Raw genomic sequence first — 144,179 nt, forward strand, 5'->3', positions numbered from 1 at the left:
GTGTGAAAAGGTGTGAAAAGAATTGGATTGGAGTACTTCAAAAAAAAAAAAAATCTTGCCAGTTACATCAGGTTATTTTTCTACTTTAACAAAACATCTTTACCAACCTTGGCAATAAAACATTCATGCAATAAAATAATGACAGACCTGTAGTCCTGTGATGTCTATTTATTGTAGCATTTGAGTCCCAATCCGTCCAATGATATTCACTTCAGAGGCACTAATGTGTCAACACTACCTTTAGACATTATGTAACTACATTACATTACATTAAGTAACTACATTACATTACATTAATGAAATAGTTGTATCACAAAATCTGCATCTGGCATTACCTTCTCTAGCAAAGTCATTGCTCCAAGGTATTAAACACACCTCAAAGTAACTGCAATTACTGTACCTCAGAAATAGTGTGAGAATGCTGAAAGCTGCTCAAAGGCCAATAAAAGAAAATTGTAGCCAAACCACAGCAAACAAAAGCTGTCTTTGGAATAAAAAAAACTAATAAGCCATCTCAAGTGTGATACATATTTTAATTGCGCTTTATGGATAATACAAAAATATACAGGTAATGAAAATATATGTATACTATAGTCGGGTTGTCAGGTTACACTTAGCTCATGAGAAGAGACGAGACGATATTTTAATGTTACTTTTAAGAAAAGAACAATATAGGGCTGGACAAACAGACTTTGGGGGTATTCTGTAAAAGTGGTTCAACCAACCCAGGCTTTGTGCTCAAAATGCAACTCAGTAAAACCTGAATTCCTCAAACAGAATTAAACGGTACTTCAACGGTGGTTGCTTTGTCAAGTCCGGTTCTCGGCTTTGTGCTCAGTGCAAGGTCACATAATAGGGGGCGTTTGACGTCATATTATTCTACTTCCGCTCAAAAGCGAAGCAATCCCAGTCAGTGTATTTTACACAAGATGAGCATGTCATTATTATGGAGCGTTATGAGGAGTTCCCAAAAGATTAGGACTGCTAAAAGCCACAATGTCGCCACCAATAGAGCGAGGGAGGTTCGCTGACAGAATAATGCTGAGTGTGTACAGGTAAATGCGCAAGTTAGTCTTTACCCTGCTAGTCTTTTCATTTATCAACGCTCAACATTGCACAACTTTGATGCTTATCCATTTCAAAAAGAAATAAATTGGCGCAACTGTCTTTTTTTCATCTTTGAAATGATGTCTATTTTATGGCAATAGAAGGCCGTACCTCATGGTGACCACTAGGTGGCACTGTTGACATGTTTTGTGTTGCCTTTTTCTTGCCTCAGAGTGCTTATTCCTCCAGCAGAGATTGTAATATAAGAAGACTAACAGGCTGAGTACTCAAGCACGGACCGCTGTGACATATACGTCTGCTAACATTGGCCTAATTAATAATATTCCCTGTTGCATTTTATTCCTGGTTCTCAGCTCAAAAAGTGAGCAAATTTAGCGTATTCTCTCGGCTGAAAATCTGCTGTATATCTCTTATAGAGGATTTAATCTGGGAATGCTATTCCCTGGCTATAGCCACTCCCGTCGTAGTGCTGCCCGAATTATTCTTGTTCCCACGTCCACCCGGTTCTCAATAAATGGTGACGCCACCTCTGAATGAGTTACTACGCAGTGAAACAATGGCTGATTTTAAGCTCAAAGTCTGGACATAACCTGGTCGGGATCAGGTTATGAGTTTATTTTAAGTTACCATGGTGATACATCTGCTTTAAAAGAGAGCTACATTTGCGGAACACGCAAGTTCGGCTTTCCATTCAACACAGCTCGCTAACCCACTACACTTGCTTTGCAGAATACCCCCTAAGTTATTTAACTGAGCCACAAAACAATGCGGGTTCATTTTGAAATGTTTTATAACTTTGCATGCATGACATGTGCTTTTATTTAAATTTTAGGACGGCTGCAAAAAAGGTTGCAAGTGCCAGAACAGTGATAAAGAAGGTGAAAAACACAACTGAATTCAAGAAAGAAGTCATGGCAAAGTAGGGAGGTAACGTCTGTAACGACTGTAAAAAGGTTCCTTAGTAAACACGGGTTGCTGGGGGAATGGTTTAACAGAGACACATACTGTACATACTGACACTTTTTGAGGGTATAACAGATTTACACAGTAAATACCTCCTTGCAATTCGATTATCGCGTTTTTTTCAAAACATTTATTAATATATGATCGCTTTTTTGGGGTTGACTACGGCACATTATTAGTCAAAAACTATTGAAAGAAAAGGTACAGTATATGTAGTATTCTGCCCACGATGGCATCAGTAATGTTTCATTGTTGAGACATGACATTAGATTACGGTCACACTGCATGGAGTCAGCCATGGCATAGCCAACATTATACACTAAGTCCCCTAGTAACAAACATCCGACGTGCGAACATTCAGAGATACGAACACAAGCCGACTGGTCTATTTTTTCATGTGTTTTGCTTTATAAGTCCATATTTATACAGCTACATGCTTGACCAGCAGAGGGCACTGTGGAACTGCTAATGGGACCAACAGATACAGGAAGACGAGGAAGAGGAGAGAGGAAGGCAAAGAGTTGTATGATACAACCCGGACATAGTGTGTGATTAAAGTTTATGAAGAGTTAATAGACCTGCTTAATTCTACACCAGCCACAGAACACTACCTCTTTTAGAAGAGTCTAACGACGACAATTTGTCCTTTTTTTCAATAACTCCTCCTCCTCCTCCACCACAACGACGTATGCTCGACCACTCCTCTTCAAAGGTAAATAACTTTTATCATTACGTATTATTATTATTATATCATTTTTATGATTGTTTTTTTCAGTAATTATCCTCGTTTAATATTACTACTGCATCCAAACTCATATGTAAATACATACGCATATACTGTATATGTATACACGTACATGTAGTATCTATATCATTGGTAACATTACCTTTTCCCCGACTTAAGAACATTTTGACTTAAGAACGGTCGTCTGGGGACTTAGTGTACTGTAGAGTGAAAAGAAGTATTCTTTGCATTCCGTATGGAAGTGGTAAGTTTTTGGTGTCCTTGTCCTTCCCCACTCTGTTTTAAACCCTTTTTTAAATTTAGAATATGGTAACTAAATTGTAGGCTAACTAGTTAGCTTGCTAGCTTGCTAATGGTTAAAGCCGTGGCCCTCTCTTGTGTCCCTGCAGTGATCCCATAGCCTGCACATTACAGTTGAGCAATATGGTGTAAACAAAGAATAATCAGACAGTAAAGGTGACTACAGGGGTGTTAATTCATGTCTACAGATCTCTAATAATGGTAAAGATTGTATTTAGAAAGTCATAAACGGGTTTTCCATTTTCTAACTACAAAAATGTTCCATTTATTAATATTGAATCCTACTTTGCGGAAATTCACTTATCGTGGTCGCGTCTGGAGCCAATTAACCGCAATAAAGGAGGGACGACTGTATATCATGCCGTATAAACAGCCTAGAAAAGTCAGGAGCTAGCAGGTGCAAAGCACAGACACATCTGACAAAATACAAATACTGTGCAATGATGTCACAAATGTGCTAATTAGAACATCACGTCACCCAGCAGCATTTTGCAACTTTTCAATCCCTCTTGAGCAAAGCTGAAAATAGGTGGAAACACTGTTTTAATCACTGCGCGACTCTGACTGGGATGTATAACCATACAACCAGCATTTACCAAACCTCCAATTGACACTTAAAGAAATATTTTTTTTCCCTAGCAGAGGAAACGAAAATGACTAATGAGGCGTACGTGTAAAAAATGGCATCAATAGGTTATTTATGACTATGTTAAGTCTTAATTTAGTGACATCCTGGAGCGTCAAAGGCAGAATGGTAACTGGATGCCCACCCCCCCGAAAAAAGAACATCTGCCATCAGTATGCGCTGCATTGCAGTTTAATAGTCCCCCAGCTTACATCACAGTCATACAAAAACAGGAAAAGGTTATGGCAGCATTTCAAAAGACTAGCATCAGACATCAGAGAGGTCATTTGCAAAGGGGAGTTAACAAAGGTGCTTATGTGGTTGATTATAGTAATTCACTCCTGGCCGCTAGCTTTCAGATAAATGTGTGCTTGGACATTAAACACTTACAAAATGTTCAACTCTTGCTAGTTGAAAGGGTCTGACACAAATTGAATACTGTCAATAAGTGCTTTCTATCAAAACACAAAACATTAATAGTCTGTCATTCCCTGTTTATAAGTGGGCATTATGATGACGGGTTACCTTTTTACCATTTTAACACACGCACAGCACATAGGCATAACACATATTTAACAAAATGGTACAGTATATTGGTCCTGGTGCATTGTGACTAATATTATGCTGTGGCTGTATGCGAACAAAAGGGGCTTGTCTATTCAATGCAGTGGGAAAGGAAAATGTATACATTGTTCCGTGGCTTTTATTTAACTGCCTCACTAAAACATTAGCGCAATAATTAGCTGTGCTAGTCTTGTCGTCATTGTGCAACCAGTCTTTTTTTAAATAAATAACAATGTCACATCTTTACCTACATTTACAACTTTTCCAAAGAGATGTATTTAGCACTTTTACTTTTATTAATGATCAAAAACCTACTTAACTAATTTCACACAAAGAACTAAAAACAGTTTTGACAATTTATTTAGTCAGTTGTCGATGTTTTTAAAAGGTTAGTAAAGAAAAAATATTTTTCATACCTTATAAACTAAATAAAATTATGTCCAGAGGGAAAATGAATAGATTTGTTCCTCCGGTTAGAGAGTAAACAGACTCGAGGGTGAGAAGAATATGCCACAAAATATGCTCCAGAAATTAATTTTGCAGGTAGTAGGGTAGGTTCCAGTTGTATTGTGTTCTCTCAGGGGAGGCTCACTGTGCCACACTTTGAAACCGCCTTGTCTAAATTATGCCTTATGTCACCAGAATGGTTTAGAATGGTGCAAAAGATTGCGTTTCCTCAAAGTTTTTCAATAAGATCAGGGATATGAATCATTTTCAAAATGTAAAAAAATCAATGAATTTCTCTAACACAGCTTTTGTTTTTTTCCACCACTTTCTTGAGTTGTTTCCAGCTAGAAGATACCCACTCATCAAATAAAAGTTACTTTGATCCAAAACTTAGAATATGAATAATTTTGACCTTAACTGTAGATGCAAGCCAGGATTTTGTTCTACGTTTGTTAGCATTGGGAGACAGGAGACTGTCAAATTCAATCTGAATGTAAATGACAAAATTCATTGCATCAGTGTGGTACATTAAGATACTCATTAGTGCTGATCCACAGGATTGGCATAGGCCTGTGTCACTTATTAAAGTGACAAAAACTTCTCTTGTCATTTCCTTATTAATTGTTTTTCATAAGGCGTGTGATGTGGGCTGACTTGTAAAGCGGATGTTATGGTGTCGAAGCGGCAAGAATAGAGGTTTCAACAAGATATTGACGTCTAGTTCCCCTGACATCTGCGACCGAGGGAGTTGGGTGATGACGACACTGATAATGTGCCTGTCGCGCTTTGTTTACCTAACTGTCAGCTGGACACGACACACGGGTTCAATTACCCAAAGAGCACTGGGCTGAGGGAGAACCAATTCAACAGACACAAAACATCTGAGGACTGTGATGCCACAACATGACCAGGTGAGCCTTAGGTTATCATACTATTTTTAAACATTCTTGAAACTGCTGGACTCACACATTATTGTGATAGTGGTGGCTGTGTATTTGTCCTATTTTCCCTCTTCCATGTCTTGCTGAGTGTGGAAATGACAGGCTTATATGGCAACTTCACCTCCCCCAACTTCCCCCAGCCATACCCTGATAACACGCACATGGTGTGGAACATCAGCGTCCCACAAGGCCACAGGGTCAAACTCTACTTCACCCACTTCAGCGTCGAACCCTCCAACCTGTGCGAGTATGACTACATTCAGGTACAGCCTGCTCACACTATTTGCAGTAAATTATTTAAATTGGGTCTTTAAAGCGCCCTGACCTTGTCCAAATAGGTTTTGGCGGAGGGAAACGATACCGTGCGTTTCTGTGGAGAAGAAGCAAAGAACCATGAAAGCACCCCGAGGAACACTGTCATCCTGTCAGCCGGCAACCGCATGTCAGTGGTCTTTAGGAGTGACTACTCTAACGAGGAGCGATTCACCGGCTTCCAAGCGTTTTACACCTCAGAAGGTGATGTAGAAAGTGACACTTTTTTTTGCCTGGAAGCGCAGACTTGTGTATTTTGATGCTTTTAATTATACTGGTCCAATCATATAGAGTTTCTGTAAAAAGTATGCTGTGTAGTTGGATTTTATAATCACAGGCACAGTTTAGGGATGTGCATCAGGTGAAGTCCATTTTATTTACAGTATATAGCACCAATTCACAACGGAAGTTATCCCAGACACTGAAAATATTACCACCTTAATAGAAGCCTGTTAAGCTTCTCATTGCATGCAAATGTTAACAATTCGCACAAAAGCACCTGAGCTTATTAGTTTAGTCTAACGGCGCAAATGACCTACATGGTGACCTGCCTTGTTATACAGTTAAGTTTTGGGATTCTTTTCTCCAATTTAAAATCCCCTTTTTAATTGGACACGACAAACAAATGCTGCTATACAACTTGGGAGCTTCTTGCAACGCGCACGACTTCTACTCTACTAATCAATCAAATGCAACCTAATAAATGTCCATTTCATCACAGCCTGGTCCCATTTAGGCTAAGGCAGCCATGCAGTTTACTCTGACTTCTCTGTCTTCTACAGACGTCAACGAGTGTCGGTCCAGTGTGCACAAGGACAGAGTGTGCGACCATTTTTGCCACAACTACATCGGCGGGTATTATTGCACATGCAGACCAGGATACCTGCTCCATCAGAACAAACGTTCTTGTACAGGTGAGCAAGAGGAGGTCAGATACAATGCAATGTTTACAAATTAAATCAATGTAATTAATTAGAAATGACATTTCTTTATGAAAAACTGATTAAATTGAAGGCTAAAGCCCAATTCTTAACTTCTACACTCCAACAAGTCTTCAAAAAGAAGAACCATGCGGGTTACATTGATGATTACAGTCCTGGAGTCAGTCACAGCTGGCCTGTGCTGAGATATTTCACAGTCAAATAGCTTTGTGACGCATAAAGCAGTTGATCTCTGCCGGCTGTCTAAACGCAAGGTTAATTAGTGTTGATATCTCAGGGGAGAAGCAACTTCAAATTGATATTAAAAATTTATACCGATGCGCAGCACTAATAGTGTGCTGGCGTGGTAATAAATCACAATTACAGCTCTGACGTGGCTTGACTTATCACTCTTTGCTGGAGGAGGAAGAGGGTGACAAAATAAATAATGACATGAATTTGCAAAAAAAATGATTATCTGCCCACAGGTTTTAATAATTATATGAATTATAGCCTCTGTGCAACACTCATTAGTATAGTCTGGGACAACATCTGCACATTTATTGCGTCACTAATTCAACCTTAATGAATGCCATTTATTATGACCCCATACTTAGTCTATTGATATATGTATTATTCTAAGAGACATATTTATTTAGTAAAGCTACCTGGAGTCAGGAAGCAGCCACAACATGAGATGTTTCTAAATCAGAGTTTTTCTTTAAATGAAATTCAAGACACAGCAATGTACATTTCGGATGTAGTTGTATGATTTGTGGTGCTGTATAATATTTAAAAAACTTTGTGACTGTGTACAACTACACATACTTCTGGACCTACATTACGGAATAGCTTGGATTCTTTTTCCAGGTCATGTCACACAAGCCTGGCCACTTGTTGCTAGGCAGAATTCATTGTGGTCAGTTGTAACTACCCAATAGGCCAATGACAAAAATTACACAGAACACATCACTATAAGAATTATGAAATAAGTTTATTTATCATATGAAATTTGCTACTGCGATTGGCTGGCGACCAGTTCAGGATATACCCTGCCTCTTGCCCAAAGTCACCTGGGATAGGCTCCAGCATACCCCCGCGACCCTAATGAGGATATGTGGCATAGTAAATGGATGGATGGATGGATGAATTTTGCAACTGAATTACTACTCTGTATTACAAATAAAATGCCCTACTTGCCGTTAATGCAGTTGCCACTTTTTAGACAATAAAGATGATATAAAATATTGTCTATTGGTGTATTTGCATAAAATTAAATAATAAAAATAAAAAAGATAAAGAAAATGTTGGCATTTTAGAAAATAAATAAATATTGACACTGAAACAAGCACTGGCAGTGCAAAAGGTTCCATTGAAAAATAAACAAAAATACAAATTGTATTTTTTATATTATGACGAGCTTGTCAATGTCAGTGTTCAGAATCCCCCCGTCCTTTTCTCAGCGACATTGTTTGTCAGTTGGAACTTTTGGGTTTTCACTTTGATTTTTGTTGTTTTCACTGCCAACTTAATGGCAGTGTTTTGGTGTAGAGTGGGAGGGCTTCAGGGAAGGGGCTATGAGCGCATGTATGCTCCCACTCGAGACAAAACACTGCCATTAAGTTGAAAGTGGAAAAACAAAAAATTGGAAGTGAAAACCAGGGAGTTGACATTGAAAAGCAAAGACATTGAATTTTTTTTTTTAAATCGTCACTGAAAATTAAGGACATGAAGGGGAAATCAGAAGACATTAAAAAACATTGGAATATAAACACTTCCAAATACAAACACATCCGAATCCAATTATTTTACTGTATGTCCGTTTTTTAGTTTTCAATGGAACCTTTTGCGCTGCCAATACTAAAAGTACCAAAACCTAATGGCAGTGTCCTGGCTCTGTATCTCTACAGTACCATGCCACAGCCAGGTGTTGAGAAACATGTCAGGGATTCTGACAAGTCCACTTTACCCGAGCCCATACCCACCTATGAGTCACTGCAACCACACCATCCATCTTCCAAAGGGCTACGAGATAACTCTGGACTTCAAGGAGCCCTTTGACATAGAGGGACACCCAGATGTCCCATGTCCATACGATATGTTAAAGGTGAGTCATGTGACTAGAGAGCAACAACTCAACAATGTATTCGTCCTCATGCTCGCGTAGATAGTGTGTCACTGTCTAAACGACACTAAAGTGATGTGCTTTTGGACCGTGTGGTTTTCTGCATATTTAACACGAATTGTGCCAATAATGAATCACCCTCCCTGGTTTTTATTTACAAGATTTCGACAGCTGGACAAGAGTACGGACCGTTCTGCGGATCGACATCACCAGGGCGCATCGAAACAAGAAGTAACCAAGTGAAGATAACATTTAGATCTGACTTGAGTGGGAAAAACAAAGGATGGAAGATCATGTACAACAGTACGAATGCTGCATACTTCCCTATTACATAGTCATATTACCAGTCTTACCATCATTTTTATTTTACCATATTATATTCAATATAGGGTCAGATATTTCTGACAATGTAAAAATAAAACTCAAGATGAATCATTCCATAGCTTATTCCACAGTGTATCTGGAGAAGAATGCAAAGATACCTGTCATTTTGTGACTCTAAATTACAATCTGATGATCAGAGAGACATTTTGCTTTGAGATTTAATACAAACTGATATGAACCCAAATGGTTATAGTACTTTCTTCTAAAGACGTGAATGTATTTCAAGCCCAGATGAAATCAATCCCACAAATCAATCAATCAGAACAAAAGCAAGTCTATGGAGCTGTGAATGCTACTCCTTTAACCTTCATACATTATGCAGACTCATTTCTGCGCCACCTCAAAACAGTGGTTATAGGGTGCTCCAGTACCAAGACATTGCATCTAATTCGACACTTTTGCACTTCCTCACTAGCATTTCATCCGTCTCTGCCCAACAAGTGGGTCAAAGGTATACACTTAAGCATCCTGGTATGAAAGAAATGCTTGTGTTGATTTAGTCATTTCTTTTTTCTGCTTCATTCCAATTTCCCCCATCATTAACTATCTATCTATCTATCTATCTATCTATCTATCTATCTATCTATCTATCTATCTATCTATCTATCTATCTATCTATCTATCTATCTATCTATCTATCTATCGATACAACATTATTATCAGTTTTCATTATGGGGAAAAACACTATACTGACATCAACATTTTTGTGGCAGTATCGAGACAATTATATCGGTGGGCCGAGATTATCAGACATCCCTAATACCGATATATATATATATATATAACAAAACGATAAAATAGACTTAATTTAGAGTTTTCAAGAGAATAAACTAATTACAGGCAATATGCAGCAAATATTCAGTCAAAATTTACCTGCTTTCGGGAACACAATCATCAACAGATTGAAGTAATCAAAATTCTCTACAGGCTAAATAGTGCAAAAAGTAAAAGGCCACTTATCTCAAAACATTGCCTGGATAACGTGACATAAAGTCAACAAAAAAGCATGTCAAATACAGGCTTCATTTAGTAAATTATTAAACGAGTTCTAAAACTGAAAATACCTGTAACCTTGGTTTATTGTCCTGTGCATACTTTGTGTCAAGCTCTGCTTGTCGCTCTGCTGCCGCCTATCTGCTCTTTGTCCGTAATGCACTCCGGCCGGTGAAGGCGGAGACTCTCGAGCACACCTGCAGGCAATTTCACCTGGGACCCTTCTTAAGCAAGGCAGCAGCGATACCTTGGTGCCAGATTGTACTTCCTGTTACCTTGTTACCTGCTGCTGCTTAGTCCGGCTCCTGTACCTTTTCCCTACTTTCTGGCTCTGTTCATTCTTGCCGTGAGGTATATCCAGTCCTGCATTCTGCTTCTTGCTAGTATTAGTTTCCTGCCTAGGTTTGCCTGCAGTGCTTTTTGTTACTATAGTACTAGTTATTCTCCTGTCAGCGCTTTCCGTTTGTTCTACCCGTTGTGGATTTTCCTGTTTTGTGTTGTACTTTTTCCCTTGTGGACACCATTTGTTGCATTAAATATTTTGTTCATCATTTTTGTCTTTTTCCTCTGCGCTGGGTTTCAGACTTTCACTTTGGTGTGCGCCAAACCTGACACTTTGTTGTGCACTGTCGACACAATAAATAATAGGTTTGTTGTATGTAAAGTTAAATTTGACAGTTTTCTTTTAAAATAACATTAATGATGCTGCACTGTCGTGTTGAGCCTGCTGAGTGTTTTCTTCTGCTAGGATTTCACCACAGGGTTTCCGCTACATGTAATTGATCGTGGCGGTGCACCACTACAAAATAAAAGCCGCCACACCTTAAAAATGTGTGTGTGTTTTTTTTTTAACTATTTTAAGTATTATATTGTATGAATGGATATGTAGCTTATTATTTATGCAAATATTGACCACAATTAGTTTGAAATCAATTTAAAATATCATAAAAATGTTAGTGAGGAAAAGTGCAGCCCACCACCACAGCTACAAAAAATCCTAGGGGAAACCTTGCATCAAATGTTGAAAACAGGGATCCAAATTGTGGAACTTTCTCTGCTGGCTGGTCTGTGTTGTTAGCACCGGGTTGTTTTGAATCAATCTGATTGACCTCTGTCATCACATCAAGAACTAATTTGTGTATTGTGGTCTTGAGTTTTGAGGATAAAATCTGTGTTTGTACCTTGAAAGGGGACAATCACATTAATTAATTTGACATTGCAGGTTGCTTTTTCTCTCACATTGGGTGTATGACGGTTGCAAAACTGTAGAGGGGCTCTATTTCAACGTCCGCAAATCTTTTGGTGACAGCTTCCAGCAATGTTGCCTTTGTCACATCAGTGGCAGATGCAGTTGATGAGCATATTCCCTTGGTCAGTTCTGCAAAAGGTTCCAAGAGCATTGTTATTTTTTTAATCACTTCCCACTGGGAAGGTGTAAAGGCAGCAGGTAGACCAAAATCAGCTGTATAGACGCCCAAAGCCTGTTTTTGCTCAAGGAGACTGTGGAGCATCTAATTGGTACTATTCCACCGAGTGCTGACATCTTGTTGCAGTTTTTTGGTGAACTGGCTGAGTTGTTTCTGTACACTCTGAAGTCTTGCATATGCTAAGGGAGAATGCCTGTAGTACCCCACAATGCGTCTACCTGTGGCAATAATGTCACTTACTCTGCGCTGTGACAGCACTGCATCGTGGATGACCAGCTGCAGGGTGTGTGCCATACACCCCAAACTTGGCAACCCAGCATCTGTCATAGCTGTCACCATGTTTTGGGGATTCAGTATCACAAGTACCTTGTCTTTTGGAATATGCCAAGTAAGGAAGATTTTCATAAATGCATCTGCTAAAGCTACAGCAGTGTGGGAGCCACAAAACTCCTGAGAATAGCTTTGTGAAGTTGAAAATCTGAATCAACCCAGTGAGCTGTACGGGGCACATAGCAGGGCTCCAAGTAAGAGAGCAGCCGGTAGAATCTGGTGTCTTCCACTACTGTAAAAGACTAGTCATCTCGTCCGATAAATTCAATTACTTTTCAGGTTATTTGTTTATTATTATTATTTGCCTTCTAACTGTCACGCTCATAAGGGCGAGAGTTGCAGAACGTTGGCTGTGTTAGCTGCCGTTTGCCTCTTGCTGCTCTGGCTGCCATCTTTTCATTCCCTGCTGTGACTCGTGAAAACTCACCATATTCCGCCAAGTGTTTGCTCTTGAAATGCAGTATTAAATTTGTTGCGTTGAATCCTTTTAATGTGCTCGCCATGCGAGATATTTTTTCGTGGCATGCGTTGCAAAAAGCAAACTTTACGTCACTCACAAATCGCATAAAAGTTCCACATGGTAGACATGTTTGTTTGGGGTTTTGCTGCTGTACGTCTGCACAGTGTGAAGGAAAGGGTGATCGGTGGCCAATCAACTGGAGCACGAAGTGTAACGATTCATTCACTACATCGATGCATCGATTTATATTCCTACGTTACAACTGCATAGATCTGGGTTCTCAATGAAAGGAGAGGGACTGCTTCCCACCACCCAGCAAGATCCGCCCCACACAGTCAGACTGAGCCCCCACTGCCAGAAAGCCACCGGGCCCACAGAGACAGGCAGCACAAAGACCAGCCCCCTAAAAGCCAGCCCAAAGAGCTCTCCCCGCCGGGAAGACCAGCAAGGGGCTGCAGAGAGGCAATCCCAACCAGAAACAGGGCGCCGGCAGGCCGGAGGACAGCCAACCCCCAAGATTGCACCCCACAAGGGCAGGCGGGCATCGGGGGCCACACACCAGCAGGCCCAGAGACGCCCCGCAACTGGAAAGGAGCCCGCCGATGGCCAGCTTCCGGACACCACAAGCCACCGGAAGCCAGAACCAGAACCGATGGCGCACCACCCGCGCACCGGAGCACCACCCCCGACAAGTCCGCAGACAGACCCGGGGGAGGCAAAGACGTAGACAGCGGCCCAGCAAAGCTCAAAGATCAGCGGTGACAAACGCCCAAGCAGAGCACTACCCCCCTGGCAGACCCGGCCCCAGGGCGCACACTCCCCACCCCCCGCTTGTCACCCAGGCCCACGGTCCCCACGAGCAGGACCAAGCCCAACCCCACCAGACAGCCCAGTCCCCCAGCAGCCACCATGGCGCAGCAACCCCAAGCCACCACTTAGGCATGAAGGCCACCAGTAGCATGGGCACCACCCCCCGGAGACTGCCGAATCCCCCCCAAGCGCACAGAAGTGCCCACGGCCTAGGTCAGTGTAAGGGAAGCACCGCAACCCGCCCCCTCGGCGCAAGCCCCGGCATCAACTGGCCCCAACGGGCCACCCCAGGGTAGGGCAGGCGAACCAGACAAAAACACCCTACAAGCCAGGCCACCCCGGGCGAGCCACCGCGCCGTGACGGCCAGCGGACAAGTCCACAGCCACATCCCCAATGCCGGCGGACGGGCGCCGCGAAATAAGCAGGAGGTACCCCAATCCAGCCCGCTGCACCCGTGTATGGGAAAATGGGATTGTGCCTATTATGCAATTAAAAAATATAAATAAATAAAGGAGGACAGCTCTTAAGGGCTGGTCTCTGTGTCCCTGAGGGATGTATGTGTGTGCATGTATATCATAGGGATGTATGTGGATGACAGCTAACAATACAATTAAAATTGGGGGACAGCTGAAGTATGGTGAGCCCCTCTCTGCCCAAACCATAAGTGTCTAAGTGTGCCGTTAAAATTGAGGGGCGACAGAGTCAGAGGCATGCCAGCGGCAAAGGAGCCTCCGCAAGCCAACTCCACTCCCCCGCCACGCCCGACCGTAGACAACCCCACAAAGTCCTATGTGTAGGTGAACTGGTGCAGCGGAACAGGAAGAACGAGGGCCCCACATGCCCCCTAACACCGCCCAAACTGAGCGGGGGGGACTGAGCACACATGCCAACAGACCACTCACCACTACACAGCCTCGGGCAAGCTACGGGCCGCAGGCCCCCCCCAGGCCCTGCCTGGCCCACCAGGACGCCCAGTCTGGCCCTTCCAACCCCCCCAGAGAGGGTACCTTCAGCATCCCCAACACCAGAGCCCCACCGGAGGCAGCGTCCACAATGCTACCCCCAAACCGGCAAACACAATGGACCAGCCACACACCTCAAGGCAGACCCGACCACAACCAGAACAGCAGGAACCGCGTCCACGCGACACACACACACACAACCACGGCCGGCCAGGGAGTCACACTATAGTGACAACAAGAGAACTGTGTCCCATATAGAGCAGAGCACGGCCACACCCAAGAGGCACACAAGCCAGAAGCACCAAGGAGGGACAGAAAAGCAAGCACCACATGACAGGGCCCACAATAGGAGCGACCTCCCGCCGGACGCCTAAGCACACGTCCCCGCCAGCCCTGCCCCCCACCATGCCGCAGACCAGCCATCACCCCACCCCCCACTCATCCACCAACATGCCAAAGGAGACACCCCGGCAGGCAGGCAGACAGCCGCCAGCCAGGAAACGAGACTAGCCAGACACCAGCAAGTAGCAGGGACTGCCTGCCAGCCCCCCGCCACCGTCTGTGCCAGCGAGGTAGAGTGTGAGGGGATGGGGTCAGTATTTGTTAGCTGCAATACTAACTGAGCAGCAGGCTCCAGCTGAAAGGCCATTTCTACCGCCGTTGACAATGGCAGGTTGACAAAAACAGCTTCTTCCGCAGTTTGGGAAGTGCTGTGTGGTCCGCCAGTTGATCACGGATCATTTCCTCTTCCAGACAGCCAAACTTACGTAGTGGTGGACCAACTCGCAAGCGTGCTGTCAACGCTGGCAGAAGATGATTCAGCTGATGATGACGCTCTGTGGAGCAGACTGGGGTGGTGGTCCCCCTTTTCAAGAAGGGTGACCGGAGGGTGTGTTCCAACTATAGGGGGAGCACACTCCTCAGCCTCCCTGGGAAAGTCTATTCCAGGGTGCTGGAGAGAAGGGTACGGTCGTTAATCGAACCTCGGCTACAGGAGGTACAATATGGTTTTCGTCCTGGTCGCGGAAAACTGGACTAGCTCGACACCCTTTCAAGGGTACTGGAGGGTACTTGGGAGTTTGCCCAACTGGTCTACATGTGCTTTGTGGACCTGGAAAAGGCATTCGACCGTGTCCCTCGCGGTGTCCTGTGGGGGATGCTCCGGGAGTATGGGATTGGTGGCGCACTACTACATGCCATTCGGTCCTTGTACAACCGGAGCAGGAGCCTGGTTCGCATTGCCAGCAGTAAGTCAAGCCTGTTTCCGGTGAACGTTGGCCTCGACCAAGGCTGCCCTTTTCATGGACAGAATTTCTAGGCGCATCCAAGGTGTCGAGGGAGTCCAGTTCGGGGGCCTTAGAATCTCATCTCTGCTATTTGCAGACGATGTGGTCCTGATGGCTTCATCGGGCTGTGACCTTCAGCGTTTACTGGGATGGTTTGCATCTGAGTGTGAAGCTTCTGGTATGAGACTGAGCACCTCCAAATCTGAGGCAGATCAGCGCAGCGTCTGCAGTAATGTGGTCGCTGTACCGGATCGTCGTGGTCAAGAGAGAGCTGAGCCGGAAGGCAAAGCTCTCAATTTACCGCTTGATCTATGTTCCCACCCTCACCTATGGTCATGAGATTTGGGTCATGACCGAAAGAACGAGATCGCGGATACAAGCGGCTGAAATGAGTTTTCTTCGTAGGGTAGCGGGACTCACCCAAAGAGATAGGGTGAGGAGCTCGGTCATCCGGGAGGAGCTCAGAGTAGAGCCGCTGCTCCTTCACATCGAGAGGAGCCAGCTGAGGTGGCTCGGGCATCTAGTCCGGATGCCTCCTGGACACTTCCCTGGTGAGGTGTTTCGGGCATGCCCAGCCGGGAGAAGGTCCCGGGGAAGACCTAGGACACGCTGGAGGGATTATGTCTCACAGCTGGCCTGGGAACGCCTTGGTGTCCTCCCGGTGGAGCTGGAAGAGGTGGTCGGGGACCGGGAAGTCTGGGCTTCCCTACTAAGACTGCTGCCCTCAGGACGGATAAGTGGAGGAAAATGGAATGGAATTATCCAAATAAATATCTTTGTTAAATAAAAGTCTGCCCTGCTTCACTTAAAACAGTTTAAATTCAGTGTCCAGGTTCCAGGGGTCTCCAACTTTCATCACTATTAGAGCTGTCAACATTTAAATTGTACTTTACCGAGCAGATCTCCACTCAAACAGTGTGGCCGTTGTCTTTATGGCATTTTGTGGTCATTTCTCATTATACAAAGGTATAAAGTCTGACTTTAACAGTTATAATAAAAAACTACTAAGTGTTGAATCAAATATTCTTTGACCCTTTGGTGAGCTACTCAAAATCAGCTGGCGAGCTAGGAGATCCTGTGATAGTATCGCCATCATAACAAAGGTACCTTTAGTTGTATCAGGCATTAAAATGAACAATAAACTGAAGAAACAAGGGTGGTCTAATAATTTTGCATGACTGTACATTTTAAATGTGCATGTTAAGTCTAACGTTTGTTATTATACTTTTTGGATTCAGAAAAGAAAAGTACATATGGACAATAGTTGCCATTAAACCTACTCCAAGTTTTTGGAGTAACTGTGATAAAATTTGTCCAATGAAATGAAATAGAAAATATGAAATAGAAAAAGGCATTCTAAGGTGGACACATAACCATCTAACCACATTATAAAAGTATGCTGTTGTACAAAATGCTACAGTTGTTACAGTTAACAAATAATAGTACTAATCCTGATTGTTTCGACACCAGCAGGCTGCTTCCACGACAGCCCAGTTGGATCTAATTCCACAGGAATTACGCCCACTGTGAGACCCATTAAGTAGCTGTCTAGCGGCAGCCTCCTGCCATCTTCTTTCTGGTCTGCATCACATGCATCAATGTAGTGAAGCAATACAGACGAAAGTGTTTATTGTTCTAGTGTATTTGTGCATCATATGCAGTGTTGTTTGTGACATATATTTATTTTTAAAATACATGTATTAGGCAGTTTTCCTCGTTTGCAGTTCTAACAAAATCATGAATGCGTGTGTTTCAGGGTGCAGCAGAGAGATGGGGTAGAATCGTGTTTGTTATAAGACAAATTGACTGCTGCCTTTGTCACATTACCTAAATACAGTACTTTTAAAAGACAGCTGATTGTGACCTCTGAGTACACATAAGGCTCACCCTTGTGGAAAATCGAATCCACCGTCATGTGTGTTCACCGTAGAGAGCCTACATGTCTCACATGGACCAACACACGCGCACTACATCACACGTCTGCTATACCAGTAGGTAACTTTAATAATCGTGTATGGCGTCATGCTGACTCTTGTTAAAGTGGCCTACCTCGACATAACTCATGAAGACAAATCTGCATCCTAATGTCAGCTGGGCGTGTTCAATGAAGCTTGCTTGCATGAAATGATGAACATCTTATCATGTTTCTTGACTCTTTATAAATTAGTCTGTGCACTCGGTTGTAACATTTTGCCAGGCAAAGGTCAGGCTTTACACATATATTGATGTTAGCATTTGCATATCGTTTAAGCTCACAAATGTTACACATCCTGATCAGTTTCAAAAATTTCACAGAGAAGGGTTTAAAACAAAACACCTGCCATGTACAGCAACATAGGAGGCACTGCACCCAAACAAAATCACTGAAGTGATATGCTACAATAATCATTCACAAAATCTCGAAAACAAGGTTATGAATGGGAAAATAAAAAATTACTGATTGTTCGTTTTATACCAATTTTAGATGGCAGATAATGCTAAAGACTAAAGATATTTATTCAAATTATTATTATTGTATGGGAGCCCAGAATTCGGTGCTGTCTACCAGTCAGTTGTAGCCAGCATCATCATCTTTGCCGTTATGTGCTGGGGAGCTGGAATGAAGGTGAAGGAAAAAAACATAACGTGAAAAGTATCAAAAACGCAGTTGTGGGCATCAGGCTGGTTACATTGGAGGTGATCAAAAACAGAATGCTGGGTAAGATCAGAGCAATCGTGAATGATGTCACTCACCCCTTCTACAACACCATGGCCAGTCTAAAGAGCAGATTTCTGTAGACCAGAAGTCTTCACTAAAGGACCCTTCCAGCAAGTCCAAAACAATCAGACTGTTTCACATCTAGTCTACAGAATTATGCACTAAGTGTATTTCTATTGGTTTGTTATCCTTTTTCTATACCTCTTCTGCTCATTAGGGTCACAAGTGAGCTGGAGAGAGGTGGGGTACACCCTGGACTGGTTGCCAGCCCATCACAGGGCAATTCCAACTCTAACAAAGAAATTAATGCTAGCTTGATATTTATGGAGAAATATGAGCAAGAAATTAAGCAATCTTAAGGTAACTTGGACTGGCTAACTTTGCTAGTCTGAGGAACCTCACTCCATCTACAAAGAGGTTGTGTATTGAGTTTGGTGGATCTGTTGATTAAAACCAAAACCAATACCTCAATCACTCCTGCTGATACAGACACATTCAGTGAAACTATCTGTTTCCTTATTACAAATGAATTTAAATATATTTCAATAGTTTCATCATCTATATACACATACACACACATACAGTATATATGTATACATATACATACATATATACATACATATATACATAATTATCCTTTCCCAGTCAGAAGCAAAAAAGGCATTTCAATTTTGCTCCAAAATTATATTGTTTATTTGTTCTATTATACATTTAACAATTCTCCCTTAAAGGCAAAATGATTGCAATATTAATAGTGGTATTGAGGTGCAATACAAACTGAAACAGTACCAATGTAGTCTAACTTTATTATTACTATGAATATAGTTTGTCACAGTCACTGGTAGAAAGCTCACAAGGTGCAGTGGTCAATTATTTACTTGACTAAACTCTGAAGAAACATAAGCTCTAAAAGGCAGATGAAGACATTTTGTATGTGATGTTCTTTTCACTGACGGCTTGATCATCAAAATAAGGAATGTATATCAGATAGTTTGATAAAAACTTGTGCAAAGCCCTCCATTTCTGTTGGAGTCAAAAGCATTTCAGTGGTTGTAGAAAACGCTACAAACATCAACCTTGTTGACATTTATGAAATCCAGCATTAAAGATTGGGTGAATCCATTCTAGTGGCCCTGAGGCAGTCAGCAGGAGTTCTTATCAGTCCGTGCTCAGGCAGGGAAACAACCCAGCCTAGTTGCTGCTTCCTTTGCCCTCTTCCTCCAACTTCTTCTCGCTAGACGGCTCCCTGCTGCCCCTCATGGACTGCACGGCCTGAACCTGCTGAAGACGGCGGCTTAGCTCGGCTTCACAGGCTTGTAACAGCGACAACGTCCTCACTCTCTCCCAGCCCAGCACCTGCTGCATAACCTCCACTCCTTTGGAAACCACCATCTTAACACAGAAACAGCCTCATTTTAAAAACTGGAAAAGGTTTAAAATTGAAAAAACACAGTAGTCACTCGTTTATTGTCGTTATTTGGCTCCAGATCGAAACGTAAAAGGTGAATTTCCATAAAGTAGGACTCCTCCTTTGTGAATGTAATATTTTAATGGTATAGAAACTCCTTTTACGATCTTTTAAATTTGTTTTTTGTGTAACATTATTAGAGCCATCTAGACATGACATAACATCCATACGGTCACCTTTACATTCATATTACCCAATATAGTAGATATGAGACAGTTTACCTGTAGGGGAGCAGAATCAATGGACAGGAAGCAACATTTGGGGTTCAGAGTTGAATTTTAGCTTGCTGTGGGCTATGGCCGCAACAATAACATACATGTTATTATTATGATGATGATTATTATTATTGTGCCTGTTGTGAGATAATTTAATAAATAGATAAAAAGCTGGTTGCTCAAGTCTGGCGCTTCGGTGGTGGCGTCAAACAATTACTGACACCTAGTGATCAATGTAGAATACTACATTCACAAGTCGGTGGTCTTAATGGCTTATAGTGTATGTGTTTTAGTTCATGTAGCCATTTTTGTGTTTGAAAATGCTTAATTTTGGTAAAAAAAAATATATATATACAATTTGCTTAAATATGCATATTTTCTGACTAATAGGTCAAAGTCAATCACAAATCAGCGATGTTCAAACTGAAATGTTGAGAGGGACGACTGTATACTAAAGACCTCGAAGAGAGTTTAAACTGCTTTTGTGAATGACGTCATGCAAGACGCCAGCATATTGCACAAGACCTCAGCTTGCACCACTTATGATCTGAAACGAGTAGGGATGCTCCGATTGATCGACCACCAATCAATATCGGCCGATTCCCATAGAAAAGCACGTTTTCGGCATACGCCGATAAATGCCTTTCAACACCAATCACAACAGCCGATCACCTCTGGCTAGTACTATTGCATTCTGCAGCCATTTGCGATGCCCGTGTGCTGTGTAGTGTCCTTGCTCTAAGGTCTTGGGCAAGCGTTCCCGCCCATGTTCTTCGCACTGCGCAGGCGTGCCAAGATAAAAGCTTAAAAAGCTTTAATACAGTATTTTAAGAACAAACACGTGACCGAGTATGGTGAGTTTTTGAGGCTCACGGGGCAGCATCTGTTACGCAGCCAACACTCGCACGTATGTGTGTGGCAGTCAGAAGGCTAAGCAAATAACCCCAACAATAATTGAATTAATAGGACGAGATGACCAGCCTTTCTCAGCATTGGAAGACACTAGGTTCGCTGACTGCTCTCTCACTTGAAGCCCTGCTGCGAGTTTCCTGGAAGTCCTGCTAGAGCTCCACCAGAAAATGTACTCTCAGATCCAAGGTCTCCTTAAAGAAGTTGTCTCATCATCTGTGAGTTTCACAAGTGATAAATTTTCTCTTGAAAAAGTAAGAAGAAATATTTTTTTGTCTAAATTAAGATGATTTTATGCTTCCCTTTTTCATATCATATCGCCAATAGCAGGCGTGCAGCCAGAAATTATGGGCTCCATGAAAAACAAATCAGGTTGCCCCCCCTCCACCCTCCCCTTTTTTTGTATAATTACCTATTCTTACCTATCCCCATGGCAGATTGTCAGATTGTCGTAACTTTCCCCCCTTATACGACACCCCTGGCCAATACCACTCATCATAAATAAATGGAAACATTTACAGTTAATCCATGTGATCGGTATCAATCGATTTCACTCATGGATGATCGTATCAGAATCGGCAGCATAAAACCCTGATCAGAGCATCCCTAGAAACAAGACATGAGCATATTGCCCAAGACTGTGGCATTCTTCATGAGACCTCAGTGAACATCAACGGCCTAACTCTGCATGTGTTTTCTTTGGATTTTTGTGTCTTTTTTGTGGTTTTTATACAATAAAATGGCCAGTATCAACAAAAGATATTAAGAATTTTATTGCCTTACTATTAACATTACCGCATTTCTTTTTACTGTTGTAACAGATTGACACTGGAATGGATTATTTTTTATTTCCATCATTTTCGATGACCCACATAGTTTAAAAGCACAAACAAGGTATAACCTCCTGGAATGGATTGTTTTACCTCAGAGATTCCACTACATTCACCTGGACTAAATTGTACATTTGTGGTGATTAACCTCGTGCAACCTCATCCAACAGCCACCAATCAAAAAACCCTCGTCCCACCATCTGTTGCCACCGTGCGAAACAGTTGATTCATGTTATTATAATGCTGATTGACTGGACGTTGTTTATGACCATGGACAGCATTTTAAACATACTAAACTAAAGTAAGCAACTTGATACTACACAACTCTGCAGTGTACAAAGGACGGAAGGTCTTATTTTTGCTTCAAATACTTAGAAAATGTCTTGTGCTTTGTTGAGTTACACACCCGCATTGCTGTGCTGTGTAAATGCACCTTGTTTACACAATTGCTTAGCAAAGTGCAAAGAAATGTGTGACGTGAAGACTGAGTGTGTGTGTTACTTGAAGATCTTCAGTGGACAGTCTGGTCTCTGGGCTTGTTTTTCCTTTAAGGACCATTAGCGTCCTGGACATGAATTCAGATGCTTGGTCCATCCCATCAGTCACATCCATGCTTCCAGCTCCTGGCACATGTAATGGAAGAAATAATGATTTCTACCTGAGGTTATTTTGTTGTGGGATGCCAAATGGCTGCGTGTGCTCTTATTCAGCTGTGACAATAGTTCCACCTGGTGGCTGAAGGCATAAGCGTGTCTTAAATATAAATAACTATGTTGCAATATTGCATTCCATTTATTGTATTTGCAGTCATGTAGAATTACTCTTAATTGATAATTCTCATCAGATGTCTGTTGGCCTGGTCACAGAAAACATACACACATTTTTATTCTTTGATGGCTGGGAAAGGCAAAGTGGCAAAGACATATAGCAAAATGTTTGCTACTTTCATTTTTTCTGACAAAAAAAGTGTCTAAAATTATTGATGAGAATGCTTTAGATTAAGCTTAGAGGTTGACCAGATCCTATACAATGCTGACAAATATTTTGTTATGGAATGAATATAGCAAATATTACATATACTTTTTCTTCTATATCTTATCTGGTATATATCTTGTTTTAAATGTGCCGTATAAATAAAATGTGAATTGAAAAACTTCTACTTTTGTTAATTACTCTGCATAATGAATCAAGATTATGTATCACTTGCATATTTATTCTCTTAATTGCCACAATACCTTCCTCGCTTGGCCGCCTTGTCTCTCTCTGTGATCCCTCTTCTTTGTCCACTGCTTTGAGGAATAGTTGGAGCAACTCCTTTGATTGCCTCTCCTCCTCGCGACGGTCCAAAACCCTCTGCAATGTTTCCTGAAGGTTCTCTGTCTTCTGTTTGCTGAAGCCAAGAGCAGAAGCTAGCTCAGGGCAGGGAACGTCCACTAAGCTCTGGAACAGCATGTGACAGTCATTTCACTGAAATGAGCTTACTGTGGAACCAAAGACTGCCCTGTAGTGAATTTGTCAGATATCTCAGAAATGTGTTTGCACAGTATCACAGATAAATGAGGACACCCTTGACATTTCAGTACTCATTTTTTTACAGTATATGTAATGTTTCACAGTGCCCTCTTGGTGGTTGGTGGTTTAGGGATGTTCCACTGGTCTTCTTATTTGGATTTGTGCTTCAAACCAACATTTACAGGATGGACAACAATACAGAGGATCCACCTTGACCTCCATCTTGTGAGTCACTTGTAACCAGGCCTGCTGTAACATTATCTAGTACCTAGGTTCCCAAAGTGGGGTACACGTACCCTCAGTGGTATGCCAATTGTCATTTGGGTTATGTGAATAAAAATGAAAAACAATTAGTGTCTAACACTCAAGTACTGTATGAGCGCACAGTCATAGCAGAAAGGAAGGAGACATGGCATTACGTTCTTCATTGCGCTGTGAGTTATTTGAATAAGTAAGTAAGTTTGATGATTATGTTGTGTATTAAGAGTTTAATCTTGAAGGTTTAACTTATATTGGTGTTCAACTTTCCCTCTCACTTTGGTATCAGATATACAGATTTGAATCATAGCGATTGCAAGTGGAAGGGAAGGATCCCAACATTCGGGTGAAATAAAAGATATGTAGGACAAATACTTAGATACCTTATTCATCTCTAAGAGAAATTCACATCTTATCTATTTATTTTGTTATACTGTTAAAACCTTCCACAGACCACTGACTTAAGTAGCTGTTCTTGTGTCTTGAATGTCTACAATGGACAGTTCTTTGTATATTAAACTTAGTTTAGCAGTAGTGGTATTGTTCCCAATACCATGTTGCACAGTGCCTCTTGGTGGTGGGAAAGGGAAGTTCTGCTGGTTTGAGGGTCAAAAGTTAATTGGCTGCTATTGTCACACGGTGAAGTTCAAAGGTGATATTGCCACATATTCAAAGGTCTAAGGTCGTGTTTGCTGGTTTGTGTGTGAAAGGGGCTCTACAAACATCTCGCTCCTGGGATAGGCTCCAGCATACCCCCGCCACACTAGTGAGGCTAAGCAGCATAGAAAATGAATGGATGAATGGGTAACAGACCCATGTTAGCAGTTCGTTTATTTTTCTGGGCAGCTAATTTCCTGCAATGGTTATTGTCTCATCGGTGTAATGTAATGGCGGCTTTACACACATATTACACAATACAGTAGGCATAAGAGTAAATAAGACATTTAAGACATAAATAAAACTCCTGCTCGTGTGTACGTAAACGTGTTTCCTAGCGGAACTTAGTGGCGGGTGGACAGAGGTTCAGAGTTGAGTTTTAGCTTGTTGTGGGTTATGGCCCCAACAGTAGCTGGTGTTATGATTGTGTGATTATTATAGTGCTTGTTGAGATCATTTAAACCTGCAATAAATGGCATCACATCTCATCATTGTCTCATTGACACCGACACCTTGTGGCCAATGTAGAATACTACGTTCGCTTCTTCTTTCATTGACAAGACGTCTTCAGTCTTGTACAGTATTTGCATTTTAGTTCATATGCTTCAAAATGGTTAATTTAGGCCACAAATAAGTACAATTTGCTTAAATATGCACTTATTTATTTTTACTAATAGGCTGTAGTCAACCACAAAACTGCAATCATTTATTAGCTTGTGAAAAACCGCAATAGAATGAGGGCGCAATGTTCGAACCACGATGTAGCGAGGGAAGATGTATAGGTAAATGCTAAAAAAAAATCACATTTTCATCTGAATGTAACAGGTGCTAACTTTTCTTTTGTCTTTGACCAAATATCATTTATAATTATTTTTATGAATATCTAACATATTTTTGTATTTTTCAGTTTCACAAGAAAGATAAGTCTTCTGGCATTGAAGACCATGACAGCCTTCAAATTTACTTCTATGTCTGAGTCATTCACTTTTCAGTGTTAAGTAATCGTGTTTAGCTACCTGTCACTTTATGCAGCCACGCATGCAGGGGACAGAGTAATATGTCCTGGGGTGGCATGGCTCAGGTGGTATAGTGGTCGTCTCTCCAATCTGAAGGTTGCGGGTTCGATCCTCCGTCCTCCCGTGATTATGTCGAGGTATCCTTGGGCAAGATACTGAACCCCCAGCTGCTGATGTTGCATCATCCGTAAGTAAATATGCTAACAGTGTCAAAGCACTTTGACCACCTTGGAGGTGGAAAAGCACTATACATTTAGCATATACTTCAGTCAGTGTACAGCTAGCATTGCAGTTTAGATGTACTGTCCATTAAAAATGAGACTCAAGACACAGCTATTATTGACTGAATAGCTGGCAAAACAAGCAGGTGACCAAGATAATTGTTTTGTCAGTCAAGCATGGTGGTAGCATCGTGCTCTTAGGATGCATTAATGCTGCTGGCACTGGGGAGCTGCGCTTCACTGAGGGAAACAGAATGTACTGTGACAATCTGAAGCCCAATTCCTTTGGGAAACTGGGGCGCATGGGTGTTTTCCACCGTGATGACAACCCCAAACATACCTCCAAGATGACAAGTGTCTTGCTGAGAAATATGACGGTGAAGGGGATGGAATGTCCAAGTATGTCTCCAGACCTGAAACCATTTGAGCATCTGTGCAGCGGCATCAAGTAGATGGTGGAGGAGTGCGAGGTGTCTAACATTCACCAGCTCCACCAGTGATGTTATCATTTAGGAGTGGACGAGGATTCCAGTAACAGCCTGTGTAGCTGTGGTGAATTCCATACCCAAGGCAGTGCTACATACCAATGGTGTTCACACTAAATACATCACACACAATTTGGACATGTTCACTGTGAGACGTACTCACTTGGTTTGATAACTATTTAGACAATAATGGCTGTGTGCTTTTCAGAGGACAGTACATCATATACCATATTTCATTTGTATAATATTGCCATTGGAGATGTAATAATGCTTGCTGAGATGTAAAGGGTGTAGTCACTTTTGTGAGACACTGTACTGTTTGTTTGACAGACAGACATCATACAGTCTAGCGTGCTTGTTCAGTGACACACTACCTGTAAGTCCTCTTCAGACATGAGGATGACACTAGCCAGGTCCTGCTTGAGTTGTAAGGCCAGGTCCCACCACGGTGCAGCAAGAAGGGCTGCATCTACGGTGTCACTTTCAAGCATCATTGAATCCCTCGCCATCCACGCTGTGCCACCATCCACTACAATGAAGGTGAATGAGCACCAAACACTTTTACAGGATGCTATTCACATTCCAAACATAATGAACTTGCTCACGCCTGCGAAGGGGCGACCACATCTCCTTTTCATGCAGCAGCATGAACTTTGTGTTGGTGGGTAAACACAAGAAGTAGGCCTCATCCGCCACTATTGTCCCATCGTCTTCTAAGACCACTGTGACCAAGTCACTTGGTGTGAATCCAAGACACTCACTTCCTGTTTGAATGACAAAATATGTTAAAATAATAAAAATATGAATATTAAGATCACGCAAGAACAAACGTCAGCTCAGATCAATACTGTAAAAATGCTTGTGGTGTTGTTCACTTTTAATGCTAGCTATATTTTCATAACATTTAGCTGACCCCTACTGCAGGTGGTGATTTGGGCAACGCCTGGTGACTAGCATTTAAGGAATGAGCAGAGAGAATGGCGTTCATCTTGACTGATTACATGCTGCAAGTTTGAACATGTTAGACATGTTGCTAGACGAAGCGTTAGCTCATGATCATGTCGGATAATATTGAATTGCAACTACTGCAGGGGCGCTTAACAAGACGTCAACACCTGATTAACTAAGTTTGTGTACCTTTTACTGTCACGAAGTATGACTAAATGACAAAATCACAGAGTAGCGCCTATTTCCACAGTTTAAACATGTTTTAATTATATTACATTTCTTTTTCGAGTTTATGCGCTGTAATACACTGTCAGTGTTATCAATCTTAGCATCTGCAAAGTAATGTTTCGAATTTCAATCATCTCACCCTTTGTCTTCAGTTCCTCAAGAGAAGGGACGACCAAACCGTATGATTTCTGTCGCGTAAAGTTGCACACCTTACACGGCTTCCGATCAGCCATTATACAATAACGACAAATATGTAATTATTGTTTTTAAGACACTGCAGGGAGAGTAGGCAAGGTGACTACTGGCTGCTCTGACTAGTCTTTCGCTTTTTAGCAGTTTGAGAACAGTAGTGGCGAAAGGGACGATGGGTAATGGAGTACCTGTACTAGTTTTTGTTAAGAGGACTACAGAATGATGAAGCATACTTTCCAAAACTACAATGACGTTCTCTAAATAACAGTGTGTTGAAGAATATGTATTCTGTCTGAAATATACGTCATTAAATATAATTTTGACAGCGGTACTGTAAAAGCGCCTACAGTGAAATTTCCATGAGGTCATAGTGCACTTTGTACTCAGGCAGAAGCAATCGAATTTGAGCCCATCCATCGAGTAGCCTTCGACGCTAACAGGAAGATGTCATCTGCCGACCACCCTGAGCCACAGGTCAAAATATTTTTATAATTTCAACTTGCTCTTGGTGTGTCAAAAGGACAGTATCGTCTTATAACGTGAACATTATTATTTAAATGGTATTTCTTTTGCCCCTCTTGCTGTTTACATTGTGATGCTAGCGTAATAGCTACATAGAATGGGATTTAGTTTATGGAAGCATTCATAAATTGCCTCTTTGCTCGGACAGATACATACTTTTTGTACACGTTGCTTCAAACTTCTCTGTGTCACAACGCAAGTTTATCATGTTTACACTTGCTAGGTAACCAGAACAAAGGAATGTGTCACAAACGAGCCATGTGGTGTTGTTTCACGTAATGACGTGTAGTGCAGTTGAAACTTTAACTTGGCCTTTAGTGCAAGGTGATGTCTTTCCTTTCGCATTGTTTATCCGTTGACAGACACTAGTAATTATGACAAAAATAAGCTTTGGGTTATTGAAATACCCAGATAAGTAGGCATGTCACGACTGGCTTTAATGTGTTCTGTCGTGCCAAAATGGCAATTAATGCTCACTTATGACACGTGATTTTCCTGTGTCTTCAGCGATAGCAAACGTGCTTTCTATAAACATACATACATGTACACAGATTCAACATTGTTGCAGTTTAATAAGCAGATATTTTCTTGAGATTCCTGAAAGTGATCAGAATACAGTATAGTAGACTAGAACAGATAAACTTTGATTGGCTTTGAAAAGAAACAAAGCGGTACACAACAGTGACAACAAACAACTGATGCATGTGCGTGTAATGTCAGCATAGCTTAACGTGCTCCAAGCAGTAAAATGGCAGAATATTAGGAGTGTCCCGATACACCTTTTATTATAGTCGTCTGTTGCTATATTGTGTTTTTCCAGAAATTATCTACAGTTTTGTGGTAGACCATGGTCTATTATTAGTCAAAACATATTGAAATACACGTGATATGTTGTATTCTGGTCACTAGGCGGCAGTAATGACACTACACATTGAGACATTACATTACCTTAACACTGCATGAAGTCAGGACGTCAGCCATGGCATGTCCGACATGATAGAGTTAAAAGTTCTCCACCTGTTCTGTGTGGAAGTGGTACGTTTTTGGCTTATCAAGTTTAGAAGAAATACATTCGAGGCTAACTAGTTAGCTTGCTGGCTAGTGGCCGCCTCGAGTTCCTGCAGCATAATGGGCGCCACACACGGGAGGAGACATCGCATCTACTCCATTCAGCTCTTCAATGGAACCTGCGCGATAGGGCAATTATCGTGAGTCACCGTCTAGCCAAGCGACACGCAAAATTTATGTGTGTGAAAGTTTGTGCTCATGCATGTCATCGTGCACATGCTGGCTTGTGACGCGATCCCAGAAAGTTGACAAATTTTCAACTTTTTATCGCTGTCGTCCAGAGGAGGACCAATCAGCGGGAGTTTCATTGATCGACCAATGAGCGGACAGGATGCTAATCAGTATGCTCTCGCAAGTAATACTTGCCGTGTCAGATTTCCCAGCGCTATTTGTCATTTCTAAAAAAGAATACAGAGATATAAAGAAAAAAGCAGGGGCATGGGAACTTCTTTGCGCCGGAGTAAACATATTGGATAAGTTTACATTAATTTACATGTGACATTTATGCAAGTTTATCTTCAATACTAGCAAGATTCGGGACGAGCAAGAGTACTCGATCAACAACGGCCGCTTTTCCTCCTCTGAACTACTTTGATATCCCCAAATTCCCTCCACATCTGACAGCCAATGAAAACCGTGGGAGACTTGTACAATTTCCTCTAGATGTGAATGTGTCACTCACCGGTATAGCTGGCCACAGCCGCTCATCTTCTCCCGTGTGCTTGGTTTGCTGCGCGCTGGTGATGGGTTTTGCCAATCGCAGTTGTTTGTCGCCTCCCGTGTGTGGCGCCCATAAGAGTTGCGCAATGTGGTGTAAACAATGAATAATAGCAGCGTAAAGGTGACTATAGGGGTGTTATTTCATGTTTACAGGGCTCTAATGTTAAAAACCATATTTAGAAAGTCAGTTTTTCTGTGCTCTAACTATGAAAATAGTACATTTATTAACATTGAATCCTATATTGTGGAAATTCATTTATCGCGTTCGGCGATAAATGACTGTACTTATTTTGTAATGTGTAATGTTAGAAAAGGCTTGATCAAGTGATATTACTCAAACCGAGAACAATGCTCAACCACAGTAGGAATGCCAAAAACTCACTTTGTCACGCTTTGTGGCTGTTTCGGACGCCGTTGGTTGTTTGGGGAGGTGGAGGTTTGTTTCTTCACCTCTGTGGTGAAGAAACAGGGCTGTCAACCTGTGTATAAACATCCAACCATTCAACTTGAATATAAACGTTATTCACAAATTTTTTTAAACTTTTGAGTAGTGTAAGTAGTATACTTTGTTTGGTGCCTCAATGTCCGTGGAAGCTATTTTTATGATACCCTTCTTTTGTTACCACAAGTAAACAGGATGTACTGTAGCTCACACGACTCATAGTTTGAAGGCCGGAAGTGTGATGTGTAGGTTGAGAAGATCGCTTGACTTGCACATGAATAAACTTGCCGAGCCATATTCATTCCTCATTTAGGCAGAGTTGTGGTAGTCCCAAACTTCTCCCATTTGAGGATTATGGAGGCCACTGCGCTCTTAGGAACCTTGAGTGCTGCAGAAATGCTTTGGTAACCATGGCCAGATCTGTGCCTTGCCAAAATTCTGTCTCTGAGCTCCTTGGGCAGTTCCTTTGACCTCATGATTGTCATTTGCTCTTACATGCACTGTGAGCTGTAAGGTCTCATATAGACAGGTGTGTGCCTTTCCTAATCAAGTCCAATCAGTTTATTTAAACACAAGTGGACTCCAAAAAAGGAGCAGAACCATCTCAAGGAGGATCTGAAGAAATGGAAAGCATGTGAGTTAAATATGAATGTCGCTGCAAAGGGTCTGAATACTTATGACTATGTGATATTTCAGTTTTTCTTTTTTAATAAATTTGCAAAAAATTCTACATTTCTGTTTTTTTCTGTCAAAATGGGGTGCTGAGTGTACATTCATGAGAAATAAAATGAACTTTTTTGATTTTGGCAAATGGCTGCAATGACACAAAGAGTGAAAAAAAGTCAAGGGGTCTGAATACTTTTAAGTTTAAGTACCCACTGTATATTTAAATTAATACGTACTGTCACCAGAAGTCAGCTAGGATAGGCTCCAGCATGCCCCCGCGACCCTAATGAGGAGAAACGGCATAGAAGATGGATGGATGGATATATCCATTTATTTTGTAGAAAGGTTTTTAAAGTAAATTAAAAAGTGATAGATATAGATAGAAGTGGTAGATACCAATAATAACAAAGCTTTGTTTTAAAAGACAAAGCTTTGTGTTATTATCGGTTGTCAACATTTCAGCTTTTTCTCATTGTGCCTTTTGCTCTATATTTTTAAAATTTTTGCTGTTTTTTAAATTGTGTTTTGAGCCACGGTCCGCAGATGGCCCCTGCGCCGCACTTTGGGCACCCGTACTTTTGTAGCTCTTCGTTGGGGTCGGGCTTGTGGTGTCAGCTCTATGAGCCTGTTGCTGTTATTGGCTTGTTGGCGTGGGCGAAAGATGGTGGTTTAGGGGCTGTGTTACAACAGTCAGTCCTAACAAGCAGCATTTTATGGAGGTGCACACCTATGGAGTTATATTTGTGCCCTAATTTTGAGGTAGCAATGGCACATTTTTAACCACATTAACGTGCAATAATTACTGTTGCGTGAGCAGGTACATCGCCGCGCTCTGTCACTCACTCTCTCCCTGTCGCTGAAATAAACCCTGTATGAAGTCATGTTACCATCGTAATAAACTGCCACGCATTCGACAGTAGTCATAATTAAGAGAAAGCTAGCCCTCTACATGGCTAATATTATGTTAGTAAGGTACATTAACCTTAATCTCACTGTTTTGCGCTACGTTAATGTTACCTTGTCTTGCTTCTGCTCCATTTGGGAAGAGATGATGCAACATATAAGATGTGCTGCTGTGGTATGTAAGTGCCATGTTACAACGTATACATGTCACAGGGTTCAACTTGCTGTTTAGCCACATTTTCTGTCTTTTACATTTTGCTTTCCTTTTGCCTTGGAGTATTCTCCCGCGCCTTCAAAACTCTGCGTCCCTCTTTGTCCTCTGCGTTGCTGACGTAAGCAATTCCTTGAGGCAGAAAAAAATCCTTGATTATTTTTTGTAATTGAGGTACTACAAACAATTGCTAATTCGAGCAATCGTTGCACCCCTAACCTCATGGGAGGCACCTATTTCAACTATAAAGCCCTCTAAAAAAAACTCTAATAACATTTTATCATGCTGTGATCATGAATTAACAGATACATTGATGATAACATGTAATACTTTCAGTATCTTGCCATATTTAGATGATTTTAAACGTTACAGAAACGTCTTTCCTAGGTGCCTTGATTTGACATAGCCCATAGGAGCTAACGCTACTTCCGTCAACAACAGCAGCGTAGAAACAGTGACGACACTTACAATGTCTGCTCTCATTGGGATGGCTGTGTCTTCCAGCACAAGTCTTGTGCTCCAGTCCTCAGGTAAAAAATACTGCCAGCAAACGAGCATCTTGTTGAGTCTTCGTAGTGAAATTGAAAGCAAGTAGTATCCACTCTTCCGTCTGTCCCGTTGCAGTGGCTTGAGGCGTTATGAGTGACGCTGAGACTAGCGAGGCGTTGTCTTACTCTGCCAGATATAGTTTTTGGTGTTAGCTGCTACAATAACAATATCGCTGTAGCTTGGTTAATAAACAGGTCAGTGATGTAAATGGAACACTGTTGCCGTTTTTTATATCTACAGACCCTTTCCAAAAAATTAGAATGTCATGGAAAAGTTGTTTAATTTCCATAATTCCATTCAAAAAGTTAAACTTTCATAGATTATAGATTCAGGGCCCACAATTTAAACGATTTCAAGTATTTATTTGTTTATTTTTACATAATTTGGGCTTCCAGCTCATTAAACGCACGAAAACAGGAATTCAAAAAATTTGAATACTGTGAAGAAATCAGCCCAAATTTTGCAGGGCATGAATGTTTTAAACTGAGTGGCACACACTAATCATCTACTAAACTCAAATCACCTGCACAGGCTTCCCCAGGTGTCATTAAATTGCTTCAGTTTGGTTCAATTGTCTCAGTTGGGATCAATATGGGGAAGACTGCAGACATGACAACTGGCCAGAAGACCATCATTGATACCCTCCATAGGATGGGTAAGCCACAAAAGTTCATAGCTAAGGAGGCTGGTTGTTCACAGAGTGCTGTGTCCAAGCATATCAATGGAAAGTCTAGAGGAAGGGCAAAATGTGGCAGGAGAAGATGCACCAGCAAAAGAGATGACCGTGGGCTTCAGCGGATTATCAAACAGGGAAGATTCAAGAATCTGGCAGAGATCCAGAAAGAGTGGAATGAGGCGGGAGTCACAGCTTCAAAAACCACCACATTCAGACGCATCCGGGAGATGGGCTACAACTGTCGGGTTCCTCGGGTCAAGCCACTTCTGAACCTGAACCTGAGCCAACGTAGGAAGCGTCTCCACGGGGCCAAGGAGAAGAAGGACTGGACTGTTGGCCAGTGTTCCAAGGTCCTCTTTTCCGATGAAAGTAAAGTGTGCCTTTCATTTGGGAATCAAGGTCCAAAGGTTTGAAGGAAGACGGGTCAGGAACAGAACCCAAGCTGCCTGAGGTCCAGTGTGAAATATCCACAGTCCGTCATGATTTGGGGTGCAATGTCCGGTGCAGGTGTTGGTAAACTCTGCTTTCTTAAATCCAAGGTCACCAGAATGTTTTAGAGGACTTCATGATTCCTTCTGCTGAGGATCTGTATGGAGATGCAGATTTCATCTTCCAGCAGGACCTGGCCCCTGCCCATACCGCCAGAAGCAGCAAAACCTGGTTTGATGCCCATGCCATCACAGTGCTTGACTGGCCAGCCAACTCACCGGACCTAAACCCCATTGAGAATCTATGGGGTATTCTCAAGAGGAAAATGAGGGGCATCAGACCCAACAACAAAGAAGAGCTGACAGCAAGCATCAAGGAAATCTGGGCTTCCATAACTCCCAGGCAATGCCACAGGCTGATTGCTTCAATGCCACGTCGCATCGAGGCAGTGATTAAGGCAAAGGGATTCCCAACCAAGTATTGAAGATTGACAGATTGTTTTGAAAGTACCATATTTTGATTGATTTGATGTCATCCTAATTTCTTTCTTTTTTTTCCTGCAAAAACTGAGAAGTAAATGGTGATTTCTTCACAGTATTCTAATTTTTTGAATTTCTGTTTTCGTGGGTTTTATGAGCTGGAAGCCCAAATTACGTAAAAATAAACAAATAAACACTTGAAATCGTTTAAATTGTGGGCCCTGAATCTATAATCTATGAAAGTTTAACTTTTTGAATGGAATTATGGAAATTAAACAACTTTTCCATGACATTCTAATTTTTTGGAAAGGGTCTGTATATACACACACACACACCGTGTGTATGTACACTCAACAAAAATATATGTGTGTGTATGTGTATATATATAGATATATATATGCACACACGTGTGTGTGTGTGTATATATATATATATATATATATATATATATATATATATATATATATATACACACACACACACACAGTGTTGTGTTATAACAAAAATATATAGGCAACACTTTTGTTTTTACTCCCATTTTTTATGAGATGAACTCAAAGATCTAAAACTTTTTCCACATACACAATATCACCATTTCTCTCAAATATTATTCACAAATCTGTCTAAATCTATGATAGTGATTACTTCTCCTTTGCTGAGATAATCCATCCCACCTCACAGGTATGCCATATCAAGATGCTGATTAGACACCATGAGTAGTGCACAGGTGTGCCTTAGACTGCCTGCAATAAAAGGCCACTCTGAAATGTGAAGTTTTTTCTCCTGTTTCCTCCCACATTCACACATGCATGTTAGGTTAATTGGAGACTCTAAATTGTCCATAGGTATGAATGTGAGTGTGAATGGTTGTTTGTCTATATGTGCCCTGCGATTTGCAGTCCAGGGTGTACCCCACCTATCTCCCAAAGTCAGCTGGGATAGGCTCCAGCATACCCACGGCCCTAGTGAGGATAAGCGGCATAGAAAATGGATGGATGGATTATTGCGAAGCAGTTTTTTTCTGAAAGAGAAATATTGTCACATTTAGATCTCATGAGATCTTGTGACAACCCTATCGGGGTGCAAGATTACAAAAAATAATAAACTATTTTTTTCTGCCTTGAGCAATCACTTATGTCACCAATGCGTGTACATCACCCATGGAATGACGAAGAAGGAAACGGATGGCGTTGGAATATTGAAGAGACGAGAGCAACAAGACAATGAAAGAGAAGGAAAGCAAAATGTAAAAACAGACAGAAAATGTGGCTATAAAGCAAGTTGAACACCGTGACGTGTATCCGTTGTAACGCAGAAGTTACATACCACAACAGCACAGCTTATATGTTGCATCATCTCCTCCCCAATGGAGCGGAAGCAAGAGTCGAGACAAGGTAACATTAACATAGTGCAAATCAGTGAGATTAAGGTTAATGTACCTTACTAATATAATGTTAGCCATGTGGAGGGCTAGCGTTCTCTTAACTATGACTACTGTCGCATGTGTGGTAGTTTATTACGATGGCAACGTGACTTCGACCAGGGACAGGGAGAGAGAGAGAGAGAGAGAGTGACAGAGCGTGGTGATGTGCCTGCTCACGCAACAGTATTTATTGCACGATAATGTGGTTCAAAATCTGCCTTTGCTGTCTCAAAATTAAGGTACCAATATAACTCCATAGCTGTGCACCTCCAAAAACCAAAAAACACTACTCGTGAGGACTGACTGTTGTAACACACCCCATCAACCACCATCGCTCACCCACGCCAACAAGCCAAATTTGCTGACCATGGCACATTTGTCATTGCATCACTGCATAAACAAAATCAAATTTATAAAACAGCAACATTGATAAAAATGTAGAGCAAAAGACACAATGAGAAAAAGTTGAAATATTGATGCCAACAAGCAATAATAACCGAAAGCTTTGTATTTAAAGACAGCTTTAAATATCTGTCACTTTTTAATTTACTCTAAAAACCTTTCTACAAAATAAATAGATCAATATATGTATAATTTAAATATATATACAATATATAAATATTCTATGTTTGTATATACTGTGTATATATATATTTTTTTCAAGGCATATGTATGATGGATGGGGGTGGGCGTAGAGCTTGGCCAGGTTCACGGCCGAGACCAGAGAACTTGAGAGTAAGGTGTTCCACTTCCTTTTACTTTGAACACTGCAAAAACTCAATATCTTATAAAGAATATTTCTTAGGTTTGATAAATGCACAGCCATCAACAAAATGTAATATGTAATTTAGTCTTAATAATGTCTTAGTAAAGTAATTATTATTTCTCTCCTTTTCCAGTCAATAGTTGAATTGATAAATTCATCTACATCTCAATGATGGACGGCCATCATGTAGTACATCAGACCCACGAAAATACAGTTTGTTCCTATGTAAATTTTAAGAAATAAAACGCTTGATTATCTAAGAAAGTAAACGAGTTGGTTGTTCATTATTTAGTAAAACATTCTATTTTCTCTTATGTATTTATAATTGCACGTAACCAAGCAATTTTTTTTTTCTGATTACTTGATTAATTGAAAATAATTCAATAGAATACTCGATTACTAAAATATTAGATAGCTGAAGCCCTAAAACATATATTATACTACTACTACTGTTCTGGTTAACATTTTTTTAATCCTTATTTTTTAAATACTTATTTTTAAATCCTTAAGTTGTTGGATTTTTATTTAAATTGGTCAGATACTGTTATCCTTTGGTTAAGAATGAAACACAACTAGTAAGTTATGACATCTGTCATCCAGCAGATGGCTCTCTCATACCACGTTTTTTCTTCTCTTAGGCTGACCCTTATCCTGGAAATGATGGTGCACCAGCTCCAACCAGAGAAGCCCTGGTAAGAACTGAATCTTTAATACAACTACTTAAATGATAAGGCAATGAGGACTGAAATCTTTTAAAGTAAAATCTTCAAAATAAATTCACTTCATCTAAACATCTAATATGCTTGCACTAATTCACACTTGGAAGTGTATCACATGTTTATTTTCATCTCATGTAATCAAGGTGTGATGAATACATTTTCATAAATGATGGTTTTAATATTGTTAATTATGCTGCATGTCATGAGTCTTAATCATGTACCTTAAAATCTCAGTGTCAAACTGTTTAGTAGCAAACAGATCATTCACAGTAAAACTGTAGTTTGTTAAGACTGAAACAATGAATGGTGTTTTATTCATTTAACGACTTGGTGTCATGTTCAGGGACCACCAGTAAATGGTTAAAAAATTTTTCCAAACCTACATGGCCCTGTGTGGAAAAAAATTATTGCCCCCTAGGCCTGTCACGATAAAACGATTAATCGAACGATAGAAAAAAAAAAAACGAGCTAGATAATTTTGACGCCTCAATAAATTGGCATGTGCGACATGTATGTATGCCTGTTCCATTTTGTTGTCTTGCTGGAGCACCCAGGCTGGATGACAAGAGGTTCACTCTGCTTGTGTCTGAGCGCATTGGTTATATAGTCAAATTAAGGGAAAGAGTGAGCCTCCTGTCAGCTATTCAGCGTCTTTGTCACAGTACGTGGAGGCGGGGGCTAGCTACGTAGTGATTGAATACACTGAGTGCAAGCTAGCAGTTAGCAAGTAACCGCAAATATGAATGAAAGCTCAAAAGCAATAGTTTCTAAGCTGAATGCCACAGTTCCAGTGTGGATGTGCTGTGGGGCATTCGTCCCCGCGGTTGCTGCTGGGGCGTTTGTTGGGCAAAGTGAATGTATAGTGCCGGGCGGTGCGAGCTTGCGATACCCGGGGTATGTGAAGTGGTGACTCCGCGCAATTCGTAAGTGCTATAGTAAGCATCTTGTGTGCCTCACACAGATACACTACACTTTAGTACCATTTAGTGGCTCAAATGTGACATGACACAGTGATCATTGAAAGATAAACTTAATGATAATATGGTCTAAAAAAAGGTCAAAATGATCGATTATTGCCCATATTTTATAGCAATTTATTGACCAGCAAAATTTATTATCGTGACAGGCCTATTGCCCCCTAAACCTAATAACTGGTTGGGCCACTCTTAGCAGCAGCGTTTGCGATAATTTGCAATGAGTCTCTTACAGCGTTGTGGAGGAATTTTGGCCCACTCATCTTTGCAGAATTGTTGTACTTCAGCCACATAGAAGGGTTTTCTAGCATGAAGCACCATTTTGAGGTCATGCCACAGCATCTAAAAAAACTGCCTATTTTTGGAGAACAAAAATTTTAATGGAAAAAAAAAAAAGATATATTTTTGGACAAAAAATCTGCAAATTTGCAGGGCTGTGAATACTGAATTGCCAATGTGCGGGGATTCACCTCATTTATAATGGTCTATAATTGTAGCAATAATGACCGTGTTTAAAACTATGAAACCTGTGCTTCCTTTATATTCATCCAGGTAGAAATAAACACAATTTGCCTCCAAAGTTTATCAATTACCAATGAAATTCATATAACATTGAATCTTGCACCATGTGGAAATACTTTGTTCCTGCATTACAGTACAGTGGCATGGCTCAGGTGGTAGAGTGCTCGTCGACCAACCTGAAGGTTGCGGGTTTCATTGTCCGTCCTCCCGTGATCGTGTTGAAGTGTCAAGATACTGAACCCCCAGTTGCTCCTGATGCTGCGTCATCAGTAGGTAAATGTGGCAACAGTGTCTAGTGCCCTGGAGTTGGAAAGGGGCTATACAAGTGAAAGACCATTTACAATATGCAGTTATGCTGGGTTGTTGGATTGTTAATATTGTAATGTTCCCACTGTCGAGCAGTACTGCAAGTTGTAAATGCTTCAACAGTTGGCAACATTTAAAGATGTATCTGCTGTTTTTCAGTGGCAATGTGTGTAAAGTGTTCATACATGAAGAAGGTCTCAAGTGATGACTATGAAAAAAATGTAGTTGAGGGGAGACAGAGTGTACATTTAATGTCCTTGTATGGGCATATAGGACAACATCCAGGTTTGAGATGCTGTATTGTTCAACCAGCATGTCTCAATGTCATTTAACCCCCCCCCCCCCCCCCAACACACACACACACACACACACACACGCGCACACACACATCATGCCTTCATGCCAAGGCTAATTTAATCCTGGGGTTATTGATTGTGGGAGCATTCTCTCAGGCTTTCTTTCAATTTACTTCAATTTCATCATCCCACTGCGCTTCAAGACTGCCTCCTCAAAAAGGGAAGAAATTCTTGTTAGGAGGGTTCTGATTCGAGACTGGTTGGCAATCCCCTACCTCCCCCCTTCCACCCCCCAACACACATGCACATCACTGTCCTCACTTGCAGCCCCTTTTCTCCTTTCTCTTTTTGATGAGCTGCTCTTTCCCAGTTAAGTGGATTATTACAGTAGGGATAATTCTTGTCACATGGCATTATTTGGATGAGGTGAATAATTGAAATTTGTGTCTGAAAGGATTTTATCTGGATGAGAGGAAAGGGAGTGCTGGCAGGGTTGGGAGGGCAGTGAGTGAGCAAGAGAGGGAGAGAGAGAGACAACACATTTGTATAACATTTATGTGCACATGTGTATGTCAGACTGGGCACACCAGTTACGTTAAGAGGTTCTGACTCACCTCGCTCAAATCAGCAGGCCCTGGCACACTGCTCCGTGTGGGTTATCCTTTTTGGTAACAAGGGGGTCCATCCAGCTCAGGGGCTATAGCCACAGCCTCTGCCACCATCTAGGCCAGAGGAACAGGTCTGGACCTGCAGTGAGAGAGAGGATCGTAACACCGTACTTGACTGGTGTACTAGGCGCTGCCAGCCGCTCTCTTTGCCTCTGGCACTGCTCTTTACTTTCTACTCACCCCAGCTTGCTCTGTCTCTGCCTTCCTCCCCCCACAACCACCCGTCACCTTCCAGTCATGGGTGCCGTGCCGTGCCGTCTACCCGCGCCAGCCTCTTCCTGGTCTCTCCCATGTCTCTGCTTTCTCCCTACAGGGACACGCTGTTCTCACCCCTCATCTCATCATATCACTCCAGATCACTCACATTTCCTTCATATCCACTTCAAGGAAACAATAGCTGTATAAGCACACTGACATATTGTCCACTTACTACAGTGTTTTCCATGAATAAATAGCAAAATTGGACTTTTTATTATTGGGTCGCAGATATGCTGGAGCCTATCCCAGCTGACTTTGATCAAGAGGCGTGTACACCCTGAACTGGTCACCAGTCAATCGCAGGGCACATATAGACAACAGACAATTCACACTCATACTCATTCAGATTCTCCAATTAAGCTAATATGCACGCTTTTGGAATGTGAGAGGAAGCCAGAGTACCTGGAGAAAACCCACACAGAGATGTCCAAGGGAGATTCGAACCAGATCTTTCAGATCTCCTGACTGTGTGGCCAACATGCTAACCACTGGGCCACCGTGCGTCCCGTTGTAGAAATATAGTGGTGTGAAAAGGTGTTTGCCTTCTTCCTGATTTAATTTTTTGCATGTTTGTCACACTTCAATGTTTCAAATCATCAAACAAATATTCGTCAATGACAATACAGCTGAACAACAAAATGCAGTTTTTAAATAAAACTCTTTATTGTTAAGGGAGAAAAAAAAATCCAAACCTACATGGCGCTGTGTGAAAAAGTGATTGCCCCCCGTTAAAACATAACTGAGATTGAGGTCTGTCAGTCTGGAAAAGGTTATAAAGCCATTTCTAAAGGTTTTTAAAAGTCAGATTATCATACCTAGATTATGCAATTGGAAACTAGTTCTGTCTCTTGCATGTGTGTGCTACTGGAGCGGAGCTGGCGTTCTGCGCATGCGCCAGTCACCACGGCAGGATGTAACCTGCAATTAATTGTGGCCAAGTGGGGGTCATGATTGTGTTGAAATTGCTTAATGTTTGCTGTATGCACACAGCTAGTAGCTTTTCAATCTAACGTGTCCGTGTTCGGTGGATGTAACTTTAGCTACAATCTAAATTGTTGCCGAGTAGCTCATTAATGTGGAGAAGCCCAAAACAACAGGGAACTTGGCAATTTGCAAACATCTTTACAAAAAAACTCAAGCCCAATGTGGTTTTTATTAGGCGAATCTGAGAACTCTGGCGGAGATGCTTTGTTTAAATGTGACATAACAGGTGAACCAGAAAAGCCGAACATTTACCCATACTGAAAGGAGCCATCTAGCGTTGTGGGAGGCATACATCATATGGCCAATAATCACAGTGGAGATAGTGCATACAAACTGGGACGTCACATGTGGTGTGAACAATTGAGAAACCAAATTATTTCAGTCATCTGACTAATTTAGTGCATGTACTGAAAGAACTGCAAATTTTGCTGTCGATACCCACAACATGCGGGGAACACAACATTTGCCGAGAAGACTGGCACCACACAATTAAACACTTCACTTAGAGCAAATAGTGCCAGTCTGAAACATAAAATGCGTAGGGACCTGTGTAATGTGTCTACTTTTCTATATGTGTACTTGTTCTTTGTGGCCTGTAAGCTGTTTATTGTGTCAACTGCTACACAATAAGGGGCTACTCCACACGGTAACGTTTTCAGGTGAAACAACAAAGTATTTTATTGTTTCAGCCTTTCAGCCACATGGAAACTGCGTTGTCCGTGCCCTGAAACAATATTTTTTTTAAACAGCTTCCAGAGGGGGAAAATATGAAAATGGCGGCTTGTCGTTTCTGTGTAAACAAGCAATCTGCTAAGTTATGAAAATGATGATGTCACAGACCCGCCGCGTCACGTGACCTAAAGTGAGGTTTGATGACAAGCCAACATATCTGAATATTTCGACTGGCATGACTCACCCCAGTCAGCATTCTCCTGGTATTTTGTTGTCTTTTACTTCCAAATTACTTGCAGAAGTAATTCCACTTTGTCGTAAGTCTAGATGAGCCTTGGACGACGACGGATTTATGCGAATGCGTTCTTTTCTTCGTCTATAGTATGACATGTCACATGGTTCCATTTGTGTATGATTACAGCACCATGCGTAGGTGTGCCTTGTTTATGACATCATTTTCACACAGTGATCCGTTCCTGTCTGAATGCAACTATTTACTAATCCGGCACAGTGTGTATGAATGTTTCCGTGTGGACAGGGCCTCAAATGTGAATTGAAATCATTATAGTTTCTGCAATTATTGTTTAAGTATTTATCAGTAATACAATGAAAATGAGAGGAAATATCAATATTTACTTTGCAAGTCAGTTCGGTGTGTGTTTTCTGCTTGTGCTCCTAAAATTGTCAGTTAGGGACCAGTGTACCTATAGTAAAAATGTTAGTCTGGAGCCGTGAATTGTAAATGCATATAAATGACGAATGAAAATGAATGATAAATGAACATTTAAGGTTACTTTTACATTCACTGAAGATGCGGCTGTTCTTAAAGACACGATGTGGCAGCAAAATCAACACGGACACGACCTTCATGTTTACTCATGAGATATTTCTTGAATTCAATAGTGTTTCTCACCTTCTTTATCAAAATGCTGGCACTTGCAACTTTCTTTGGCTTCATTTTGGGTTATTGAGGTGCGAAACACTATTGAACTCAAGAAATAACTCAAAACAAAACACAAAAGGTGTTGTTAAAGAGGAAAGTATTGATCTTGCCACATTTGTCCACATATCAGTCTTCAGTTGAGGTAAAAGTAAATGTTTATTTATCCCATTCATTCATTATTTTATTTATATTCATTTTGAATTGTTTTCTGCAAGTAAAAACTGTAATTGTAAAACTATAAAAACTAGGGATGTCCAGATCCACATTTTTTGGCATCCGATCCGATCCGATTTTTTTATAGTCTTGCCGATCCAATCCGATCCGGTACTGATCTTTTTTTTTGTTTGTTTGTTTGTTTTTAATAATAATAAGCTTTTGTTACAAACATGAACTTGTGGGATTAAATATGGTTAGGAAAATAGCTCTTCAAAGCTCTTCAAAGCATTGAAAATAACGCAACCAAAGTATTGCTGAATTAATATTTTTATCACACAGCATGACCAACAATATTGTTTGGATTTTGTAACAAACTTCTGTGAGTTAGGTTCGTAATCCAATATAAGATCCAATAAAAGATAAAAATAAAATTGGAAATACTTTTAGGGTAGGACTAATCATTTGACATGGTTTTAGATCAATTTGTGGTGTTATTTAGAATAAGATATTTTTTTAACAAACTTAGGGCCCTATGAAATCTGTTTTATTCCGTTTTCCATAACATTTTTTTAGAATTCATTTTTTTGCCTTTTCCAGGTATTTTACCAGCATAGAGTGTGTGCTATTTGGGTTATTAAATAAAATGCAAAAATCCTTACATTTATTGATGCAATATATCATTGGCCCATTTTGTCCAGTAATTGAGAAATGGATGTAGCTTCGCTAACTTTTCTAATGGGTTGTCAGCCTCAGCACATATTGCTACAAAATCTTCAACAAACTGTAATGCCCGTGATGTAATTCCAATTGCGTTATTAATGTAACTATGTTAATGACACTCTTATTTTGTTTACACAATTAGACAAATGTGGCAAAGTGTGCTCTTATTTTGAAGACTGGAATGTGTTGTGTGTGTGTGTTGCGAATGGCAATTGACGGTTGATACGCACTGGGTGCAAGAATAAATGTACCTCTCGTCTTTTTTCACTCAGAACCTACACGTCGTCAGTGGGAAATATAAAATGGTCCTTACATTAAAGCAGTAAAACACAACACAGTGAAAATATATTCATCCAGTCTGAGTCGCACACACACATACATGCACACACACAGCTGCACTAGCTAAACTAAGCGAACCGCGCTAACTTCCATTCACAGAGGAGTTTCCAAGGTTTTTGACCGCCGTTTCGACATGTTTAGTAGTGTTTGTGCGATCCCTATTATCAACCAGCGATTAGAGCGGCACTTCCCATGCGAACTCCCTACACCATGACGCAGCAGTTCGGGCACAGTGAAAGGGAACTGCTGCTGTAGCTACAGAGTCGAATATCCAACGTCCAACGTGAAACTAACTTCAGCACGGTATACCACGGACATGTCTGCATTGTTGTGTTAAGTTTTATTCTTCTTGCGGGTGGCACGAGTTGAGTGGCAACCAGCTTTGAGGCGCATTACTGCACCTACCATGTTGGAGTGTGGCTCAGAGTTACGAACGTGATACGGCAACCGGATCGGCCCGATCTCGTGGCGGAAGCCGATAATATCCGATCTTTAAAAATACAGATTAAAAACGTGTTTTGTGTTAATATTTTTGATTTACTGTACATTCCACTGCATTGTTTTTACATCATAGTAAGTGGGTAACTTATTTGCACACTTGAAATGTTTGTAAAGGTTGTAGAAGGTTTTATGGTGGCAACAATTTAACTTCTGTGTGTGGGGCTGTAGGTAATGTAAACTTTTTTTTTTTGGAGTGGATGAAGGATGGTTGTAGGAGGGGACAAAGAATTGTAGAAACATCACAGCTCTCACTGCAACTTCAAAAGCCCCTCCTTCCCCAGGATATTTAACGACTATGATGAAAAATTTAGCGAGTGTTAAATAAGCTGCTTTGAAGTGATCTGTGGCGGCTCACCAGTCTCCAAAATTCTGTCGCCTCGTCGCAACCGCCATCATACCATAGAGGTTGTGTGTTTAAGCACACAAGTTGTGGGGCACCTGGCTGGTTGGCAGAGGATGTGTCAGTAGTAATCAGTACAGCCAGAAACATGAAGGCACTACTGCTACTTGTAATGTCACCTTTTGACTCTGTCTGGAGCCTTTGCTCATCAGTTCACTCCTCTTCTCCTGACAGCCTCGCGGGCAGGCAGATGTTCCTCATATGTCAGCCTTGAAAACCTTTTTTTTTTCTATGTCTGATGCAAGGGTGTAACACAAATGTAATACAATGGTGTTACTAGTAAGTCCGAGTTCAGTCTTCGGTCATGATGTAGTTTTTTTCCCCCCTTTAAAACCTTTCCTCGTGGATAATGCTTTTTGTATGTATAAAACTGGTGGGACACAAACCACTTCAAAGTACAGTCAAACTTGTCTATAGCGGCCACTAGAGGGAGTCTGCAAAAGTGGCCACTATAGACAGGTGGCCTCTATAGACAGGTTGGCGTCCAGTTTGAATGTTGACCAGTAGAGGAAAAAAAAGGGAAAAAAATAATAATAATAATGTTGACCAGTAGATGGCACTGCGGACTGCTGATAAAAGTTGTACAGCACTACTAGGCTTGTTATTATCATGGTTCATGGTTTTAATCCTGAACATGCATGAGTCAAACAGTAGCACATCACATAGTACAATTCACAATTTTGCATGTCCAAAAAGGAGTAGGAAGAAGCAAAGCTTATTTAATCCTACCCCTCATCAGTTTCACATCAGTTGCAATACATTTATTCACCTCTTGTTCTTCCAAGTGTACTTTGTAGGTCTACATTACAATGTAGTGCAATCATAGCCAAGGTTTTTACTTACTAAAAGGAAGCTAGAGGCTTAATAATAACTGATAACTGATAAAATACTTCAGTTAAGTACAACCGAACTCAGTTTTGCTCCCGCTGCCGCATGCATGCTAGCATATGTTTTTTTTTTTTTATTGTAGCGTCGCTGGGAGCACGTCCTGTTCCCCACCTACTTTGCGGTAATGGTTTGGTGCAAATGCTCTTAAAGTTACATGTTTGACCAGGAAATAGCAAGCTCAAAAGAAGACGGCTTTTTTATGTTGAACAACTGACAGTTTGTGTGGATCTTGTGAATGATTGTGACTGAGCTAGGACTCAGTAATTAAAGTCTACACACGACGCCTTCATTGATTGAAAAACAAAACTTTTTCGTGCATGAAGCTTCTACTTGAGTTGGTAATTTGGCCACTATATGCAGTCAGATATTGACCAAGGGAGACAAAATGGGTGGCTGCTGGCTGCGTTGGACAGGTGACTGCTATACACAGGGTCTATAACATGTAAATTTGCTGGGGGGGAGTTTTCAGTGGCTGCTATAGGCAGGTGGCCCTTCTATAAAGGTGGCCGCTAAGACAGGTTTGACTGTAATTATTTCATTAATAAACTACACTGCACTTTCTGGAGATGTGTTCAGAATTGTCACATTTGGTTTGGGTAAAAACAAAACTTTGGTCATTGCTTTGCTAGTATGGTTCGTTTGTTCAAGTGTGGACGTTCTCACTTGAACCCCGAACAAGTAGGGCGAGACTGCTTCAAGAGGAGGTTTGCCTGCGTTGTAGTTTGTTTTGGTTCACTTGAGAACAGTTTTAACGCTACATGGACCAAAGACACAGACTAGTGTCAAAATGGTGGGCAAAAACCCAAGGAACTGACAAATATATAACAGTTAAAATTAGGAGTGTAATACATACTGTATGGATGTCCAACAGTTGCTGTTTTGCTGATATTGTCCAACTCTCAATTTCCTATTCCATTATCAACCGATACTGATATGTGTAACATCACATATCTCCTGTCTTAGAGGGACTGGACTGGACAGGACTGGACTTAATACCTTATGTATTATTATTACTATGTATTATTAATATTATTTATTATGTATTATTAGACAACGAATTTGACTTATTTGATTTATTTATTTATTCTTATTCTATTTTCTTATCTTTCATGTCTTGCCTTGGTTGTTTTATTTTCAAAGTTCATTATGACATTTTTGCAGAGCTGCTGGAAATGTGAATTTGTCTTGGAGATTAATAAAGTGTCTATCTACTTTTTTTCTGATATTGTCCAACTCTCCATAACATCACTTATCTCCTGTCGTGATATGAACACCGCCGCCACAAGTGGAAGACTTGCTGTGATAAAGGGAACCAATAATTCTGCTGTCTACCAAAAAATCCTGAAGGAGAATGTCCGACCATTTGTTCTTGACCTTGAAACACACCAGCAAGTCCATTTCTGAATAGCTGAAGAAAAACAAAATGAAGCCTAGTCAAAGTCCTGACCTGAATTCTACTGAAATGCTGTGGCTTGATCTTAAAAAGGCGGTTCATGCTGGAAAACCCTCCAATGTGACTGAATTACATCAATTCTGCAAAGATTACATATACATATATATATATATATATATATATATGTGTATATATATATATATATATATACTTGCTGGTGTGTTTTGGATCATTGTCCTGCTGCAGAACCCAAGTTTGTTTCAGTTTGAGGTCACGAACAGGTGACCGGACATTCTCCTTTAGGATATTTTGGTAGAATTCATGGTTCACAGCAAGTCTTCCAGGTCCAGCAAAACAGCCCCAGACCATCACACTACTACCACATTTTACTGTTGATATGATTTTCTTTTTCTGAAATGCGTTACTTTTACACCAGGTGTAATGGGACACACACCTTCCAAAAAGTTCAACTTATGTGTCATCAGAGTATTTTCCTAATGGTCTTGGGGATCATCAAGATGTTTTTTTGCAAAATTGAGACCAGCCTTAATTTTCTTTTTGTTCAGCAGTGTTTTTTGTCTTAGAACTCTGCCATGCAGACCGTGAGGCAAATGAAGCCTGTAGTTCTTTGGATGTTTTTGTGGGGTCTTTTGTGACCTTGGATGAGTCGTAGCTGCGCTCTTGGTGGTAATTTTGGTTGGCCGGCCCCTCCTGGGAAGGTTCACCACTGTTCCATTTTTTCGCCATTTGAGGATACTCACTGTGGTTCGCTGGAGTACCAAAGCTTTAGAAATGGCTTTATAACCTTTTCCAGACTGGTAGCTCTCAATTAAGTTAAGTTGTGTATGTGTATGTATGTCTATATGTAGGCTTGTGTGTGTATATATATATATGTGTTACAGCCTATCAGTAAAAAAAAAAATGCATGTTTAAGCAAATTTTATGTATTTTTGGCCTCAATTTTAAAATGCAAATATAAGAAATTGAGCGCAATGAAAGCATTGAACACATTGAAAGACATGTAGTGTTCTACACTGCTCACCAGGTATCAGTAATGTTACATTAGCCACCACAGGAAGCCGCAGAACAAAAAAATTAATTCTATTATTATGTCTACTACATTAGGTAAAGGTGACTGTAGTGATGCTATTTCATGTCTTGAGGGCTCTAATAGTGTTTAACCCTGTATTTAGAAGATTGTAAATAGGATTTCCATGCTGAGTACGAACATTTTCCATTTATAAATGAGGAATACTACTTCGCGAAAATTCAATTATCACGATTGGTTCTGGAACCAATTACGCAAATGACTATCTCTATTCTGTCTTAAATATGAACTGCATAAAGGCATAACCTTTTTCAACACAGTACCAAGTACCAAGTGATTTTTTCTCTCCAGATTGCATGATTTGACCAAAAACAAAACCCAAACTTGTTTATCTCAAGCTTTATGCAAGATGATTTTCTTCTTTGATAATTCCTATTTCACATTCATCACTTTTTAATATTCATTGTTTCAAGTTTTAGGGCTTGCAAGTTTCAGCGTAGTCCAAATTAATTATTTGGGAGTCACTAATGATTCCGCTATGTTAATTCAATTCTGTCAGGAAACGAGGCTACCATTTAGTTAGTCAAGGGAACCTTCAGAGATCTTTCCTTTTTCCTCTATGCTCATTGCTTTAATTGTAATTGTAATCCTTTATTGGAGTTGTCTGCAGTAAAGGAGAGTTATGGTCCGAACGGGGGCAAGAGGCACAGAGATATTTCATGATTATTGAAGAAGATGGTCACTAGGTGGCAGACACTAGTTCGGCCTCTGTGTAATTACTGGGCGTGGAAGTGAAAGTGAAAAACTGTGTGCGTGTGTGCAGATTCTGACGCGTAAGTTAAATAAATGTGATCACCTGTGACCTAAGAGTAAGTAGATTCTGTCATATCACTTTGAGAATACACCCCTGCCGGGGTGACAGTTAAAACCTGTGTGTTTTATTTCCCTCAGTATAAATTCTGTCTTTTGAAACAACAGCACAACACTTTTTGTGGATCGTGCGCTGCTTGTTTCAGTGGTTAATGATACAGGAAGGGCCCTCCATTTTATTGTTGCTGTGTTGCACTCTCCCCTACTCCACTCAACCCCGCAGCCAGCATCCTTAGAGGACTCTGAATGAATTCTCACTGTCATGTCCAAGGACGAGTGGCGCAGGGTCAGCTAATTGCTTTTATGATTATGATTTCACGTCAGATTTATCGTGCATGCTCGAAGCACATCTTTGCTGCCGACGTTGCTGCCTTGAATGAGGGGAAAATGAGTTTACAGCTTCTGGCTGGGACTTCTGGTTTAAGTGCAGGTCACACTTTTTGACTCATTAGGGTTGAATGCAGGGGGTGAATCACACATGCCTTTTCTTTTAAGCTTTTTTTTTTCATGTCAAACTCCACTTCTCATATACAACGTCAAAGGAGAATTTCTTTCGTTTTCAACATGTGCTCAAGTTAGAACACCATGAGAGGCGAATGACACAGACAAGAATTTTTGGTTTTTCAAAGAAGTACTTTTTATAAGCCATCAATCTCTTCTTTGTTTCTGTTTTCAGATGAAATAATTTTGCTTTTTCCCCTAAGAGTGTGCCAGAATTACTCGTTGACTTCTTTTTGATGTTGGCAAATCCTTTCTGATGGTTCCCCCCGCATCATTCAAAATGATGAGCCTAGATGATTCCAGCCCGTTTTATGAATTTGATCTATTTTGTGGTTCATGCTTTATGTGCTGAGCTGGACTTGATCTGCTTTGCCAACACACCCAATAGCCTTTTATCTTGTCTTTTTAAAAATGACAGAATTGAGGATCCTTTAATTCACTATAACATTTACCATACTGAAGCTGTTGTCACTTTGTGTCAACACATTTTTGATCGTGTTTGGTTTTGGCAATTATTTTTGACCTGGCTGTGACCTGCTGGCTGGGCCACATTGTGACTAGTTACAGATGTAACCCAGAAGAATGTTTTTGCGAAGCTAGTTTTACACAAAGTTCTATTGGCAGCCGTATGTTAAGTCTGTGATAAAGCAGAATTCAATCAACTTTAATGTATGCTTATGAATTTGCTTGGAATGTATTGTCTTGGCAAGATTATGAAAGTAAACCGTCTAGTAACAAAACTAATTTCCCATTCTCTCGCAATTTAGTGAACTGACATAATGTTTATTTGAGACATTATAGAAATATGACACTGGTTTAATTGCACTGTAGATATTTTGCGCCAGTACTGTGGAGAAAGTGGCCTCACCGAGCTCAGCTTCGTTCTCTCTTCTGCTTTGTAATTACTTCCGCTTGATTTATCATCTTTTCTTTGTGTTTACGGTGGCAAACTGCTGGAGTGAGTGACTTGTTCGGAGAGTGGCTTGTCTCCTTGTAGCGAGTTTGGAAATCTCCTGATGAATCGGAGATGTCTCCATTGTCAAGACTGCTCACATCGCTCTCAGCCTCCAATGTCACTTTCAAGGCATAATTACACAAGTTGTGTTGATTAGTATGAGAAGCAATTACGCTTGCTTTCCGCCGCAAAATGAGGATATGATTGACAGGAAGCATCCTGACTTTAATAGGTAAATGAGTGTGGTAATTCAGGTACTGAGACCCTTTGATTTGTCAGCATCTTCCTAATTTTTTGATGTCCTCTGAATTTGATTAATTGTCTCTCTTGCCCTTGCATCCTTATCTGTCTTTACATATTTTAACTATTAAGCTGCCGCTGCTGCTGTTGCTGAATTTTTATGCCCTAACCCGTAACACCACACAGTAAAAGAGCAACAGGAAATCCAGTACATGTACACAGAACAGACAGAAGTGACTAGACACTTCTAGCATGCATAGCAAGCATTTGATTTATTATTGTCCAAAACAGAAACAGTACTCATTTGTAGTGGTCTTGTTTGAAACATTTGGAATTACAAATATGGATAAAATAACTTATACTATCAACAAAGAATTAATTAAGTTAATAAAAAATAACCAATAACCAAAAAGCTTTGTGCACCTAAAATAACGAAAATGCCCGCTTTTGGGATTATAATAAAGATGTGTTCTTAAGGGAAAATACACATTAATTTCTAAACGGTATTTAATATTGCTTTACTGTTTCTCTGTTACAAACATAAATGTTCTGTACTGTTCATATCTGTGTAAATGGGGTAAACTTACTATATCAGCAGGTAGGAATGTCACGAGACGCCAAACTCACAAGATGATACACGAGATTGCGTCCACGAGGACGAGAGGAGATTTAACATGAATTTTAAGAAAAGTACAATGAAAAAATATGACTGGACAAACAAAGTGTCTTGACTCAAACAATGCAGGTGGGTTTTGAAATGTTTGTCCCACAAATTGACGATTAAAGGGATAGTTCAGATTTTTTACATAAAGTTGTATTACATCCCATTCGGCAGTATAGTGCATCGATGGTGACTTACCCTCCACTTGGTCCCGTGAGCCCAGTTGATGTTGATGCAGTACATTGCTGATGGGGATGTCATACAACTTTATGTAAAAAAATCCGAGCTATCCCTTTTAAAGAAGATATTGTCACTTTTTCAGACCAAATAAACCACTGTTGGTAACATGTAATAATAATACAGCTCACTGTTTTTCTCTTATTAACTTGTATTTGTCTATTAATGTCAGGGCTATCCAGCTGTCCTTGATGATAATATGATAATTAAAAAAAAAAAAAAACAAACAGGCGAAGACACATCTTTTATGTTTATATTAGTTATAAGTATAAACATTTCAACATTCAACATTTTGTTGTTGCATTATACCTTTTTGCTCTATTTTTCCACTTTTGCAGGGTTTGTGTTCATTTTATTTCTGCAATCAGCCAGGTTCGTGGTTCGTGGTGTGTCAAAGCTCTGCTTTCTTGGTGATGTTGCTCACAGGCAGGGTTGCATTATTATTATTATTTTTTTTTTTTACAACTTTCAGACATGCATTGCACAGCATAACAGACATGGGGCTCACTCCTGTGCGCTTGCTCGGCAGATGCTTCACCTTTGTTGATGTCTTGTATTTAATTACCGAATAAATGCATGATGCGAGGAACACTTAAATGTGCACCGTATTTGCTAAATATAGCGACCATGTTGTGTTATGAAACACAACCGATGCTTGAAAGCGGGCTCTTAGCCAAATGCAATGCACGTCGGTAGAACCGATAGCTGTTTAAGGGTGTGGACAGGTCCAAACATCTATGTGGGCTGATCTGACAGATCTTTAAGTAAAGTTGATCAAATGCAGAATTACTACAGCTTCTGCTTGGACATCAACAAGTAGCAAGCAGCAGTTTAACTGGCTGGAAAAAACAGCCACACGTCACTCGCTGATACAGACCCTGTGAACACCAAGGTAGGTTAGATTGCCAGGTGTGTATAAAACTTAATGTGCTCTTCCAATAATGCCTTGCACACTGGCCTTTTTACAGTGTATTACTATATTATCATTCATAGTAGCGATGCCATGGTTTAGTCTGATTGGCTTCTGGCTGCCTTGTTCTCACGATACAGCTTTTCTACAAAGAAGAAATCTTGTCACGTTTTAATCTCGCGAGATGTCTCTCGTCACACGTGATCTCGCTATCAGCTATTAACATAAAAGCAGCTATCAGCAGGGAATCAAATACAGTGGAACTCCGGTTAGCATATGCCCCGGTTAGCATGTTTTTTTGGTTTACACCCGTATGTGTCGGCGATAAGCGGAGGCGAGTCGCACCCGGCGGATCTCCTCAGCTACGTGCCCACCGGCCTCCCTACCTCCTGGCCTCGATGTTCAGGTGTGGACAAAGAGTGCATAAGATGAAAGCAGATTGCTGCCTTTGTTTATCAGAGATGAATACGGTGCTGCAACTATTAATTCTGCACTTCATGTAAGGAAAATAATCATCACCCTGTTCAAACTCTTATTGTTTCACTTTTCTAAAAGGAATCACTGTGAACCAGGGGTGTCCAAAGTGCAGCCCATGGGCCATTTTTGTTCCTTAGCTTGTTCTTCCTTCTTTCTGAGATATATTATTAGATATTACCTGACGCTAATTTGCTTTGTCACTTATGACACAAAGTTTATATAGCTTAGAGTACAATATACTGACGTACATTGGGTTAGTTTTAGCATCTTTAAATCTTTATTGTACACATAAAAGCATCCTTCAATTTTTCTGTATGCTATATCAATATTTTTATCTTTTATTTGAGAATTTTATTATTAGATTGTAATTTCATTTTCATGCTTCAGTTTAAATTCATTTAATAGTAAGAAATAATGTACGGACCTTACCGTGGGGTACCTGTACTGTTGCACCCCTAATATACACTGTATTTTTTAAATCTCAAGTACCCCCTGGAGTGCTTTCAAGTACCCTGAGGGTTGCTAGTACTACCTTTGAGAACCAGTGCCCTAAACAATGTGGAAACCAGGGAAAAACAGCATAGAAGAATGGTTTAGCACTCTTCTCTCTCCTACTTTCACAAGTATTCAAATCAAAGCATAATTATTTGCAATTGACACTTTGGGTAACATTTTTTCCCCCATTTCGCCTTCACTGTACGAAGCTGTTATTAGGTGCTAATTTGTTGGCAAGCTCTCCCACAGTGCCCGATATTTTCTTTAAATGCTTTCCCTCTGTGCATTTTGGAACCACACTTCTGAAAATGCTGCTCACAGTCTAATTATATAATTCACAATTCCGCCTTTTAGTTATTATTCAAATAACAGTGATTGTAGCAGTATAGCAAAAGTAATAAAGAGCCCTGTGCCAAATAAAGTACCAAGTACTGAGTACATGTTGAAGCTTTTACTCTGTGTAATTTAGACATGTCAATTAAGAATTAGCATTTCAATCATGTTGACTTTTGATTGGCCCACTCCCCAATCTCATATTTCTTTCTTTGTTAACTGAAGTTGGGCCAATCAGGTAATTCCTTGTTTGTCTTAATAGCTCCCTATAGAGGCATACATGCATAAATATAATAAAATAATTTGCTGTTGCACTCCATTGCGGGCTGTAATTTATGTGGATTGAAGGCGTACAGCACGAGTGGCCCAAATGCTCGTTTGTCACCTCTAATAAATGTTGGAATGTAAATTATGAAGTTATGCTTCAGATGTAAATGCACTTTATTCCAGTTCTTTAATGTAAACAGCCCACTCCAATACATTAATGCGTGGGGGAGTCATAGAGGGGGTTTGACATGGAGTTTTTTGACAATCCATAATCAACACAAAAGACCCTACTGAGATGAGCAACAATATAACATGTGAAGGCACAGTAATGTATTATTGTATGAAAGCAGGCTTGTACACCGAAAATATGAATACTTTGTTATTAATAATGTAGTGACTAATAGTTCCATCAAGACTGTAATGGCAGTTTAATGGAATACAACAGCAAGAATGTATTACACATCTTACATTTAGATGGGACTCATAATTACATTTATCAAGGATTTCTGAAAACTGTTTTTATTTCATTATTTTGTTAAGTTAATTGCGTCTCTCCCCACACCAGTGTTTTCTCTCGGAGATGGGGCAAAAATGGTAATGGATATTAATTAATGTGTGTCAGTTTTCTGGTTTTGATTAAAAATAATGAAAGCAAAATGCTAATGGGATTGCATCGTTTCTCAGTGTGTGGTGCCTGGAGATTGTGGCGTTATCTGGGAAATCTAAAAAAAAGTGAATAAATTAGGTTAACAACAACAAAAAAAAGAAACTCATCATCTAAAAATAAATAATCTTAAAACTAAATACATTCATGACAGAAACTCATCCGCTCTAATTAGCCGAACTTCAAAAGTATATTTTGGGCTTGTAGTTGCAAATCTGTCACCATAAGACTCTCTTCATCTATCCATTTTGTGTCTTTTTTTAATGTATGAATGGAATGTTTTAACCCCAAGTTGCATCAAACCAAATCATGAAGCAGTCGATCCACGTTCCTACCCTCACTTATGGCCATGAGCTTTGAATAGTGACTGAAAGGCAAGATCACGGGTACAAGCGACTGAAATGACTTTCCTCTATGGCTGGGCTCTCCCTTAGACGGGATGAGAAACTCTGCCATCCGGGAGGAGTACAGCTGCTGCTCCTCCACATTGAGAAGAGCCAGAAGAGGTGGCTCGAGCATCTGGACGCCTCCCTGGGGATGTGTTCAGGTCTCGTCCGACCTGCAGGAACCCGTGGGGAAGACCCAGGACACATTGGAGAGACCTGGGAACGCCTAGGGAGGAATTGAACAAAGTAGCCGGGGAGAGGCCTCTGCGACCTGACCCTGTATAAGCGAAAGAAGATAGATGGAAATCATGAAGCACCTTTTAAGGCTAAGCTTCACATTCACCTGGCACAGTTTATTGCATATTGTGCTTCCAACTATTTTGTCAGTGTGAAGAAATGTCTTTTTTGTTTGTGTGCCATTTAAATTTTTGAAAACAAACTGCAATGTGTGTCACTAGTGTAGCTCAGGAGTGAAACAGTCTTGCACATTGAGAAAAGCCACCATCCCCTCTGGCTTCCTGAACAATTATTCAACATCTAGGCTTCCCCGTCATTGCTCGATTGTCAAGACTGTCAACGTCGTGTTAATGCAGTGATTAACATGAATATTGCATTTGTTTTCTGCTGCAGCTCTCCTGGCACTGGTATTTTGCTTTCTCTTTGATTAGAATTGTAGATGGATGTGCATTGTAACTGTTTTGTGAACTTCAAAACAATGCAGATTGCATTTATTGCACTCTTTCCGCAATAAATACAATCCGATTTTTTTTTTTTTTTTATGTGTGATGTTGGTTGCATGCAATCTAGTGGCAACAGTGTGACAGTCTTTGGTCAACAAGTAACAGTGTCCTTTTTTCAGTAACATTATCCAGTTTTCAAAGAACCTTGGTTTTCTCCTGATAGAGTGGTTTTAGGTATCAAAGCAATGAGAAAAGGGTAACTGTGCAAAGTTCTGTGCAGTGGAACCCAAATTCTAGAAGGTCTTAAAAATGTAGAATTTGACCAAAGCTTTCTGGAAAAATAAGCCTTAAATTTTGGACATTTGCCATCCAAATTTTGGACATTAAACAATCATTGCATAATGTCATTGCGCCTTACTATAGAACTCTTACTATAGAAGCCTGCATCACAGGATTAATACTACATGTCCCCCCTAACTTTTCAAGTGTCTGAGCATACACACAAATTACCTGGGCATTCCTTGGACCTCTGTGAGTGCCATCAGATGTGCACACTGTAGTATCACACCTGTCCAAAAGCTGAGGTAGTCCAACTTCCATTCTGTCGTGTTTTGTATATGAGTGTGTTGAAACAGAAGGCAAGGAGGATTTCACACTGTAGTTGTCTTTATTCTCAACCTCAGCCATACAACCTCATACAATTAACCATCAGAATCTTGTAAAAACAAAAATAAACTAGTTTATAATTTCATTTTTCATTTATTTTGTGGTTTACCATTTATTTTGTTTAATTATGTATACTGGAATTTTGTTTTTTGACTTTCACTTTCTGTTATCGGCCTGTTCTGGCACTATTTAATCCTGGAAAATTACTTGAAATTGATGCCATATTTGTTGTATATGTTTACTTTTGTCTAAATTTAAAATAAATAAATAAATGAAAAATTTCAACCATCCTTCCAATACCTTTGGTAACACAAACTGAAAGCACTGCAGTAAATCATGCACTGTTACGCCACAGATTCAAGCCACACTTTTTACTCTGAAAACTCACTTGCTACTTTGGCTTTGCAGCATGTTTTTTTTTGAGCAGCCCTTTCAAAAAAGAAAAAATAGATAGCTCTCGCTCAATTTCACCTATTGTTTTTTTTTTTACTTTTGCTTAGTGAGTGAATGTGGTACTGCCCATTCGTTTGGCCATATCACAACGTTAGCAAGCAGCATTTAGCTCACTTAACTCTGCTGCCCCATTATCTATTGTAAGTTGTTCCCACTTGTTGCCTGTCACTCACTGGGCGCAATGCAGAATGGTAAAGAATTAATTATGTGTTTATTTCATTTACAGTTCAGGTTGGGTTCTATTTTCTGTGCTGCATAAATTTGCTTTGCGCTGAGAACATGGGAGCAGTCCGCGATCGCGCATGCGCACAGTTTAGGGGGAGCATTGCCGTGATCTAGTGGCCTCAGGATAAAGCAGAAAGGTTACGGTTATGTTCTGTCTTTGAGGTTCGACTGCACTTTGGAAAGCAAAGAGTGTCATTGTCATGTATTCCGTGTGTCAAGGTTGAAAGAAAATGTCAGAACAGGTGTGTGTCTGCTGCTGAGCTGCTTGCCAACTCAGCCCCTTTTCTGTAACACGCCACTCTGGGTGACATTGTGGCTCCCTTAGGGTTGTCTCGCCATTCTTTTTGAAGTTGGCTAAATGTAGGTCCATCTATCAACACAAGTCAACTTGGAACTCGTATGGCCTTTTGTGCGATTGGTGAACTCCGACTTAGCTGCCAGTCTTGAAGAGTTGGGGCATTTTTCCAACTGATGTATTCTAATGAATGAATGAATTAATTATCTAGTGTAAAAATGTTGCTTGATAAGAATAAAAAATTTTTTTTTGTGGATTCTGTTATAGTGTTATTTTGTGGATTACTACATAAATGCATAATTTTCCTGGAACGCCAAACTTTACAGCATTTCCTCCAATTTAGAAGGAAAAAAGAAAAGCATCTTGATTCCATTCATCCTTATTACTGTTATGCTAAAAGTCAACATGCTGCAAAACCCGAAAACGTTGTCTGAACTTCCCAGAAAAGGTGGATCATGCTAAGGTGTGTCATGTATAAACAAAATGTCACACTTTGTGACTTTGTGACATTTACATTTGCAACAATGAAATCATCCACGCGCAGCCTGTCCGGTTCAGAGAGGTTGAGATGAAGAATGATTATTCAATGTGACAAGCTGTCGAGTTGATGCACTCTAGAGCGGGGGCTTAAATAGAAGAAAGAGAACTTCTAATTTTGTGAGCCTGATGATTGTTTCTTTCCTGTGCTGTCAGCACCACACTCTTTTTTTTTTCTGCTTATCCTGCTCCCGAAGGTTAGATTCTCCCAAATAACTAGAGGCCTCCAGTAAAGGAAAAGTTTCCAACATTTTTCTCGAGTCTGTAGTCTTTAAATGACGCTCCTCTGCCTTATCTGATGGCCATTGCATTCTGACTTGTCCGCCATTCTATATGTGGCGTTGTTTTTGCAAGTGTGTCTGAATGTTTCTGACAGGTCTAAGTTAAAAACAGGCTACAAGGGTACTGCCATGCATAGAGACACCTGTGCCACTCCTAACCAGTAGATGGCGATATTATTCTTCTCTGGCTCCACAGTGGCCTCAGTGTATGTCACATGACACTGTCCTCTGCTGTATGGCTCTCTGAGAGAGGAAAGACAGCTCTCACCCACATGTGGAGGGTCATGCCACCAATTCCTGCCCCCCTTTGAAGACCATGAAATTGGTGATCCAGGACACACGATTAGCGCACTCGGCCTATTGACTGGAGAGGGTTGACGTGTGATTATAATGTCACGGGAATGTCACAATCTGTCTGCTTGTCTCTGTTAGCACATTCTTGTCAGGTTGGCACCACATACCCAAGAAATAATTTGATCAATAAAAGGACACTTCTCTACTGTCACTGGCCTCTCCATTCTAGTTTTATTAGTCAATTTGGCAGGTGGCAAGGTGGTACACACAAGCCAACCGTTGTTCACCGTGTTAGTGCATAGTGTTGTCTCAACGAGAGGAGTCGTTTAGATAAACAAAAGAGGATAAGCTTGTCACAGTAAGTTGCTGGTGACGAAGGCCACATCTTCTGTGGTGTGTCTGTTGGACACGAGCTTTGCGTTGTTTGCTGCTGGTACCGTTTGCATTTCGCCTCAATCAGTTAATTGAATGTGAAAGCTCACCGGGCCTTGATGATGTGAAGGACAACACACAGGGCAGGGGCGGTCTTAAGGAAAGACTTTGAGGTTGTTTATTTGACTGGTTTGCCACAGTATTTACAAGTCGTCAGCATTATCAGATACATAAAAATCCCTGTTTGTATGGATTTCAATTCTATACTTTGTGTGGATTTAAATGCTATACCTGAGAACAGTATTTACATTTACAACAATTGTCATACTTGGTGTGTTTTGAAAATGAAATCTGCTTTCCAATTTCATTACACTTAAGTCATGTGTTGTGCATGTGTTTTAAAATATATTTTCAGGTACATTTGACTGATCTAAAATTTCACTGGTATGTCTGTTCCCCATACTTGGATCCGTTGGTCGCAGAATGTCATCATTGACTGGGGGGGCAAAAAAAAAGAAAAAGAAAAGCTTCAAATTACAGGAAAGAAGCACTGCATTAAAGAACAGAAGAGATCGATGGTAGTACATTAAATTTTCTGCGAATGAAAAAAAATCAACTAATTAAAATTGATTACTCCAGCTTTGTAAATGTGTTTCTGAATTAAATTATTTTATGAAAAGATTTTGACCAATTGAGGAGCTGAGGAAGTATCCATTACTGGATTGCAGCTGAGAAGAGGCCGGAATGTTTTGTGGTGGCTAAGTAGTTTGTTGTGCTCCACTGTGACTCCCCTCTCGACTCCCTTTCACGACCCCCCCGCTGCTAAAGTGCCACGGATTAATCTCTGATGACCCCCATATCTCAGAGCAGTTTCAGACACACGGTTTGGGCCTTTCACCTGAATTAATAGGAATTTGTGGCCTATTTAACATTTTTGGTCCAAAGTGGATGAAAGTGAGGTGTCACTTATGAAGAAGTCCTCACTCTTTATTCATGGAGCCTCTCTGAGCCCCACAGGGGACGTCCTTATCCAAACACGCTGTCTCGCTAGTTGAGCAGCGGCAACCTCGAGATACTGTGCACGACCACTAAGAAATGTCGGACTTTGCTGTATAACAATTCTTTCGGTCCAGTTTTACATAATCTAAGAATAAAATGAACACACCTATGGACAATCTAGAGTCTCTAATTAACCTAACATGTTTTTGGGTTATGGGGGAGAGTATCCAGAGAAAACCAACACAAACCAAAGCTTAGTTTGGATTTTTTGACGTGAAGTTGTATGACATCCCCATCAGCATTGTAGTCCAATAACAGCGACTTACCCCCCACTTGGTCTCCTAAGTCCAGTTCTGGTCAGATTTCTGTGATGAAGAACATAGTTCCGCTTATTTGCTAGGGACAATTAAGTAAAGACTTTCTAAAAACAGTATGCGTTCAAAAGATTAAAACATTTGCGTCACAAAAATGTCTTCTCAAAACCTTAAACCTCACAAAACGCTGGGCGTTATATCTCTCGTATCCCGTGCACTGTCGCCTGTGCGTTCATGTGAATGTGACGAAGACACCTGCACCTTCTTCCGCTGTGGAACACATACGTAAACCAGATGGCTGCGACGCTCCGACGCGGAATTATATGCGAGCGTCTTCGTCACATACACATGAACGCAGGAATACGGCGGGAGACAAATATATAACGCCAAGCGTTTTGTGAGGTCTGACTTTTTTTTTGAGAAGGCATTTTTGTGACGCAAATGTAGGCAAGGCCGGTAGTTCTAGTGTTAATCTTTTGAACGCATATTTTTAGAAGCCAAACTCTTTACTTAATTGTCCCCAGCAACTAAGCGGAACTACGTTCTTCATCACAGAAATCTGACCAGAACTGAACTTAAGAGACCAAGTGGGGGGTAAGTCGCTGTACAATGCTGATGGGGATGTCATACAACTTCATGTCAAAACATCCAAACTATCCCTTTTAACTACACAGATAAAAGATACATTTGTTTTCACAGTTTTACTGTTTTACAGTTCTACATGAAATGTACTTTACCCCTCAAGTATTTCTTAGCACTCACCCTCTCCTTGTTTGTGATGATAGAGAGCTGATTGGCAAACTCAACTAAATGGAAAGTTTGGCCAGTTCATGCAGTCTGAGGAAGGTAAAAAGAAAAAAACACTCTTCCGCTCTTCCGTTTTGCCCACCCCACCTCAAAAAATTGCATAATCCTTGTTTGATGTCTTGATCATAGCCTGGCCTGTGGCTTTGTCACTGATACAGTGCTGTATGTTATTTTTAAACCTAAATGTCAATCAAGTTTTCCATTGCCTGTTTGTTTCATCTATTGAAATGTTGACTCTGACCTTTTAATTTTCAAGCATTGGGGCGTCATTCAATAAAAATTGACCACACTCTAAGAGCACAGGACACAGAAATCCTACCAAGGTTATTTACCCTTTTGATTTCAGCATTACTACAAAGGTTAGTGAGACACCTTGTCAAGAACTTAAGACTTTGGGTCCATTTTGTTTAAATATTGTAAATGTTTACACTAAATGTTAGTGTTCATTCGTTTTCTGTAGTGAAATTTTGTACTAGTTCCTAGTAAAAAGTGACAAAGTGCTTTTTCTGAATTTTTAATGTTAAAATAGTTCATCAGCAGTTGCACTGATGATAACATACTGTCGAAGTGGAGTGTGCGCCTCACTCCCTGATATCTAACAGCATCAGTAATTCCCTATAGCTGCTCCCACGAGACATTGTTTCCTCCGCTAAAGGTCATATTAAGATGGGAGCCATGTCACAATTAGAAGGGCATTTCAAGCCTCTCTTTTCAAAAGATTAAAAAGCACTGTTGGCTAACCAGTCAGCCGAGTAAAGGAAATTCAATGATTTCATTAAAACTTCATTCCTTTTTAGCGGGGCTCTTGTAACATAGAAGGTATTTGGTTAAGTCATACAAGACAGCGTGTGATGGCAAATCATCGATGAAAGCACCAAATTAATATAGAGCTTCATTTTTCGCTGTCTCTCACTTTCTCTTGCTTTGTGTCCTCCTAATGTGTGTTTAGGATTGGAAATCTGAGACCATTCTAACACAATTTTTGTCCATGTCTATTATCATATCAGGGGCACTTTTCCACAAATGTACAGGCCGGGGCAATTGGGAATTAATTGATTCACATGAAGACTGAATCCTATACTTGCTAATGACTTCCTTTAAGCCCCGTCTACTGCACCTCACACCCAAATTCTACTTTGATCATGTTATCTGAATGCAGAAGAAGTGTAGCATTTGTGGACTAAATCTCAGAAAAGTTTAATTGAGCATAAATGTTTTTGGTGAAAATTCTCACCTAATGTTGCTTATTTTTATTTGTAATAGACTAGTTGGAAATTCACTTTTTTTCCCCCGCCTTAACAGGTTACATTAAGGAATGTTACATGGTTGCACTTCAGGGTTTATTTGATAGTACCTTTTCCCATATCTCGGCAAGTGCTGATAGTTTGTCCACTTTAACTGTCCACCTGTTACTATTTTCGAATTGGGAGAGAAAACAATAGAGAATGTGTAATGTAAATAGCTATCTTATACAGTGATTAAATACTGTAAAAGGAAAAAAAGAAAACAAAAATTGTTTGTTTTGTCCAGCCATTGGTGCAAATTAAATTTGCCAGGGAAAAGTGTAAGATACTTTTCTCCTGTTCCATATATTTTATTTTACTTTATTTGATGTTTATTGTTCTACAAATTTGAAGCGGCCGGACCAGATCAGGAGAGGACAGAGAAGAAGAGAAGGGAGTGCGGGGACAAGAAGCGGGACAGTATAGAGAGAGACAACACCAGCAACAACAATAACAAAGCAATAGAAACAAAAAACAGGATTACATCAGCAAATGTCTATAATGGTCATAAAGACCGTAATAAAAAAAACATGTTTTAAAAACAAAAGAAAGACACGTACCACCTAAAAATAATAATTCAACATCAAATTAGAGTGTTTAAATGAGAAAACTGAATCACCACAAACACGGTGCATTACCTCATTATTTTATTTCTAAATGTTTATTTTTTATTATTGACCCCATAATCACAAATAACTCTTGTTAAATTATTTTACTCAGTGTAGCTAAAATATACGACTGGTTACATGGTCTCCGGCGTGATGTGGTCCATGTGTATTGCAATTGTAATATTGCGCTGTTTAGTGCAGTGCAACTCTTGTCCAACTCAAACTCAATAACATTGCTGTAATCCTGTTCACTCATCAACTTCACTCACGTTAAGTGTGTTGGTTAATGGTCTCTCCTCCTGTGATTGAGTTTTTGTCTCTTTTTCTCCTTTACCGGACACTTTATTGGCTATCTGGTTTGTAACGATTATTGCCCTTAACATGGAGCACTTTGGTGCATTAGCAAGTAGAGCTTAACAGAGCAAGAAAAACGTATATTTTTAAAAATAAACAAACATTATATACATTTTTACCTATACTATAATTCTTATAGTTTCATGTTATTCATTATTGCCTCAGTCTGAATCTATCTTGTATTGTTTCTCTGTATCCCACCCACTAAAAGCCCAGTTGTGCTACCCAACACTATAACTGAGATGATCTATAAGTCAATAAACAAGACAAGACTAAAATCTGTGCAATGTGGTTATAATTGATTGAGATGTCTGGGTGGAACTTGTTTAAAGCTTCTATGTCATCTGCTAAGAAGTGCACTTTTCCTTTCCCTGAAGGTCTACCGCTAACCAAATGGACATGTGCCTCAGTTTGCTGCTGAGCCAGCCGTGTTCCTTACAAAGATCTTGTGCTTATGACGATTAACACGGCCACAATCTTTTGTCAATAATAGTCTATTATTATGCTGAGGCAATGCAAACAAAATTTGCTCATTCAGCATATGTTCACTCTATTAGGTCATTCACCTTTTATAGTCCCTGTGTCACTTGTATAGTGGATACATTTTAGAATATTCAGTGTTAGTCTGTTTATTGCTGTTATCTAGTTATCAATCTTAGTCCCCTTATATTCGGATACATAGCCACCAATACGCCTGACTTACATAACTGCTAGTAACTCCAAGTTAGTTGACTGGCGACCAGTCCAGGGTGTACCCCGACTCTCGCACAAAGTCAGCTGCAATAGGCTCCAGCATACCCTCACGACCCTAGTGAGGATAAGCGGCATAGAAAAAGGATGGATGAAGTTCGACAGAGTGACTAATTTCCACCGGTGATCAGTGGTATGCTGCTGCTTGTAAAATTGGCAAATGTGATGAGTTTAAATAGAATGGCTTGGTGATTAAAGGCTCAGACAACTCCAATCATCTACACTACAACATAATCTCATCAATTCATCAATATTTACGTCATAACATGACAAAAATATGAAACATTTTAAGTAAAATACATTTACTCGCCACAGATGTCAATATCTCCTCCGTCAGACATCATGGCCGTAACTTATCTTGGTCAACAGTTTTGCTCTAATCAACCAGTCATGACTGGGGGCCGGTCTCTTTGCTCTGATCAACCAATCAGAACTGGGGGGCCTGCAAGCTAGCCCTGACATGTAAATCAGAAGTCTGATTGGCTTAAAAAAAACACAAAAAAAACTCAGCCCCATTGCTAAAAGTGTGTGTGTGACAGGGACCAGCATTCCTGATTCTAAAGCACCTGGGCAGATTACGTTGATATGGCAACGCATAGAAGTTGATGGCCAAAAACATCTAACATACACACAAACAAACTACTGGAAGCGCTGCAGCCAAGAAACATACTACAAAATGAAATGAAGATAATTAAGAAAATAGACTAAAATGAAGTGAATGACTGAAATGAAATGAAGATGAAGATAATAGACTGTTGGGAATAAATTTATATAATTTAATGGAACAAATGCTGTAATTTGAGTTTGTAATGTAGGTCAGTTCTTCTGGTAATGGATAGGCCAGCAGAGAAGGCCTTGCTGGCCCTGACCGCACACCACTGCTGTTATCCAAGGTAGTCCTTTTCATTACTAGAACAGTTGTTTTTTTTGGGGGGGGGGGGCTTTCAAAACATTATTTCCAATCTGTGTTTTCTTTACTTTATTTTTCTTGCTGGGTTCTTAGAGTTGTTCTTTAATCTGTTGTTATCATCTAAAGTATTTAAGGTTTTGGATGACATATTATATTTTCTCATTTTGTTAACAGGGCCTTTATTATTACTTTATTTATTAGGCCTTCATTTTTTGGGGGGTTGTTTGACCATTTTTTCACAGCAAATTAGAGTAAATAATAGTTAATATTGTATAATGTATTATGTGTTATAGTTAATATATTGTAATTCTATTACTTTAATTTTTTTCTGGTCGCTGCGGTGTGGATTTGTTTGTCATTCCTGTCTGGTCAGCGTTGATAAGGCAGTTTGTTTTCTTTAAACTTCACTGTAAACTTAACAGATGCCATGTCTGCTCTGCTGTGTGTGGTACAGACGTCCATTGCGTCATCAGTTTTTTGGTTTCGTGAGGGGAAAGATAATATACAGTAATCCCTCATTTATCATGGTTAATTGGTTACAGACACCACTGTGATAAGTGGACTTCCAGGAAGTAGGATTCCTTATTTATAAATGTAATATTTGTGCATAGAAAACCAGTTTACAACCTTCTAAATATGTTTTTTTGCATTATTAGAGCACATTAGAGAATAACACCCCAATAGGCACTTTCACACTTGTAGACATCCATCCATCCATTTTCTATGCCGCTTATGCTCATTAGGGTCGCAGGGTATGCTGGAGCCTATTCCAGCTGACATCAGGCGAGAGGCAGAGTACACCCTGGACTGATCGCCAGCCAATCGCAGGGCACATATAGACAAACAACCATTCACACTCACATTCATACCTATGGACAATTTAGAGTCGCCAATTAACCTAACGTGGGAGGAAACCGGAGTACCCGGAGAAAACCCACGCACACACAGAGATGCCCAAGCGGAGATTCGAACCCAGGCCTTCCTTATCTCCTGACTGTGTGGCCAACATGCTAACCACTCGGCCACCACTTACACCTGTAGACATAGTAGACATAATATAAAACATAGACATAAAAAAGATTTAACATAGGCTCACACATTAGCACTGATAGCATCCTTCCTGCGGTGGCTATTGTCTCATCAATGTAATGTTACTGTCACTTAGTGACCAGTGTAGAATACTACTGTAATACTGCTCTTTATGTATTCTTTATGTAAGGAGAGACTCACGATGCACTTTATTAACAAGCAGAGAATACATATGCAGTGACCATTCACACAGAATCTGCTGTTGGCAACAATTCACGCCAATCATTGCTCTCTCCACACTAACACTCAGCTAAACACAGTCAACTCTAGCTATCTGACGTCACCATCCCAGGCCCAGCTCCTTAAAGATTTGAGATTCAAGAGTTTTTATTGTCATACACACAGTAAAACAGGTAGTTCTGCTATGCAATGAAATTCTTGTTCTGTTCATTCTCCCCAAAAAAGAAAGAAAAACACAAGAAAATGAATGAGAACATCAGAAACATAAATACCGTAAAGCACCGTGTATAAACCACACTTTTTTTCCACTGGTAAGAAGCAAAAAATTGGTGTGCGGTTTATACACGATGACAGGTCTGTGACCAGACGCAGAAATTGACGAGAAGCCCATTTTTAGAATAGCCGTCTGTGGGTCAGACAGTTGCTTTGACTTTAGCGCCCTCTGCTGTACAGTTGCTGAAAATGCTTGTGTATGCAACTAACTTATCTGACGGCTGTCTGTATTTTCACACAGTGAAACGATCTCTATATACACTGAAGCTAACCTAAGCTTCCAATGTAAAATACAATACAACGTTGGAGTTTATTCAAATTCACACTGAAGCAATGCAATAAAATAATAAAAGAGAAAAAGAGAAGCAGTGAAAGATAAGATAACAAAACATCTCTGAAAATTGCAAATTTCTTTATTTTGATTTATTATTATTATTATCATTATTATTATTATTATTATTATTATTAATCTGTGCTTAGCCATAATATTAAAGATCTAGATGCCGAAGTTCAGATTTCTCCTTTATTCTTCTTTTTGAAATTGCTTAGAACCTTTACGCATGTTGATTTGAGATGAAAGAGTTGGCAAGCATTTATGAACAAAACATTTTTTTTTCCCCCCGCCATGAGCCTGAAAGTGAGGGTGCGGTTAAGACACGGGTGCGGTTTATACACGGTGCTTTACGGTACCAATAAATTAAGCAACAACAACAGAAGAGACATTAATACAGATAGATTAAATAAATAAATAAATAAATAAATAAATAAATAAAGTGCTATGAGTGTGTGCGTGTGTTGCGTGCGGCATGTGTGAGCGCTTCGTTGAGATGGCCTGTGGGTAAAAGCTGTTCGCCAGCCTTGTGGTCCTGGACTTCAAACTCCTGTAGCGTCTGCCTGACGGTAGGAGTGTGAATAATGACTGTTGTGGATGTGTGCTGTCCTTGATGATTGATGATTAAAGGCGCACACAACAAGTAACAGATATTACATTAAATACTAAATGAGTTACATTTTGTTGTATATAGTGGAACCCATTTATTGTAAGTCGGCCTTGTCTACCAAGTCACCAAGTTCCGGTCCACCGTGTACTTCTTGTTACTAAAGAGTGTCCGCTTAAGCCGACATTGACATTCATGGTTGACTGCTAATGTCAACATAAAATCTGAGACCCAATAGGGTAATTTCTCTGAAAAATCTGTCCGTTTATGTCAACATGTGGTTGTAGTATCCTGTAGTAGCTTTATTAGTTAAGAATATAACATATCACATGAAAACAGAAGAATCAAAATAAAAATATGCACCAGTGGAGGAAAACAATGCCAACAAACTGCCGTAGGGTCAGAAGTCTATCACCAACCATTCTCCTTATGTCTCTGGCGAAAGTCAAAAGTAAATATGCAAGCAATGGCTATTTTCAGTTTCGGTTATGTCGATAACTGCTCATGTCAATGTCAGTCAGCCAGTATGAACGGCATTGACATAAACAAGTTCCACTGTAGTATTAAGGATGAGAAAACCTCTGTTGCATGTGTGGAGATATTTTTATGCACTTACTTAGAATAGAGTATATTTAATTTTGTTTCACCTTAATTGCAGACTGTGCACACTAATGAAAAGTCAAATACACTTCAATAAGACCGATGAATTTGATTTGACATGATAGTCTTTTGTGTGTCACAGAAATAAAGCACACTACACAACCAACCCACTGGACAAGTTGAAACTGCAATTCTTTTGGATTGAAATGGGTTCATAGTATATGCAATGCATTATCTAAAATGAATTACCACTGGCAGGGCGCTCAATCATTTTGTATCTTTCAACACTAAAAGAAACGAAGAGTATTCAAAACCTTTCAACCTATTAGGGGGATGACTTCTACAATTGAATCACGGGGACCACAGGTTTGATAATAAGTCATCTAAACCCTCCCCTCCAGTTATTTCCCTTTTTTCTATTCTTACATATTTATCTATTTCCAAGGCTCCTCCTCATGACGCACACTTCAAATGTATTGTTTAATGCCATTTGACCGACAGTTCCCCCGCCCCCCACCTCGCAATTCTTGGAAATGCATATGAGGATGGAAAATTAAAGTTCATCTCAAAGGAAAACATAATAGAATCGATGAAAGCAGTGCACTTAAAACTTTTGATGTTCTGTTGCGATTTAACTTTCTAGTGCATTAATGTTCCAAGTCATTACAACCTTTAGACTGCATGATTTGATCATGGTGGGTTTTAACTGAAAGGATTACAGAGATTTTCAGCCTAGCATTCTAAAGTTGTTAGATACAAATGATCACCTCTGCATTAAGTATAGATTTTCTTTTGCCGGGCACTTAAGAATGGAAGTTTGTCTTTAAGAGGGTAATAGCAAATTAAGCTCTATACTCCATTTGTCCGGCACTCTTGATGGGCTAATTTTATAACTGCTGATTTGGTCATTCTCTCCATTTGCAGTGGCTTGAAAGTAGTCAGGTGGGCTTTCTCTACATTATTAGCAATAGCCATTATCCTTTTATGTTTTCCTTTCTACTTATAACAAATACTTTTGTCTACTGACACTCTGAACTTTTGAAAGTCACTTTGAAATTCACAAGCAGTTGATGTTTGCTAAATACAAGGCAGAAGAGTCTTGATCATTACAGTGATTCTTCTGTCATGCCGTTTTTTTATTTTTATTATTTATTATTACACTAATTATTATATAACAATATGACATGGAATGCAGGAAGTGATTAATAATATGTACTGTACAAGATGTGGAATGGATGGGGGTAGGATTAAATAGGCTTTGCTTCTTGCTACTCCTTTTTGACATGTAGAACTGTGAAAGGATGATTCATGAGATGTATTCCATTGTAACCTTCATGCATGTTTAAATAAAACTAAACAAAACCAAACCAAACCAAACTTTCCTGTGGACCTCTCACTATGATTTAATCACTTTTGTGTGTTCCCAGATTTCTACAGCTATAAAATTTCTTCAAAATCCAAAAGTGCGTCACAGTCCTTTGGCCACCAGAAAAGCCTTCCTGAAGAAAAAAGGTATGCAATGAATGCAATGTCATCATCTTTGAGAGATGTAAATATGATATTTAAACGCCAAGACTTCAGCTGATTTGTTTTTTGTAAAGTTGGTGATGGGGTCAATGGTGAATGTAGCTCTGGGGGATTTAATAGGGGTCGATGTAGTTTCAGAGTGCATGATTCAGGCCCTGTGAATAAATGACACACCAGTTGGGATGCTCCTTTGGGTTCAGGAAAATTAATATTGACAAACTCCCTCTGCCTTTTCAATGGAATTATCAATATTGCCTCCCAGCATTTTAACCCTTTTACCTAATCTAACTGTTATTGTAAATTTCAGACCTGACAGAATGGGTTTTTCTGTAGGGGTTTCGCAGTTGTTGTTTTTTTTATGCAATTAATTTTGATTACTTTTAACATGTGGTTTAACAATATTTGTGCAATATAATGTTGGAAAAGGATTATTACTCTAAACTCAGTTAGACTGGTTTAATGTAATGTGGTAGTGGAACTTGTAATAGCTAAGCACAAGCACTAGTACAAATAAACTGTGGTGAAAAGTTGCTGTTTTCTTTATGAAGTTTTGTAGTTAGAGATACAACAGAGTGCCGCAGCCATCTTGTTTACGTGTGTGTTGCACTGCGGAAAAACATGTGAGCGTCTTCATCACATACACTGTCTGTGAACGTGCACCATTTTGCGCTGTTTCGTTTTATATTTTCTTCACCAATCAAAGGCCTCAGGCAGCGTTGACTGAGGCTCTGATGCACATCCATACTGGAGATGTGGTATTCAGCTTAGCAACATTTCACTTTTGTGCCTTTATTCATCTTGGCATTTGCTTGCTAACTTGCTAACTGCTAGCACTCTGTCTGTGTATCCACTCACTAGTAGCCCCGCCTCCACGTACTGGAACAAAGGCTGACAGTAGGGTTCACTCTCTCCGTTCATTCTACTATAGAACCAATGCGCACAGAAACATGCAGAGTGAATCCTCTTGTCATCCAGCCTGTGTGGTACAGCGAGACGAGGGAAAGGAACAGGCATAAATGCACGTGTCAATTTATCGAGGCCGTCAAAATTATCGACCTCGTTTTTTTTATCGTTTGATTAATGTATTTATCGATTATCGTGACAGGCCTAGATACAATAATAGTAAGAGCTTGTCTATATCAAATGTAGACCACTACACCACACATGCATCTTTCTTTCATCTTTGTTTTAAACTATTTGCTGCACTCAAAAAAAACTTGTTTGCTCTTACCGCACTTTGCGTCAATGAAATATGTATGATGTTTTAATGCAGATTTATTTTGGAAAGTTGGTTCCACTGTAGATCAGAACAAGAAGCCTCAACTTGCATGTGGGCATCGATCTCAGGGAAAGACATTGTAAAGATGAGAGAAACTATAGCAATGAAACACAAAGTACATTACCGTTTTCAGATAACTATTAAGCCACTCTACAATAAAACTACAAATCAAACACATTTCCTCTTAAATTGATTTATTGTAGTTATGCTCTTACTCTGAAACCTCATGCAGACTCAACATATTTTGTTTTTGTTGAATGCCAATGTCCCCATAATTTCTGATGAGTGTTTATCACATGCAGGGAATTGTCATAAAAAATCTTTTAACATTTGTATTGTAATTACTGGTCTTTAGTGCCATTTAGTAAACATGATTTCATGAAATGATGAAATACTACTCACTTTTACTCTCACCACCTGTTATACCAGGGGTCGGGAACCTTTTGGCTAAGAGAGCCATGAAAGCCACATACATACATGGAAATACATTCCAAATACATGGAATGTATTTCCGTGAGAGCCATATACTATTTTAGAACTTTGAATACAACTAAAAGCGTGCATTTTTAAGCAAAACCTACAATTTTAGAATATAATATGCTTCTGATTTTTTTTTTTTTAATAAGCTTGTTATACTGAAGTTTTCCAATAATGCGACTTCTCGTGCTGCATGGATTTGCACCGCACACCATATTTTTCTTTTTTTTCGCCATCTTCTTTGTCAAAAGGGTTGGCTCTGCAGAATTAGTTTCCTGACTATTTGATTAAAGGAGGGAATTTTACTTTTTGACATCTCAATTACCCAGGTAGGCTACCGCATTATCCAATAATTATTGAGTTTTGGTGTCTGACCCAGAAAATTTCGGAAGGACAGCTGTAATTGGCTCTGGCCACCCGCATTGCAGTTCAAAATGGATGGATGGATTAAAATTAATACGAAGGTTTTATTATTTGAACATTATTTTTAACACTGTTATTTCTGTAATGTTTTACTTTAAAGTGTCAGCAGAAAAAATTTAAAGCACTCAATTTTCTCGTTTTGAAGAAATGTCTGAGAGCCAGATCTGGTTCCCGAGTTGTAGGTTCCCTACCCCCATGTGTTATACGAACTGTAGCTGCTTTTTGGTTCTCTCTTAGGCCACATCCACACACATAGTTTTTTTTTTGTTTTTTTTAAATGCCCATTTCTCCCACTCCAGTGTTAAAAATATCTCCATCCACACTTGTGGGGTTTTTAAAAAAAATCTCTGTCCACATAGAAACACATTCACCGGCTGTCATGCGAATTTTGGCCAATCAGATGCCTGAAAAAGCCTCCACAGCTGACTTAATTGCAAATTCTAATGCATAGTGACATATTAGATGTACAATGATGTGTACATAATCTTTAAAATCAGTGCACACTTACACGACCCCAGGAAATGTCATGAATGTTTTTTTGTTTTATTTTGAACGCCTGCACCCTGCACGGATTCAAACTTACTGTACACCTGTACAACAACTTCAAGGTTAAAAACATTAGATAATGTTTCACATTTGTTATGACACAAACCAAAAAGCTCAGTTTTACTCCTCCACAAACAAGCACTAAAGCCGGAGTTTTAGAAAATCTCCACTCTGGCCGACGTTTTCCATTAGCTAGGACAAAAATTTAAGTTTGTGTGTGGATGAGAGGACCAAACGCATACAAAAACATTTTTTAAATATCCGCATTCATTTGGACATGGCCTTACATCACCACTTTCCCCCTATTTAATTCAATGGAACAAAGATCCCAATAGCACCAGGCCCAATATTTGTAGTTGCTTTTTTTGTCATCCTCTCAACCATGTCACCGAGAAACTCAATCAGCCTCCTCCTTCCAATTGCAAACGTGTCAGTCTTAATTTCTAATACAGTTTAATGTCATATTTATGTAAATACATCTGGATTTTACTTTATATTAACGGCCAGAAATGTCAAAGGACACATAAAATGAAACAATACCATCTCCCGGTAGAGTGGAATTTAAATTGGATTCCTCTTGCTGGCAGTATTTACGCTGGACAGCTGATGAAGGGGAAAATAGGGCCCACTTTGATTGCATGTTGCAGAATCTTTACACAATAATCTCGCTCGTGCATATTATTTCACTGCACATTTGCGCCCTAATCTCCGCTGAAGGATGCCTCTGTGGTCATATCTCCCCGCATTCAAAGACATCTTAATAGTGTGGTTTATTTCAATATTCATTGAAAAATATAATTTTCTGTTTTCCTTCAACTGTCAATTCTGAGTATGAATTGGCAATTATGCAGTCCAATATATGTAGCTGCCCTCCCCGAGTCCTTGAATGAATGAACTGGCTGAAATATTGAAAGTTTGTCACCTTGATGTAATACGAGTCGCACTATAAACCAGATACATTTTTTTCTCTCTTTGGCAGAGGACTTGGGGAATAAATTGCATTTTAACACTATTCCAACTAAACCGTTTTGCCTTTTTGTTTCTTGCTGGGATCAAATAGGTTTTTACTCTGACTGGACTATAATGTGATGCAGTCACTTTGCGTCAATCTACGGTCCTCTACAATTAACATTTACAAAGCCTTAAAACCCATTTGCCAACACAGTTTAGCCGAAACAATTAGCAGTTACAGGTACATCATTGCCAAAAATTATAATGTCCTGAGGACAAAGTGAACAACATTTACATCTTGTCAAATGTCATTTTGACCGAGGAACCAGAGCTGAGGTTTTCAGTTTTACCCAGCTTATCTAACCATTTGTTTTGGAAAATGTTTTGATGGCATTTTTCATTTTTATTTTTATTATGTCAGTTACACTCATTGTATTTTCCGGGCTATAAGTCGCCCCAGAGTATAAGTTGCATCACTCAATGCATCGTGAAGAGGGGAAAAAACATATGCTGTAAATTATGGACTATAAGCCGCTACATTTTTCATACACTTTGAACCCCGCGTTTTAAATAATGATCCGGCTAATTTATGGCTAAAAGAACGACTAAAAGTTCCCATAATAGAGTGCAGATTCAAGAAGTAGTGAATTGGACTTGTGAAGTGGACGCTAATATAAAGTTTTGAAGTCATGCAGCAATCGTGTTTTGATCCGACAAGTGTAGAATTACTACAGCTGCTTGGGCTGTGGCAGCTGCTGAACTGTTGATGATAACAGTGTCTCGTGTCTCACTCATCAGAGCTAACAAGTGACGCTGTGAAGACCGAGTGTACGTAGGATTGCAAGGTATATAGTGTGTCTTTCTGTGTAAATATCCCATGCGACAACATGGACACCTGCAGCTGAAAGACAAGTGCGGCCTATACAGTATATGTACACATTTGGTATAGGCTTATTCAGGTGCACTCAGTAGTCAGGAATTATGGTATAAGTCACACTGGACTATAAGTCACATTTACCAAGATTTTTCAGAAGTGTGCGGCTCTTAACAACGTTAAATTCACAAGAGAAGACGACGAAGCCAGAGGGAAGTGGCAATGTTTACACCTGCAGGGAGAAAAAAAAGAATGCTGCAGAAGCTGCAGAAGTCTTTTTTTTTCAGTATTTGGATACAATAAAAGCTTACCTGTTTAATAAATGTTAGAATGTTCTCGAAGAAGACACTTTTAATGTGACATGATTCCTGAACGCATCCTGGTGTGTAGAAATGTATCAAACAGCCATATTTTTACCAAAACTTCATTTTTGTATTCACAAATGAATTACAATAGACTGAAAATTGTGCGTTTGTATTTAAGGGCTATCCACATGTAAATGTTTGGCAAAGTATTTTATCGTTTCAGCCTTTCAGCCACACGGAAACGGGGTTCTTGGTGCCCTGAAACTGTATTTTTTTTAGAACTGCTCCAGAGTGGGAAAATCTGAAAACACTGGCTTGTTGTTTCCGTGTAGACGAGCAAAGCACTGCTGTTTTAAAATGATGACGTCACCGATTTTTCACAGTCATGTGACTAGAAGTGAGCTATGACGACAAGCCAACATAATATCTCAATATTTGGACTGGCATGACTCACCCCAGTTGACATTCTCCTGATACTTTATTGTCTTGTATAACAAAATGACTCACAGATGTAATTCCACTTTGTTGTAAGTCTAGACGAGCCTTGGAAAGTGGAAAACGACGGACTTATGCACATGCATTTGTTCTTCTTCTGTAGTTAGTGTCTAACGAGGTTCCGTCTGTGTGTCTGTTTACAGCGCCACACGTACTGTATGTGTGCCTTGTGTATTACATCGTTTTCACCCCGTGATCTGTTCCCATCTGGATGCAACTATTTACTACAGTAATCCGGCTCAGTGTGAACACAAATCTTTTTCAACGTGCTGAAAAAAAGATCCCAGGAACGTTTCCATGTGGACAAGGCCTTAATTAGTCAGTGGCTGACACAACAGCTACAATCTTCAAGCTGTGTCCCAATTAAACAACAATCCACACACGTGTCATATAATTATAGTTGCACATTACTTACAGATACATGGTCTCCAAGGCAGAAGCGTATTAGAAAGTATTTCGTAACAAAAAGTGGTATGCTCTACATCAATTTGTGTGCCTAACTGTGTCACAAAAATGTTATGTTACGGTAAATACGGTAATTGACTTGAATGGGATGCAGCAAAGTAAACAGGCCAAAATTTGTTCAAATTGGTGTTCATCCCAAAAAAATGCAGAAACATCTAAAATACGTTTTGCCACTGAAAGAGGGAAGATGTTACAATAACGATTGCAGCACTGTACTCAGTGTTTAGACACATCGAACTTGTATTAATTTTTAGCCATACCTATGAAACATCACGAGGTGAAAGTATTGCTCTGGTAATGCCTTTGTTGCCTCTGTTACATGTCGTCGTCAGGTTTCTTGAAAGGGTGTTTACTAGAGGTGCTCGAATTGATCGGCCACCGATCAGTATCGGCCGATTTCCGTGAAAAAGCACAGTATTGACATATGCCGATACTTGCTTTTAAACGCCAATCCCCTTCGCTCATCAGCTCCGCCCTCATTGCTGCAGCCAGCCTATAGTGACCATCTCCCGCCCACTTTCCCTTCACAAAGGCAAAACAAGCAATAACATAAGTTTTAGTAATATAAGATTTGCACCCTGCAAAACACACCTTAAAAAGCTTTAGTTTGGTGCGGCATTTGGAGGACAAGCACTTGGCAGAATGTGGTGAGTTTTTTCGACTCGCGATGTGATTGTCGGTCAGGTGGCGGCTTGTTAGCCAAAACGTGGGACACGCGTCTGTGATAGCCCAAACAGTGGTTGGATGCGTCAGACTGGATGGCCAGATGTCGTTTGCGGTGGAGGAAACTTTTTTGACGACTGCCTGCCGTCCTACTCTATGCTCTTGCATCCAAAGTGTCCTTAAAGAAGACGCCTGATCCTCCTAAGTTTCACCAGTGATTTTGAAAAAGTAAGTTTTAATATGTTTTTGTCTAAATGTTATGGTTCCTCTTTCATATCATATAGCCCAGCTGTCACCAACGTGGTGCTCGCGGTCACCAGGGAGCCCTCCACTACCACGAGGCGTTTGCATGCCTTCTTTTCATTCAGGTTTTCAGTTAATAATGTGAGAACACTAGAAAGAAATACAAAATGTGAGTTGTGGATACCAGCATTTTGTTAATGTTCTGGTAATACAAACATATTTGCTTTGTTTGGGTTGAAATAAGCTATGAAAGCTATGTTTTTTTAATGTTTTTTTATTTTTAAATTTATACTTTAATTTTGATTGGTATCGGCCGATTTCACTTGTGGGTAATCTCTATTGGTATTGGCAGCATAAAAACCTGATCGAAGCATCCCAGTGATTACTTTTACTTTGTTTTCGTTTAATTTAGCTTTATGCATCATAGTTAAAATGCCAATTGAAACACAACCCGCTCATTCCAAAAAAAATATTTAAAATGTTAAAGAAAACATTGCCTGTAAAGTATAACTTTATGACAGTTTGAGCCTGGAACGAATGAATTAACTTTGCATTATTCCCTACAGAGAAAATTGTTTTGGAATTATAACAACTATAAAGTGAACCAGTGTAATGGAACAGCTTTTGTTCGACGTTGTGGTTCCACTGTATTTCTTTTTTTTTTTTATACTGTCAAATTTGATATTGACTTGACAAAATAATGCAAATAGATTTCACCCTGGATGGAGGGCCAGCGAGTGAGGGTCACAGAGAACATAGGTAGGCTGTTGGTCTATTATTGCGCTTGGTATGAAGGTAAGGGTAAGGATAAGGTTCATCATCCCTCGTATTAATAGGATGCTATATGTAAGTGGGGTTATGTGACTCACCTCTCGGACAAAAATGACTGTGACCAAGGCCTGCAAAGAAGGTAAAGGGATTGATGTGGTTATAAATTACTCCACGGCGCCACCTAGTCGAGGTCTTTTCTACTTTGTCATCAGTAGGGCGATAAAAGCAGGGAAATGAGAGCAGTATCTTTTTTTTTTTAATACATAAATGAATACGCTATGAGATTGTATACTATTTTCAAGCAAATGTATCAAACTGAAAGTACATATAGAAGCACCATCACAACTTATTAAACATGTTGATGTCACACTCCACTTCTTCATATTCCAATGACCTCTTTCTACTTAACATGACCTCGGCCATTCATCTTTGTTTATAAATCTGTTATCCAAAATCTAATTCTTCTCAAGGACCCCTGAAGGGAAACATGTTCACCTTTTACCTAAAATATTTTAGTGGGCAATTTTTGTAATTGACTGTCTTGCCGAGGTCTTGACCCATAAAGTCCAGGACTGCCAGAATTGGAGAAATTGATTTAATAAAAGAGCCTTACTGCCTCTTTGCCCTTAAAAAATGCCAGGAGAATATGAGGCTGAGAAAATAGAGCTGTAAATAATCTGACGAGCAATGGGTTTTCCTTTAAATAAATACCGATCAGGTTTATGTTGAAAGACAATAGAAAACGTAGTCCAGATATGCAGTTTACAGTATTTATAGCTGTAATATCGAGGTGCCAGCACCGTAATTTCATGCCCCAATGAGAATGGCAAGGTCAAAGCAAATGCTTTGGCTGAGCATCTGCTAATACTGTGACTCATAAACAGGCACTGCGTGTATCAGGTGGACCAAATAATACAGTATAATGAAATACAGAATAGCTTTCCATTATTGTTCTTTTTTTATGGTGTCGTCATTAGGTGTAATTTATGTCTTAAAAATTCATCTCCTCATGGGTCGATCTGAAATGGGGGTCCAGGGGTCATTCCACAGGTTTTGGAACCTCTAATAAATTTCACAAACCCTTTTTTGTCTTTCCTTTTATATGTAAAGCCTTGTTCTCTTTTCTTTTGGATCTAAGGGTGCTTTCATTTGGGCTTTTGTGTACAGCCCACTTATAAATAGATCAGAACCAACAGGACGACTTTTCAAGCTGTACTTTGACCAGGAAATTAGGAATTTTACTTTTTAAAAATATGATTAAAAAAACAACTTTCATTTCCTGTAAACCAGCATCACAAGCATTACAAACATCCATTACAATGTGCATTCATTAAAGTTCTTTCTCAACATTACAGTTCAAGGTGAACGGAAACATTTAAGGCCTACAGTATTTCTGTTTCTTGTCATTTGAGATCCTTGCTCATGGTAAAGGGTAAACGGTCTTTCACTTGTATAGCACTTTTCCACCTCCAAGGCACTCAAAATGCTTTGAGACTGTTAGCACATTTACCTACTGATGATGTAGCCTCAGGAGCAACTGTGGGTTCAGTATCTTGCCCAAGGACACTTCGACACGATGGGAGGAAGGAGGATCGAACCTGCAACATTCAGCAGGCCACTCTACCACCTGAGCCATGCCGCCCCATGCTCATCTCACTCAGCAGTGTGCCACCATGTAGTCTGCTGTGGTCAGATGACTCGGGAGTCCCCTGGTCTAGTAATAGGTTAGGTAAAAAGTTACACGTTTTAAGATAGAAATGTTTATAGTGGTTTAGGGTAACTGACAGGGCTCAGACTATACAAATCAGATTCATTTGAGTGCTTTAACACACTGACTTGAATTGACATTCACACGTCAGTGTGGAAGCTATTCTCACAGACATATCTGGACATACCAGTACTGTATCTTGGGATACTTTTTCTTGTTGACGGGAATAAAAATACTAACACTGACTGTTTTGATTGCTCATGAAAGCATACCCATCAACTGAAAGTATTATAGCTTTCCAATTGCTTGATGGAAGGAGTGTTACTTGATTATGTGTAAATTTGCTCAGTCTGAAGGAAAAGTAAGCTTCTATGCAATTTTTTGCTTCATCATGACCATATGTCTTTTGAACATTTCGGGTCACATAGTTCATCATAAGTTAATCAAGTTGTAGTGGTCATTCTTTGTCTAGACTGAAGTTTTGGATGAAATTATACATACATCAATGGCCACACACAGCCTGGATGTGTCCCTTTCTTCCAACAAAAGATGATGTTCATATTTTTTTTTCTCCTCCCTTCTGATTCTCCATCAGGGAGCCCTTTGCAATTTAATCAAAACTAAAATCATTAAAAAGATCTGAAGATTAAATTATATTGGCATTTGCAAATTTATGTAATACATTTACATTACAATGAAGAAATTAAAATAATGCATTTTAGCTGTCTGGGGTGTATGAAATTTCCACATGGGAAATATAACAAGGAGAAGTGGACAGACTTATTTTCTTTGCCTTTGGTGGCAGTTAATAGGCTTGCAGAGTTTCAGATTTCATTGGAGGGAAGCTTCGCACATTGTCTCCCTTGATGGACATCCCTTAAGCTAAAACTCTCCAAGGAATTTTTAAATTATAAAATGAAAACACATTCTTAAGGCTTACAGTTTGTGCAATTGAATGAGTTGACTTTCTCATATGTTCTTGATGATTAATGGAGAGAATTGAAAGTTTTAATGTATGCATTATGATAGTAAAGGTGCCATTTTGATGTTTCATATTAAGATGTATAATAAGTCGCCAAACCCTCATGAGTTTCTTAAAAGTCTTAACTGATTGCAGGGTTGACAAATGAGGAGGTCGACTTGGTCATCCAACGCTCGGGCACCACAGAAGAAGTCCTGCCTTTGACAACTTTCGGGCCTCCACATCCACTTGACTCTTCTCACCTTGCCACTGTTCCACACAGTGAGTGCACAATTCCTTTTTTTATTTCACAAATGGTGCATAATTATACAGAACATAATGCAAAGCGATTAGGCATGGGCATTTTTCAACTTTATATGTTTTCACCTTGTAATTCATAAATATTAATGACACAATTTGGAAATATGCAGGAGTTGAGCATTTTTGAAGGCTTGAAGGATTGTTTGGTCTCAGTGTAGTTGGGTTCAAGTTCCTTCGACAATTTGCTGAATCTTTTTGGATACTAATCCACATATTGCAACATTAGCCTTGATAGGGGTTTTGGACCGAGGAAATGTGGCATTGTACTGCACAGGTCCATGACATCTTCCCTTGCCATAGCGTTTGAAATGGTTCAACCCTGGCAAGACCCCACAAGGCACCCTGTGTCTTTATTACCTCAAGGGGTTATGAGTGCTGTCCACTGATTTACCAATGCAGAATGAAGTCTGCGTAATGCTTAACCCATATGACAATGATTCCAGATGTATTCCACCCTCATTTATTACCACACTGTCCTTGACTCCCCCGGCATCTCATGTTTTGTAATGAAAGTGATGTTGATGGGATGGCCATGTAGTTAGGGGGACTCGCGGCTCTCTGTCCATTGTGGGGGGTTTTATATCAAAACGGCTATAAGGGAGCTGCATAATGAGGTGAGAGCGGGAGTCTTGTATGGGGGGTCATGCCGAAAAGAGAGGGCTACCTCCCTGTGATGTCCTTGTTATAGGGACAGTGCATGGGGACCCGCATCCATCTCTGTCGAAGTAATGGATACTCTGATCTCTATTTCCATGCGGTAGAAGGACAGGAAGGCCTCCACTGAACCCAATAAATTTGAGAGGAGATTGGAAAACCGGGGGATGGAGTCCACTGTTCCCCGGCTTAAGTGACCAAATAAAAAAAGGGAGATGGCAGAGTGGAAGTGCTACAGAAAAAGAAAGAGACAGAAAAAGAATGGAGGGTCCTAAAGGGGAAGATGGGGGCAGGTGAAGACCTCATGTGATGCAGTGAGTCTTGTTCAGGGTCAACCACCTATGCCAAGGACTCCTACGTCTTTCAGAACACAGTATTGTGAGACAGGTCACAGTCTATCGCAGCTATAATGTTGATGAAGACCCAAATTTATGTGGTTACTATATGAATGCTGGGGAATGATTCAAAATTTTTCGATTGGGAAGGTTAGAGGTTCATCCCTAAATGCTGCAGTAACGATAAAACATGCCCTTGTGTGAAAAGAATAACATTCACCTTGAAACTACATACCACATACAATGTGACACTGGGTTTTTGATTTGATTTGCATGCCAAATCATTATATGGAGTCAGTAAAATATCCCATTAGGTCAGAATCAGGACTGAAGGACTGAAGTTATTTTTCATTGTAGTGCCACACAGGTAAGTAAAATTAAACAAACAGGAGTTTTGTATCAACAAGACGTGTTTGTTGTTTCACTGACATTTACAGTATAGGGGATTTCCAGTTTAACAGACAGTTGGCCTGCTCTCATGGAGTGTTAATTTAGACAGCAGTTTTTAATTTACTGTAGTGTTGGTCATAGTTTTTTTTGTTGTTTTTTTTTTTTACTCAAATATATTTTAATTGTAGTCATCTAAGCTGATTTTTGTTTTAGTCTAGTTTTAGGCCACTAAAATTCACAACATTTTACTCATCTAAAATTACAGTAAATTTAGTCAATTCAAATAGATAGATAGATACTTTATCTCTAAGACAAATATAAAGTATGCAGCATAAGCCGTCTTTAAAGTTTCCTTGAAACCACCTTTATATATGTTAGCTGCAAAGCATCTCAATTATAAAATTCAGAACAAAAAGTAGACCTGCCATCAATTATGTACAGTATCACTAATAATATAACAATTTTCAACCGAACTTTAGTGTCATATTATTTTACTCGAAATAAAAAAAAAACATTCCAATACTTACATTATAGTAATCCCTCCGTTATCGCCATTAATTGTTTCCAGACCCTGCCGTGATAAATGATATTTATAAATGGAATATTTTTGTAGTTTAAGGATAGAAAACCTATTTACGACCTTTCTAATACATTTTTTAACATTTTTAGACCTGAACTATCACCCCTCTAGTCACCTAGAGTAATAGAAATAAAAAGGGTAAAGACATTTAAGACAAAAGGCTCGTGCCTGTGTGTTTTGCTATAGATGTGTTTCCTAGGGGAGCTGAGTGAGGGGCGGACAGGAAGTGATGATGCTTGAAAATGCAAAATGTAGGCAAAAATATGTAACATTTGCTTAAATATGCCTATGTTTTGACTAATAATAGGCTGTGTTCAATCACGAAACAGCATGGTTAATTAACTCATTGACTGCCAGCCATGTTCAGAGCAGAGAGCTCCATACTGCCAGAGTTTTTGGGCATTTTTGCTGAACTTTCAAGGCCCACAGAATATTGAGTTTTAGGACTACATTAACATTGAAACTATCTAAAACTTTAGACTCTCTTCTTTTATTAGAAAATAAAAGTTTGTTTCTAGCCTTTTTGGGTCTTTAGATATTGGCGGTAGAACATAGGGTAGTTTCAGCAAAAACACCTGATTTTCACCAAAAAACAGAGAAAACTAGCTTTTTCTGCAGAGAAGCAAATTCAAGCAGAGTGACGGTGGGGTCTGCAGGATGTGGGGATGAATCCCGGCTGCTGACCGATCCAGACGGCAGCCACTCATCAGAAGAATCAGGGTCGGGTTCTGAGCTCCGGTGTCGCGCCACATGGCTCAGCAACGCTAACCACTAGCTTGTTGCTTCGGCTGCCATTGTCAACTGCATTTGTGTTTACGTCACCTACATCACCCATGTCACCTATCTTTTGCGATCACGTCACTACTAAAGGCATATCCACCGTCAGACAAGCTCTGTGACAATGTTTCAGACTTTGATCTGTAGCTCCCGCGAAAAAAAAGCAAAACACGTGAATAGATGTCTTTGACATTGAAAGAGTTAATATATTTTTGAAAAACCGTGATGAGTGAATCCGCAAAATTTTAACAGCAAAGTGGTATTATATGAATAATATGACAAATTCCAACTACTGTGTGACGTAATCAATCAGCTCGTCATCATACGTAGGCATCGATAATGCAACTCTACTTTCTTAGCAATAAAAACAGCAGTAAACACAACATATGAAAATAACTGCTGCACTTGTCAGCATGACTCATTTGTAGGCATGTCACAAGATCTCGCAAGAAAAAAAGTCTGGAAGGCCTGGAACGACAAAAATTTAATCACACAATAAATGAAAATGAACTCTATAATTTTGCTGGCCTCAATATATTGTCATGTACATTTGTGTTTGTTTTCCTCATCTCTCTTCCCCACCTTCAAACAGGCAGGAAGAGAGTTCACTCTGCATTGGTTTCAGCACCTTGGCGTGTTTGTTCCATAGAACAACAGCATGAATGGAGTGAGGCCTTTTGTCAGTCATACAGTCTTTATCTCGGTGGGTGGAGGCAGGCATACACACAAGAGTGCAGAAGAGTGTAATGTATTAGAAATGGAATTAGTATATATACTGTATATACTCAACAAAAATATAAACGGAACGCTTTTTGTTTTTGCTCCCATTTTTTATGAACTCAAATATCTAAAACTTTTTCCACATACATAATATCACCATTTCTCTCAAATATTGTTCACAAATCTGTCTAAATCTGTTATAGTGAGCACTTTTCCTTTGCTAAGATAATCCATCCCACCTCAAAGATGTGCCATATCAAGATGCTGATTAGACATCATGATTAGTGCAGTGCATGAAATGCGCAGTTTTGTTTTATTGGGGGGAGTGGGGGATCTGGGGACTCAGAAAACCAGTCAGTATCTGGTGTGACCACCATTTGCCTCATGCAGTGCAACACATCTCCTTCGCATAGAGTTGATCAGGTTGTCGATTGTGGCCTGTGGAATGTTGGTCCACTCCTCTTCAATGGCTGTGCGAAGTTGTTGGATATTGCCGGGAACTGGTACACGCTGTCATATACGCCGATCCAGAGCATACCAAACATGCTCAATGGGTGACATGTCCGGTGAGTATGCTGGCCATGCAAGAATCGGGACCTTCTCAGCTTCCAAGAATTGTGTACAGATCATTGCAACATGGGGCCTTGCATTATCCTGCTTCAACATGAGGTGATGGATGTACTGCCAGATTCTCTGAAATGCCTTTGGAGACGGCTTATGGTAGAGAAATGAACATTCAATACACGAGCAACAGCTCTAGTTGACATTTCTGCTGTCAGCATGCCAATTGCACGCTCCCTCAAATCTTGCGACATCTGTGGCATTGTGCTGTGTGATAAAACTCCACATTTCAGAGTGGCCTTTTATTGTGGGCAGTCTAAGGCACACCTATGCACTAATCATGGTGTTTAAACAGCAACTTGATATGGCACACCCGTGAGGTGGGGTGGATTATCTTAGCAAAGGAAAAGTACTCATATAATTTTGTATTTTTTTTCTAAACATTTCATTTATTTGTGAGAGAACTACCTCATGTACAGTTGTATTGTTTCACGGGTATTGTTAAGATTTTTTACAACAATAAGGTTGGAACATTGAAGGTGTATGCTGTCAGTTATTACATTTTTTTTTTTTTTAAATCGATACTGGCCAAAATTGGAATTGGCAGGTTAGGCTTTTTAAAGATCAGTGGTTGGCCAAAAAAAATTGTAATCTGTGCACCCCTAGTTGTTGGCCACATACTGAGGAATGTGAGTTCGTTTTTGTGATGTATTAAATGTCGCTGCTGTTTTTTCATACACGTCTGAGACTGTTGTTTTGTTTGATGTCCATTTGCACTGTGTTGTCAAGCTAGTTGTTGGCTGTCACTTGCAAATTGAAGATCACCTTCCTTTGCTTAAATATGTTGTATATATTGTTTGTAATCATGTTCTACGTTGTTCATTTTTTGAATTTGAACGGTAAATTTGTAAAAATCACAATTACAGTACATGGCGGGAGAAATGTTCACTGACACAGAAAAGGGGCGTTTCCGGAAGTGACGGCGGGGAAGGAGTGTCTATGAGAGCAGCATAAACTCAGGCTAAACGTAGAGGTCGTCGACTTTGTTGGTTTATTTTAAATCAAAATAGTAGTCATGCCAAATCGTTGTGTTGCCACTGGCTAGTGTTCGAGTGATACTATAAGTTTGTTTTCTTTTCCAAAAGACAAAGGTTTAAGACAACAATGAAGAAGCAAGTACAGAGTGCAAGAGACAGATGGACCCCCGCTTCACGTTCTGTTCTTTGAAATGTTCATTTCACTGAAGACTGCTAGAAGGAACACCTTTACAAGAAGCATTTGGCTTGAAAGTGCGGTCTAAACGCATTTTGGCTGCTAGGATGCTATTCCTGATGCTATGCTACACAGGACAAAAGGAGGAGGGCTGGCGAGCAGTCCCTGCTGTTTGCTGGTGTGTGGTTGGTTTCCTCTTTTTCCGGGCTGGTGGCGGTCTGCCTGCCTCTGTGTTGTCTTCCTCGGCGTGTTGGTGGATGGACGGTGGGTGGGGTGGTGACCGGTCTGCGGCGTGGCAGAGGGCAGGGCTTGCGGAGGCACATGCTTTGGCGTCCGGCGGGGTCTTTGGGACCATAATGTGAAAAAGGGAGGGTGAAAAAGGCAAAGATACTCCCGGCGCACAAGCACGATGCACTAGCAGAAACACTATGGTGCTGGGGACAAAATGGCACGGGCGTCGTAAAGTCGAAACGTTGTACGTCGGGTACATCGTAACTCGAGGACTTCCTGTATACCCGTATGGCCTGTACACCTGCACATATACACACTCCAGTACATAAGTACTTACCCACATAATTCACTTATCCATGGTGTTATCATGTTGGTTTTATTACAGTGATGGTGATGTCGGCAATTAGATTATAGTTATTACACTTGTGTGCATTGCAGTTATTGTCATTCTGTTCACTATCATGGTTAATATTTTTCATTACTATTATTACCAACAATAAGTATGACTCTTTGAATTTTGTATTATCACTGTGGCTATTGATATTATTTTGTCGTCTCCATTATGGTCTTTATGGCTGTCATAGACATTTGCTGATGTAGTCCTGTTTGTTTCTGTTGTTTTGTTATTGTCGTCACAATTGTTGTTGTAGATGTTGTTCTTGTCTCTCTCTGTATTGTCCCCCTCTTGTCCCCGCACCCCCCCTTCTGTTTTGTTTTCTCTTCTTTTCTATCCCCTCCTGCTCCGATGCAGCCGCTCCCAATTTGCATAACAACAAAACATCAAATAAACTCAAATAAAATCTATATAACAGGGGAAGAGTATCTTACATTTTTCCCTGGCAGAGAAAATCTGTTTAGCATTTAAGGACATTTAAGTCAACAATACTATCTTCCCTAATGGCTGGACAGGACAACAAAAAAAAACCCCACATTTGTCTCTCTCCTGTGTTAAAATCTTCATCCACACAGTGGCTTTTTCAAACTATCTCTGTCTAGATTCACAGGCTGTGATGCACATGCCAAAGTAATGGCGGCACTGTGGCCATGGACTATAAGGCAATTTTAGCCAATGTTGTGTGTCAGAAGTGACGTAATCTCTGTAGGCGGCACAGTAATATAAACATGGCAATTCACAGGACAAGATACATCAATCCATCTATGCCGCTTATCCTCACCAGGGTCGCGGCTATGCTGGAGCCTATCCCAGCTGACTTCGGGCGACAATCATGAATTGACTTCACATTTGACAGGCTATTTTTCATTCTCACAGTATAGGGACAGTGTGCATCCCTTGTCAACTCAGTACGGGACGAATACTTTTATCTGGTCGCACATGCGCATGTAGATGAAAAATTTACTCGCAGTGTCTCAAATTTTAGTCACAAAATGTGACCATTTAGTGGCAGTCTACAGCCCTGCGTCTTCACCGTCCACACGTATATGATGAAGCCGTAGTTTTTGGAAAATCTTCACCCTGGTTGGAGTTTTCCAAAAACAAAATTTTTAAGGACAAAAAAGTACATTTGCATCTGGGCGAAAGGCCAAAACATATAAAAAAAAATATGCGTTATAAAAAAAAGTCAGTATTCATTTAGATTTAGTCTCACTTAGCTTTAGCCATCAGGAGGGCATGACAGTGTGAATGCCTGACAGAAAATGAACATTTTGAGCAGATTTGGGCTTTCATAGCCTGTGGTCTTTAAACTTTTGATCAGGTGATAAACAACCCATTTCAGTTTTTTGTTTGTTTGTTCTAATTACAAGTTCCATATATTTTTTGTCTCGCTCCCCCTTCTTGCTTTTGCATATTGTATCTATTGTATCTATATTGATCCAAATGTGCAAAATGCAAATTATGGCAATTTTTAGCAAGATTCTAGCAAGAGTGTATGTGTGTATGTATGTTTGTGTATATATATATATATATATATATATATACATATATATATATATATATATATATATATACACACTGCTCAAAAAAATTAAAGGAACACTTCGAAAACACATCAGATCTAAACCTGGGGAAAAATGATCTTGAATATCTTTCCTGATAATAAGTGGGTGATGTATTAGTAACAAAATGATGCCACATCATTTGATAAAAATGAAAATGGTCACCCTATAGAGGGGGGAAATCAAAGACACCCCAAAAATGAAAGTGAAAAAATGATACAGCACACAGGTCCATTTTGCTAAAATGTCATTGTAGCAACTCAAAATGATTCTCAATAGTTTGTGTGGCCCCCACGTGCTCGTACGCATGCCTGACAACATCGGGGCATGCTCCTAATGAGACTACGGATACTTACTACTACTTGCCACTTACTGATATTTAATTGCTTGATGATTGCTAAAACATTTAAGATGTCCGTATATACGTCTGTATACATGTGTGTGTGTGTATATATATATATATATACATATATACATATATATATATATATATACACATATATATATATATATATATATCTTGGTTTATATGTCTTATTTTCTCTCGTTGTCAAGGTCCAAAAGGCTACAGATGGAGAGACTATGGTGCCTTCACCATCATGATCGTGGGTATAGCCTATGGCTGTCATCAACTTTACAAGGTACAGTAGGTCACACACCTATTTGACAATGTTCCCTACCTGACTTTGCATTTAATATTTTAGTTAATGTTTCTGTAAAATGTGTTATAAGTTGTAGTTATATCCATCGACCTGTCAGTACTGCACCTCCCTCATATTACATTTGAATTGGTGGCCTTAGCTAGCACATCAGTTTGATGAATTATAGTGTTAGAATAGTTGCCGTCTCTGCAGCATGTAACATTGGTCTGATGTGGTTATTAAAGCTCTCCTCCTTCACGTCAATGCCTTCCTTTCCTCTCAGTTATGTTTTTATCTTTAAAAACTACCGTGGCTTAAACGGCTCACAACCATTTTTTGATGTTCAACCATCTAAAAATACTTACCATGGTTTTAATATTGGGCTTCACAGCCCTTGAACATGAGCTCATTCGGCCCCTTGTCCTCAGCGCGATTAATCCAACAGTGGTTGTTACTGTAGTAGAAGTCTGAGTGACATGTGGAAACCATTATGCTCTTTTTGGAGGAGGACAGAAGCTTTTGCACTTGATCTTGGGCTCGATGACACAACGTTTTCCTCTTTGAGTAAGAGGGAGCACATGACACAGCCAGACATATTAACTACTTTGGAGGTCCTGTTACTCCATTTTTACTTTGCCAGTTTTTATAAAGCATAAAGTAGCACATGATAGTTCAAGACGATTTCTTCTACAGACTGTATCTTGTTGAAAAAAAATCTGTGTCACCGTCTTCAGTTTCCTTCATGCCAGCTGCCAGTCACCTGGGTGTTTGGATCCCCCAGCGGGACAGCTCAGGTTGCTCTCATGTCAGTAGAACATAGCGCCAGTTGCACCATATGTCCTAGCTTCTGTACATACTTTATTTATGTTATTGTGCACCTTGTAAACACCTCAGTCACAGCAACCTGCTTATTAATTACTACGTGTTGACACTCATTTATTTTTTTCCCTAAAAAGTGTTTATTACTTGCACAGGTGGGGTCTGTTCTCACTTCACACGGGTAGAAAACCTGGCAAAGAGGGCAGCGGGCTACAAATTGACTATAAGGGATTAAGTGGCCTTTAGGATTGGGGAAACATGGTGTTTATTGTCGTCTTCCACAGTCCTAAATAGTATTGCATGTGGTGAGCTCTCTCTCTCATGCATTCATTCAGCTGTTTCAAGTAATAAACTCTTATTCATTTAGTGAAATACACATTTCACATTTGCCTCATTGTTTTGTGTTTCCTTGTGGACCTCTATTGCTCTGACTGATATCCTCTTTCTTGGGCCTTAGCCTGAATTTATTGTCATTGATTATGCTGATAAATTTTTGTTCTCTGATTATAATTTACTCAGACTCATTGGAATAGAAAGAAATATACATGCAAATAATTGTTATCTAAATATAAAATACTTGATACAATTAAAGCAACTCCTCCAATTAGAGAGTGCAACCATGCTGATGGATAACTAAAATGTTAAACCAATAATAGCAACAGCTATGAAGCCCTTTTCTAATCTTCTAATGGCTTCAACACCTGATGCTTGATGCACTTGCTTGGACATGGAAAATGTGCACTTAATCATCCACAGTTTACACAATGATGCACTAGTCCAATAAAACAATGTCTTTGACCCTCCACCGCCTCGTCTTGGTCTGTCTTCTCATCATCTTTCCTTCACTTCCCACTAGAGAGAAGTCTCATATTGTGGCACGCTTTTAATTGCAGAAATACATCCTTCCCCTCATTATGGCCAGCCGAGAGGACAAGAAGCATCTGCAGAGGATGGAGAGCAACATTGCAGCAATGAGTGGCACGCTGACACAGACAGGTGAAGATTAATATCTTCATCACTTTCTCCCTCCCTAACATTTTCCCTCATTTATCTGTTGCCAAAATCGGGGGGCCCCGCACGTTTTTAACAAATGACGCCGCTGTCATTTCACTTTAATTTGAAATTGCTTGTTTACTGTCAGGCTCGAGCTCAATTAATTATGTTTCGCTGAAAAGCTCTTAACCTCAGAATATTAATGAGGAGTCGGGAAATGACAACTTTTCTTCTCCCCCCCCACACACACACTTTCCATCGCTGTCTGATCGCTACACCAACCATTGCTTCACAGCCATCATCATCAGCTACGCTATGCCCTGTAGGTGGCGAGAAAGTTAATTGTAATTTTGAGTGCTCGCGCGCATGTGTGTGTATATTGGTTGGATGGCGCTGTGTAGTGTCTGTGCTCAGCATTGGCCCTTCTGTGTGATTAAGCACACAGTGACAGGTGCAGCTCCCATGTTGGACAGGTGAGGAATCTTAACCTAACTGTCAGACGCCTAGAGGGAGAGGGATGGTTCTGTTGCTCTTCCTCAGTATAATTAAAAATGCAGGTTGGCGTGAATAAGAGAGGCCCTTTGACAAAGCTTGGACTTGTTAGCAGTGGTGCTGAACTGATATGTGTTTGTCTGTATTCTACCACACTTGTTTTCCTTCTGTAAACACTACACATAGTGTACAATACATGGACACAAATGTCTGGACACACCTCATAATCAGCACAGCAGTCAGGTTTAGCTAGATTTCTATGTTCTTCGGAATTGAGGACTGTATGGGCAAGGCCCATTTCCATTCCAACAGGACTTTGCCGCAGTGCACAAAGACAGGTCCATAAAAGCATGTTTGGATGAGTTCGGTGTGAAAGAACTTGTGGATCTCTGACCTCAACCCCATGAAACAACCTCGGGATGAACTACAACAGAGCTTTTAATTCTGGATCTGAGACAGTAATAAAATGTGCATTAAATTTGATTCCTCGTCTTCACCAGAAACTTGAATTTCATTTTCATAAAAAAAACAGCCAGTGTTTCCTTGTTTATCGCGGGGGATAGGCTCTTAGTTTTTGAGTTTAAATACTCAAAGTGCAAACCTTCGTTTCAATTTTAATGCCCAACCTATGAAGTTGGACACAAGAAATTAACTCACGTGTATTGCACTCCTCTGACCGTGCCTCTTCGTCCTGCCGCCGCTCCGTTGAAGCGTTTTTGTATTCTTGTTAAAACATTTTGTCGCTGTAGCCTTGTCCTCCTCCTCCAACTGAAGTGTCACTTATCCCTAATGGCACCGTACAGTCGCATAATGTCTACCTAACTTCAGCATTTTGACAAGTCCAATTTTTTGTGCGATGGTTAACATCTTCCTCTGCCTTTTGGGTGCAAAATGTTTTATCGACATTGTGGGGTTTGTCGAGGAGAAAACGTGCAGAGTTCAGAGTCTCTGCAAGTGATTTGCTAGCGATTAGACAACGGGAAACACGGCAGTTCGGCACAAAGGAGATTGATTGACAATTGTCTACAGCCAGTCAGGCTGCAGAAGACAATGGGCGGGTTCTCGCTTAGCTAATAAAGATGCAGAACACAATGCACGTTCATACGCTGTAAAAATTAAAAAAAAAAAAAAAAAAAGGACTGAAACTGCACTTTAAAATACCTGCGAAAGGTGAACCGCGATGGAGCGAGGGAACACTGTATAGCCAAACAGGTATTGTAATTAATGACTGTTGTAGTCAACAATTGGGGAGAGGAGTTGCAATTACACCACTCCCACTGCTTTCCTTTTGCCTTCCCACACATTTGGCTCCATCCCTCCTTTGTTCACGAAATAATAGCACTCCACTGCTCCCAGTTGCTTGAACCCTCTTTTGTTAAAGTTCACGTGTCTCTCAAGTGCTAAGTGCAACAAGGTGATGTATTCTGTTGAATTGGGGACTATGTTAGTCTTTTCCGCCAGTAGCACCTCGAGAGTAGGGGCCTTGACTCCCATTATGGTTTGCCTACAACTTCACACAGACAATTAATAAATGGATGTTATAACTACTTCAGTGCACCCATGCTGTAATAGAATTGTGAAACTGTGTGGGTACTCTATGTCGTTTGGGTGCCATATTGGTGACCAGCTGGCTATTAAGACATACAAGCGTGGACATATGTACTTTACATTATATTGAGGTATTTACTGAATAATTTACTGAATGGACAATGTGCAGCCTCCACACAGCAGCTGTAATCCTCACATATCTCAGTCTGTCGCACTCTCACACACGCGCATGCACGCACACATACACACACACCCACATACACATGCATGTGTCAAAGCTACAGCTGCCCTCTGTTTCATGCTTTGCCAAAGTCATTGACTTCATTATTCTTGGCTTCATATCTGTGATGACTGGGGATAAGAAGTTATGCATTTTTGTCGATACAAAGGAGTCAAGAGTTTGATTGTGAACTGTTTGGCTGCAGTTGTTAAAAAAACAGCGCCAATGGTTACTCAGGAGTTGTGGCATAGCAGGCTGGTGGACTGACCCACTCATCTGGAGAAGTCATTCTGTGGTGAGGTGCCTTTAGAAACCAATGTGCGGTTCTTGGTTTAGTGAGCACACCGAGCCTCAGTAACACCATTTTAAGAGCCCTGTCACGTTTTAGCTTTATTACTACCCTTTGGTCACATTGAAGATCACAAACGAAATATCCAACTTTAATGGCCGGGTTGTTGCCACCAGCCATCCTGTTCAAACTTGTATTTTGAAGGATTTCTGCAAAGCATGAAAAGATCAAACATTTCAGCACCCTACCTATATTAATACTACCCCACCCATTTAAATACAGGTGGTGCTTCTTTGAAAGATCAAATATTTAGTCTCTGTTGGTTTTCCACTTCACAAAACCCACTCAGTCTTTTGTATGGACCTGGGTTTACGTGGTTCTTTACATCCCGTCTAGCCGGCTGCAGCTCAGGCTTTTTAACCATTGGCCTGACAACCTCAGCAGTGGACCGCCACAATAACTGTTGATGTTAATCCTATTAGGCTTGATTTAACACTTTACATGCCCATGATTTATGTGAATGTTTATTGGTTTTCTGTAATATAATCAGCTAGGGGAAACTTAATGCATTGTTTGGTAATACATGCGTGACTGGAAGCAGGGGGAAACAAACTGTGTCCAGTGTTATTTGAAATCATACACCCGCATCCAACACCAACACTTGAACTAATTCAATCTTCAAAGTCAATGGAAAAAGAACAATATTTATTCGGATTAGGAGGGACATTTTGTCTGGCAGCCTCCTCTTAAATGAGAGCCTTGTTTTTTTTTCCTTTGCTGATTGTTTGAGGATTTAAGATGCATTAGAAGGCAGTGTCTGGGTGGATAATGGAAGGTTAGAGACTGTTATTCGATTTAAGTTCAGACACTAGAGATTAATATCTCCATCCTATGTGCAGCCCCTTCCCACCTGCCACCCCCAGAACCAACTATTTTCTTTAATTGCCATTCATGGAGAACTACTTTGATCAAGCACACAAGTTCTTTTTTGGGGGGGGCGGGGGGTAATACCAAGAATGTATACATATCCTACAGTTTCCAATTCGCTGCATGTAATATCTATAAATGCACTGTTTTCCCCAGTTGGACAGTTGCAGCAGACCCTGACTTCCCTTCAGGAGCTTCTGATCCAACAGCAGCAGAAGATTCAGGAGCTCTCTAAGGAACTGGCTACAGCAGAGGTAGTCACGTCATCATCATAATCATAGAACCCTTCACTTACTATTACTAACAGTAAGCCATGCAGTAACATTAGTTTTCCTGTGTTTGTCATCACAAATAATCTGTCTTACTTTATTTGCTTTACCTCATCCATGCACTGACTTTTTGGCATAAACCTCTCTGCAATGAATGCATTTAAAGTCGTGCATGACTGGACCTGATCCCTATAACATATGATCAGGAATTTTATGCTGTCTTTTAAAGCTCTACTTAAGACCAATAATGTATAATTTAACTTTCCTGTAACATAATCTTGTAATATATTTTTGTGTCTTATAAATGAAAGCCTTACATGAATGACACTACTTTACAAAGTGTTTTCCTGTAATCTGGACATGACTGACTGTGCCGTTAAGATCTGTTATGATGCTTTTGATGATTGTTGGACAGGCCATAACTTTGGAATTGCAAAAGATCCCAGTAAAGGTGCCGAGTTGATATCTTCAGATTGATTAGGAGAGGAGTGAATAGGTTCCTCCAGGCCTGTGCTGCTTTGGTCATAACTGCCGCAGATAACAGTCTTATTATACAGTTTATCATCACAACTAAAGCCATTCAACATAAGTATGGTTCATCACATTAAGGGGCCATAATGTTAAGCCATACTGTCGTTTGTCTTTGCCTTGATTTTTATAGACAGTGTTGGTAATCACTTCGGAATTTTAAGTGTTTAGATGAAGTGACTGTGTTCTAAAAGCTGATGTGCAGGCATGAAATAATGCTACCTTTTTTTTCTAACACAGCTCGTAATTTACTTTATGATCTCTCGGCTCTGAAAAGTGTCTTGGAAGAGACAATCTTAGACAATGTTTTATGTCCACAGCTTGTTAAGCACATGGCTAGCATCTGGATATCGCAGGGAAACATATGTGGACACATCTGCTTCAGCTCAAATAAAGGAAAAAAGTATGCCTCCCCGGGAGAAGATTGATCTAAAGACTCGTAGCTCACTTTGTGCCGTTTCAAGTATTCATCTGCCTAGTCCTTCTGTGTGGTTTAGAAAAGCAGCAGTTTGTTTTAGATTGAGTTTCTTAATTATTTTACCAAAAAAATAATACATTATGAAATCCACAAAGAAGACATATTTTGCTATACATCAAATGTTTCTGCTCCTTTTCTGTTCTGCATGGTTCCTTGTAGTGTCTTTGGGATTCTCACAGGTGGATTTCATTTCATTTGTCATATCCAAATTATACATAAAATCAACGTCAATGCTGCGAGTACCTTGTTGGAGAGCGGTAGTGTATAAAAACTATATTTCACATCAAAATACTTATTAAGCAAATCGTAAACTCTGCTCTCATAGTTGCAGTGCAGTTCTTAAATTTTCCCCGTAAGGCGGCGCAGGCAGTCTTGTTGTCTCTGGCCATGGAGGAAATTCGGAAATTGATTTCAGGTTCGGGTTGTTTGATGAGAAACACATGTCCAAGTTGGTGAGCTACTTCTTATTCACCGTTTGTGGTTTCTTGGTTTTGCCTCACCACAGCGCTCAAAGTGAGCCACGCTTAGCAATTACACCTCTCAACACGGAAATGTGTCTTTAAGCCAAAACACATGGAGCTTTCAGTTTCCTCGGCTGCTAAGTAAACATTTCTTGTAGTTTGGAAACCACTCATTTGTAGAGGACATGTAGTGACCCTAAACTGGAGAGTGGAAGAATCACTGTCATGCACAAACACACTTCCATACTGTACATTTCTGTGCTTCATGTTTTTTCACAATCCTATCTTAGCTCCATTTGCTTTATAGCAGCAGCCTAATTCAAGCAAAGATTTGCCTCAGGATGATTCATCCCTGATGTTAAACAGACTGCTCTATTTCTGCCCCATTATCATTACAAATCTGCCTGTTAACTGTGTTTGCCCTGCTGTCTCAACTCACTGATCGTTCTCTTTATTAGTGGGTACAACGTCGAAGATTAGAAACCGCCTCCTAGCTTGTGCAAGTGCAACTGCCAGTAGGGAAAGAGCATAAATAGAGTGAAATCAATTGCATTGTACCAATGTTTCCACTCAAAAACTCTCCTTGGAGACTTCCTTTTGAAACTAATTCCATCATAAATATACATGCGTTACTTGAAAACATACGGTCTGCCAGTGGAAGAACTGTGAATTAATTTGCCTTCAGACACTCTTAAACAGGGCTTGTTAAAGATCGTATCTTGTTGCTAATGGACCAGAGGCGTTTATCTTCATTTAGCTAGATGACTTGCTGTCCTGTGGTGCTGCTACAGTGAATATGTCTTATTTTCTAATCACGTAATACACAGCATTTCCCTTTTTCTTTCTTTGAGGTGGTTTGTACAGGATTTTTTATTGCAGTATTTAAATAGTAAAAAACACATGATGTGCAAAGTATTGGCTAATTATTAAATGGGCATCTCATAGGACAAACGTGTTGCTATAATTTAGTAATGGTGGCTTTGCTCGTTTATTGGTTGGATGTTTGCATGTGCATTAAGCCTTTTACAATGTGCTGAGAGAGCCGAGTGTAGAATTTAATTCTCTGGTGGTAAGGCCACACAGACGCCGCAGAGTCCTGCACCTGCTCTCCAGGAAGTCTGCTAGACCTCAAACACATATTTGCATAATGCTGTCTCCTGTGACATCACAAATTGCCTCATGTGTAGCATTGACTGAATAGTACAAATCATATGAACAAGAGAGAAATAAAGAAGTTGGTAAAAACTTCACAAAAAAGACTATACCATAATGATGTGAACAGTACACCGTTAACATGAACGGTTCGGTCACTGTTCGGTACCTACCTGGGTTTTAAGTTTGGTTCATTTTTGGCACAGTAAGGGAATAAAATACAAAACATAAAACTGTTTAGCTTTACATGGGGGCCACATGGACACTGTTTCATTCTAGTCATTTGATTCTAGTCTTGCAAACTTCAAGGGTCCCTGACATGATTCATCAACTTTGCTTAAATATTTTATTTATTATTTGTAATTATGTTCTACATTGTTCGATTTTTGAAAACAAACAATAAATTCTCCAAAATTATGTTTATAGTTCATGGCGCCAGCCATGACGAACTAGCTCTCGCAGTTCAGCCTCATTTCCGGAAGTGACGTCTTCAGGGTAATATCACTAAGATAAACAAACATGGCAGTGTACGAGAGAGAGGATGCTTACAGTGATTATAACGAAGATTTAAGCAATGTGTCGGTAGTTTTTGAGGAGAAAGAAACATTTGGAGATGAAATAGAGAACTTGCAGAACATGGACTTAAGCCTTAAGTGCCAAAGTTGCACAATTGCGACAAGCAACACTGCTGAATTTAACAAGCTATTTCTGCAAATATGGTCTCTCATGTAGTTAATACTCTACACCAGGAGATGGCACACATTTGAGACTTCAATCTGAGCAACATTTGTGGGCGTTTCTATGCAAAGTTTATAGACTTGTGCGTGCGGCTGCACGTTCACTCGCCATAACAGTCCACACGCAGCATACTTGAGCCAATGCTTGGCTAAACCGTGTTCGGGGTGGCAGGAGGGGATGTGGTGGATTGTCAAAAATAAAGTTGAGGGGAGTAGCAGGAATGCATACGCGGTACGATCCTCGGGACTCTGGTATCAGTCACTTTGAGACTCTTTCTCTAAAACCTAATCATCAGGAAATCTAGGGGTAGTAATGGACTCAGATCTGAATTTTAACAGCCACATTAAATCAACAACGTCATCAGCTTTTTACCACCTAAAAAACATTGACAAAATCAGGGAAATGGTGTCTAAGCTAGATTTAGAGACACTAATCCATGTCTTTGTCTCCAGCAGGCTATACTGTAACGGTCTTCTCACCGGGCTCTCTAAACAAGCAGTAAAACAGCTGCAGTACATCCAGAATGCTGCTGCTCGAGTCTTGACTAGAAACATGAAATATGACCATATTAGTCCAGTACTCACGTCTCTGCACTGGCTTCCTGTTGCTGAGAGAATAGGCTTTAAAACAGCTCTGCTTGTTTACAAGTCTTTTCATGGTCTTGCGCCAAAGTACATCTCTGACATGTTAGAGCCACATAAACCATTTCAAGCTCTGAGAAGCTCAGTGGTCTCCTGCGGGTGCCCAGAGTCAGGACTAAACACGGTGAGGCTGCGTTTCAGTTTTATGCTGCCAAACTCTGGAACAGTCTTCCAGAAGATTTGTGACAATCCTCGACTTTGTCAATGTTCAAATCCAAGCTGAAAACACTTCTATTCAATTGTGCATATGACAACTGAAAGTATTTTATCTGCACTCTTCATTCTTAATCATTTTTAATTTATGGAATCCTTTATGTCATGATTTTAGATTGATGTTATGATTTTATGAAATGATTTTATGAAGTGATTTTACCCTTTCTTTAAAGCACTTGCCTTGATGTTCTTTTTGTTCAGCGGTGGTTGTCGTCTTGGAACTCTGCAATGCAGGCTGTTTTTTGTCCAGTGTCTTTGTTATGGTGGAGTCATCAACACTTACCTGAGGCAAGTAAGGCCTGCAGTTCATTGAATGTAGTTTTAGGGTCTTTTGTGACCTCTTGTATCAGTCGTCGCTGCACTCTTGGGGTAAATTTGGTTGGCTGGCCACTCCTGGGAATGTTCGCCACTGTTGCATGTTTTCACCATTTGTGGATAATGGCTTTCACTGTAGTTTGCTGGAGTCCCAAAGCTTTTGAAATGGCTTTCATAACCTTCTCCAGACTGATAGATCTCAGATTAATCTGACTGATGAGTCTCAATTATGTTGCAACAGAGGGGGAATAAATGTGAGTGTGAATGGTGTGCTTGTTTGTCTATATGTGCCCTAAGTGCCACTAAGTAACCCTGACAAGGCACACCTGTAAAGTGAAAACCATTTCAGGTGACTACCTCATGAAAAATTATAAGACATAAAATATATTTCTAAAATATAAGAGATAATTAGAGTTATTTCACACTTTTTTGTTAAGTACATAATTCCATGTGTTCATTCATAGTTTTTAGAATGTACAATGTAAAATTGAAAATACAGAAAACGCATTGAATGAGAAGGTGTGTCCAAACTTGTGGCCTGTACTGTATTTTATTCAATGTCATGCAACAGTTTTTAGGGCTTTAACTAACTACTCTCAAATAGGCCTGGGTATATAGAAAATGTAGTTTAGTGTAGAACTGCAGCTGTTTGCTGCTTCATGGTCTACAGCAGTGTTTCTCACCACCATCACCCATCATTGCGGACATTTTTTTTTATATAAACCTATCAAATATCATATTTATTCAATAAATTCAATTTATTTTTTTACATTTTTGATGTGAAAAGACAACAGGGCACTAACTTTTGAATGTGTTGCAAGCATTATATCCCTCTTCCTGCTCCAAGCATGTAAGCTGAGCCCCAGGTAACACACACATATGCAGGAGCCTTTGCTAAGTGCCGGTGGTGGGATTTTGAGACTGTCTCAAACAGTCCCTATAATGAAAAGACATGAAAGTGCAGCGTGAATTTGACGTAGTGCAAAATAACACTCAACAAGTTTCATGATCATTTTGGGAACAATACGTTTTATCCACAAATTCAAAAATTATTTGAACAAAAAGTGTCGGTCAAGGTTTTCAGTACATGGTTTCTCTTTGTGGGAGTTGAATGACAAGCAAGCAAGTCCGGTTTCCCTGATTCAACTCACAGTAGGTAATTTTAATAATAATAGGAGGACCATTTGTTCTTTAGACCACCCTTCTGCCAGGGTCAGTAGATCGAATTGGGAATTAAACAGTACCGTCATACTGTACATGGTAGTTTTCATTGTGGGCGGAATTCCTCCACGCAACACATCGTGTTCTCCTGTAGATATCTAGCTGTGTGTCATACAGACAGCGCTTTAAGTCCACACTCAATGTCTTTTCCCTCCTGCTCAGGCTTGATCAAGTCGCCCATAAACATGGCACACACCTTGTTGTGGCATAGCAAGCGAATGTCACAGACGGGGGGGCATTCACGCACACCCACTTTAGTAGGTAGCGACCCACCAATGGTGTAAGGTATTACATTTGAAAGATATTATATGTTTTGCTAACCCCAGTACATAACTTTGAAGCAAAAAGTAAATGTTTATTCCCAAATAGTGTAAATTGGCTACAATATGTATTCATGTTTTGGATTTGTAATACAGTGGAACCTCAGTGGAACCGGAAGTTACATCGCCTGTCTTTGATGTTGACTCTCAAAAATGTCTCATGACTCTCAAAAACACAACACAAGTTTTTATAGTTTTACAATTATAGTTTTACATGCATAAAACAATTTTAAATGAATGTATATTACGAATGGAAGGTCAAAATGAATATTTAAGGCTTCATTGAAGACTACTGTTCCCAAAGACACAATGTGGCTGCGAGACACCACACGGGCACCATCATCCTGTTTTGTCATGAGTTATTTCTTGAATTCAGTGGTGTTTCTCACTTTATCAAAATGCTGGCACTTGCAACTTTCTTTGGCTCCATTGTGGGTTACAGTACTGAGGTGAGAAACACTGAACTAACCCATTGACTTCAAGAAACAGCTCATGTCAAAACAGGAAGGTGGTGGTGGTTGATCTCGCTGCCACATTGTGTCTGAGGGGACAGCGTGTGAAGAATCACGTCTTCGATGAAGATAAAAGTAACCTTAAATGTTAATTTATTCCAGTCATTCATAATTTATATGTATTTATATGCATTTCGTATTGTTTTCTGCATGTTAAACTATAAATATAAAATTATAAAAACATGTTTTGTGTTAACATTTTTGACTTCCTGAAATGTATTTATTGGAATTACATTATTTCTTCTGAGAAAATGTATCTGATCACCATCCGTTTCGGTTAGAGTCAGACCTTCTGGAACAAATGTGTGACACTAACCAAGGTTCTAGCGTAGTTAAACATCAAGTGAAACTCAAGTTCAACGTGAAACTGAGCTTACTGGTTATCTTCACATCTGGAGGAATTACAGTAAAGCTGCCAAGGAATGTACTGTAATGTTGCTGAATCACAGTGTGGGTTAAATATTTTGATCAGCAGTTTGTTAAAACATCAGATCCTACAGCCTCCTGCGGTGTGTGAGATATGTCAGCACTTGAGGTTGAGCACTTTCACTCTGCAGACATTGATACTCCAGCACTCAACGTGCAGCCGAGCACTTAACAGTGCAGTGCCACACAATTTGTGTGCATACACACTAACATAATGTATCTCAAAGCTGAAATTCAGCACGGGCTCAACATTTGATTAGCTTTCTTTGAATTTAATAAGACATGTATCAGAGAGTGTTGCTTTCTGGCATTGAGATGTAAGATAAGGTATGTTATTATTAGGGCTGTCAAAGCTAACGCGATAACGCATTAACCAAAGTTACCTTTAACGGCGCAATTTTTTTTTTACTCCTGATTGACGTGCACACGTCTTGTTTGACCCTCGGCCCACACCTTAGTTTGAGGAAGTAGCAGTGACTGGCTTCACAAGCGGGAGCAAATATTAGGCAAAAATGGACAAAGAAAAGGTATTTTGAAAATAAATTTAGCTTCAAAGCCATGGCAAATGGCTCTCACAACAAGACCAAAGTTATTTGGGTTTACTGTTGCTGTGATTGGAATTTTCACGGACTAAGTCGACTTGCTAAAGAAGCGAGGAGGTAGGCTACTGAAGCACGAGTGTCTCAGCCAACGAGTGCCTTTTTGGATGCGAGCCATCCTGGGCTGATTCTTTGCCCTGAACTGTGAGCCAAAAATTGGATACGAGCTACTAGTTAACAGCAGCCCGCGACCATGGCTGAAGAGCCAGCAGTGCTAACAGTAACTAGCATTTGCACCGCACTAGATGGTCATCAACACGTTAGCAAAACACATGCACGCCACAACGATCCAATCCATCTTATTTATCATGTATTGTGTAAAAGAGAGGAACAGTATGGGCAAAATTAATACAGACCCACCATCCACCAGCACAAGCCCGGACTTGTCTTCCAGAGAGACCGTGCACCAAGCAAACATGCACATTAGCACTCTATAAGGTCATCAAATCTTATCTTTATGCATTCCCACATGGTATCAGCATTTGGGACCAAATATGAGGTGAAAGAAAAAGGGTAAAAATACAGTGAGTGTAGTAGTACATCTGTGTGAATTTTTCTTGGAGATGAATAATGTCCAGCATGTGGGAATGGGAGAAGGTGCGTTCATGGACGGTCAAACAAAGTGGGACAAATTGCTGCTCGTATTAAGCATTCAAAAACTGGAGGATTTCTAACTGTATATTATTTTTGAACCCACCATCCACCAGTATGAGCCTGGACCTTGCTTTTCAGAGAGGTTGTGCACCGAACAAATATGCACATTAACACTCAATAAGGTCATCAAATCTTACCTTTATGCATTCCCACGTACTATCAGCATTTGGAACCAAATGTGAGGTGAAAGAAAAACGGTAAAAATACAGTATAGTTAATCTATCTGTGCAGTGTGGCACAAAGTTAGAAGGTGCGTTCAAGGACTGTAAAACAAAGTGGGACAAAACACTGCTTGCATTAAACATACAAAAACTGGGGGATCTTATTTTTTGAATAAAATAATGGCCCATATTTCCAAAATTCATATCCCTTTACATAAACTTTTATGTAATTATCGTTGCGTATTGAATCAAATTTACATCCCTACATTTTATCTGCGATTAATTACGAGTTAAATATGGACATCCATCCATCTATTTTCTATGCCGCGTATCCTAATTAGGGACCCTATCCCAGCTGACTTTGGGCGAGAGGCGGGGTACACCCTGGACTGGTCACCAGCCAATCGCAGGTTAACTACTTTCTGTATATACATACTTTTTCCCTAGTTATTATGTATGTAGTAGGAGGTTAACGCTTTCATTGTATCCCCTTTTTTTATTGGGAATTGATACAAACACGGTCAATGCTGTGCTCAGGAACTTTTAGTATTTTTTTTTTCCAATTGCCAACTCATAACCCTTTGAGAGGCAAAGGTATGAAGATTTCTAATAAGAGCTCATTTTCAGCAAGGATATAGAGCTGATAACCTCCACAACAGTGAAAATATTTCTTCCTTCACTTTTCCTCCTTGGCTGCCTAAATGGGAGTAATATCATTTAGATGTGATTCAATTCATATACATACAGTGTAGTGATAGTCTATGGTATCCCAATGTGCTTGATTGGGGGTCTACACTTTCTAACAAGTGTCCTCTGATGAGTTAGGACATACCGTTTTACTTCATTCTTAGTATTCTTACTTCTTATACATACTGTATGTGCGGCTTTAATGTAGAAAGAGACTCCAATCTATTAGGGATGTCCTGATCCACATTATTTGACTTCCAATCCGATCTGATATTTTTTTTAATAATCTTGCCGATCCAATCCGGTACCAATCCTTTTTTTTTTATAATAAGCTTTTGTTACAAACATTAATATGAATATGGTTATGAAAATAGCTCTTCAAAGCATTAAAAATAATGCAACTAAAGTATTGCTGAATTTACTTTTTTGTGACACAGAATGACTAACAGTATTGTTTGACTTTTGTAACAAAGCTTTGAGTCAAGTCCTTAATCCGATAAAAGATCCATCCAATGAAAAAAGTCCATCCAATAAAGGGTAAAATTGGAAAAAATGGGTGTGCAAAATACTTTTATGGTAAGACTAATCATTTTACATTGTTATAGACCAATTTGTGGTGGGATGATAAATATGATTTTTTTTTTTTAACAAACGACCCCTATTCTTCCCTGCGACCTTGCTTGCGGGTTGAATGGCTTTCTTTTTTGCCGCCCCATGACGGCCAAACGACTGAGGGCTACAAAGAGAACGTCCTGCAAAACCTCTATAGCAGACTTCTGTAGGCTCATAGAAGGTTCTCCAGCCTCTCTCCCTGCAGTCCTCCACCAGTTCCTGGTATGGTTTTCTCTCATTGGCTTCTTCAATACACTCTTCCCAGGGCACCATAGGTTCCAGGGTGATCAGGTGTCTTGGAGCCGTAGAGGTAATGAACATGTCTGGACAGAGACTTGTTGCAATGTGTCGGGGGAACTTTAGCTGTTTTCCCAGGTCGACCTGTAACTGCCAGAGGCCATGTAGAGGAGGCACCCAGGGTTTCTCTCCAGCTTTTATGAAGGGGACTGTCTTCTTTGGAGCATGATGATGTTTGCTGGTGCTGATGTCTAAGCTCTCAGTAATGGAAAGTAAAGCCTCAGTAAAGTCTTAAGCACCTAGTCATGGCACCAATGATAGCGACCATTAGCCAGAGCCTTTGTTTAACAGCTGAGGAGAAGAGCCTTTTCCTAAGCAAAGAAGGCAGGAGGGTGTCTCTCTCTCTTGCCCCAGAGATGGAGGTTCGCTGAGCTCGGCAGGGCATCATAGATAGCTTGCACAAGGAAACCGACCGGATGGAAATTTGCCTGTAAGATGTACAGACCCTTTCCAAAAAATTAGAATGTCATAGAAAAGTTGTTTAATTTCCGTAATTCCATTTAAAAAGTTAAACTTTCATAGATTATAGATTCAGGGCCCACAATTTAAATGATTTCAAGTATTTATTTGTTTATTTTTACATAATTTGGGCTTCCAGCTCATTAAACCCACGAAAACAGGAATTCAAAAAATTAGAATACTGTGAAGAAATCAGCCCAAATTTTGCAGGGCATGAATGTTTTAAACTGAGTGGCACACACTAATCATCTACTAAACTCAAATCACCTGCACAGGCTTCCCCAGGTGTCATTAAGTTGCTTCAGTTTGGTTCAATTGTCTCAGTTGGGTTCAATATGGGGAAGACTGCAGACATGACAACTGGCCAGAAGACCATCATTGATACCCTCCATAGGATGGGTAAGCCACAAAAGTTCATAGCTAAGGAGGCTGGTTGTTCACAGAGTGCTGTGTCCAAGCATATCAATGGAAAGTCTAGAGGAAGGGCAAAATGTGGCAGGAGAAGATGCACCAGCAAAAGAGATGACCGTGGGCTTCAGCGGATTATCAAACAGGGAAGCTTCAAGAATCTGGCAGAGATCCAGAAAGAGTGGAATGAGGCGGGAGTCACAGCTTCAGAAACCACCACATTCAGACGCATCCGGGAGCTGGGCTACAACTGTCGGGTTCCTCGGGTCAAGCCACTTCTGAACCTGAGCCAACGTAGGAAGCATCTCCACTGGGCCAAGGAGAAGAAGGACTGGACCGTTGGCCAGTGGTCCAAGGTCCTCTTTTCCGATGAAAGTAAAGTGTGCCTTTCATTTGGGAATCAAGGTCCAAGGGTTTGGAGGAAGACGGGTGAGGAACAGAACCCAAGCTGCCTGAGGTCCAGTGTGAAATATCCACAGTCCGTCATGATTTGGGGTGCAATGTCCGGTGCAGGTGTTGGTAAACTCTGCTTTCTTAAATCCAAGGTCACCAGAATGTTTAAGAGGACTTCATGATTCCTTCTGCTGAGGATCTGTATGGAGATGCAGATTTCATCTTCCAGCAGGACCTGGCCCCTGCCCATACCGCCAGAAGCAGCAAAACCTGGTTTGATGCCCATGCCATCACAGTGCTTGACTGGCCAGCCAACTCACCGGACCTAAACCCCATTGAGAATCTATGGGGTATTCTCAAGAGGAAAATGAGGGGCACCAGACCCAACAACAAAGAAGAGTTGACAGCAAGCATCAAGGAAATCTGGGCTTCCATAACTCCCAGGCAATGCCACAGGCTGATTGCGTCAATGCCACGTCGCGTCGAGTGATTAAGGCAAAGGGATTCCCAACCAAGTATTGAAGATTGACAGATCGTTTTGAAAGTACCATATTTTGATTGATTTGATGTGATCCTAATTTCTTTTTTTTTTTTTCCTGCAAAAACTGAGAAGTAAATGGTGATTTCTTCACAGTATTCTAATTTTTTGAATTTCTGTTTTCGTGGGTTTTATGAGCTGGAAGCCCAAATTACGTAAAAATAAACACTTGAAATCGTTTAAATTGTGGGCCCTGAATCTATAATCTATGAAAGTTTAACTTTTTGAATGGAATTATGGAAATTAAACAACTTTACCATGACATTCTAATTTTTTGGAAAGGGTCTGTATGTCCTGGTGATCCTGCTGCAGTCCATCTTGTCCATGCTCCCTGCTGCCAGAGTCCCACCACCCTGTTCACTCGCTCTTCCTCCACGCCTGCTCAGACGTCTTCTAGGAGTAGATGGTGTCTTTCCTTGGCGCGGGCCTGGCTGATCAGGGTCTTTGGGAAGTAGCCCAAGCCCACTCTGCCTGACGCCATGGTGCCCACCAGTGCTTTTTGTCTTAGGCGTGACTCGACCACCTCCACTGCATTCCCAGCTTTCCATTTTCTTCCTGTTGTTACCTCAATGGCAGCTGATGGACACCTTGCAGTCCCTGGAGTCCCTGTACTGTAGGGCTTCTCCGGTGTGTACCGCCATGAATTCTTCAGTCAGGCCACTGAAGGGCAGCTCTACGATGTTACTCGTCCCACACAGTGCAGCTTTGGTGAGACTACATGGAAGGCCCAGCCACTTTAGAAGAACACCTCTGATCTTCCTTTCAAGGGACTCAACTGTTGTCATTGGGCCTGCATAGACCAGCAGGGGCCACAGGATTCGGGGCAGGATGGAATGCTGGTAGATCCAGGCAGACAAGACTTGTCAACCTTGGAGAGCCAAGTTCGAAGTTTTTCATTGGACTTCTGGATAGCTGCGGAGTCTCTCAGGCTGGAGTCAAACAGCTTCCCCAAACTCTTGACAGGTTGCTCCATGATGGTTGGGATGAGATGGAAAACCGGAACTTGTCAGTAACATTCCTCTTTTTAAGCACCATGGACCTTGACTTGGGGGGCTTAAAGCTCATTGTTGCCCAGATGATGAGTCTTTCATGACCGTACGGGATCCACCTGCTCCTTGGGGCTGATGTTGTTGTAATGGAAATGTATGTAATGTATATGGTCTTCCATATAGGCTCTTATAGGGGGCTGTCGTACACCGGAGTTTGTCAGGAACCCTCTGCATTTCTGACTTGACCATCATGTTCATGGCAAGAGAGAAAAGAATAACAGACATGGTACAGCCTGTTATTCCTTTGTCAAAGCGATGCCAGTCAAGGCCGGTTTGTTCAAATTTATTTTATTTTTATTTTTTTAACCAAGGCTCCAGCATACCCCCGCGACCCTAATGAGGAAGAAGCGGTATAGAAAATGGATGGATGGATGGGATGGTTAAGTAGACTTAACCGACCGTTAACTTTCACTCCACCATTGTCATCACACTCCACAACACTCATTATTCACACTCCTACCGTCAGGCAGACGCTGTTTCTGATGTTCTTATTCTTTTTCTTGTGTTTTTTTTCTTTCTTTTTCTGGGAAAATGAACAGAACAAGAATTTCATTGCATAGCAGAACTACCTGTTTTACTGTGCATATGACAATAAAAACTCTTGAATCTTCTTTCTTTCTTTCTTAAAGGAAACTTTTATTGAACCGTGTTAAGCTTGCAAATTCTATCCTAGCATTGTTTAAGAACAACTATTTTGATGGAATAATTGTACATAGAGCTATTTGAGGCTTTATCGGCGTCACAAAATTGTATTTTTATGAACTTGCAATTTGAGGCGATCGTTACATTATTTTTAAAGCTTTAAAAGAGGAATTGTAAGTATAGTGTGTCTGATGTACATAGTCTTGCCTTTGCATTGTATTGAAAGCTGTGTTCTGTACACTTGTGTAACAATAACAAATAAAACATGCACTTGATAAATATTGCTCATGTGTCGTTTATACATGAATAGCTATTACACGTATTATCATGTTGGCACCAATATTAGGTTGAACCCTAAGACTCTTACTTTGAAGGCGAGCCGACTTTGAGTATTTTTCCAAACTTACAACTTGTGTTGAGCAAAATATTTTTAAGCAAAATATATGTTTTTAATTGCGTCGTTCATAAATTGCTTGCTTGTTTTAATTCGTAAAACGTTTAGCTTCTGGGCTCTTACTTTGAAGGCTGGTTAATTAGTTACGGTATCCGGCGTAGGGCCCGAGGTTCATTTTACTGTATAGCTGGAAACGATGTTAAATATTGCTTATTTTAATTAATAATATATTTAACAAAAATATTTTAGTTTAATTTATTTTTTTAATTAGTTAAATCATTTTGCTATCAATTTTTTTGCTAAACCAGAAGTCAACAAAATGAGGAATTGTGGTATATATTGACGCTGACCAGTGACTTTTGACGGTGCTGTTAACCAACGACGTGACTACGGTCTGTTAGCTAACGGCGGGTTAAGAATTTAACAGGTGGTTAGGGGTTAAAGTGGTTAAAATAACCGAGTTACCGAACCCTGATGGTTCCTACCCAGAAGTGACCCTCATCCTGAAATTATTGTAGTAATCCAAGATTGGGTCCTTGATTTACTGGGAATGTGATGGCAGTGTTGAGCGAGCTCCACCAACTTATGCAGTATGGACCCGTAGGCATTGTCCATATCCAACCACAAGACAACTAGGTCACCTCTATTTTTGCTAGCCTCTCTGATGAGCTGTGTAACTATGCTACTGTGTTCCAAGCAGATGAAAACTCCAGGGATACCCCCTTCTGTACTGATGGGTCATTGTATTTGTTCTTGAGGAGAAACTCTTGTCAGTCTTTGTGAGACGATGCTGAAAAACACCTTCCCTTCAACACTCAATAGTGAGATGGTCCGATGGTCTTTTGATTTATGCTCTTTGGAGATCTACACTCCTTCAGCACACCTCCATTGGTCAGCAACTTTTCCCCTTTTCCAAATCACCTTCAAGATCCTCCACAGATGCTGTAAACCAAATAAAGAATGCCACTGGGGCATTGAGTAGATGCTGAGCAAGTTGCCTTGATGAGCTCCTCAACCTCCTTCAGGCTTGACTCCCTCAGGTTGAACTCTGTTGTTGGGGAGTCGGGACTGATGAGAGCTTTGTTGAGTTCCAGTTCTTGCTCTATTAGAATCACTCACTGTGTCCTGGAAGGAGCGATTCACTTTCTCTTTTGAGCACTCAAGCCGGCCACTACGCTTGTCCCCGAACAGTTGTTTTGTCAAGCCAAAGGGATTGGTGATGAAGGCTGCTCGCTTCCTGGCTATCTCTTCTTGGCCTCTGGTGGCACTCTGCTCAGGATCATCAGCTTCTTCCACAGGATGTTTTGCAGCTCTGCTAATTGGTTGCTTTGCCTCACCAGTAGCTGTCTTGTACTGTTTCTTGTTCGCCCTGCAGTTCATGGTGTAGGAGATTGCTTGGCTTGGTTTTCCTTTCTCTGCCTGCCCAAATCTATCCGACGTATAGCTGAAAAAATGATGGTAGTCATTATTTGGAGTCAGCTTTCAGCATCGCCTTTAGCCGTGGCTTGGATGGTGTTGGACACATCCTTGTCAAATTGCAGCCACTCAATCTGTTAAACTCAAAACACTTAGTACTCTCTAGTACTATAGTTTGTCATGTGGATCAAGTTGTGTCATGAATTGAATGCCTCAGTACAAGGTTTTTCCCATGCATACTGATGAGGACAGTCACGTAACTAAAAGATGTCCCCCTTCATACCAAATAATATGCCTAATTTTTTGTGCAATTTTTTGTATATTTTTTTTGTTTCCTTCTAAATTCTCCGGTGAATATGCTGAATAATGTTGGCAACATCTGAGGGAAAAAAATACAATCTTTTGTATTTAAGTTAATACTGTTTTACACATGTTAAGTCTTTAAGTCATCCTTGTGATGTACATAGGATTTGCTTCAGGTCCACCTTGTCTATTGAGGTTTCTTCCTCACCGAGTTTGAGAGATGATGTCTGCAGTTCAAAGCAACAGCCTTACTGATTTTGATTATGTAACACAAGATCCCTGAGCTAACAGAGGTCAAAGATCAAATCAGTACATGTTCCTTTTTCATGCTCTACCAGACACCATTTTCGTATGGTCTTCTTCAGACCTTCAGGGATTGTTCCTCTGTTTCAAAGCAAGACATTTGTAATGGTTTGTTGTCACAAGGTCCCTTTAGCAATCCCCTCAAAGCATGTTGGGAAAACACTGGTGGAGACAAAGATGATAACTTGTTGGCTGTTCTGTTGTGCTCCTCAAAGTGAGACATGGTGAAAAGTGTCCAAAATCATAAAAATATCCCCCCCAAAAAAGGATTTAAAATTTACAAAGATGACCTAACTCCAGTCTGTCACTCTCACTGTCACTGCAACTGCCTCCCCTCGTCATGCCTGTAAAAGGCCTGTTTTTCCAAGGTCCCTCTCACCAGAGCACAAAAACAACAAAACATTTTTTGTGTCACACAAACACAATTTGTGTTTTTTCACAAAAATTTGTGTCTGATGACGTAATGTAAACACGCCCACCAATGACTCCATTTCATCTGAGGCAGTGACGTTTGCGCTATTTGACCAACGAGACCACAAAGTTAGTATGGTGAGTTTTAAAGTGTACAGGCATATAGATGCACCTTGTGTGCACCTTCACTGTTCCGCCTGGTTAAATCAATGTTCCGCAGACGTACCCTAACTTTCAAACCGGTATGACTGTAAATCTATAATTAGAGCAAGTTTCAGTAAGTATATCATGGGAAAGCAATCCCACCATTGACCAATTATGAAAAATATCTGCCCCAAAACATTATCTAAATTATATATTCTACTTTCAAAAAATGACAACAGAGTCTGCGTTCCAATTCCCAAATGGAACTCCGATTTGAGCGGGGGCATGTACTTCGGCATCCGGCGGTTGGTCGCTCTTCTCGTGGGCCCTGTTGTGTGGTGCTTGCTTTTCTTTCCATCCTTTGCGCTTCTGGCTTGCGTGCCTCCTGGGTGTGGCCGTGCTCCGCTCTATATGGGGCCCGGTTCTCTTGTGGTTGCTGTGGTCTGGCTCCCTCGCCGGCCGTGGTTGTGTGCGTGTGTCGCTTGGACGGGGTTCCTGCTGTTCTGGTGGCGGTCGGGTCTGCTTGGGGGCGTGTGGCTGGTCCATGGTGTTTGGCGGTTTGGGGGTGGCATTGTAGACCCTGCCTCCGGTGGGCCTCCGGTGTTGGGAGTGCTGGGGGTACCGTCTATGGGGGGTTGGACGGGCCGTACTGGGCGTCCTGACGGGCCGGGTAGGACCTGGGGTGTGTCCTGCGGCCCATAGCTTGCCCGAGCCTTTGCTGTGGTGAGCGGTCTGTTGGTCGTGTGTCTTTGGTCCACCCCCCCCTCGGTTTAGGCAGTGTTGGGGGGTGGGCGTGTGGGGCCATCATCCTTCCTGTTCCGCTGCACCAGTTGACATACATATAGGACTTTGGGGGGGTTCGTCCACGGTCAAGCATGGCGGGGGAGTGGATTGCCTTGTGGTGGCTCCTTTGCCCCTGGCATGCCTCTGACTATGTCGCCCCTCAATTTTAATCGCACAATAGACACTTAGGGTTTGAGTGGGCTGGGCAGGTGAGGGGCCCACCATACCTCAGCTGTCCCCCAATTTTAATTGCTTCGTTAGTTGTCATCCACATACATCCCTACCATATACATCCCTCAGGAACGCAGAGACCAGCCCCTCAGAGCTGTCCTCTTTTATTTATTTATATTTTAATTGCATAACAGACACAATCCCATCTTATCACATACACGGGTGGAGCGGGCTGGATTGGGGTACCTCCTGCCTATTCCGTGGCGCCTGTCCGCCAGACGCAGTCGGGTATGTGGCTGTGGACTTGTCTGCCGGTGGTTCACCCGAGTGGGACTGGGTGACGGGTGGCGAGCGTGCACAAAACCCTGGGGTTTTCTTGCTCCCTAATGGTCCACAATCTCTGCGGCTCAGGATCTGGGTTGAGGGTCTGGGAACCCAGGGGGGAGGGCTCTGTGGGCTGGCTCTTGGGGGGCTGGTCTTGGTGCTACTCGCCCCTTTGGGCCCGTTGGCTTTCTGGTGGTGGGGGGTCGGCCTGGCTGTGTGGGGCGGAGCTTGTTGGGTGGTGGAAGACAGTCCCTCTCCTTTCATGCATTCTCAGTGGCAATTACACATTCACACAATCGCGCACCTTTATATACTGTACATGACGACTTGCACACAGATACCGGTACACGTACATATGCACACTCAAAATACATACGTACTTCCCCACATTACTCACTGAGTTAACCAGAATGTTATTATGTTGTTGGTTTTATTACAGTAATGGTGATGTTGGCAATATGATTATAGTTTTTACAATTGTGTGCTGGGTTCGATTCTCCCCTGGGCATTTTTGTGTGGAGTTTGCATGTTCTCCCCGTGTGCGCGTGGGTTTTCTCCGGGTACTCCGGCTTCCTCCCACATTCGAAAAAACATGCATGTTAGGTTAATTGGAGACTCTAAATTGTCCATAGGTATGAATATGAGTGTGAATGGTTGTTTGTCTATATGTGCCCTGCGATTGGCCGGCGACCAGTCCAGGGTGTAGCCCGCCTGTCGCCCGAAGTCAGCTGGGATAGGCTGCAGCATGCCCCCGCGACCCTAACGAGGAAGAAGCGGTATAGAAAATGGATGGATGGATGGACAATTGTGTGCATTACAGTTATTGTCATTCTGATCAATAATTTAATTACTACTCTTTTGTATGACTGTTTCAATGCAATATTATCATTGTGGTTTTTCATATTATTTTGTCTTCTCCGTCATGGTCTTTATGGCCATCACAGACGTTTGATGATGTAGTCCTGTTTGTTTCTGTTGTTATGTTATTGTTGGCGCAATTGTTGTTGTTGCTGTTGTCCTTGTCTCTCTCTGTATTGTCCCCCTCTTGTCCCCACACTCTCACCTCTCCCTGCTCTGTTTTCTTTTCTCTTCTTCTCTATCCCCTCCTGCTCCGGTCCGGCGGCTCCAAATTTCCATAACTACAAAACATCAAAGTGAAATAAAATCTGTATAACAGGGGAAGTGTATCTCACACTTTTCCCTACCAGAGTAAATCTGTTGAGCACATAAGGGCATTTAGATCAACAACACTATCTGCCCTAATGGCTGGACAGGACAAAAAAAAAAAAAAACAGGTATGCCTGAGAAAGTGAACGTGTGTGTGCGTGCGTGCATGTAGTGTCGTGTGTGCACGTGTGTCACCCGCAGTCCGTGACCGAGCCACTCAGTCACATATGACTGTATGGAATACAACCAAATCAGCCAAATTAATACAGTCTTGGCCGTCAAAAACATTGGCATGGTAGAAGAAGAGAAAGAAGAGACGCTAATGATTAGTCACAGCTTATATTAGTACGGTATATAGTACACAGTTAATATTCGTACTGTTTTTTCTGTATTGTTTGTCCTCTATCAGTGTATGTGTATGCATTAGACAGAGATAACACCTTTTGTTAAAAGGCCAAAAGAAGCTGGCCTTCTTGTGTGCTCTCATGAATGTGCCCATTATTTAAGATAGTCATTATCCAAAACACTGGCCTAGCTTTTTCTGGAATGTAGGCAAATTTATGTTCAAACGTCATGATTCATGCTTTGGTGACCATAAATATAACTATAGTGAAATTGTTTGAGCTCTCCAGCCACAAACAGTGGGGAGGGAGGTTGCTAAGGTGACTAATGACCATCATGACCACATAAAAATGCAGAAATGTAGGCTTTGGTGTGGACCATGTTTGTTTATTTAATAGCCTTTTGTTAACCAATAATTTTATATTATGCTGACGAACAGTGGATGGCTGTTGACATTCAATGTGTGTGCGTGTGCCTGTGTCATATGTTCCTGTAGGTGTCATCTGCAAGCAGTCGCATTGTGGACAACCAAACAGTTGGAGAGCTGAAAGCTGAGATAGTCTCTTTGAAGGGTTTACTGCTCAGCAGGTAACAAAGTTATCCAGTAACCCCCCCCCATCACCACCACCACCACACCCTCCCCACCACCACCGTCCCCCACATGTGCACACAAACGCACATAGGTGTGCGTGTTTGTTGAAGGCCAGACGGCGTACTGTTTTCTAGCCTGTTTGATTTTTTGAATGTGACCCATGAACACATCTTGCTTGTATCCTTTCTATACACTCCTGATCAACATTTTAAGACCAGTTTAAAAATTGCAAGAATTTACATTTTGCTTTGTTGGAGGAGGTTCTAGGTAGAGCTTTGAAAGGCAAAAAGCAGAAACGGGAGTGAGACCCTTTTTTTTTTTAGGAAGAAATTTGTCAGCAACCATTAAACTGAAATGTGCTGTTCATCTGCTGATCAAAAATTTAAGACCACAGTTAAAAAAAAAAACAGAACCCCCCCCAAAATAGAAATAAAATGTTCAAAAAACAACTCAGTAGAGTAGTTGTGGCATTCTTGTTAATTACCTCAAAAATTGGTTTCGACATGCTTGATGCCAGTATTTCCAGGAGGCTAGTGGCAATGTTGCTCCCGATGGATGAACATGGCTTCACGTAGGACATCCATTGTCTGGACCTGTGTCCATTTTTGTAAACTTCTCTTGCCATCCATCCCCATATGTTCCCAGTTGGATTTAAAACAACTGATGCCACAGTAAAGATGGTCCAAAAGAGTGATGTTATTCCCCTGGAAGAATTCTTTTGTCAGGCAGGCATTGTGAACTGGAGCATTGTCCTGTTGAAAAACCCAGTCATTAACACACAGACGAGAGCCTTCAGTCATGAGGGATGCCCCCTGCAACATCTCACATAACCAGCTGCTGTTTGACGCCCATGCACAACCTGAAGCTCCATTGTTCCATTGAAGTAAAACGCACAGCAGATCATGATGGCTCACCATCCACTGTGCTGTGTGGAAAACATCTCAGGAGGGATCTCCTTGTTATGCCAGTGACGTTGGAAACCATAGACACTGTGAAGGTTATATTTTTTCTTATCAGAGAATATAACTTTCTTCCCCCTTTCATTGTCCCATGTTTGGTGCTGTCATGCAAATTCCAAACGGTGAATTTTGTGGCGTTGAAGGAGAAGATGCCTTTGAAGATGTTTTTTGTCCTTAAGACCCTTCTCCCTCAGATGGCGCCTGATGGTTATTGGACTGCACTCAGCACCAGTAATAAACTTCATTTGAGCAGAGGATCATCCCATGTCTAGACAGACAGCCAATCGGAACCTCCGGCTCAGAGGTTGTGAAATATTTTTGGGTCTGCCACTTGACTCTTTCTTTTAAAATGACTGTCTTACTGCGTCTAACCTCAGCAAGAATGGCGTGCTGCAAGAGGGCTTTCCTATGCAGCTCAACAATCCGACCGCGTTCAAAGCTTTTTTGCCTTTGCCATCAAGAGATCATGACGGTGTGAATGCCTGACCGAAAATGACACTGAATCCACATTTTTGCCAAGATTTTGGCTTTTAAAGTCTGGGGTCTTAAACTTTTGATCATCTGAGGAACAGCCTTTTGCGATTGCGATTTTGACCATTGAACAGGGCCGTACGCCTCGCCGCCCTCCAGGCAGCAAACCGCAAGCTCTGGCCGGATAAACTAGCGCACGTACACCAGCTCCCCTCGCCACGGGTTGAGTGAGAGCAGCATGTAGAAGTGTTGAGAGAGGGCCTGAGCACACAACAGTAGTTATTGCACGTTAATACGACTTAATATCTGCCTTTGCTACCTCAAAATTAAGGCACAAATATAACTCCATAGACGTGCACCTCCAAAAAAAATCTTTGCGCTGCAGCTCGTTAGTACTGACTATTGTAACACTCTCTCTCTCTCTCTCTCTCACTACCACTCACCCACAACACTGAGCCAACAAGCCGAGTTGTAATTTGCTAATAGAGCCCACGCCGCTAGCCCAACCCACAAAGTAGGGGTGGAAAAACTGCGGCTTCCTTCCTTTTCCTCCCTTCCTTCCTGGTGAGGTGGGGTGGGGTTTCACAGCCGATACCAGGGATCTTGGGTTCAAAAAGGTCGGTGACCACTGCTCTACTTAGAACCTCCTCAAAGGAAAACTGCACTTTGTTTGCCATTTTGCCCATCATCCACAATCCTTGCATGAGACATGAACACATGTCTTTATCTTTTCTGTACATTCTAAAGATATAAAAACAGATAAAGAGAAACAGCTCAAGCTGTCTCTTTTCCTGCACGTAATAGGGTCCACCTATGGCGCATATAAAGGCCGCTATTAAAACACTTCCAAAAACCTCCAACAGGGTGTTATGTTTTTATATACATGCTGTGACCATGTAGTAAGAGGTACATTCATGATGACATGTAATACTTAACTTTGCGTATTTTGTTCATTACTTCCTTTCACGGCGCATTGATTTCAAATAGCGGCATCGAAACGAACATCTACACCTAGCGTTAACTTAGCAAACTCAAAAATAAAAACACAACAACACTGGCGGCATCTCGAATATGTAGCCTTATCTTTTGGTAGTGCTGTGAGGCGTTGTGAGCAGGCACTGACGCGTTGCGGGCGAGTCTGTGGTGAAGCTCGTCGCTAGCCGGCTAGTAGCGACTCTGTGTGGTATGGCGAAGTGCGGCGGTAATGTAGTTCAATTGGCGTAACAATATTAATATTAATAATAATAATAATAATAATGTCGCTGTAGCTTGGATAATATGCACATCACATTATGTGTAAATGGTGCGCTGTTGCCGCTTTTTGGAGACTTTTTCAGACGGCTTCATAGGCAGAATAAGTAAGTCCCATGCGTGCAGTAACGAGCTGTCTCTTGGTTTTTATTTTGTTAGAACGCACAGAAAAGAGAAAGACGTGTTCAAGTCTCACATAAGGACTGTGGATGATGGGCACAATTCCAAAAAAGTGCAGTTTTCCTTTACGATCCAACAGTGCAAAATGTCAGAGCTTTCTATTTCTCAACTGGTCTTAAAACTTTGATTAGGCGTATACTTCATCATATTAATCACACTACATATTTGTAGATTTGCCCCTGTTTACATTATGTTATGTTACTTTTACATTAATTACACAGGAGTTAGTTTGGATAGGCATCAATCTGCAGCAGGTCACAGTTCACATGTTGACATGTACAGTATTTTTAACAGTACTTGAAACCAAACATGCTCTCTGTCTTTAATTTTGATCACACTGTGAAATGTTTTTTATACATCTGCTGTCAGTCAGTGCATAGCAATTTGATTAGTTCATCTTAATTTTAGAATATGCCAGTTTTTTAAACAGAATGTCATCTCGAAAAGAAGCGTTGTAGTACTGCATCTGGATGCATTGCAAAAGTTTGTATTTGGATATGAATTAATAAAAGACTATATGGTCTTCTAAATGACTTGCACACTTAGACAACCATAAATGTCAAATTTGTTTTTTGGGTATAATCTCACAGGCACTAGAGGTTACTGATTGCACCATTTCTTTTATTTCACAACGTGCCTTAGCTCATTAGCATACTGCAGGCATCAGCATTTCAGTACAGGCTTTTGTATTTTCCTACTTTTATGGGTAAACAACTTACCTTTTGCTCCTGTGAACATATTCAGTGAGTGAGAATGAAACAATAACCATAATGTAGCTGAAAAATGATGTGTTTTCTTTGTTGTAGCGTATCACATTAATTCAGCCCAGCTGAGTTTACATAGCAGGATTACATAGATGTATCTAAAATAAAGCCAGAAGAAGACTCAGGATTCTGATGAGGGTGAAAATTGCCTTAAAATGATTAATTCTTACATTTTAATCAGGTCTAATCCCTTTGTCATTTGTCACCCTGTCAGGGGGACTTCAGTTTTGGGGGTCAAAGCTTCAATTACAAAATAAGGCTCTCCATTATCATGTGACTAAAAACCAAATCATCCACAAAGCGTTTCCTTTACCACTATAAAATATGAAGCATTATTCAGTACTTGCCTTTGAGACCTAAGTAGTTTTGTTACCGGTGGGATAAACATGTTTCCCTTCTTAAATTAACTGCAATTACACGTAATGCTTACATAAGCTCCTTCATGCTGAAATGTGTAGTATTGTTTGGGATCTGTTCGTAATGTTATTTTCTGTTCAAATCTGTCCATTCATTGTCTATACTTATTATGTAGCAGCTGGAGACCATCACTTTTGGGATTATGGGTTCGGTAGTCAATATATAGGTGATGATTTTCTTTTTATTCTCTATCATAGGAAACAATTTCCTTCCACCCCCTCGGTTCCTAAGATCCCCTCATGGCAGATTCCATTGAAGGCACCTTCAGCATCCAGCTCGCAGTCAGTCAACCACAGCAGCAGCGACATCTCTCCTGTCAGTAACGAGTCAGCCAACTCTTCCCCCGTCAAAGATGGACGCCACAGTCCACAGGATGAGCTGGGCGTGACAAACGGTGTCAACGGTGATGATGTAGGCCTCGTGACAGGACTGCCCTTGGATCTAAAGGACCAGGTCCGCATGGAGGTGCAGGGAGAGGAGCAGAAGGAGGAAGAGAACGATGACTTCAGCCAGGAAAAGGAAGAAAAGAACGATCTAAGCATGCAGACAAAGGATCGACGAGGCGGAGATGGACAGATCCATGAACAAGAAGACAAACTAAAACGGCCTGAGGATGCCGGCAATGAAAGTGAGGTGGATTAGAGCGCTGTAGAACATCCCACAACACTATTCAAGTGTATCACTTCTTTGCTTGTCCGTTGATCAGTCCTCCGCTCACACTCATTCTGCTCCTGCCATCTTTACTGTGGGCTTGTTTCTGCTGCATCTCAATACTGAATGATGCAAGCAACAGTCACAGGTGTGACACAGCATTGACAAATTTATTTAGACAGTGTTCACGCTTGTCATGTTTGATTCGGTTAAGTTAACTAGGTAATGTGGTTCGTTTGATCAAGTTTGAACGCTATCCTCCAAACACGTGTGGGCACCAAACAAGCACACCAAGAACGCTTCAAATTGGGGTTTTCTTTCCCCTTGTAAGTGAAGTATGGAACAAATGTACATACTGTACACACCAGATATGCATCAGTGTTAAAATGGCTGCTAAAAGCTAAGGGAAGTCACACATACGCAGCTGTATATAATGCTGTCCAGTCAGGGTACGACTTTATGCCTATGCCTTTGCTGCCAGCCTTTGGTCCGAGTGTCAAGTGTGAATATACTTTGCAAAGTAAAGGACAACATCTTAATACAAGTACTGTACCATGTATTGAGGAGAAGAATAGATATTGTACCCCACAGTCTTGCTTTAAATGTAATCATTCTATTAGCCTGTTCACAGCTTTGCTTTGCGTCCATGTTTTGGGCTAATGCTCTTTTGCAGACCAAAGAGGCATTATTGCATCAAATAGCTCATGTGTAAATGTGTGTGGTGCAGCTGTGGGTCAGGAGTCATATGTTCACTCTGAAAGTTAGTGTCTGCATCCAGAGAAGCATTAGCCGTGTTTCCCTTTTGATGGCAATTGGAAAGGACAATCCCTACCAGGGCCGAAGCTTTTAGCCTCTTTTGTGTCCTTTCCCATTGGTGTCAGTCTGTCAATAATTCACAAGGCCAGCAGGGTGGCATTTGGGTGAAATAAAAGCCCTGAAATTCAAGATTAGAATGTGATGAGTGGCTTTGTTCAACACCGGTGTCAGAGTGTTCATGCGCTCAAAGGAGAGGGGTAAAGATAAATGTTTTTTCCACTGCTTTCCTCTTTCACTTAGGGCTGAAATGTGCATCATGGAGAGTGTTTGCGTGCGTGCGTCAGGCAGAAAAAAAGCCCAGACTTGTGTGCCGTGCTGTATCTGCATCTCCTGCAGAGCAGCTGATTTGGTTTGTGAAGTATGTTAATAATCAAATGATCAACAAATAACAAATGTATTAGTTCATGCAGCTTGAAATGTCAAGCGGGCTAAAAGCGCAAATCTAATATAGAAAGCCCAGTTGCGTTGTGTTATTTTCCATAACAAGTCCTCCGGTCCAAATTAGGTAGGGCCTCCCACAGTGACTAATCTTTACTGAAAACTGTGCCGATATTTTGTAATTACAATATGCTGTAAGACACCGAGGACTGTCACAGATGGTAGTTGCAGAATTTGTGTCACTTGTTTTTGTGTTTGTGTGCGTGCGTGCGGAGGTGGGATGCGGGAAGCTTATAAAAATGTCCCACGATTGAAAAGGAAAGTCATAAATGAGTACTTATCTTATTGAATTAGTCACTATGTCTGCAGCTCTCAAGAGTCTTCCCTGAGTGAGAAGACTGGATGGATCTGGGCCCTCGTGCCACGTTCATCATCAATTGTGGGGCCTTCATAGGAACACAAAGGTAGAGGAACACTGCACATTACTGCAGGAAATTACTGTATGTTTGATCAGAATGTGTAACTCATGCTTCTCAGCACCTGTAAAATCGTAATTGTTCCATTCTATGACCTGTTAATATTTCTAGTAAATGTTTGAAGGCTATATAACTATAATAAAAATTGCTTTTCAAAGAGAATCTGCTTTATTTTATGTAGAAGCTACAAACTATTTATTTGCTATCTATTTGCTATGTAAGCCAATAAGGCAAGAACATTATTAAAAATGCAGGCCACGTACCGCTGCATTTTGCAGTAATTGTAAAGCGGAAATATTGTTTTTGAGAAGACCAGAGAGCAGTGCATTGCAGTAATCTATACGGCTAGTGATAAAAGCATGCATTAGCGTGTCCGTGTTGCCCTGAGAGAGAATAGGGCGGACTCTGGCTATATTTTTAAGATGATAAACAATTGTTATATTTTTATATTGTATGAACTCAGCTCAGAATAAAAACAACGCCCACATTTTTTACTTGTGATAGTGTTAAGGACAATGCTTGTAATTTAGATATGTTTCCCTCTCAGGGCCTCAGGGCTAATAACTACAATTTCAGTTTTGTCCTGGTTAAGCTGTAAGAAGTTGTCTGCCATCCAAGATTTAATATCTAAAATATCTAAAGTACAGTTAAGAGTATTAATTGTTCTTGTCATCAGAAAGCATGGAGAGGAAGCATGTATAGATAAAAAAGAACAAGGTCTTAAAATTGATCCTTGAGGGACACCACATGTCATTTCATGGGTCTTATATCAGGTTGCATGCATAGTTACAAGGAAGTTTCTGTCTGAGAGATGCGTGAACCACTTGTGCACAATACAGGAGAGGCTGACCAGATGGAGGAATGTATATCTAAGATCAAAGGTGTTCCGACGTTTACAACACAGTATCAGAGCTTTTTGTGGAGAAGGACAGGGTGCATGTATTTCATATACAATAAAAGGTAAGACCACAAATGTTTATAAAAACATAAAATATTTGAGACTAAGAAGTATTTGAAAACAAAGTTTTTACGAAAGTGAATTATTCTCTATTTCTTGTTATCCTCTTAATGAATGTGTATTAACATTAAAAGAACTCCAAAGGAGTCAGTATCTCACCCGCCATGAACCTCTCTGCACGTCACTGCAGTGCAAAAATCCCAAACAAGGAAGGAACACCTTCACTAGAAGAAAATCCAAATATTGGAATGGACTTAAATTCAATTGAACATCTGCAGGGTGAACTGGAGCGCACAAGAAATGTTCTCTCGTCCTTTTTTTCTTCTTCTTTTTTACGTGGTCTTTATCGGGGGCGGGGGGTGTTTGCATTGTACTGTATATTCACCTAACCTCATAATTTTTTACATGTCAATTTCTGCCCCCCCAGTGTACATTTTGAATATTGCCATGCAGCATCAAGAGTATGAATTTAATTTCTCAAGGTCTCAATGATCAATAGAGTTTCACATATCGATGAGGTGTATAAACTTCTCTGTGGTTCAATACTGCATCCCATTGTAATCCATTAACCTCTCCCTGGAGTTGAAGCCTACCTTTAGATTTATGGGGAGAGACTGTAATAAATCCACTTGTACATCATTTAGTGTCTTCAGGGATTTGGACATTCTTGTCCAGAAAGAATCTTCCATCTACTTAATAACACCACTGTTTGCATTTACTCAATGTAAATACACTTGAAGTTGTGTTTTTTAGCCTTGTTGCCTTTCATTGGGGACAGATTGCTTGCTCAAAGCAGCACCTTGGTTTTGACATCATTTGGCTCCCTGGCTGGGAGCCTTAACCTCATCAATCATGCTGCTAAACGGAGAGCACTCAATAGGATAGTGTATTGACGTGCTGCAAACTCCATTGTTCACTGGAACTGAGCACTCAGCAGGTTAGAGGACTTAGTATCTCCTTAGATCAATACATGCGATGTTAGTCCAAATCAAACGCTCACATGGCTACTATGTTTACTCATCAACTCTTTTTGACTTACTATATTAGGCTCAGATACATTTGTGCGTACAGACCTGATCAAAATCTTAAGACCAGTTGAAAAAATTCCTACAATTTGCATTTTGCACATTTGGATCTCAATGAGGTTTTAAGTAGCGCTAAAATTTGCAAAAGCAAGAAGGGGGAGTGAGACAGAAAGCACTTTGAAAAAGTAGTTTATTGAAAACAAACTGAAGACGATCGCTTAAAAAATAACTCTCCAAACCAGAACAAAAAATGTTCTAAGTAGGACTCAGTAGTGAGTAGCTCCACCGTTCTTGTTAATCGTTTCAAAAATTGGTTTGGGCATGCTTGATGCGAGTGTTTCCAGGAGGCTAGTGGGAACATTGCTCCAAGTGGTGAAGATGGCTTCATGAAGGGCATCAACTGTCTGGAACTGATGGCCATTTTTATAAACTTCCCTTGCCATCCATCCCCAGATGTTCTCTATGGGATTTAAATGAGGGGAACATGCAGGATGGTCCAAAAGAGTGATGTTATTCTCCCTGAAGAAGTCCTTGGTCAAGCGAGCATTGTGAACTGCAGCGTTGTCCTGTTGAAAAACCCAGCTGTTACCACACAGACGAGGGCCCTCAGTCATGAGGGATGCCCGCTGCAACATCTGCACGTAAGCGTCCGCCGTTTGACGACCCTGCATCACCTGAAGCTCCAGTGTTCCACTGAATGAAAAAGCACCCCAGACCATGCTGAACCCCCCTCCAATGTGCCGGGTAGAAAACATCTCAGGTGGGATCTCCTTGTCATGCCAGTAACGTTGGAAGCCATCTGGACCGTCAAGGTTACATTTTTTCAGAGAATAACACTTTTTCCACCTTTCAATGTCCCATGTTTGATGCTCCCTGGCAAAGTCTAAACGGGCAGTTTTGTGGCGTTGAAGGAGACGAGGTCTTTGAATTTGTTTTTGTTTTTTAAAGCCTTTTCCCGCAGATGCCGTCTGATGGTTATTGCGCTGCAGTCGGCACCAGTAAGGGCCTTAATGTGGGTGGAAGACCGCCCTGTGTCTTGATGGACAGCCAATCGGATCGTCCGGCTCAGCGCAGGTGTGATTTTTTTGGGTCTACCACTTCACTTTTTTGTTCCATAATGCTCAGGATCTTTAAAAAAATGTAGAATGGCTGATTTACTGCACCCAACCTCAGCAGCAATGGCAGAGGTGGACTGGGACAAAAATTTTGCCCACATTAGATCACAAATCTGGGCATAAAAAGCAGAGAAATAGTGTGGAATGGTACTGAACATGATTACATGCTAAAAAATATTCTGCATGTCATCAGAACTTTGATTATTGGCTAAAGTATGGAAAACCAAATATGATTTCATTTTATTATTGTTACAGTAGTGTTGTACTCATTGTAACTAGGGATGACCCGATTGATCGGCCACCGATCAATATCGTCCGATTTCCGTGAAAAAGCATGACCGGCATATGCCGATAAATGCCTTTCAATGCCGATCACCTGTGGCTCGTACTGTTGCAGCATGCAACCTGTAGCGAGCGTCCCCCGCCCACTTTCGTTCACACTGAGCAGGCTTGCAGAACCGAAAACAAACATGTCTGCCGTGTGGAACTTTGCTGCTGTTTGTGAGAGTGATATAAATTTTGCACCCTGCAAAACATGCCACGAAAAATGTCTCGCCAGGGTATCATGTTAAGAAGCTTTAATTTAATACGGAATTTTGAAAAAGAAACACTGACAGCTACCAGCTTGCTCTTTGCACACTGCACGGAGCTGAAGATGATTGTTGATTAGCAAACAATTTGGCATGAAAAGTGATATTATTGTTTGAAGAGTCGTAGTGACGCTGCAATCAAAGACGACCCTTTAGCCGCCTAGCTAGTGCGTCAGAACAGGCCAGACAGGCTGCACTGCATTAGAGGCCAGCACTAGGCTGGTTAACATGGAGCATGTTAGCAGAAAAAAGGTAAATCGGGTTATTGGCCCACAAAGTTTGCTGACACATCTGATGAGGTGAATGGTGTCTTTTAGAAATTTGAATAAGCTTACTCCATCTCCTCAAGTGTTCCAGCAAAAGCCTTCAACACAATGAGCGGGAATAATATCAATAAATATATAACAAACAACAAAGAAGAGGAGGATAACATCACAGAATGTGTTGCAGTGAAACATACGTTTCGGGTGGGGCTGTCCGGATCTGCTCCGCCTCTTCCAAACACAGAAGAAGTGATGGAAATTATAAAAAATAATAAATATTTAAACATTCGAGCACACATCTAAGACAGGAAATATGCCTTTCACCGCGGAAATAACAAGATTAAGAAGCAGATGAACACGAACACCTCGACAACTAGCAAAACACCTGAGAGAAGCTCCAAGTGCTCATGGCGTGACAGCAGGGACGGCCAATCACACGTAAGATACGGAAAGAGCCAATCGATGATTGTCAGTGGTCTTCAACTTGAGCGTCCGTTTCCCGCTTGGTCCTAGTGCCAGTCAAGTATCAATTTCCATTTAATATAGCGTAACAGCAAGGCGCAGTAATTAATAAATGAATGGCCGTCCATCGGCCCATTTTTGGTCGGCCCACCGGGAAAACTTCCTGTACTCCTGATGGTCAATCCATCCTGGGTCCTGCCATACATAGCTGGGAGATATCTGCAAAGTTCTCTTCCTCCATAGAGGGAGTGTCAAAAAGATTTGCATAGAAAAGGTCACAGACAATGCAGGGAAAGGGATCTGGGTCAGAATGCTTCTTCATCCTCATCCCGGAGGTAAAAAGCAGGTGGTGGCTCAAAATTGGGACACTTTGACCTTTTGCATATATTATTTTTCACTGTAAAAGAAATTTTGATTGATGATATATTTGTGAGCCTTCATCTAATACGACACTGGACACTTCATTAGGGACACCTACACGATATATCACATGACAAGAGCTGCGTAAAAGTCTGCCTTTACAAATGCCAGACAACAAATGTACAGCATGTACTCCCATTATCTTTGATGACACCTCAGTGGTGAATCGCTTTACATTAAAGGGATAGTTGGGTTTTTTTTGACATGAAGTTGTATGACATCCCTATCAGCATTGTAGTCCAATAATAGCGACTTACCCCCCACTTGGTCTCCGAAGTCCAGTTCTGGTCAGATTTCTGTGATTAAGAACGTGGTTCCGCTTAGTTGCTGGGGACAATTAAGTAAAGTTCCGCTGTGGAACAGATACGTACACAAGATGGCCACGGCGCTCCATCACGGAAGTAGACGCGAGCATCTTCATCACACACACACGAATGCACAGGCAACAGTGCGCAGGAATACAGCAGGAGGCAAATATAACGCCAAGCGTTTTGCGAGGTCTGATTTTTTGAGAAAGCCTTTTTGTGATGCAAATGTATTAATCTTTTGAACGCATATTGTTTTGAGAAGCCAAACTCGTTACTTAATTGTCCCCAGCAACTAAGTGGAACTACGTTCTTCATCACGGAAATCTGACCAGAACTGGTCTTAGGAGACCAAGTGGGGGGTAAGTCGCTGTTATTGGACTACAATGCTGATGGGGATGTCATACAACTTCACGTCAAAACATCCAAACTACCCCTTTAACACAGCTGACTTTGCGCAATACATTTAATTCTTTTTAAAACAAGAATGTGGTTTAGTATCACTTCAGCTATACTCTACTCAGCAACCAGAACAAAAAGGAGGGTATTGCTTTCCTGTGTCCCAATAATTTCTATTTCCTGTTATGTGGTTATCGTTACACTTTGCCTCTTTGCTTGTTTTATCAGTTTGTTTACATTGACCAAATGGTGCAATCCACAACTCACATTTTGTATTAAAACATCAACAAACACATTGTTTTCATCTTCATTTTGTATTTCAGAATGCATTTCTTTCTTGTGTATCTCACATTATGAGTATGACAAAATATCGGTATGTCAAACTAGCACGATATTTAACCCCACGATGGATTATCCGGTTATGGACGTTGCAGTATGTACGAAGTCTCTCACAAAAATACCACACACGAGCTGCACGACAAACATACACAGCCGCCTCATTCGTCATCATGCTGACAGGGAAAACTGCCCCGTAAGAGAAATGTTGATTTTTATATTCAAATAGCGTTGTTCAATCATGAGATGAGTGTTTAGTTTACTTCTTTTATTGTCAACATAACACATGCTGCTCAACCTCATCCGGTCAGCTGTCTCTTTCCGGTGATTACATCACTACTACTACTGTACTACACTCAATATTTATTTTTGTTATGTTTCTACTTAATAGATTTGATCTACTTGAGAGATGTTCTCTGAATGAGTTTAAAATATTGCCACTGTTTGTCAGACACCTAAACTGTTTACGGTTATGTTGCACTAAATAGTCTCATTGGATTTGCACTATTGCTGTTTGTACTCTGGTTGAATTATGCTGCAAAATACAAACTATGAAATTAATATTGTTTTGTTTTTGTGTCATCCTATCGCTGTATCGAGATCTTATTGTTATCATGAGCCATTATTGCGAATTGTATCGTACCGTAAGCTATCTGAAATTAAGGTCAAAATTAAATGCCTGCAACATACTTAGTTAGACCAGTTTGCTTATGTTCAGTACCTGTAATTGTACTAAAATCTCAGATATACTTCCAACAGAACACGGAAATTTGTCTTGTCATTTTATTGGATTTAAGCATTTTGGCAAGTCCATTTTTTTTATCAAATAGACGCACTAATTGTCACGAAATTGTGATGGTTGGGCTGTATTCAGTACTGTCACGGCCAATGCTGAACTTTTTTACTAGGGGTAGGATCATTATGGGACAATATTATTATATATATAATTATTGGGCCGATATGAGGAATTATGATGTCATACCGATAAATCCAATCACATTAAAAATATCTCTGATAACCTATAATTAAAAAAAAAAACTCCAATGAGGCGAGCTTACCCGTACTGTGGTGTGCACTGTGTGACGCGCTGCAGCTGTAATTTCCGCACCTTCCCTGAGCTGAAAGGTAAGCAATCATGGCGTCGATCGTTTTGTGTGCTATTTGCACCAAATGTTCTGCAAGCATTGCACGAGGAGGGAAAAAACATTGACTTTCACCACATCAAACCTTATCAGCCACCTGAAACGCCAGCATTGCGACGAAAAAAGCGGCCACAAAGCTGGCCGCACCGGGTGACCAGCCCTGCATACACTGATAGATGGAAATAAGAAGATAAGCTTCACTACTAATTTATGCATGTGGGATGTTAGCCCTGTTAGCTTGCTAGGTCTGACAGCGCAGTGCCTGGATAAGGACTTCAAACTATACAATTTGTTTGAAAAAATAAATGTCCACTTCTAGAAACAGAACTGTTGTCCATTTTTGTTACTGTTAGATTTTGTTTTATAATAGTGATGTCATATTTGGTTAGGACAAATCTATAGGTACAGTTTGTGCAATCCACTTTTGAGTTTTGTACTTTCCTAAATGTAAATTAACAAAAACAATAGCTATAAGTAAGTTGTCAGTTGTCGGTATTGTATCGGTCTTGAGAAGCAGAAAGTTATCTGTATCGGTCTGGAAAAAAATATATCGTGTACCTCTAATTTTTACCCATCAGGTCACATCGTTCTTTAAGAAGTGTATTAAACATGACATCTACCCATGTCTTTTAAATGTCAAAATGCAAATGTAATATCCATTACATTGCATGAATATATACAGCACAGCACTGTTACAGCATTGCATCAACTTTTACCTCTCACATTTCTCCACTAACGGCGTGGCATCAGCAGTGAAACCAGAAACCTCCCAGTTATAAGACCAGTGCCATTCTGGCTCCTTAAACATGCTTCATGTTTCTTTGACTGATGACTTTCCTCAAAAGTGTCTCTGCAGTGATGTAAGAAGTCGTTTAAAAGCTTTCCATGACTCTAAAAGTGGCTCCGCAGCAGTGAACAGCTGCTCGACACTGGCTCCTTCCTTGCCTTCCTCGTGAAAATGGGAACATTTGACAATCCAAGGTCGGCAAGGAGCTTTGCCGGTCTATGCCCAGTAAATACTGCAATGTCGTATAAGCACTTTGTCATCACTCGCTATATAAACACTAAAGCCTCTGTCGAGCCTGTGTCACTTGATTTTTACCCTGGCACTTTTTCACATCCAAATGTAGAGCTTGCGGACTGTCATGTGATAACAGACAAGGATTGACACCGTAAGCTTTAGCTGCCTAATGGGCAGGAAAAATGAGCGCACAGGTAGAGTCATGATCCATCATACTGGGGTGATGGTGAGAAGAAACAAAGCATGAATGATACAAAGGCTGCATGTGAAGCATTGATGCTGGTGTGAGGAGATTGGATTATCTCAGTTTTGGCCTGTCAGCCAGCAGAGACACTGCAGCTGCAGGCGGTGCAGGGGCAACAGGTGTGTTTGTGCATATTAGACTCATGACTGATGAACATCTGAAGTAGACTAATGGAGATTTGGCGCATGGGAAGTAAAATTAGGACTCTGTCTTTTCTGTGTGGCCCTAATACTCCTTTGTACCTTTGGTCTACTGACTTCAATCTTGACCAACACTTACTGGATCTGAAATATTGGAGATTTGTGGCGCCCCCTGTGGGTTGTGCTGAAAATGCAACTAAATGCTAGCGTTCATGTAATGCAGAGATTCAAAGTTATGATCATCAGACAAATGTTTGCTTGATGGCGGCCATGTTTTTCAAAAAATCTTCTCTAAAAAAAATTACAGACATGTACCCGTCAGTCCTCTAATGTGCGTACCAAATGTGATGATTCGGCTAAACGCCCTCAGTGGTTGTGGTTGTTGCAGAGCACATTGAGCTGTCAGTCAGTTGGAGTTTATTTATCAGAAAAAGCACTTTAAGCAGCTAGTATTGTATTGGCAGAGTGTGCCATTCTGAAGAATGTTTGAACCCAAAGTATTTCTATTTATTTGTATAACTTTTAAGATGACAGTAATTAACTTCAATTTTCCCGCAGGGTTTCCCCTAGGATTTTTTGAAGCTGTGGTGGTGGGCTGCATGGGAGGGAGGACTACCACCGCTGTGTCTGACCGCTGCTGTGTCTGCAATTTTTTTTTTTTTATTATGACAAATAACAATTTTTATGACTTATTTATTTATTAACTTATTTAACTTCTTTCAACAACCAGCAGAACATGAACCGAGAACATAGCACAACTGTTAATTTAATGGTAAAGTTGCTGAGAGCACTAAAATGTGAGAGTGAGAGTCTAAAGAGTCTAAAATGTTGAGCCTCCTTTTGTTACCTGACATATTTAGTCCAATACTGTAGTACTATGTGACTATTGGTACAAAAGTACAACATTTTGTACTATATGACACAAATAAATTTAATTTAATGCCTGTTTTAGAGTAATACCAATTCATGTTAAATTAATTGTTCAGTAATATATTTTTTTGTTGAAAATAACACAACTAACAAAATTGGAATATTTTTGTTTGTTTTGTTTGTTTGAAGAGGTATCCAAATGTTACTTGGTGTTTCAAGTACTATTAGATATTATAATAGAAGGGGTCATAATTTATAACTATGTCAGTCTAAGATAATGTATTGTATATTAATCTATATTATAGTATGTATTAACCATATGGCTATTTTATTTTAATATTGGTTCATGATAAGTCATATAAATTGTGTAATATTACAATTATATTATATATATTATAGTGTATTATATTATTACTGTTATTATACTTGGATTTAATAATATAATAACAATATCATACCTTTAGAAATAATGTTAGAACCTAGATTATACATGTACAGTGTTCCCTCACTACATCACGGTTCACCTTTCGTGGATTTGCTGTTTTGAGGATTTTGTGGAAATTTTACATATTTTTGAACGCACATTGGGTTCTGTGTCCTTGTGGTGTATTAGAGCCGATATCTATTGGTGCTCTGTTGTATGTGTCTGTTATTGTATTTACTACTGCTACCAGTAGATGGTGTTGTATACTCATGTGAGAGTTGAAGAGCCTCGTCCGTGTGTTGCGCCTGTACGAGCCTATTAGGAACATATTAGGAGCATATATAGCGCCAGAACAGTCCTTGTGGGCATGGGAGAACCCTCCCATTGTGTTCTGCTTCCTGATTGGCTGTAGACTATTGTCTATCAATCTCTTTCGTGCTGTTTCCTGTTGTGGTCAATTGTTGCTAGCAAACTAGCTGACTGTGCGAGCTGCTTGTTACCTGCCAATAAACAATAGAAGACAAAAAAGAAGAAGATAACCGGTTAAATTAATCTTCGGTTCAAGGAGTAGGACGAGTAAGAGGACGACGACAGGCACAATATGTTTTAACAAGGATCCAAAAACGCTACAGCCCAACAGCGCCAGGACGAGGCACGGTCAGGAGTTACTTAATTATTATTTTTATAGCCAGTACAACAGTTTCTAAGCTAATGAACAGAATCGGTGACAAAGGGCAGCCCTGACCGAGTCCAATCCTCATGGGAAATGGGTCGGACCTATTGCCGGCAATGCAAACCAAACTCTCACACGGTCATACAGGGAACAAACCAGCTGAATTAGGTGGTCCAGTACCCCATATTCCCGGAGTACTCCCCACAGAATTCCTCGAAAAACACAGTCAAATGCCTTCTCCAATTCCACAAAACATATGTAGACTGGTTGGGCAAACTCCCATGCACCCTCAAGGACCCTGTCAGAACTGTAGAGCCGGTTCACAGTTCCACGACCAGGACGAAAATAAAACTGCTCCTTCTGAATCTGCTGAATCCGAGATTCAACTATCAGGCGGTTCCCTTCTCTCCAGAACCCCTGAATAGACCTTACCAGGAATGCTGAGAAGTGTGATCCCACGATAGTTAGAACACACCCTCCGGTCCCCTGGACCACCACCCCAGTCTGCCAAACCAGAGGGACCACCCGATGTTCCACGCAATGCTGCAGAGTCGTGTAATCCAAGAAACCCGAACAGCATCAAGGGCCTTAATGAACTCCGGGCGGCCCCCTAAGGCCCTGCCACTGTTTTTTGACTACCGCAACAACCTCAGCTCCAGAGATAGGAGAGCCCACGGGGGAGTCCGCAGCCACTGCTTTCTCATTGGAAGACGTGTCGGTGGGATTGAGGAGGTCTTTGAAGTATTCGTTCTACTTTTCCACATCTCGAGTCGAGGTCTTGAAGGTGTTGGCTGTGCAGTGCTTCCCCTCCTGAAACAGTGGCTGGTGGTCCAGAATCTCTTCAAAGCAGTCCGGAAGTCATTTTCCATGACTTCTCCGAACTCCTCCCATGTCCGAGTTTTTGCCTCAGCGACTTCCAAGACCGCAGATTGTTTGGCCTGCAGCTACCTGTCAGCTGCCTCCGTAGTCCCATGAGCCAAAAGGGCCCGATAGGACTCCTTCTGCTTTGACGGTATCCCTCACCACTGGTGTCCATCAACGGGTCCTGGGATTACTGTTATGACAGGCACCGACCACCTTACAGCCACAGCTCCATCCTGCCGCCTCGACAATGGAGGCACGGAACATGGCCCACTCGGACTCAATGTCTCCAGTAATAGCCTCTCTCTTGTTGGGACAAAACGAGCTAGTTAGCTGCTGCCAGAGAGGCGGTGAGAGCCAGGCAAAATGTGTAAACAAAGGTCCCAGAAAGTGTTGTGAGATTGAAACGTGAGCGATCACACACATTGGCATAAATAAGATTAGCCTGTGACAAGCCGTCGTCAATTGACTACACATTTCACTGACTATTTTTCATTCTCTCGATAATAAGAAACTAAGTGAATGTCTATCCGGTCACACATGCGCCAACATGGCGGACAGGTAATTTCGATGCATGTTTATCAAAGCAAAGCATAGTGAAACATTTTCATGATATTTTTAATTGTTTTCAATATGTGCATAAGTGATAACCATTGTATGTATCTATATAGCATATATATCCATTCATACAATATATTATTTAACATTGTTAAAATAAAAAACTACCTCATATTTAAAGTATGGCAGCTTTTAATTTTTTGTGGCGCTGCGCCACCATCAATTACATGTAGCAAAAACCCTGTATGAGTTCATGACAGCTGTCGAGTCACTTTTTTGTCATTTGTCGCTCTCACACTATTTATACCCTAAACCACAAGAGCCCACGTGAAGTGGGACGGTCTGCAAAAAAGAGGGAGGTCGTACTGTAGACGACCTTGTCCGCCAAAATTGGCATGTTGTCACAGCGAAATACAATCCACATTTTCATTCCTTTGGAGATGAGGAGCGTCAGTGCAAGAAAAAAAAAAGAAAAAATTAATAATCCCAAAATCCCATGGTGGTCCGCCCAATGTCTTGTTTAGGAGGGTCTGCGGTACTGACAGAATTCCTCTGGTAACAGAACCCTGCAGTGAATGATGGACTTTTTCTAAAATTAGTCCCAACAGAATCTTCCCAACCTTTTGCTTCTTCCATGCTACAAATATCACATTGCTGATGTATTCCGTATTAAATGACAGAGTTTTAACTGAGCAGCCTGGGCAGTGTCTGTTATCAACAACCATAATGTGGAAGATTAGCACACACATGATTCCCACCTGTTGCCCTGCTGTGTTTTATGAAGGTCACAGCTGTGCTTCTGAAACCAGGCTTTAAAGACTGTATGGCATACAAAAGGTGACAGGGAGGCTATGGGGTCTTTTAGAAATATTTCAAGAGTAAGAAAGTTGATTTTGAACATACAACACATTAGAACTTACTGGAGTAGGAAATACAGTACTTTGAGAAATAAACAGTGTTGAGAATAACAGTGTTTTCCAGTAATGGGTATTCTAATCAATTACTATTTCAAACGTTAGAATGCCATTAGTGTTACTGAAGGTGAAAGGTGTCCAGTTTTTTTGGCTATGTTTAGCTACCAATAGTTGTAACAACAACATGAATGTAAATTGTTGATCACCTCTCTGAGATTGCTTTTGTGTCTGTGCTACGGACATGTATGTGAATTTGTCCAACGGTTCTGAATGCCAATTATTTTATTCATGTCGAACCAAAATTTATTTTAAACAGTTTAGTTAATTGTGATAAATAGAGACATTTTTGTACAATCTGTTCTTTTAACCCCCATTGGTCACATATGCACAGCTGGCAGTGGTGTTTTTATATTTTTTCGGTTTCAAAAAATGTAACTTGAAGTGAGTTGCATTCACTTTCTTTAAATGTTATTTTAGCCAATTCATTTGTCATTCATAATTATTTCGAAGTGTTTTCTGCATGTAAAACTCTAATTATTGAAAAGGTTCAAAATGATCCCAAGGAAGTAAAGTGCACGACAACAACCAATATGATGTATCATTCAAAGCTGGTAAGGCCGTTACACCAACTTAATTTCATGTCTCGACTGTGGATTTCAATCCAATAAACAAGGCTACTAACTGAGCGTTTTAAGTTTTTAATGTATTTTTATCCTTGTTAGCAGCCTATTAGGAACCGGCAGTCAGCGCCATTGCCTATGATGTCATCCGTAGTTGACTCTGTAGTTCTTGCTAACTAAGTTGCTAACTAAGCTAAAAATGATTAACACAAAAAAAGTTTTACAATGCATAAAACAATTCTAAATGCATATAAATGATGAATGAGAGGGAGGCAGCCATCCCTCGCAATATCACGGTTCAATTATCCCTTCCTTGCTATATTGCGTTTTTTCAGAAATTAATTTGATCATTAATTATTGCTGTTTCATGGTAGACTATGGTCTATTATTAGTCAAAACATTGAAATACAAGTGACATGTAGTATTTTGGTCACTGGGCAGCAGTAATGACACAAAATTGATGAGACATTACCTTACTTTACATTACCTTAAAACTGCATGAGGACATGAAGACAGTCATGGCATGTCCAACATCATAAAGTGAAAAAAGTTGTCCCATTCCGTGTGAAAGTGGTTACGTTTTTTTTTCTTAAGGTTGGAAGAAATAAATTCGAGGCTAGCTTGCTAGCTTGTTAGCTCGTTAGCTTGCTAGCTAGCACAGTGTTGCCAACTTGGCGACTTTGTCGCAAAATCTGGCGACATTTCAAACTTTAATGGCGGCATATTTTTTCAAAAGCGACTAGCAACAAATGTAGCAACTATTTCTGCCATCATTGGAGAGTTTTATGGTATTTGGAGACTTAAAAGTGAAAGCATGTACTGTATTGTTCTGTAGTTTCTGTTCTCACTGAGCTGCAGCAGGTGCACACTGCGCCATGTCGCCAGGGTGGATTTCGCCCTGTTTTACAGAGCACGATCTAAAACACAAATGTTTCTTAATCTTCATTAAATTAGTACTCATTACACTCAAGCCTCTTTTGGACTCGGTCACTTACCTGTCAGTGTGTCAGAACGTGGGAAGGAAGAACGTTGTGTGAATAACAAGTAGTCCTCACTGTAAGATAAAAGGTGGAGGCTGGAGGCGAGTCCGGATGTAATTATTATGCTGTTTTGACTTTGCGAGGCGCTGGCTAGATGAAATATTGAAATTATTTTATTTTGTTGAAGTGATGGACAATTTTAAATGAACAAACCAAAAATCAGGTTTATTTGTAGTTCCAAACGTAATGAAGGTGTTTTTACTCACTTTTCTGTCTTTCCTACGGGGTTATGCTTTTTCCTACAGTATATCTGTAACAATCTCATATGCAAATAATATGCCGATTAGCCGATGACGTCAACTGTACTTATCAAGCTGTCCAAACTCCAGGCGTGTCTTAACGACATAAAGAGCTGGATGACCTAAAACCTTTTACTATTAAACTCAGATAAGACTGAAATCGTAGTCCTTGGTTCCCAGCACCTCAGAGACAAGATTGCAAATGATATTACTGCCCTAAATGGTCTTGCACGCATCCCCCACAGTACAGTCAGAAACCCTGGTGTCATCTTTGATCAGGACCTTTCCTTTCGTTCCCAAATATGACAAGTGTCAAGAACAGCATTTTTCCATTTACGAAACATAAAGAAAAATCTGATAATTCCTGCCACGACCAGATGTGACCTCCAGGTTGGATTATTGTCACTCTCTGTTAATAGGTTGCCCAAAGAAATCTTTAAAGACCCTTCATTTAGTCCAAAATACTGCCGCAAGAGTCTTAACTGGAACCAGAAAAAGAGATCATATCTCACGCCTCACTGCACTGGTTAGCTGTAAAATTTACTATTGAGGTTCAAATTCTCCTTCTTGCATATAAAGCACTACACGGTCAGGCACCAGCATATCTTAAAGCGCTTCTAGAACCCTATCAATCCAGTAGAACAATGCGCTCCCAGAATTTACAATTACTTGCCACTACTACAATTTTTAGAAGTAGAATGGGAGGTGGAGCCTTTATTTATCAGGCTCCTCTGTTATGGAACCATCTCCCCAACTCAATCCAGGGGGCAGACACTCTCTCTCTACTTAAAAGTCAACTCAAAACTCACCTCTTTGCTAAGCATATTGTTAGAACTGACCCCTGATACGCTGATATGTATCAGAGACACTCCTCTATGTTCCTTGCGCTAAGACTAAAGACTTCTGGCTTGATCTACCATATATCCAAGTGCCAAGTGCTTGCTCATGTGGGGTTTCAGTTGGCATGATATTTAATGTCTACAGGGCTCTAATAATGTATAAAACTATATTTAGAAAGTCATAAACAAGTTCTCTATGCTCTAACTATGAAAATATTCCATTAATATTGAATCCTATATCGGGCCGCACGGTGGTCTAGTGGTTAGCATGTTGGCTGCACAGTCACAGTCAGGAGATCGGGAAGACCTGGGTTCGAATATCTGTTGGGCATTTTCTGTGCGGAGTTTGCATGTTCTCCCCGTGCGTGCGTACTCCGGTTTCCTCCCACATTCCAAAAACATGCATGTTAGGTTAATTGGTGACTCTAAATTGTCCATAGGTATGAATGTGAGTATGAATGGTTGTTTGTCTATATGTGCCCTGCCATTGGCTGGCGACCAGTCCAGGGTGTACCCCGCTTGTCGCCCAAAGTCAGCTGGAATAGGCTCCAGCATACCCGCGACCCTAAAAGCCACAAAGCCACAAAAATCAGAGAAAATCACACACTATGGTGGAGAACAGAAAACAGTGCTGAATAATCAGGCAGGAGCACACTAGCAGTAATACACCAATTTCGCTGGAAAAACCTACCTTTTTAAGTGTTAAGATGGTCTGTCTCTCTTCCATTGTTAATTCCCTTTTTTTCTTGCCATTTTTGTAGCAACAAATTACTTTCTCCAGTACAATGCTGTTCAACTGATGTTCGCGAGGGTATAGTACCACAGTGTGTTCCCAACACTGTATTTATGCAGACAGAAAAGGTAGTAAGTACCCCAGAACATGGAACACCTGTCATAATTGGTTGCACCAACTGCCAAGGCTTGATCAACCTCCATTTCTGCAGAACAGCTTTTTGTGGTCCCTAAAACAGGCCTTTTTGTATAATTCTGAAATACATATTATTTTCAGTTTTGGGTAACCTTACCTTTTTTTTTATCCTCTGGCACTTCACCACCTTCCTTTGTACCATTTCACGCTATTCATCTGACTTGAATTTCAATAAATAACTGGAAAAATTGGGGTGTTCTAAAACTTTTGACCAATAGTGTCTATATAATTATGATTATAATATATTATTATGATGTATTATCATAACCTGAATGGTTCATTTGGTCTCAAATAATGTTGACAATAATATTGTTTCTACTGTATAATAATTTGGGGGTGAATTATCGTTATATAGTTTGTCCAGTCATATGTTTTTTTAATTACCTGTTTCATTTATCGCCCGCACCTTCTTCCGCTTTTTGAGGAGGCATTTCTGTGATGCTATTTTGAAAGCATATTGTTTTGAGAAGCTTTACTTAAGTGGCTTACTTAAATCTGACCAGAACTGAACTCACGGGACCAAGTGGGCGGGCTAAGTCACTGTTGATGTACTACACTGCTGATGGGGACGTCATGCTGATGGGGACAACTTCATGTAAAAAAAATCCAAACTATCCCTTTAAAATCTCTTCTTGTCTTGTAGACCCAATCTCGGGTGTCGTCTCATCTGGTGGACTGAGTTTCTCGTGACGCCCTTAGTTAGTATGAACATCTTAGCTTTTACTAGTTACATTATGCCTTTTTGCTCTATTTTTTCACTTTAGCTGTTTTATTTCCGCAATGAGCCACTTTTCACAGATGGCCCTTGGGCCACACTTTGGACACCCATGTTTCACCAGGAAGGCAACATGCTGCCAGGCGACGGAGGAGTGTGTCCAAGCTCTGCCTTCTTGGCAGCTTTCGGACCAGCATTGCATGGCGATACTTGTATACTGTCGGAGGTGGCGCAACACTCCCGCTCACCTGCGTGGTGGATACGTCACCAAATGCATGACGCAAGAAACACCTGCTCTCTTTGACTTTGAACATGTCATCCTACTCCCTAATTATAGCGACCATGTTGCAAAATTGTCAACACTTCTATGTATGAGGTGTGTTATGAAGCGGCGTTACGGTCACCACGGTACCATTATTAATGAAGTACCATCATTAATGACACCCGCCTAACTTTATCTTCCAATATATCGTCACCGATACGCCTGACTTTCATTTCCGCTACTAACTTGGAGCATTAGTAACTAACTTCCACCAGTGATCGGCGGTACATGTGAAGTAGGCGCTCAGCCAAATGTGACTAGTGTAAATATGTTATGGTAGTTCTTCATAATTAATCATTTATTTTAATGGTTTTATTATTTTACTTTTATTTTGGTTGAAAATACAATTTTCACATTTTTATATGATTTAGTCCTCTGTTTTTTCTGTTGTTGTACATTAGCTTGGCTATATTGTAAATCATCACCCTACCTCATATACTTCAGGGTTTAAAATAAATAAATAACTTAAATGTATTATAAATAAATTTGTTTATTTATTAGATTCTTCATTTATTCAAATTAATAATTTATTTAATTATGCATTTTTTATGCTATGATATAAAATACACAACTTTTATAAATTTAGCAGGCACCTTAAGTTAATTTGTACAAAGTAGAGGTATCAGATCAGTATCACCGATACCAGCCTGAATTTTACTCACAACTTTATTGGATTGGAAACAAATCACTGGTATCACACATCACTAATAGGGGTTTCACTGTGTATTGTTTTTTTATATTTTAGCTGTGTGTTCGGCACATAAATTTCCCTTGAAATCAAATTATTTCTTCCATTTTTTTTCCTGCGTTGTTTATTTCTTTCTCTTCTAAAGGAAAAAGGACAAAAACATGGTTGTGTTTGCAGTCAGTAGGCAAGCCTTTATGTAAATGAGATGACAAAATAACAAGGTAATTCCTGTCTAAAATAACACTAATCGCAGCAGTGAGTGTTTGGGGTTTAAAGTGTAGAACCTGACCCACCTCAAGTGTCCTTAGTTGGAAGTTTCATTTTCATCATTTACATTTGCAGTGAGTCATAGAGTATGAGCCCAGTGCCAGAGTGGAGTGGTTTTACAGCTCCGTCAAACACTGTCCGCTGTGTCTTTCAGCCATCATTTCGCAGCAGTAACACTCCAACTTATTTGCAGCCTCTATGTCAGATTTATTTTTTCCACTGCAAGAAAATGATCCCATTCTCCTCAGACTGATGTCAAATTAAGCAAATTTACAGCTTAGCACTTAAGAAGTTCTCATTTTGCCAGGAAAGCAGTCAGCAAGGCTTCAGTTGCCAGTCAGTCAGTTCACAGTGGCACTTTCAGTGGAATATTTCTCTGGCATTTGCTATCATTTCTTTTTCTCCCACTTCTCTGCTTTTGGACCCGACTTGTGACAATGAGGTCAGGTTCAGTTGGTGCCATGTGGTCTTTATGTCATGCACTTGTTTTCTAGCTGCTGTCTGTCTGCTACCAGCCGTTTGTCATGCTGGCACAGTCAGCTTTAATTTTAGGAACAGCTAATTTATGACGATGACAAATCATGAGGTAGAAGCCAAACAAATAGAGAACAATGTTTGGTGTTTCTCAGTAAACATTTATGTAACAGCACTGACAGCTGCTTCAATGGCCTCGGTGCTAAGCTTTCCACTGGATTCTGTTTGTGTTTGGAAGTTGACAACTGCATGTTTACCCAATAGCACAGGCCGCCTACCCCTGTATAACATCACACTCGTACACTGGTTTCTTTTTTTTCTTTAACAAATATAATTATAGCCTGAAAACCTATAGAAGCAGTCTTCTTGCAATTCAAGTATACATAAAGAAATAAAATACGTGATTGAATGTACTACACAGATAACAGTTGTTAAAACGATTTAGTAACTACAAATGTAAATTGTGTACTCTATCAATGTATTCAATTTTGATTTTACATTAACATCAGCATATTCACCCTCCTAATTTCCACCTTTGTACATCAATAGCATTTGCTTCTGTAAACTACATTTATTGCCAATCATCTACTTGGAACATATTTGTTAAAGGTGCTATTCTTCCTTGGCTCCAATTTACATTTTTCTTGCCCCCAAAATACAAGAACACCACCACTGGCTAGCATATGTTACCAATAGTGGTTTCAGAGAACAGAGAACTGTCTCTCACTCACAACTCGTGCACAAGTACATGCACGCACATACTCATACACATGGTCTCAGATAAGCGCATGTCACCATTTCCTGCATGTGAATGTTCCATGGGGTGTGGCTTGCATGCTACGAGCATGAAGGTGAGATACAGTTCGAATATAGTTTGAATGCTGGTGCCTGTTGGCACGGAGGTCTAGTGGTTGGTGTTGGCCACACAGTCACTGTCTGGAAATCGGGAAAACCTGGGTTCGAATCTCTGTCGGGCATTTCTGTGTGGAGTTTGCATGTTTTGCATTCCTCCCAAAACATGCATGTTAGGTTAATTGGCGACTCCATGCGATTGGGTATACTCCGCCCGTCGCCCAAAGTCAGCTGGGATAGGTTCCAACATATCCCCTAATGAGGAGCGGTATAGAAAATGGATGGATGGATGCTGGTGCCTTCATTGCAATACCCGACCATGACACACAGCACCTAAATACAGGTTAATACAGGTTGATCATGAAAAGGATAACAAGAAAAAGAAGAGAATAATTCACTTTTGTTTAAAAAAAACTTTTCAAATTCTTTCAGTCTTCAAATGCTTTAGTCCCATTTAATTTAAATTGTTATTAAGTGGAACACATTTGTGTTGTTACCTTTGATTGGATCTTGATATGAAGTACAGTACATGCATATTTTGCTTCTATAGGAAACGTTCTGATACTTTGTTGTAAAAGTCTGAAGACGTCCTGGTGAGCATGGGTATATAATGCTCCATCTTGGCAGTCACATTCTTTCAGTCATTCAACAGAGCATACAAATATCTTGAATTCAGTTGACTCTCTGCTAGCTAGTCCTGCTGCTGTCAAAACAACAACAAAAACAACATAAACAAACAAAACGCTGGCTTTCCCTAAGTAGATATGTCAGTGACAAACACTTTCCAGCTCACGCACGCCTGGCCCCTTCAAGAAGGAACGGTACTGCAAGTGACTCCCATATGACATTTCTATGTATTTTATTGTCCAATTAACAGGAATAATGAGTCACGCTTACATTAAAGACATTACACAGGATGTAGAAAGTCATGGTGTATAATAAATGTTACTGCAACATTATATTATTGGCCACCTACTGACAAACACAAACTGACAAACACAAACTGGCAGGTGCCATAATCCAACTCAGTGCGCAGAAAATACAGTTTGACATGCAATTTGTGACCAAAAATGGTGCACATTGGCAAAAAATATCACCCTCCTGCACAATTTGTAGTATTAGTAGTATAGTAAGTATTGTTTACATCACGTGTTTACATAGTGTACGACATAGTATGCATGACATTAATTGTTCTTGCATGGGTATGCATTGTCACCACAGGCAGGCAGCTGTGGAAGGAGAATGCGGAAAGAGCAGGAAAAAGGCATAAACTCGAAAAAAGAAGGCACGGACAGTGTGGGAGCGCGAACTGCCGTCTTGAAGACATCACTTTGGGTATTATGATCAGTTATTAACAGAAATTCACAAGGAAAATCCAAGAGCCTACAGAAATCACTTGGGAATTCCCCTCAACTTGCTACAAGAGGTGGTGGAAAAGTTAACCCATTCATGGGAATGAGACACACTTTGATGCACACTGCTCGCACCGTTGGCACATACTGTAAGTTGCGCTGCGTTCAGGTTGCGTTCACGAAAATTATGTGTGCCACAAATTTTGAAAATTTCCAAAAAACAAACACGCAGCCACACAGTTTTCACGTACTGCACACCTGTTTACAGCCAGTTTACTCATCGGCACGCAATTGGCACACAAAATTTGGTAACACTGCGGGGACAAAATGCATACAAGTGTAAACTAGGCTTTACCCTAACAACATAAAGTTCTTTATCCAGGGTTTTTGACAGGGTTAGGGTTATGACAATTCAACATACTGTATTGTGGCTTTAATCTTCTAATCTCTCAAGCATCTGCAGCTCTTCGTGATGAAAGTGCCTCAGTGTCATGTTCGGTATTCACAGGTGCACCACTGTGTGTTGAGCAAAACACCGTCACAATCCTGGCAACAGCCGTACTCTGTGAGGCCAACTTCTACTTTTTTGACATTATCCACTTTTCTAGTTTTACTAACTGACTGCTCCAACAAAAACTGTGAGAAGAAGGTGGTGTCATCTTTAAGTTCTAGCTGAAAGAAAAAAAAAGATTTCACAGAAGAAAGGCAAACCCTTTAAAAGTAATGTGGCATATTTAAGTCTTCTGAAATAATACAGAGGTAGATGTGTACGTCTTGATAAGATAATGACTCTTCTTTTGGAATAAAAGTAAAAACTTGACTTCTTTGACAAAGAAATCAACAACCTTGACATACCTTTGTAGAAAAATGTGTTGTTCTCCTGTTCTCAGTGAACATTTGTACTTGTGACAGGTGCTCAGCCAAGGACATTGTTCTCATTTCAGCTACTCTGATACACTTGAAGTTTACATTAAAAAATGTTTGATCTCACAGGAAGACGTGAAGTGATTTATTTGAACAAAGCAGAGCACCTTGCCTCAAACTCTAAACTCAGCAAGCACACAAACTCTCACACGTTGACGAAAAGCAGCAGCAGGTCCAAACACGACCACATAAGGCAAAGCCACATGCGCTCCCGTGGCCCTGCATCCAATAAGGTCTTGTTAATGGTAAATTGGATGAGTGTGTGTCCAATTCACCATTTCCTCCAAGGAGCCTCAGCGGCAACAGCTGCTACCAATGGGCATGTGGCTTTTTTTTTTTTACACGGCCCCCTTTTCTGAGTGTGTGACAGAGGTCTTCTCAAAATAAGTCCATATACATGCAAAAATAGGTAAATGAACAACTATTGCAAAGGGCACACAATTTGAAAGGGGGTCTGTAGGCTAGATCCACAACTGAGCTACTGAAATTGAAGAGGCAACCATGATGTGTATATGATAAACTGCAACTGGACAGTGTCTGATCGAAGAGAAGAGGTCATTCGCTTTATGCAAAACAGCCCTCTGCTTGTTCCGTCAGACACTTTACTTTTTGCAATGTTGGTCGCATTAGCTAAACAAATAGACATCAACATCTTTTGTTGGAGGCAGTCTCTGTCCCTAATTCTAAACCGTAACCCTGACCGCACAACTCACCCGGACACTAATGTTGGCCCAAATCCTCATCCCAGTTCTATCCCTAGCCCTAAACCTAATCCTACCTCCAGTCTTAACTCTTGCCCAAAGCCCGACACTCGTCAACACCCTAACCCTAAAACCATGCCTAACCCTTGTGCTAACACTTGCTGTAACTCCTGCCCCTGCCCCTAATAAAAACCCTAAAACTACCCCAGCCCAAGTCTAGCCCACACCCTAATACTGATCAAACCCATAATCCTTAATCCCATATGTGCTGTAAAACTACATAACTCAAGGAATGAAAGTATGTCTCATCACAGATAAATATAACATTAAACATAAAACACACAGCGATTAACTAATTACTGGCATTTGTGGGGTGTTTTTTTTTTTTAAATCAAAACACTATGCTGTAGAACTCTCCTGTATTGTGATAATATCATGAATTCCTTTCCATATGTGTTGTGTGATGACAGTTGGTATGATTACACTTTAATTTCACATGAGCACATTGTGATTTCATCACTGGTATGTTGTTCTTTCTGAGCTTCTGCAGCTCACCTTGCAGCTATCAGCGCAGGATTCAGGAAGAGACATGCAGTGAGTCTTGGAGCAAATCTCCATAAATCTTGTCAGACTCCACCGTACAATATCTGTCTTCGTGTGTGAGCACACAGGCCCAGCCACCTGCTTTCCCTATGTTCACCCCCTCCCTCCATGTTTTGTGAACTTAATAAAAGCCGCCATTAAGCAGCGCTTCATCTGTTTGGGCCCTAATCTGCCTTATAGGCATCATGTGACCACATATGCAGCGCACACCTGTCAGTCCGCCCTCTCGGCCCAGAACGTTGTCGCCTCTCCCTCCCAGCACTCAAAATGCTTCTGGAACATCAAGCCACAGTCAGCGCATTAGTTAACTTGTATGAACTGGGTGACAGCATATGACAGTATGTTTCTACATTATTGAGTGGAAGGCTCCACCCTTGTATATGACACCAAAAACCGAGAAACAAGAATGGCACTCAGTAGTGCGTACATCTCTGCAAAAGCCAAACAGTCCAGAAGAAAAGGAAAAATGAACAAGAATGAAGTTGTATTTTTGGACAAAATGTGTACGTTTTAAGTACCGGTTAAGTACCATGCACGGTTTAGTCATTGGTCCCGTTTCACAAGGACCGATCTGGTAACAGATTTGGATAGTATGTAAACGATACCTACGCCTACTCATGAAATGAGCCAGGTTGGATACTACAGAAGATGGCTTCTAGTTCAAAAGTGCAGTGCTTTTTAAAAGGCTGAATTGTTGCTGTTAAGACTTTGCTTCCACACCACGATACACTAAGCTTGCGAGACGATACACGATATTGGGCTCACGAGAATGACATGAGATGATATTTTAACGTTACCTTTAAGAAAACTACAATGACAAAATATAGGATTGGACAAACAGGCTTTTTCACATTTAACTCAGTCACAAAGCAATGAAGGTACATTTTGAAACGTTCCATAACTTTGCATGCATAACCTTAGCATGATGCTTTTAACTGTTGACCTTTTTTCTACACATTGAAAAAAACCTAAAAATTAGAAAATTAAAATAATGACGCAGTTGTAACTGCCAATACTTATTTAGGTTGATGTGTCGTTATCAGTGGCGGGTGGTGCATTTGGTGCCTGGGCCTTCAGTGGGGATTTGAGCAGCCAGACGTTTTCTTGGCAGATACTATGAGGGCCAATATTGTTAAAAAAAAATAATGATAATATGGATTGTCATACGTTGCCATTTACCTTGACTAGGACTCAAACCACAGTCCCCCGT

The 144,179-nt window shown here is 40.5% G+C and overlaps 3 protein-coding genes and 1 long non-coding RNA gene across 7 annotated transcripts; 2 read left to right on the top strand and 2 right to left on the bottom strand.

Moving 5' to 3' along the window:
- The first annotated feature begins 5,505 nt into the window (after positions 1-5,505).
- masp2 (MBL associated serine protease 2) lies at positions 5,506-10,174 on the top strand. Of its 2 annotated transcripts, none has more exons than XM_054782736.1 (6): positions 5,506-5,623; positions 5,694-5,916; positions 5,992-6,169; positions 6,748-6,879; positions 8,796-8,992; positions 9,172-10,174. In XM_054782736.1, the coding sequence occupies exons 1-6, from the start codon at positions 5,616-5,618 to the stop codon at positions 9,343-9,345; spliced, it is 912 nt and encodes a 303-aa protein (XP_054638711.1). In that variant the 5' UTR covers positions 5,506-5,615; the 3' UTR covers positions 9,346-10,174. The 2 variants fall into 2 exon arrangements, with proteins under 2 accessions (XP_054638711.1, XP_054638721.1); XM_054782746.1 differs by having other exon boundaries at positions 5,539-5,623; positions 5,794-5,916.
- Positions 10,175-19,015: 8,841 nt separating this feature from the next.
- Positions 19,016-27,454, bottom strand: dffa (DNA fragmentation factor, alpha polypeptide). 2 transcript variants are annotated; one of them, XM_054798190.1, is made up of 6 exons: positions 27,248-27,454; positions 26,538-26,696; positions 26,307-26,461; positions 23,019-23,166; positions 22,285-22,406; positions 19,016-19,753 (listed from the first exon to the last, which is right to left on the bottom strand). In XM_054798190.1, the coding sequence occupies exons 1-6, from the start codon at positions 27,339-27,341 to the stop codon at positions 19,553-19,555; spliced, it is 879 nt and encodes a 292-aa protein (XP_054654165.1). In that variant the 5' UTR covers positions 27,342-27,454; the 3' UTR covers positions 19,016-19,552. The 2 variants fall into 2 exon arrangements, with proteins under 2 accessions (XP_054654165.1, XP_054654154.1); XM_054798179.1 differs by having other exon boundaries at positions 19,017-19,753; positions 23,019-23,223.
- A 227-nt stretch (positions 27,455-27,681) lies between these two features.
- Positions 27,682-120,315, top strand: pex14 (peroxisomal biogenesis factor 14). Of its 2 annotated transcripts, XM_054771336.1 has the most exons (10): positions 27,682-27,774; positions 36,793-36,846; positions 69,273-69,357; positions 79,690-79,815; positions 87,826-87,911; positions 89,624-89,726; positions 93,356-93,453; positions 113,227-113,318; positions 117,562-117,992; positions 119,579-120,315. In XM_054771336.1, the coding sequence occupies exons 1-10, from the start codon at positions 27,745-27,747 to the stop codon at positions 119,596-119,598; spliced, it is 1,125 nt and encodes a 374-aa protein (XP_054627311.1). In that variant the 5' UTR covers positions 27,682-27,744; the 3' UTR covers positions 119,599-120,315. The 2 variants fall into 2 exon arrangements, with proteins under 2 accessions (XP_054627311.1, XP_054627320.1); XM_054771345.1 differs by having other exon boundaries at positions 117,562-120,294.
- Positions 29,695-39,891, bottom strand: LOC129178789 (uncharacterized). The gene is made up of 4 exons (XR_008569846.1): positions 39,820-39,891; positions 39,586-39,718; positions 38,546-38,686; positions 29,695-30,089 (listed from the first exon to the last, which is right to left on the bottom strand). It is a non-coding gene; the product is annotated as an uncharacterized LOC129178789 (long non-coding RNA).
- Positions 120,316-144,179: the final 23,864 nt, after the last annotated feature.

The sequence above is a fragment of the Dunckerocampus dactyliophorus genome, chromosome 1 (assembly GCF_027744805.1).
Source record: "Dunckerocampus dactyliophorus isolate RoL2022-P2 chromosome 1, RoL_Ddac_1.1, whole genome shotgun sequence".
Classification (NCBI taxonomy): domain Eukaryota; kingdom Metazoa; phylum Chordata; class Actinopteri; order Syngnathiformes; family Syngnathidae; genus Dunckerocampus; species Dunckerocampus dactyliophorus.

Bases quoted from the DNA above. Each gene is read 5' to 3' on its own strand.
- masp2 (XM_054782736.1), top strand. The intron at 5,917-5,991 runs GTACAGCCTGCT...TTGTCCAAATAG, and splicing joins GCGAGTATGACTACATTCAG to GTTTTGGCGGAGGGAAACGA. The intron at 8,993-9,171 runs GTGAGTCATGTG...TTTATTTACAAG, and splicing joins GTCCATACGATATGTTAAAG to ATTTCGACAGCTGGACAAGA.
- dffa (XM_054798179.1), bottom strand. From the start codon at position 27,341: ATGGCTGATCGGAAGCCGTGTAAGGTGTGCAACTTTACGCGACAGAAA. The intron at 26,462-26,537 runs GTGAGCAAGTTC...CCTTCATTGTAG, and splicing joins GTGGTCGCCCCTTCGCAGGC to TGGATGGTGGCACAGCGTGG. The intron at 22,407-23,018 runs GTATTGTGGCAA...TACATGTGCCAG, and splicing joins AAGGCGGCCAAGCGAGGAAG to GAGCTGGAAGCATGGATGTG.
- pex14 (XM_054771336.1), top strand. From the start codon at position 27,745: ATGTCATCTGCCGACCACCCTGAGCCACAG. The intron at 87,912-89,623 runs GTACAGTAGGTC...TTTTAATTGCAG, and splicing joins GCTGTCATCAACTTTACAAG to AAATACATCCTTCCCCTCAT. The intron at 117,993-119,578 runs GTGAGGTGGATT...CTATGTCTGCAG, and splicing joins TGAGGATGCCGGCAATGAAA to CTCTCAAGAGTCTTCCCTGA.